We start from the raw sequence: 144179 nt of genomic DNA on the forward strand, positions 1-144179 counted from the left end.
AGTTTAGGCCACTTATCGTCTACATAGATGCAAAACTTTATTAATTGGTATAAAAAAATCTCAGATGATGAACCAGAGACAAAGGTGAATGCAATTGTGCTAGAAATTGTGAAAAAGTTGGGTAATTTATCGAAAATAGCACTTGTATGAAATTGACGGATAAAAATTTCATTTCCTAGGGCTGCTGGATCGACTGTGTTTCGAATTTATAAAGAATATAGAATCACTGGAATGATTGTCTCTTCTAACAATATTGGAGGTCGCCCAGGAATTGTAGATATTTTCGACGATACAACAGAAAATTTATTTCGACGCATTATTTAAGTCATTTTTCTAAAATGAAATACCTATTGTGAATAAAATTCAAACCAAAAGAAATAAATTTTAATTAAGCCACATTTTACATTAATTTTTATATGAATTGGAAGCTCATTCATTTTATTTTATGTCATAAGAGAATTACATTTTTTTAACAACTCAAAAAAAGAGTTTTCCAATAGAACACATTGATATTGTAGGATGGAGAAATTACCTAAGATCCATTAAAGGTGAGAATTTATGACCTTGATTAAACCTGCGTAAATGAAGGTCAAACACATTCTAAAATATCTATTCGAAATAAAAGAGATGCTTTTTTCAAAGGATTGTCCACAAGTTTGAGAAATCCATCTGGATAATGTGAACGTTTGAATATCCTTCATGTCAGATTTGATCATTGATTTTTCAGGTATTTGAAAACTGGTTTTCGGAATTGCCAGACGGTGCTGTAATTGTAATGGACAATCCATCATACATCAGCCGCAAGCTAGAAAATGTTCCAACAACAAGTACATTAAAAACATATATGCAAAAATGGTTACAATCCAAGGATATACGAGGATGTATTGATATCTAGTTAGCCTAGACCAGCTCCATGTATAAACAAAATATTGCGTTACCATAGCAACGAACAATAACTTATTAGAAGTGTCAGTGTAAAGTTTGACGTCAAACAAGTGAACCAGAGCAATAAATTAAAAGAAAAAAGATGACCACTGAAATGGTGAAAATCGAAAAATTGGAATATCCAGCCATCATTAAGTACCTGTATTTAAGAGGTAAGCAGATTTACGAAGATATGCTTAATACCCTTGGTGACCAATGTCCTTTGTATGCGACCTTGAAAAATTGGACTGCAAGCTTCAAAAAAGGGTAAATTTTTTATTGAAGATGATGACCGATCGGGAAGGCCAGTTTCTGTGTCAGTCCCCGAAAATATCGATGCAGTTCATGACATGACTTTATCAGATCGTCGAATTGAGCTAAAATTGATTTTTTAGATAAGGGTAGAACAATAACTAGAGATTACTATTCGACATTACTGACCACTCTACGGTAAACAATTAAAGAGAAAGGACGCGGAAAGCTATCCAAAGCTGTTTTATTTTTGCAGGACAATGCCCCAACAAACATATCTCATGTTGCCATGCAAAACATTCGTGATTTAGGGTTCGAATTACTGGAACACCCCCCTTATTATACAGATTTGGCTTCGTCCGACTATCATCTCTTTCCTCAACTGAAAAGGAGTTTAAAAGGTCGTAAATTTTCTTCCAGCGGTGAGGTAATAAAAGCTGTGGAGGTCTGGTTGGCAAAGCAAGAAGAAACATTTTTTTCGAAAGGTATAGAGACGTTGCAGGTTCCCTGTAATAAATGTATCCAATTCAGAGGAGAAAGTGTTGAGTAATAAAATATTTTGACATTGAAATTTAGTCTGCTTCTATAGTAGGCTAAAAATTTTTCAATATATCCTCGTACAATTTGATATGAATATAGTTCGATATGAACTTGAATATATTATAAAACAGCATAAATATAAATTAAATTTGTATGTTATCGATAGAATGGCACAACAAAATAATAGAATTGTACTTAGGCTGCCACCATATCATTGTGAATTTAACCCTATAGAATTGATTTAGACTCAAGTGAAAAATAAACTAGGCAGCCAAAAATACTGCCTTTAAACTAAAATATGTTAACGATCTTCTAATGCAAGCATTGGAAAATGAGGCACATGTTATGAAAAAAGAAAATAAAATGATTAGATTTTCTCATATTTCATAATAAACCAATTTTTTATCCAACTTATCTATAGCTTAATTTTCGAAAAACAAGCATCCTCTGCTCTCTGAATAATATAATTCCTTCATTCTGAATCATTTACATTTGAACAAACGTCTCAGATCTTATAATTGTTTCACCAATAATATCAAAACTTTGACAATTGTTATTAAACTTCTTACAAACCGTCACCGACCTTGAAATTTTTATAGATTTAATTTTACATTTAATTTTTTTTTTCGTTTAATCAGTTCAAAAATTCAAATACGTTATAGTAAAGATATAGATATAGTTGCAGAGAAGTTATTAATAAAAAATGGCTATTTCACTTGTGTATCATATAAATAAAATTGTCATAAATAAAATTATTCCAGCAACAGATAGTTAATTCAATTGATTAATATGAAAAAATGATAGCATTATCTATTAAATAATCTATTTCAATATTGAAGTCCGTTTATAGCTTACAAACATATCATATTATGTGTAAAATACTACAGAAGGTATAATATATTAGAACAACGGAAAAATCTGTCCACGTCAACCGAGATTGAAAAATTTTTAATTTCGAGGATCGCAGTGAAATATTTTATTTTCGTCAAGAAATTATGGAACTGCGCCTCATAAAATCATAGAAATAATATCAATTTGTTAATAATATTTGACATCAAAACTGAAAAAATATGAATTGAATGGTATGATCGGATATGATTTGAGCAAAGAATTAACGCTCTTTCGGGTGACTGAACTAAATCTCTTCAAACAAAATTTGTTGTTGACGTCGCTTAAAAACGAGATATGTAGATATATCATTGTAGATTGAGGTCTATGTAATTGGTGTGGGCGCGTATAAAACACTCTTATGTGATAAAGCATGATGAGAACCTTGGGACAGGAGAAAGAATTATTGGATTGAAGAAAATGGTTTTTCTGCCAATCTTCTTTCTCTTGATAATGATTACATTTTCACAATTCTCCCTTCAATTTCCAACCTGCCTAACGAATCCTGTAATTGTAAATTTATATTTTATCCAGACTAAGAATTGAGAATATTGTTTCCACTCGTTGCAAATTTTTAAGTTAGTCCTCAATTTATGTTTCCACTTAATCGTAACTGCTGTATCTGAAAAATAGTCTCATGTTTCTCAGTGTAAGAGATTGAGTCGAAATCAAAAAAACCTTCTGCTATGATATTCAGCCCTTAAAGTACATAAGAATTTTTTTCAGACCAGAAGCGTATTGGAATAAGTTGTGATTTAAGTTATATGAGAATAGAAAAATGTCCTATTCTTTCTTGGGAATTGTTAAGTCCGGCCCTTATACTTTGTCAATGTCCACGTGTTATCGAGCAACGGACATTAAGATCAATTTCTCATTGATTTTTATTGAAAAAGTTGTTGTCGTCTTTCTCTTAATTTGGATAAAATGTGTATTACATGCCTGTTTTCACATACAATTTGATGCCGCTCTATCAATTATACTGTTTCCCCTAGATATTCATCAATGTGATGAAATTTCAACGAAATTATTTTTTCCGTGTGTGTGTGTGCGTGTGCGTGTGTGTGTGTGTGTATGTGTGTGTGTGCGTGTGCATGTGCATGTGCGTGTGCGTGTGCGTGTGCGTGTGCGTGTGCGTGTGCGTGTGCGTGTGCGTGTGATCTATCTATTTTTGATGTGATGTTAGATAATCATCTTATAGCATCAGTTACCATCCAGTTAATTGTAGTTTTAGGTAGTTGTATGCACAAGTAAAAAAAAGTATATGGATATTACATATTAATAAGATCTTAACTATGTTAAAATAATATGTATACCTTCATAATATTGTGGAGCATTAATATTTATTCTTGAAAAAAAAAAAAACATTTATCTTTCGAGAGAGTGCCTTCAACCATATAAAATTTTCTTAACGATAAATTAGAAAAAAATTCTCTTATTTTTGGTAGGCTAGTGACCCAAGAAAAACAATTTGGACTCGAGAGGTCCCACTTCTACGCAAATATTCTCCAATCATTTTTTATTTGGAAAGTACTTTTAAAGATGATGAGTGAACTCATAAAGAAATCATAAAGCCAATACCAGAGCAACTATGAGTGGGGCTCTTGAGCATTTGAATGAAATTGCAGCCGACACGCAGCACCTTCTCATTTATAAAATTTCAGAGAGGAAACAGTAATATAGGGGTAGAAGATATAAAACACAGCTAACACAGAATTGAAGTGATGTTAACGCGGTTTCGATCCAGTATTTCCTGCGCAACGGAAAGGGAAGGAAATGCCAAACTATCGATCATCATGTATCAAAAGCAATGTATTCGAAAGATTTCTATTGCTGCAAATTCAGAAACGTATATGGAACAAAAAAAAAATACAAATAAACAACAACAAAATTTGAGGGCAAGTATCAAATACACCTTCTATATAAACAAATTTGGTCTTTATAAGCAATCAACACAACTCAATTGAAAATAAAACACCATTTAATCTAATTTACTCGTTATATTGATTACGAGAGAACTTCAACAATTTAGTAGAAACAATTACGTCAGCGTGGGAAGTAATAAAAACGCCGAAAAAAATCTATCAGCTTCTCGTAAATTGTCGGATTTCGAAGTGCCCCATTGAGTTTTCTATTGTCCTTAGGTCTTTATTTAAAACTCTAATGAAAAATCACTGTTAACTGACTAAACGTAGAGGAAATGTAGAAACTGATTTTTTCTTTGCGGATTTTAAGCTATTATAGGATCTAAGTGATCGGATATTACTTTTTCAAAATCAACGAAAAAGCTGGAAAAGATCAAACAAATCGAATTATTTTGTAAACGACCAATTTTTTAAACTGCAATTCAAATTAAATAGGGATAAGAAAGTAAAATTGCTAATTACATTATGTGGTATTATTTCTCGAATGCACAAATTGTTAACCTTCCAGAACAAGCAGTTGATCTAAGAGGTCAACTATTCATGTTTATCGTGGTATCCATTTTGCCTTGACTAATTTGTGTAATTGTTACAAAAGTTAATAAGATGTGAAACAGTTGTATCTTTAATTTCATTTTTTAGTTTTAATATTCCCTTATTGAAAAATCTTTATTGTAGTTTTATCTATTAAATTTAGGTTCTTCTTAACGTAACCAGACAAGTAGGCATTTAATACCCCATAAAGGAAACCGTTTCGCTGCTGTTATGTGAAACAGTTCAAGAATTAATGTAGGTGTAACCTGTAAGTCATGTATTGTAGCCATTGTGAACTGGTCACACCTTAGACTTCACATGTTGGTCTTTTGTATTTTTAACAGTCATATATACAATCGTATATAATATACACACAAAATGAAGCTTAGGAAACATCCTTTTTGTAGTAACAATAGACATTTTTGTTGAGCAGGTTATTGTTTTTAGCAGGTTATTGTATACCTCTTAGCCCTTCTTAGAGAATTCAAATAATGTTGATAATATCCATTTTCCTAAGATGCATAAACTTCATTACTCAATTTTATTTCACATATGCTGCACTTCAAAAGGGGTAAGTCATACTATTCCATGTATTACAGTTGATGGTAAATAATGAATCGGCCTTTAGTGTTTGTTATATGGCCATTAACACATTATGTAATTAAACAAAAATTTATGTATAACTTAACTATTGTTTCTTTAGTTTCTGATATATCTTGGACATTTTGTAGCAGTACAATAATAATAATAAATAATTTCCATCTTCACTTCTTTTTCAATGAATGATATTTTCGATATTGGACCATACACCATACGATTACTTGTACATGATGGTGGTGTTTTTTCCACAATAATAATAAGACGAAAGCTTGGTTAGCGTAAAGCGCATCATAGTGGTACTGAGCAGTGTGTTCAGTAACACTATCACAAAAGATTCCAGAAATTACCACTAAATAGTCATTAATATTCCAATCAAAACTTCAAGAGCCAAGGCCCACGTTTTCGTATAGATACGAAGCAAGTACACAGTATATTTCATGAGTGTATTGGACATTTTAATATGTATTACACAAAAGGTACATCAGTGTAGACATTATGCTTAAAGAAAAACCATCTGATCTACTTATCTCATTTTAACTTAATCCAAAATAGTGACTTGGAAACGTGTCTTATTGAAATAGTTATTTTCCTAACAAGTGCGGAAAGTGATACTTTCCCGCACGCCACTGCAGTTGTCCCGAACGACGCGAAGCGGAGTTCGGGCAAGCGGTCAAGTGCGGGAAAGGCACTTTACGCATGAGTTAGGAACATTATTTTTTCTACGACCGTATATACAAAAAATTATACCAACCCATTTTTCTAAAATTATTTTATTCCAACAAACATAATAACATACAAAACTTTAACTAAAAACTACTAATTATTATAAATATTAATATTGAAAACACAATTTGTTGCATTTTTTAGACTAGTAAGAATTGCCGGCCCAGTGGAGTTATTTGGTTCCATCTGGAAGGTAGATGACGTCGATGAGGATGGCATCGGTTGCAGGTCGCATAAAGATGACGATTACGGTGACAGCAACGGTTTTAAGTCATTTGTAGTACAGAGAATTTTATTTGATATTTTTTTCTTCTGATTCTCGGAGTCCTCCAAATAGCCTTCAGCGACAGTAGTAGACTTCCAGCCACCGAGGCGCTTTAGGTTGGTTATTTCTTCGCCGGAGTCTGCTAGGAACGTTGCCGAAGAACGACTGAAACTGTGTCCTGTATAACGTTCCGGATTAGGTAGGCGTAAATATGCGACGAATGATTTTTGGAATCAGAAATTTTCACAACAATAAGGTTGCCTTCATCTTGAATGTCGTCGACAGTGATATTTACAAGCTCGGATCTGCGGAGAGCGCCAGCCAATGCAAAAATGGTACTCACTTTAATCATCAGGTATACCTCGTCGGGAGCTAGCATAACCCTGGATATATCTTCTTTGGTAAAAACTTGTGCTTTCTGTGCTCGAAAACCAATATTTTTTTGTTTAAGAAACGACGTTAGCTTATGGAAGTTTCCTATATCCAAATTTTGTTTTATTTTTACTAAACTTTTTACCATCGAATAGCGGGACCATAATGTATTAGATTTCAAAACCTTACTTAGGTCTGAAAAATACGCCAAAAATACCTCTTCCTTATAAGTTTTGGCCCCTTTCTCCTTACACCATGCAACAAAATGGTCGTATTGCTTTTCATATCTTAGTCTGGATTTGGCAGGTAACAGCTCAGAATTAGCTTCATTTGCAGCCTTCAAAATGGCTTCGGGAATTTCTTCGTCGGATGACTCCATTAATATTATTGTATCGGATTCGGTTTAATGTGGTTTAATTTAGAAGAAGATTGTTCTTATTCGGTCACTTTCAAGACGTTTTGAACAACTTTGACGTTTTAGTAACAATTACACGCTTGGGTTGTCATAGCAACTGATATCAAACCCGGGTGGTTTAATAGTTGTTTCTCCTTTGAAGAATGTCACTTTCCCGCACTAGTGCGGGAAAGTGACACTTTCAAAACTAAAATGCGTGCGGGAAAGTGGGTTAAAACGCACGGTCGTAGAAAAACAATATATATTGAGTAAATAATGTATATGCACTATATAGTACATAGACAATATTTGAAGTATTGTATAATTTCCGTAGATCATTTCAATGAAAAAATTGTTGCTCAAGGCAAAGTCTGGGATAATCATATTCATTTGTGGAGTTATCTTCTTACCCATTTATTGATTGGTTGATAATTCAATCTTCACGATTCTAATCAATAACAAAACGTGATTCACAAATATTTAACTATACATACTTGGTCATAAGAGTTATGAAGTATTATTTGAAGAACATGCATGATGAATGAACAGGAACTATTTTTCTGTCTACAAAAACTTAAATCAAGTTATTAATAACATTGTAGTTTAATTGTAATACAATCATAATCGAACATGAGCTTAATAGAGTAGAAACGATAATATCGCATTTTTAATCAACAACTGAGAGGCCCGAAATCCGATAAAATCTATAATGCACTGGTTTTGAATAGTGTACATTATTGAGAGTGTAACTTTTACCAGCAGGTAGTAATTGAGGATGACGTCTGTCATACATAAGAGGATTCAGATAATGTGAACATATATTTTCATATTTGCGGCTGAAATCCTACCTGATTAGTTTTTTTCCTGTTTCTGTTGGAGAGAAATGTGTTTGATATTTGACTAACATTAAATCGGTTTAGTATACGTTATGTATGTTGAATGCTGTTACAAACATGGGTTTCTGTAGAAATGACGTTGAATTATTTAGAAAACAACTTATTGACTGATGAAATCCATATTAAGTGAAAATCTTTATCTTCTTTGAAAAATATCCTAGAGACAAGAGCAAAAATTATTCTACTAGGCTGATAAAGTTCCTGAAAGGGCAAAATAGGAGACAATGACCTCATTACACTTCTTGAGTATTTATTTGGTAGAGAAAAAAGTAGTTCAAATTTACACTGGATAGAACCTGGATCATTAAATAGAATATGGATCATATCACAAGATATTGCAATAAATATTTAATTATCATGGAGATTAAAAAGTATACTGATATCTATCATCAATTTTATATCAATATTGCTCAAAACGATGTATTATTTAACTCAAACTTATATTGAGTTGTGAGGTCTTATTGTATCCAGAAAGAAAATTTTAACTGTATAGCTATTATTCTCTGCTACTTCTGATGCTGAGAAAATATTATGTACGAGAATAAATTAATTGAAGGAATATTGAAGTTCACTGAAGTATATGTATAATATGAAATACAGTATATTGCAATAATCTAAAATTCAGTTTTCGCAAAAATACTTGAAGTTTAATTATGGTTATTGGTATTTATTTTTTCTATGCTTTCGTTCCATTTTGATCATACCCACACAGAGCCACAGGCATTTTAATTCTTTGAAAGCAGCGATATTATGTCCTTATCTATTATTAGAAAAAAGCTGTTGGTAACATTTCAGAAATCTTATTACTGATAAATACTATGATAATACTAAAAATCCAATACATATTTACTTCCCAATAATGATTATATATTAATTCATGACTTATTGGAGTGAAATGATTTGTTAGATTATTGTAAGTTATTGTACAATTTATTATATCAACATTCATACATTTATTATACTCACGAGGTTGCTCGAGTTAACGTTTGATAAAGATTCATCATAAGTTAAATAAAGTTGGTAATATACTCATAATAATAATTTGAGATATACTATTTTAACAATCAGACGAGTATTGATTTATTTTCAAGGCAAATATGAAATTTGTTGAATAGCTTGGTAAGGTATCATCAATGTTATCATTGCATAAAGAAACCAAATATCTTGACTAATAATCCAGACCTATGCTTCGTAACAGTGGTATAAATATAAGTTTCTGTAAGATAAATAATTGGTTCATTTTGTTATTTGAAAATTTCTCCTATCATTATGTTAACGGTTACAGTATTCGAATGAGCAGATGAGACTTTATTGTTTATTTTGTTCCACTCTTTTAGTATTACTTGTAGGTCAGTTTCATTTTTTATAATCACCTATGTCATTGACATGTCGAATGTAACTGATGAAGTTACGGACAAGTCCTTTTCAGTCTTCAATTTGAAAAATAACTATAATTACATCGAAACTTGTATGTGTTAATAATCAATATTTTTTTTTATAACGACTTGTCACACTTCCTCAGCAATTTGCTGGGAAACATTCACCACCTCTGCGGAGTCCTGCTTTGCAGAGGGGCTCGGACGGTTGGAGTGTCCTTCTAGTCGTCTACGGCCCCTTTTGTCACTTATGGCATCATTCCTGGAACATACTTCATTAGTGACGGGCTATCAGTGGTTTCCTTTTACCCTACGTCTCCCTTCCCCTCTCGGGATTAGGAGTTCGGATTCCTTTCTCTCTGTTGTCTTTGTCTTTCATATTTTTCCTTGTTGCTGAGAAAACTCTTAGCCATGTTCTGCACCGATTTCCAGTTCTCTGAGCTGTCAAGCATCTTCTCTACAATGTTGTCTGCAGTGAGCTCGCATTCCAGCTGTCTGCAAGTCCTGTCTCTGACCTCTCTCCACTTGTAGCATACGAAGATGGTATGTTCGGCAGTGTCTACGGCGGCACAGTATATACATCTATCCGTGGTGTCTTTTCTGAACCGTTTGGCATAACATCGAAAGACGCCATGTCCTGTTAGGACCTTTGTCAGGTAGTAGTCTACTTGGCGGTGCTCGCACTTAACCCACGGCTTGATGTCTGGTATTAACCTTTTGGTCCATTGGGCCTTCACTGTCTCACCTTCCCATCTAGTTTGCCATGTTGTGAGGAAACTTTCTCTAGCTTCGTTGCTATTCTGTAGCGATTTGTACTTGGATGTTCTTTCCTGGGCTAAGAGATCAATGGGCACCGTAGCCGTAATTACTTGGAGTGCTACCCCAGACACAGTTCGGAAGGCGCAGCAGCATGTCTCTTTGTGCTCTATTGACCGTAGTATAGTGCTTTTTTCTCATAAGCGCTTTTTGCCATATTGGGGCTCCATATAGGACAATATTTTGCATAGCACTACACAACACTGCTCTTTTACGTTTGGCATAATCCGAGCAAGTTTGGAAACCCTTTCTATTGCTTTCTTTGTTACTGTTTCTACATGTTTGCCAAAATTTCAGTAGGATTCAGTAGGATTGCCTCAGTTTTGTGGGGGGCAAGAGCAAGCTTGTTGTCTCTCATCCAGGTATTTATTTTTTCCAGGCACATGTTGGTGTTTGTAACCAATGTCTGTTGGCTTTCTGCTCCGACTATCAGCGCCAGATCGTCGGCAAATGCTATTGTTACAGCATTACGAGTTAGTTCTAAGCTCAGCACGCCGTCATATAGTGGGCCTAGGACGGAACCCTGGGGAACACCTGACGTAATATCCACCTCCCTATTCTTTTCTAATTGCAGCTTTCTGTTCCTTAAATAGTTAGAGACAAGGTTTATTAGATATGTCGATATTTTCCTTTTTTGTAGCTCTTTGATAATCAGGCTGTGGCATGCAGTGTTGAAAGCATTCTTAACGTCAATTGTGACAAGGGTGCAGAATCTACTTTTGAACTCCGTTACAGTATTCAGTGCAGCTTCTACAGCCTGGATCGTGGATTTCCCTTTTTGAAAGCCATACTGACACATGTGCAACCCTCCTCTGTCTTTAAGCTCATCTTGTAGTCTTTCCCGTATGAACGCTTCTAGTAACTTGCTCGAAGAATTTAACAGACAGAGTGGTCTGTAGGACCTAGGTAACTCAGCTGACTTTCCTGGTTTTAGTATTAAAACCATCTTTGCAACTTTCCATTCATTTGGAAATTCCTGTTTTTGAAGTAGTTTGTTCATCATGCCTTATAACCAGTCTGGGGCACAATCTGCTACTATTTTGATAGCCTTAGGGGGAATTTGGTCAATTCCAGGTGATTTTCCACATTTGATACCTTGGGCTACCTTTCTTAGTTCTTCTGCTGTGAAGGGTGGGGCTGGAGCTTCCTTTTCAGGGTATCTCCACTTATCATTTCCGGGTGGAAAGAGTACTGCCACGATTTCAGATTTCTTTTCGATGTCAAGCTCATAGGGTTTTAGAATATTAAGCTTTTTGCTACTAGCTTATACGCATCTCCCCATATATTATTATCAAGTTCTTTGCATATGTCGTTCCAGTGTTTCTTCTTTGATTCCTTAATTAGGCAGCAGATTTCCCTTCTATTGGTCTTGTACGCCTCTTTCATTGCTTCAATATCCGGTTTGGGTTGTTTCTTCTCGTCGCATGTTGTTGTACCCTTCTTAATCTGTTGCATAGTGACCGTTTTTCAGCAATGTTTTCATTCCACCAATACGGTGTTTCAGTCTTTGGAATTCGATTTTGCGTGCTGTTCTTGCTTGCCATCTGTATCAGCTTGGTTCCTGTTTCATCACTCACTTCATCTGGAGTAATGGTAAGCAACTCTATGCAGGCTTTAAAGGCGGTCCAATCAATAAGGGGCCTTATTGAAGTGGTTTTGGTCTTCGCTCTATTTACTTTTATTTCGAATGCGATATGTCTGTGATCTGTCAGTGTTTCGGTATCAAGTATCTCCCAATTGGTTACTCTTTGAGATACACGATTGGTTGCTATGGTGAGATCAATAAAAGACTCGCTATCTCCTCGGATAAATGTGGGCTCATTTCCAGTATTCAGAACCACCAAATCGCGAGCATTGATCCATTCCACCCAGTATTGACCCTTTTCATTGGTTACAGGTGATCCCCACATTGGGAACTTGGCATTTAGGTCTCCCAGTATAATGGCATCACTGTTGTTCGTTATGTGCTCCATTATACTATCTCAGTTTTGTAGTCTTCCAAGCTGATGTTTGGGGATATATAGCAACATATCAGCTCAAGATCTTTGAATTTGATAATTACGTGACCATCTCCGGCTACGTGGTTTATAATGCCAAGCTTTTTATTCAGAAGTTGGACCCCCACATTATGCCTGCTGTCCTTGATCCAGTTTGCTTCTTTAGTTCTTCTTTTGTTTGGTTCCCCAGTTACCAAAATGTCAATACCTTGCTGAACTGCGGTGGCATACGCCATGTCTTGAGCTGCATAGGCACGTCCAACGTTGGCTTGAAGTATTTTAATATTGAACACTAAAGTTTTGATCGCGTGCAGTGCTGAGCCTGCGTCTGGTGTCACTAATTGCTTTTGATTTTTCCTTTACAAGCTTAAGGTAGTAAGGGCAAGCAGTCTGGTCAGCTCTGTGACCGTCTTTTTTGCATGTTAGGCAATAGCTTTTGTTTGGACAGTCTTTGGCCTTGTGGTTATCCTTGCCGCATTTAAGGCACATCTTCGAGTTATCGGTTCCTCTGCATTCATTGGTGCGGTGGCCAAACTCCAAACATTTGAAACACCTGGTGATTTTGACTCTTGCTCGGACCTGGCACGGTGCCCACCCTATTCTCAGGGTATCCATTTTGAGTAATTCGCTGGCCACTCTTCTTTTGACCGCAAGTGTAGCAGTTTGGTTTCCCCTCTGGTTTGCAAGAGAGCACTCGGACGTTATCTTCTTTTGCGTTTGCTACGCTTTTCCTGACATCTTGCTCTATCTGTTTTGCGTTCATATCTCCGTCTATGTCCGAGATATGAATAATGTCTTCATCTCTTTTAATTTCGACCTGGGTATCTTTATCCTTGTCCATTATAGCTTGTTTGAGGGCGGTTACTTGATTTTTTTCTCCAAGTATCTCCATAAGGACATCACCTTTAGCAGTTTACTTAATGCCTTTTGCCTTCACACCCATCTCGTCTATGTTCACACTACTCTTGATCGAACGGAGTGTCTCAGCATATTGCTTTCCTTCAGATTTGATTATAATCTTCTCTGTTGTCGTCGCTGGTCCTCCCTTACTCGACTTAGGTGCTAGTCGGCTTGGATCTCTAGGTATAATAACTTGCACTTTGACCTCAGATCCCCTGAAGATACCTTCTGCGCACTTTCTAAGGTAGATTTTATCAATTTTGCCGAAGGCTACTACTTGAATTTCCGTCACTCCATGGTTTTGGACCTCTGCTTGCAGTTTGCCTAGCAACTGATATAGTTGACCCATGTCGTTTTTCCCTTCTGGGTTGACCTTGTATGGCAGCATGTACATGGTTCTTGACCTTGCTCCATTTTTGCCTTTGCTGAGTATGACCTCGGTGTTCGTCCTCACATATTCAATACATCCTTCCTCAAGTTCTTCGCACATAAGGCTTGTTATTTCCGGAAAGTTGCATTTTAGGTCGCTTTCCGTAGTGGTGGTCAAGGTTACATCAGGGTCTGCTACTATTACCAGGTCTCCTCGTAGCTCTCTAAGCGATCCCAGCTCTGTAACACCGGTGCTTTGGTAGCAGCTTTCTGGCCACTCGAGATGTATTACCACTTCTAGCCCTGTCCATCCTTTTCTTGCTGTTATTTGCGTCTTTACCCTGGTACGTATTTCATTTGTAAGGTCGAATAACTCTCGTCTTATGTCGGTTTCATCAGCTTGGACTCCTATACTTTGTCTTGCGTAGCTAAGATTATTGTCCTCTGGTTTAGCTAAATTATTAGCAGTTTTGCTCTTACCTGGCGATGATTGCTCAGTGTTGTTTCGCACCATCTGCATGTACATCCATTCTTCTGTTCAGGGTTGCCATTATGCTTACGAGCTCTCTCGTTATTACCTTGATTTCAGTTTTTGTCTTTGTACTCACTTTGACTTCATTTTTTAATTAGTCAACTTTTTTATTTAGACTACCCAAGGCGGTCATAGCAGCAGTCATCTCTTGGCTAGTATCATCCGGGATATGCTTTCCATGTGAGTCTCGCTTTCGTTTCTTTTTGGTTGGACTGGTATTTCTTGCCAGTCCGTCGTGACTGTTGTCGTTACTTGCTTCGTACGCCATGTTACTGGGGCTCCCAGTCTTGTCATCTTGACGTGTGCCAGAGTTTGTCTCTAGGCTAACAAAATCATCATCCGTGGCAGAGGCAGTTGAATCTTTGCGATTCATTGGTGGTGTTCTTGCCAATGAGGATCTCCTAACACTAGGGTCTGTAGTAAACATCCTTTGCCTTCTAAAGACAGTGCAGTTTTTTCGTCGTTTGAACCATAGCTATCCATTTATTTCTTGTCACCAGCGCTTCGTATGTAAGGGGGCAGGTCGAGTTGATTGAGAACGGGTGTACCCTCGGCGGTCGCCTACCCCAGTTCATTGAGGCCCAATCCTCGCTTAGCCAGTCCCGGAACACACACACGGACCAGACTCGCCCGGGACAATGTGAACTTCCGACTTCCACATTCAATACATACTACCTGATGAGGGCCCGTAGTGGTTGGCTTCCGATCCAGCGCCATCGTCCAACTCGGCAGAGACTAGTTCACATCAGCATCAGCAGCTACTTGGGTGACGAACCGAAAGCAGGGCGATGCACTCCCAGCAGAATACAGCGCAGAACCAATCCGGGATACAGAAAAAAAGGTAGGAAGCCTCCTAGCCCTCGCAACCTAATAGCGTCGGGGGAAGAGAATTGTCTAGGAATAGTGGGGTTTTTTGGGAAGAGTCCACCTTGGGAGTGGGGTGGAGCTCTAGCTAGGGTACCTCGGGCTTGCTACACCCATAGTCGCAGTGCGACCCCCTGAGGGATTAATAATCAATATTAGGATAAGAAATATGAATATCAAAAGTATGGAGACTGCTTAGTATAATCTATTTTATTTTGAAGCATGAACGAAACTAAGGTTTTAAGATATAGCAACACTGATTGAATATGTGAAATCTGACATTTCCATCACAGAGTTGGATATTTTTATTGGTGAACGTACTCAGACCGTGTTGTCATATGAGTGCTATTTGAGTTGTTTACAGATACTTCGTTCATCATTCAAAAATGAATTTAAGTTATTTTGTGATAATTTTCTATGACGTGGATTAAAGCAGCAGCAGTGTGCCGATCAGTTTTGTTGATGGAACACCATCTCGAGCCACCGCATATCGCTAGTTTTCCGAATTCAATCGTGGTCGCAACTATTGTGCCAGAAAACTTCGATGCTATGCGTAAACTGATATTGTAAGATCGTCATGTGACATACCGTGATATTGAAGCATAGTTGGGCATTAGTTCCACTTGTATACATTCAATATTGCATGAACAGGTGGCTGTCAAAAATATTTGTTCGCGTTGGATCGCTTATAATTTGAAATTGCTCAAAAAAAGCCCGTGTCGAGTGGTGCGAAAAAATGTTGAGAAATTATAATCGCAGTGCTTCAAAAGACGTGTATTAGATCGTGACAAGCGACGAATTCTGGTTGTATGCATATGAACCCGAAATTAAACAATTGACTGTATGGGTTTTTTTTTCAGGACAAGCCAAATACAACAAAAATTGTTCGGGCACGAAATACTTCAAAGCAAATAGTCCGTTTTTTTCGGAATAACTGGACCTTACGTCAGCGTTCCAGTAGAGCGACGTAGAATAGTCAATGATACACTAGCAATTTTTTGCTAGGAGTATTCGGTCACCAAACGCAGAAGACGAATCATTCTCCACCACGTAAATGCGAGCTCTCCGACAGTAGTTCAAACACATACGTTTTTGACAAGTCAAAACATCGTATTGATGGCTCATCTGCTATACTGTCATACATACAGCCATACATTGGGACTCAAAGAAATTTATTTAGGATCCAAATCTCTCAAATTATCAATAATTCTAAGAGGAAATAGTTATAGTCAAAAATATACATTCGATTATAACCGATTTCACTATCTAACCACATTTTAATTCGATTTCATATCTATTCTTAAACAAATTTTACACTATGTATGAAAGAATTTTTTATTTGTCTCTATTGATATTCTATTTTCATTTAAACTAAATGATTCATTTTCAGAAATGATTTTATATATTACTTATTAACCTAATAAGTCGATTGTAGCATTTTATTACTATTAAAAATATTACACTCATTACAAACTAATTTGAAATTTGGATGGTAATGAATATTTTTTACACAACCGTTGTAAGAGAAATCTTATAATAAAAAGTCTAAAAAATGTGTGAAGTAGATTCAATCTTCTGGATTCTTATGGTTACATATCTTCCTCCTTTGGTCCAGATTTTGTCTTCAGAAAGTTTTGCAGTATCTTTTCTATTAGTTGGACCTGGGATGGTTGTAGTTTGTATTCAAAAACTAATTTAGAAATTCTCATTTCTTTTTGATAGAAATACTGATAAAATGCTAAAGTCTAGAAGTAGCTCTGAGTCTCGTGAAAGTTTAAGGTATATTTTCGAATTGATGTGTTGGTTGGATTCGACCGTGGGTTTCTGGAATTTTCAACTTTTCTAGTTCGATTTCATGGTCTTTTGGTGAGAGTTTCAGGAGTAGGGCTTCTGGAATGGAATTTTTTTGAATGTTTCTCTTTCAGCAGAGAATACCTTCAACAATAATTTGTTTCTTGATTGACAGGACACTGGTTGAGTTGAACTTATGGTATTGGATATATTAATTTGTTGTAATGTTTATAAATATTTTAGGTCTCTTTTGTTTCAAAATTAGTTTTTTTTCATATTTTTTAAGAGAAAGGGAAAAAATTGACGTTTCGACTTTTCTTTAAGTCTTTATCAAAATGATATTGACACTGATAATTTGCGTATTTATATTGATCAATATGTTACCTTCATCATGAATAAAAAAAAATAAGAATAAAATCAAACTAGAACTTAGTTCTAATAAGGAAAATGGATTTGTCTTTAGTCATCATATCGCAAATATATGGCAGTAATCAATTAAAATATTGGTAGTTTTATTAAAATTTACAAAATAGAGCAATGAATTTAACTCAAATTATTTAGGTCTTTTTTATTATTTATGGTTTGATCTTTCTTATGAATGTGAACCATCAATGAAAATTCTCTTTTCCGTGTATTAGATTCCGTTCAAAAAATGTTTGAATCTTTATAATTGAATTTATGTTTTTTTGATATTTCATGGTTCCTTAATGAAGTTCTATATTTTTTATCGAATTGATGACCTCTTACTCTATTTTCTAAGTAAACATATACTAATATAATATAATAGTATATATACTAATATCATTATCATATCATTATCATTCGATAATAATTTTTGAGAAAGTTCTTGTACATATGGTGAGGAAAAATGTTTTATTTTTCGTTTCTGAGGAAAAATTAATTTTTCTTATTAGAACAAATTACTATTTTGATGTTCATGATGTAGGTGATGTATTGATTAATATATATATATATATATATATATATATATATATATATATATATACGCAAATTGTCAGTATCGATATCGTATTTTGATAAAGACTGAAATTAAGTCGAAATGTCAGTTTTTCACCAATCAAAAATCATTAAAACATAATAATTTTAAAGAAAAAGAGTTAATTAATATATCAAAAGGTCTATATATATATATATATATATATATATATATATATATATATATATATATATATATATATATATATATATATTTGGACATGAGAAAAATTGCTGCAAAATGGATTCCCAAATGTTTGAATGTTGACCAAAAGCATTCACGGGTAGAAGCAACGCGTTCGATCGGTACTCGATTTGAAAACAATGTAGACTTCTTAAACCGAATTGTTACTATAGATGAGAGTTTGGTACATTTCTACGATCGAATGGCGACACTCTGGTTCTCCAAGACCTAAGAAACTTCGTGTCCAAAAATCTGCTGGAAAAGTTCTTACTCCAGTTTTTTTGGGATTGGGATGGAGTAATCATGATTTATTTTTTGGATAAGGCTAGAACAATAACTGGAGATTACTATTCGACATTACTGACCAGTATACATTCAAAACGACCTGACCTATTGAAATTTAATGTTATCCATAAATTTACCAATCAATATTTAACATCATTCACTAAACCTTATCCTTATCTAACCTATAAAAAATCAACGTCATTCGTAATCTAACCAATCAAAAATTAATGAAAATTCGTATAGTAACCAGAATCAATATTTCAATTGATCAATATTCCTATCAATTTGAATTTTGATTTTGAATTCTAAGAGTTTAAAAATGTTTACAAGCTTTCATATCAAAAATCACCGGAAATCTTGATTAATTATTGTGAGTGAAATTTCATTATTGTTATAAATTTATACATATTTCTTAAATTGTATTTTACTATAATTTCAATCCCAGACGATGAATACATAAGTATTCGAAAATATATTGAAGTTTGTCCACTTTGTTGTTTCCTTGCCACGTTCCCAATAAAAACTACTTATAAATAGCTGGCAAAGGCTTTAAAATTCATATATACATATATATATATATATATATATATATATATATATATATATATATATATATAATATATATATATATATATATATATATATATATATATATATATATATATGAACTTCAAATTCTATTTAGAACTTCACCAAAAAAAGTTACTTTAATTTAATTGAGGGTCACTTCAGATTCTGTAATTTGTGCATATCATGACTAGATAACCTGGTATTTACGTTCCGTTGAGCGTCAATTTATTCCAACCCCTTCTCCAACAAGGAAGAATAGAATCAGTATTGAAACTCTACGGAAGAGGCAAACAAATAACACATTGGAACTCACTTATTAACTCTTCGATTCATTACTTCGCGTTATCAATGCATTTATACCATATATGTTTTTTTTTCAAATGTCAGGATTTTCCACATTATATTCTAAATATATTTTTTCTGGTATCACATCAATACCTTTATAGTGATAAATAAGTTTCTCAACTATAACGGCAATTTAATGTCATGATGTAGGCGTTTTACTTAAGAGAATTATTTATGTTTGAAGGAAAATTTTTTGCAATATTATCTATTATGATGGAGTTATGACAATATAATGCCAATGCGAATGTCATAGACATTCGCATTGACATTATATTGAGAGTAGCAGTAAAAGCTGGGTATCAACCTGAAATATATTTTAAATTCTTTAGAGCGTTATGGATTAGCGGAATATAAAAAAATGGATATGAGGTTTCCGTGATATTTCAAACTATAAATTTAATTGAATTTGAGAAGAATATTTCACTGGTGTTTCAATGTGCATCACAACTATCTCTGGATCCCTCTAACGAAATTTCTTTTTTATTTTCAATATTTCTATTTTTCATCAAAACGGGATTCAGTATATCTTTTCCGGACAGTTTTCACTTAGTTTCACTTAGTTACTGTCGGTACTATTGTCTCCATCATATGTTCAACCGCTTGTTTAAGGTTCATATGTTGTTCTATCTATATTAAATAAATATGACTTAAAATATGCATAGGCACATAAAAAGAAAAGAGCGTAAACTTTGTGAAAGATTGTGAAAAAACAAAATCCTACTTGAAACACATAAATTCATTCCGCCGATCAAAAATCCGAAGTAACAACCAACATATTATTTGTATTGTGGAAATATAAAATCCGTACCACCATGACCTTACTTATACGGCTTAGATAAAGCAAATCGCATATTCGCCAATGTCCCATTCTCTACATGGTTTTACTTGAATAGTGAAACAAAAATGACAAAAGAATAAATCGAAAAGTTAATGTATGTTGAGAAGAAAATAAGGATACAGATACAAAATTTTGATATACTTAAGATATATTTATATAATATGAATGGATACTGTCAAGCAGATTCCAGTCAACTTACTAGATTTAGTAGACTATTTTACTATACAAATTTATGGGTTCTGCTCGATTTTGTACAGTTTCTGAGAAACAAATATTTTCTCATTAGTAACTTTGATAATTTCAAAATAACTTGACAAAAAGTACAATTCAATAAAAAAGTGATATTATTTTGTTAGTAATTACCGGTATCATTACCATGTTTTCAGTTTAAATAGTAATTAATTATTCTGTTATAATTTTCTCACAAACGTACCTATTTCACACTCTAAAATATGCACAACCTTGTCTCTGCTGGTAGAGCTTAGGGTGGGATACTCTTGAACAATAGATTTTAAGAATCTTTTAACGATCCAATTCTTATCTGCATCAAGATCTTGGTAGAGCTAGCTCATCCGCTATGCCAGAGGTGGGGAACCTTTTTACCATTAGAGGCCACATTTAAATTAGGCAGTAATAAGAGAGACCGCATTAGCTGATTGACCTAATAAAGTGACTTTCGTGAGATTATTAGAGTTTTTCTATAGATTTAACAATTTATTGCATTATATAGAAAATATAAAATATAATACTACAAAATTTTAAATATAATATACATATAAAATAATATAAAAATATTATAAAAAAATACAATGAAAGATATTTTTTTATTCACTAAGTTAGTGATTTATTTGGCTTTGTTTTTAGTTTGATAGCAATTGTATATTTGGATCAAGCTTCGTGACACACAGCTTTAATTGATCCTCTAAATGTGCATCTGTAATTTGCTTTCTTAAATTTGTTTTTATTTTTGACATGAGAGAAAATGTTGTCTCGCAACAGTAGGTACTTCCGAAGCAGGAAAGTAAACGGCGAGCATGTTCTCGAAGGCATGGATAATCAACAGCATTTTTCCAGATTTCTATGGGATCCTTTTTAGCGTTAAAAAGGAATTTGATGATACTATCTTCCTCTAAATCAATTAACTCCATTCGTAGTTCTGCAGGAGCCTCAGATAAATCTATTAAATGTGGTTCAAATGCCAGTTTCATCGCAGGAGTGTGCTCGTCAAAATCAGAAAATCTATTAGTATACTCTTCTATTAAACAATCCAAGACACCTACATATTCATCGAATATTTTATTTTCACAGTTCTGCTCATTTAACATTTTAGCTAGCTCTGAGAAGTGCTGTGCAGATATTTCCGATCGACAAGGCAATGTTTTGAAAAATGATAATTTTTTTCTAAACGCTTGGATCTTTTGCCACATTTCATAAATATACCTCATTTCACCTTGCAGGCAAATATTTAAATTGTTTTGTTTTGTAATCATATCAGACAAAAATGCAAGGTTTCTCAGAAATACTTCATCTGATAGATCACATTGTTTTCCTTGTTCTTGAAAAAATTTTAAAATTTGTTGTCGTAAAGACAAAACTTTTATCAAAACTTGACCTGTTGATAGCCAGCGAACCTTGCAGTAGTATGGTAGGTCAACACTATACGTTTCCTCATCTAAAGAGAGCATCTGCCGAAATTAACGGTGACGCATTGCATTTACGCGAATATAGTTGACAATTGGAATGGTTCTATCCAGAGTGTCTTGCAAAATGGTAGATTTTGCGCAAAGATTTTGCTAATGCGAAATGCAGTGGAATGATATGAATTTTTTCAAGTTTAAGTTTTCCTTTTTAAACAAAGCAACGAATCCTTCTTTTTTGCCTCTCATGGAAGGTGCGCCATCGGTGCAGACACTGACTAAATTACTGACATTCAACTGTGATTTATTACATACTTCTTCGAAGTTTTCGAAAATATCGGCTCCACGAGTTCTTCCAGTTAGTGTACCGAACGCAAGTAGTTCTTCGTAACATTGAAAACCTTTAGTTATAGCACGAATAAAATATAAAACTTGTGCCGAATCTGTTTTATCAGTGCTTTCATCTAAAGCCATTGTATAATTGTATGAAGTTGCTCTGTTACATTTTGCGCTAATTCGTGCTGACGATCTGTTACAGTTCTTCTTGAAAGAGGTGATTGTTTATATTTGTCGATATTTCTTGGATCTAGCATACTCACTATTTCAACAATACATTCTTTAATTATTTCAATGTCACTAAATGGTTTGCCCCTTTTTCCAAGTATATGTGCTATTTTATTTAGTTTATTTAGTTTATTTAGTTTAGTTCATTCTTATTGCAACTTGGGGGCGCTAAAAACTGTTTAAAAAATAAACATTGGGTGTCCAAGTCTGAAACGGCTGGTCTGTGGGCCAGAGTCTCGCTCATGCATGTTAGGGTCCGTTTCAAACTAGTATTCTGATGTTACAATATGACTGTCTTTGGTGGGATTTTTCGCGCAAATCTCATGGCGTTGATGTACAATAGTTGTTTGAAACGAACTCTACCATTTTATACTAGGTGGCAAAGGGCCGCATAAGAACCTCGTGGACACCGCAGGTTCCCCACCTATGCGCTATGCCATCTATTCTTCTATTGTCTGTGGTCATGTCTTGCTAACAAATGTATATAGAGAGGACTTGGCTTAATCGCCTAGGTTAAGCACAAACAACTCCACCAAACACCTAAATTAGTTAGCTGAAGAAGGCCGATGACATATGTACTTAAATAGTCTAGTCTCTACTTATTTATAAGATCCATGGGTGACCAATTTCAGTGGGGAAAAAGTATAGACATACCTCCACATCGTCAATGTGAGAGGGATAAATTCATTAATGTGACGTGAACGAATACATTAGATTTAGCACATGTGATAGAGTGGAAAAGTTCGAACGAATCCTCTTCATCAAATCAAAGGACACCATCTCATTATAGGCAACATATCAGAATGAACTATAAAACTGATCTAAACCATAATCTTTACCAATATGATTCAACTGGCGGTATCACCACTTAAAGTTGGAGTGGTGGTACGTAAATGTAATAAGTTGAGTGATAGTGCTGTTATCCAACTAGAGGGCAAAAAAACACACCTTACTGGAACAGTGAATTAGTTAAAATAACAAGAGAAGTACCAAAACAGAGTAAAAGAGTAATGTCATCTAGGAAGTGGTAGTTGTATACAACGGAACTTAAGAAACATGAAAAAAGAGGAAAAAGATCCAACTTTCTTCAGCAACATCACATTTCACCATTAATTGAAGATACTACATTGAAAGACAGCTAAAAATACATCTTCACTTATTGTAATCATGAGATCTTGATTGGCATGCACCATACTACATTATTTAGAAGGAACAAAAAGGTTAAACCATTGCTGAACTATAGATAGCAAAGGAGACTATATTGAAAAATCAGAAACTTTTCAGACAACCCTCACATAATTGTGTATTTGAAATGATCATTCAGTGTAAAAATAAATATAAAGCATAGATTAAGATAAAATGATTAAAGATGTTTATATAAAATAGAGGAGATATTAATTTTAAATAAAGACATGTGCAAATTTTGAGATTTTTCTTCATTAGATTTCTTGTGATTGGAAACTAGATTTTGAAACAGGTACAAAGTTGACATACAAAATATGACTTAACGTTGTTAACTTGCATAATTTATTAATTAATAGATCACCTACTACATGAATATCGGAATAAAAATCTGTTTTAACCAGAAAAACTTATTGAATTATTGAAATATTTGTACCTAAACACATAATTATTTGTAGAAATGAAAAATATTTTTTTAATTTTATTTCTTAGACTCTTTTATTCTGTTTTTTGATAAATTGTCCTGATTAGACGTCTCCGGTAGACCATCATATACTTTAGGGGGCATGACATTCTGAATGTTATATAAAATAGAAACATAAATCGGCATCATTGCCGTTTCTATGTATGAATGATTTTAAAAATACTTCCTTTTCTGTAATTATCTTTGTTTCAAGAATGTTTATATTCTAATATTTGTTGTGTTTCTGACATTCTACGATTGGTTTCATTTTTTATCGTGTTGTATAATTTATTTTCCAAACACTTATATCTCTGCAACATTCATTACAAGATATTCAACTCAAAACCTCTTTTTGTGGTTGTTTTCGATTCTAGTTTAGTGATATATTTTGATGTTATCAGTCTTTTATGACCAACAATGCAGGCTATGTTATAAATATCTGCATATCAAACCACTCCAGAAAGTTGCATAAAAACATTTCACATAGTGGACAGCTATCCCTATGATACAAGCGATGATAATTTAGTTCTGAAGTTGAAATCAATCAATCTTATCAACTATAACTTAGTTTCAAATGAATGATTCATTAGTGAGGATTTTATTTATCCAGAATAAATGGAATGTCTTTATTAAATTTGAAATTGAGTAAATGTGCTAACAGCAAACATCAAATAATTTGCCAATATACATGTCAGTTGCTGCTTTTTGTTATCAAGAAATTAGCTAATTTCAGTTCCCATCCTTATTATGATTATGATATTATGATTGACATATATATATATATATATATATATATATATATATATATATATATATATATATATATACATATATATATATATATATATATATATATATATATATATATATATATATATATATATAATTAAAGATATTTCAGTCCAAACTATGTTAGCCAATATTGATTCCATATCCTCTTTCATACAGAACCACCTTCATGAATCGAATCAATCTTATGTTTTTAGAGATTCATTATATAAAGTCAAAAATTTTCTAAAAGAGAATCCAAATTTAATAGTCATACAATCTGACAAATGTTATGTCACAGTCATTATTGAGAAACAAAAGTATTTAGATTTATCCAAATAACTTATCTACAATGTTACATAATACAAAGAACTTAATAATGATCCAGCTCTAATAACAACTAATAATTGTAACAAATTAATAAAAAAGTTTTCAACAAAAAAAATGACCAAGAAACCCAGAAGAAATTAACAAACTATAACGGTATTTCTGCTAAATTCTACTGCTTACCAAAAATGTATAAACCGACTCTATCAGCTAGACCTATTGTAGCATATATTAACACTCCCATCGAATTGCTTACAAATTGGTTAACTTGACTAAATCTTATGATTATCACAATGATCTTTAAAATCAAAGAAACTGTTAATAATATAATAATATAAAATTACCATCGAATTATGTATTGTTAGGATTGATTGTAATATCCCTACTTAGTAATGTAACACCTGAACCGATGTCCACGACATCACGTAATTTTACTCATCGTACTCGAAAACCTATCAATAGTAATAATAATAATAGATTTCCTCGATCAAATCCAAATGTTGTACCAAACTTCGTTTCTGAAGAGTTATACTTAAGTCAATGTGCTAATTCAGACTATAATCACGACAATCAATATGATGAATATGACGAAATAGAATTTGACGAAAACATCACAAACAATGAGGCTAATCGCGATGAGAATTTTCAAGTAGCCGACTCATCGAACGGGAAAACATAGAAATAAATATACTTTCAGTTAATCCGCTACCATATATAGAAATTGCAAATCCCAAAATCAAATTGCTAATCGATATTGGTAGCTCTAAATCAATAATAAGACCTTCTATTGCCGAAGAATATTTTCCAGATACAATTCATCATTCTGATACTACTGTATCTACTAGTCTTGGATGTAAAAGCGTTAGGTATCGAGCGCTTGTTCCTGCATTTCCTGAATTAAAAAATGAAAACTATCAAATCGATTTTATACTACGAGGATATCCTAGACCAGTTCCATGCATAAACGAAATATTGAGTTACCATAGCAAAGAACAGTAACTTTAGAAGCGTCAGTCCCCGAAAATATCGATGCAGTTCATGATATGATTTTATCAGACCGTCGAATTGGGCTAAAACGAATATCTGAAGCACTGAATATTTTACGAACACCTTCATCATATAGCTCACGTCAATTTGGACATGAGAAAAATTGCTGCAAAATGGATCCCCAAAGCGTACAAGGGTAGAAGCATCGCATTCGATCTGTGTTCGATTTGAAAAAGAAATGTTACTATGGATGAGAGTTGGGTACATTTCTAGGATCCAGCAAGAAAGCAACAATCGATGGAATGGCGACACTCTGATTCTCCAAAACCTAAGAAGTTTCGTGTCCAAAAATCTGCTGGAAAAGTTCTTGCTCCAGTTTTTTGAGATTGCCAAGAAGTAATCATGATTGATTTCTTGCATAAGGGTAGAATAATAACTGGAGATTACTTTTCGATATTACTGACCACTCTACGGGAAAAAATTAAAAAGAAAGGACGCCGAAAGCTATCCAAAAGTGTTTTCTTTTTGTAGGACTACGACCCTACACACAAATCTCATGTTGTCATGCAAAAAATTCGTTATTTAGGGTTTGAATTACTACACCCCCCTTATTCACCAGATTTGGCTCCGTTCGAACTATTTCCTCAACTGAAAAAAAGTTTTACAGGTCGAAAATTTTCTTCCAACGAGGAGGTAATAAAAGCTGTGGATGTTAGGTTTGCAGAGCAAACATGAAAAGTCGTTGCAGGTTCGTTGTAATGAATGTATTCAATTGAGAGGAGAATATGTTGCGTAATGAAATTTTGACATTGAAATTTTGTTTGGTTCCATAATAGGCTAAGAATTTTTCAATATATCTTCGTATATGGTTTTCACAGTTATTTTGAAGGAATTCTCGGTAAAGATTCAATTGGTATGAGTATAAATATTCATCTAGCTAATCTAGAACAATTAGGGCCTCACCTAAGATTATCTTTTAAGTATAGAGAAGCAAACGATATCAGTTTTCTTCTTCAATGGACTCCGGAGAGAAAACGATAGAGAGATCACCTGTAAGTATAGATAATGGGGATATTATTGTAGACGCTCGAAAAATAGAAAATATAATAATTCCACAAATTGTATCGACAGCGACAAACGGTTTTGCACCAATATAAATTCAAAATCACACAAATAAATCAATGACGATAACATTACGGAAATACATTCAAGTTATTCCATTCAAATATTCGCAATACGAACTTTTTAAATTAAAGTTTTGCTAACGATTTTGACGAAAATAATCTTGTAAAACCTAATAACAATATAACCAAATTAATTCGTACAAATAACATGAATAAAGAAGAAAAATGAAAAATTATTTCATTATGTAAGAGATAAATGTACTTTCAATTCAAATGTTAAACATATTATAAGAATCAAACAAGAGGTACCGCTTCACACTAAATCTTATAGATATACCCACGTCCACAGAGAGGAAATTAAGATTCAATTAAAATTCAAGAGATGTTAAATAAAAACATAATTAGAGCGCCCTGTTCCCCTTGGAGTTCCCCGATATGGATTGTTAAAAAGAAAATGGACGCATCAAATACACAAAAATGGAGACTGGTAGTTGATTACCGAAAAATTTATGGAAAGACAATTGATGACCTATCATCAATTCCCGCTTCCAAATATATCGGATATACTGGATAAATTAGGTCGAGACCAATATTTTACTACTCTCGACTTGGCAAGCGGTTTCCATCAAATACAAATGAGCGAATGTTCTATAGAAAAAACAGCTTTCAACGTAGATGAAGGACATTACGAGTATCTTAAAAATGCCCCTTCTACATTACAAAGAGCTGTGAATGAAGTTTTTAAAGACATCCAAAACAAAATATGCATGGTATACATGTATGATATCATCATATTCAGTACTAGCTTTCAGGAAAACATACAAAATTTAAAATCAGAATTTTCAAAATTACGCCACGCAGAAGTCGAGTATCTAGGTCACGTTGTAACCCCTAAAGGGATAAAACCTATCCAAATAAAATCAAAGCTATTCAAAATTTACCTATCTCAAAAACCGCTAAAGGCATCAAATCTTTTCTAGGACTGTTCGGTTTTTATAAAAAGTTTATACAAAATTTTGCTCAAATTACGAAGCCGATGACGATATATCTAAAGAAAGATCATATATTTAGACACACGGAAGAATTTATTAATTGCTTCAATACTCCTAAAAACATTTTAATTTTAGAATCAGTCCTCACGTCTCCCGATTTCAGTAAGCCTTTCGAATTAATCACTGACGCTTCTAAATATGCCATAGGTGCTATTCTATCTCAAAATAATCATCCTATTTGTTATGCTAATAGAAAACTTAATTCCACAGAAAGAAATTATTCAACAATCAAGAAATAGTTACTTTCGATAGTTTGGTCGTGTAAATATTTTCGACCGTATTTATTTGGTCAAAAATTCACAATTTTTTCAGATCATGAATCATTGCAATGGCTCATGTCCTTAAAGAGCCCAATTCACGCCTTGTACGCTAGCGCCTCCAAATTGAGGAATTTGAGTACGATACAAAAAAATATTGTCTGTGTCAGCCAGTGTCAATATGATATTTTGATAAAGACTTAAAGAAAAGTCGAAACGTCAAAATTCATCATTCTTCTAAAAAGTATCAGAAAAAACTAATTTAGAAACAGAAGAGATCTAAATATATATATATATATATATATATATATATATATATATATATATATATATATATATATATATATATATATGTATATATATGAACTGTAACGAAGTATTTACCAGCTATATTATGAGCGTTTTCTTATTCATATATATTTTCTGTGAACCATTTTGAAAATAAGCACTACCCTCCTTTCCTCTCCAATCAAGCTGTTCGCTACGATATGTTGATGACACATTTTCATTTGGTCCCATGTAAGAGATACTTCAGTTTTCCATCTAAATGGCATACATCCCTGTAAACAGCTCATGATGGAGATGGAGGAATAATCATCTCTGTTGTTCCTTGATGCCATATCCAAAAAACTCTCTCTACACGGCTCCTCTCACTTCGTCTATCGCAAACCCACTCAGATCAATTCTTTCCTCAACGCTCAATCTCATCATCATATGGCCTAACTTAGCTTTGTCATTGATACACTCGTACCACGAGCCAGTTCGGACTGGCAACAGCAAATAATCAAATAACTGGGAGCATACACAAATCTTCGTCCATATCCCCTCCAGCCTCCTCCACTGGTTTAAAAGATGAATTGAGAGTGTCCCTCTCTGACATCAAAGATGCAACAGACAAAATTCTCATAATCTTCGAACCCCACGGTATTCGCACAATTTTTATACTCAATCAGAAACTCTCCCATCTAATTAGAGCCGTCAAAGATAAAATTCTCAATGAACACCATGGAGTGTATGGAATCCCTTGCGAAAATTGCTTCTGTTCCTATATTGGCCAGACAAATCGACGTATATCCGTCAGAGCAAATGAACACTAATTGTTTCCTGTCACTAATTTCGATATTTCCTCCAACTTTATCCAACATCGTGTCCATACCGGATACACAATGGATTTCAATAGGACCAAAACTATCGCACCACTTTGCTCCTTGAAGTCCAGGATTATTTAAGAAGCTTTTGAAACAGAATCGTCCAAACTGTCTGAACACAAGGGACGATAGACAAAAATTATCGGTAAACTGGAAACACTTCTTTGCAACACCAGTTCGGCCAACAATAGCATTTCCTTTAAGCCTCTAAAAGGCCCCGAGAAGCTAAACTCCGCACATTGATCACCACTCCCCCCAATAACGTACTTCACACGCGCGCCAAAAACCCAAAATTTGCCCCTATAATTACAAGTTCCAGTCGGCTAGCTGCACGCGTGAACATAAACATCATCCAATTTTACACCAGTACTCTTGATAAAACTTACTACTGTTTACCGTTTTCGGAATATTTTGATTTGAAAATTATGAAGTAATAACCGATGTTCATATAAAGTATTGATAAAGTTGTTAATTATATTATCATTAATTGGTAAGCAAAAGAGATATACATGGACTTCAAAAAGTGTGATGCTATGGAAATGAGAATACTTCATTTGCCATTGTATGACAAAGGTCGATAATTCCATTATAATGGAACATTTGAAACAAGTTATTCTGCAAATTATGTTACAATGTAGATCATAGCAGACTATTTTCATATTGAAATCACTATAAAATGTAAGCTTTGTATTTGAATAACTAGTAAAGAAATTATTCCATTTTCATTATTTGACAAATTCTGTCTATTTTTCAAATTACTATATAACATAACATATATAACATAACACCACTCTTCTCACTCAAAAAAATTGTGTAGATTATTTGTATAATTATGAGCCTCAAATTTTCATAATTTTCTCAAATGGTTCCGCCTTATATGATATAATTAATATAAGATTTGAACTGTATCTTCCATAAATATAATGGTGAAACTCAAAACATATTGAAATAAAAAAGACAATCACTCATATAAGGTAATCCTTAAGATATGTTTATCAAAAAACTAAATATAGAAAACCACAATATATCAAAAATAAACAATACAGGGAGTCCAGTCCTGGCAAATACTAAAATGCGTTCTCTTAACCTCACTCTTACAATTTGTTTATTGTCAATGTTGAGTCAAATTTTGATAAAAACCAGAGTAGGTCGAAACGTCAAATTTTTACTTGTTATTTCAAATTAATTTTTATAGAAAAGAAAAATCATCACGGTAAACATCCATATTTTCAATTGTTTCAATCAGAAGAAATCAAATTTCAATGTCAAATTTGGTCTTGAGAGTAGGTACTTGTATTTACTTTGAGAGAAAGTTTTTCGTTTAATTTACTTATTTTTCTCATTTATCTACAAATGTATATCTCAAAAATGTTTGTCATATTCTTTTCAGCACATTTGAATAAAATCTTGTTTTTGAAAGAGTATTTTTACTTTCAAATTATTTGTTATATCTATTAATTACCGAACAGTTTTCTCAATCTGTTGTAGAGCCTTTCACCTGATATCGATGTTGTAGGAGTGCATTAAAGATAATTAGTTCGTCATGTTGGTTTTTTTAAGTTACTATGAAAGTAATAAGCTGTCTTTAATCGTTATTTCTCATCGACCCTATTTTTAATTACTTAATTATTACTAACATGATATGGGCAAAAAATTAAATGTATTAAAAACCAAACATATCCAATACATACCAAGTATATATAGTAGATCTTCAAATATTTGTTACTTAAAGATCCATACCTGAAACAAAATTACTGAGTCAGACCATATATAGCTATAGCGTAAATTTAATGTAATTGAAGAAACATAGAAAGAAAATTAGTTAGAATATGTATCAAATTCTTGTGCATAGTTTTGTTAATAAATTGATATTTCAGACAAACGATTCAACTATCAAACTGAGATCAATATATTATGTTACAAATTTGTGCCGAATAAGACACAAATATTTCTTGTTTCATGAGTATTTAATGCTATACGAACATTAGGTGGAAGCAGTTCTGTATATTTTCGCCAAAATGGGAAAAAACAAAACAAAATAACATCAATCTATTAAATTGAATAATCGATTTAGACTATGGAATTCTACTATGACATCTAACGATAAAAATTTCATTTATATTAATCGAAAAATTACTTTCATAGGCGGAGATAAGGGAATTTTAAAACATCTTTCTTCTAGGTCCATTCAACTACCACGGCGACAGAAGAAACACATTACTTTACAGCATATTAAAATAAAAACGAATATTTACAATCATATTTATAAACCGGTATCCTTCAAATAACCAATTATATTTTCTATGTTCATGTTTTCATCTAGACTTTCCGTTACATTCACTGAAATGTATTTCTTTCTTGTCGCTACATATTGTTATTGTTATACTCAGTATATGGTGGGAAGCAGCCAAATTAAATTCGTTCATAAATAAATAAGGGCGTGTTTCGAAAAAGCAAGGACAAATCAATTTGTGTTTTTAAGTCCGCATTTTTTTCCAGGGTGTGTCATGTGACAGTGGACAGACAATACCAACTTTTTTATTTTAAATACAAATTTGTATTCATTAATTTCTAGACATAACTCATGAAAATTTGTGAAATAAACTAATTCTTTGTTTATAATGTTAATTGTTCTAAGAGTTGGAGAAACACTTGATATTTCCGAAACTGTTGAGGTAGTTGAGGAAAAGTATAGAACATTGTACATGAATTTTGTCTAAAGTTTTCTGAAAAATCCAAATAATAAATAATATTCAGGCCGTTGCATTTAAACGTTCACATAACGCACTCTGTATAATTGCACATTTACCAATCGACATTTAGAAGAGTTTTTTCCAACACGCCCTCTTTTATTCATTATTTTTTATTTGAAAGGGATCTGATATGACTGATTTTCTCTGATATTTTCCATTTTTTCCATACCATACTTGTTGTTATTGAGATGTTAAGAGATAAAATAAATTCTTTTCACCAATTTTACCTGTTTTTTTATCAGAACAAATTTCTATTTTAATTTTATTCTTATTTTGATATTCATGACGAGGGTGATCTATTGATCAATACAAATACGCAAATTGTCAGTGTCAATATCATATTTTGATAAAGACTTAAAGAAAAGTCGAAATATTCCTTATTTCCCAGACCTTTTGGTATATTATTGCTACTAAATTTTCTTCATCCTAGGTCTCTTCTGTTTAAAATTAGTGTTTTTGATAATTTGGTTGACGTTTCGACTTCTCTTTAAGTCTTTATCAAAATATGATGTTCTTCGGCTCGGTGTCATTTCAATATATTGAAAGCTGCTCTATGGTTGCATTCAGTTCTCCAACATAGGAGTGGGGATCTTTAATAATATTTGTTCAAAGTGGTCTCTTTCAGTTCAATTCAATTAAGGTTGTAAATATTTTTAGATTCCATGATGATTTTATCGCAGTGTGGTGGATATTCAATTGTTTGTCTAATTTGCGCCTCAATCTTGTGTTTCTAATTTCCATTATCTTATTTGTATAATACTATTACCTAAATTAATTTTTTATTACTAAGATCGCCACCTCCACTTGATTGCTCAAGAAGTTCGAGAAGATTTGAAAAATAGTTGAAAATAGTCTGTCTTTTACAATGCGGATCATAAGGAGCATAATCAATCCAGTTGATTTCATATGTAAAAAATCAAAGCATAGTATTAAAGTGCGTCTCTCTGAGTACTCTATTCCAATTTTTTTGTATTTTCTAATATTACTGATTAGGTTGGTGTAGTCAGCGAATAGAAAGGAGGATGATCATTGATGTGAAAGAGTAATGACAATGCGACAGTGAGTCCAACGGAACCTTACATTAATAGAAAGGAAAAATTATGACATTTGGAACCAATACTTTCCGTGAGAAAATTTAAAGCAGTGCCCTTGGTGCCGCAGTGTAGATGTAACTATACTAAGACAAACAAAAATTTCATAGTATGCTCAATGGAATTCATAAACTACTATACTCTAATATTTATTTTACTTTATTTATATCCCAAACAAAGGGTTACAACGGTAATTTGTTTATTGCGTGATAATAATTATCACCTTAGTGATTTCAAAGCATTAAACAACCCCATATTTTTAAGTCAAACATTAGTAATTTGTCCTGAACATGCAGATTTAAACGTAACCTCTAAAATAAGCGACGTGGAACTCAATGAAGCAACCAAATAGCTGATAGCATATATATTAAAAATGAAAAAAAAAAGAACAAATTAAGCAAGAAATTTTAAATGAACTTGCAAATAAAACTCAAGTGGATAAAAATGCAACGATGCCATAAGTAGAAGATTTAGAAAGTATAAAAAGAGAATTGTGCTTGTTAAGACAACTTAATGCGGAACTCATAGATAAAAATCAAATATTAAAGGATATTTTAAAAGAAAAAAGTAATGGACAACATCAAAAAACTTTCGCTGAAGTTGTTAGTAAATTTCCTAAACAACAACCTAAGAAAATACCTAGATTAATTATTAAAAAAAGGAATGCAAAATATAATTTTTGGTAATCAAAAATTATTTTTTAAAATTTATTTTATACCAAAATTACAATTATTGAATGGTTACAATTAATCTCTCAAGCGAATTAACTATAAACATTGCCAAGTTGTTGACAATAATTCGTATTTATAATAAAATAAATGCTGATGAAGTGTTTACGATATTTAATACAATTGCGTCTTATAAAAATGTCCTTCTAGAATTTTCTTCATGTAACTTGTAGAAGATAATAGTGATATCAAGAATACCGTGAGTCATTACCTTATAAAAAATAAATCTATCAAAACTAAACATAACTAAAGAAAAGGATAAAGTAATTTTACACTGTATAAATGAAGAGAGTGTTGACAATGCTAAAAAAATTCTTCAAAATAAATTAAATAAAAATTATACTTCTGAGAAAGAAAAATTAATGAAACCCAAATTAAAAATTATTGGAATTGGAAAAAACTTAAATTTTGATATGGAAAAGTCATAAATTTCAATAATTTTGCAGAAAAGTGCCGTGTCATGCATATGTATACTAATAATAAACTGCAAATCTTTATAAAAAAATTGAAAAATAAACAAAAAATATAGTATGTTCTGAAACGTGGAATTTAGATTATTATCAGCATTTCAATTTACCTAGTTATGAAATTTTTTACAATAATAGTAAAATAAATGGTGTTGTCCTGTATATTAATGAGAATTTCAATGAAACTACAATACCAGGGAGTATAGGAGACTGAATATACTTCGTTCAAAAATTTCTTTATGCAATAATATAAATATTGAAAACTCTGCATTATACAGATCTCATGACCTGCCTAAAACTGAATTTGTTCAAGACTCAAAAGCTTTTATGTATGATTATCAAAATATTAAAAATCACTTAATCATAGGAGACTTGACTTCAATGTTGACTTATTGCAATTAAATATGTTAAGCCAAGAACATTTAAGTAATCTTTTGGAAAGATGTTTTTTCCTTGTTTTCGGGATATAACAAAGCCTTCAGATAGTGGAAAAGGAGTCTCTTGTATAGATTATATTTTTATCAAAACTAATGTTCATGTTTTATGCCCATTAGGATAAGTATTGTGTTTCCTGATCATTACCGATTATTTTTGGCTATTGAAGAATTACCTTATAAAGAATCTGATAATATTAGCTATAATATTAATTACAAAAAATTGAAAAATGAAGCTAGTAAAAGAAATTGGAATAAACTTTCACTGTATGATTCCAATATTTCAATTGATTTATTAATTAATGAAATTAAAAGCTGCATTTTCAACTCCAGATTCAGAAGAGCACATAAAAACAGATGCAAAAAAGAAATATGATGCCAATTTAATACTAAAAAATTGTAATAATAATAAAAAATTATGTATTATTATTGATCTAAAAATGGGTAAGAATTATAAGAAAAATAAAAAATTTACCATATTATATCTGATACTAGAACTAAAATTCATAATTTAAATGATGTGGCGAAATATTTTAATAGCTATTTATAATATTTATTGGTGAGAAATTAAGTAACAAGATAAGAAACGCATATAATCATGGGGTCATAATGCCAAATTTGAATCAAAATAGTATTTTTATACATGCAACTAATGAGGATGAAGTTAAAACTATAATAGATAAACTAAAAGACAAAGCAGGAGGAATTAATGGTATACATTCTAGAATATTCAAAACAATTTCTGAATATATTGCTGAGCCCCTAGCATACATTTTCAATCGATATATTGAATTATCCATTTGGCCAGATTCTTTAAAGGAAGCTGAAGTTGTTCCAATATTTAAATCCAAAGATAGAAGTAAAGTAGAAAATTATAGACCTATATCATTAATTTCAAATGTTGCAAAGATAAAATTGATAATGTTTATAGTGATTATAAAGAAATCAAAACTGAAGTACCGCAAGGTACAATCTTTTTTTATTTATTTATTTTTTTTATTTATTTTTATTTATTATTCACTTAAATGATCTTCTTACTAAAATAAATAATAACGATATTGTATCATATGCAGATGATACAGCTGCGATAGCTGAAGGAACGACATGGGAAGAAACTATAAATAAAATAAATAAATTATTGGATGAAATAGATGTTTGGCTTACTGCTAACAAATTAACGTTAAATATTGACAAAACGGTCTATATTACTTTTGGAAATTATTATGATAATGTTCCTATCAACTTAGAAATAAAAATTAAAGAAAAACTACTGACTAGAGTTGAATGCTGTAAATACCTTGGAATTATAATTGATTCTAATTTAAAATGGAAAAATCATATTGAATATTTAATCATTAAAACTAAGTATCTTACTTTTGTCTTCCATAAATTATCTAAATTTATGGAAAATAAAACTCTTATGGTAATTTATTTTTCAAAGTATTATAGGTTATGGAATCATTGCATGGGCTTCAAAACAAATTATTAAAAATTATTAACAAATACAATTTTACTAATAGCGCTTCTCCACTAAATATGGGGCAAATTATTTTGCTTGGAAGCTGTTGTATATTACTATGAAGAACTAAATAATAAATATGAGTCATCAACTAGTAAAACTATAAATAAAAGTATTCTACTACCAATAATGTTTAAAACTGTTAGTGAAAAAAATAGTTATATTATGGCAATAAAATTATTTAATAAATTATCAAATGAACTTAAGTAGATAGAGGGAAATTACAACTATAAGTACTTAAAAAGTAAATTGAAACTTTGGGTTGTAAAAAATGTTTAAATCAAATAACTACTATATTTTATTATTGTTAATTATTATATACTAATTTTATTGTCACACATTTCTTATTGAAAAGCATGTATTATCTGTTTTATTGTATTATCTGTTTTATTATTTTATTTTTAGTAAGTAAGGCACCAGTTCCTATGTACAGCTATTGTATACCTCTGTAGGAATTATTATAAAGTATTGTAAATGCTTGTAATTTTTTACTGGTTATGAATAAATAAAATAAAAAATGTCCTTGCTTCGAAGAACAATAGACTTAGGAAAAAATTTACTTTATGACCTGAATATGTTGTAACAGTGCAAACAAATTCTCTAAATTCATGATAATAATAATATTTAACATTGAGGGGTTTTTGAAATGAGTGGAGTATTAATCATCATGTGTATATGATTCCATTCATTTAAAAAAAATCTATTGATATGTGTTTCCCACATATTGAGACGGAAGTAAGTTTGCAACGGCCTTCGAAATGAATAAAAGGAACTCCCAGATCATCAAAATGATCTTCAATAAGTTTTAAACCTAAAATGTTGCGAAACAACCGTGGAAGATTTATGGGTGGCAAAAGTTGCATGTAAGTTAGCTTTAAAGTATTAAAATCAGTTCCGAATATATTCACTCGCAGACTATAAATGCCTTATGATACTACATCATGTTCAGTTTACCTTGATATGTAAAACATGTGGCGTCGACTTAAAGATGTAGGGCTTTTATTTACTGCCGTCATTTAATTGATAATTAATCGTTCTCTCGTAATTACAATCTTTATTTACTTTCAACCTCGGGTCATCTTGGTAATTTTTCAAAACCAATGATAAGCAGTAACATGTACATCACTTGTATTAAATATTCATCAGAAATGTCATTAAGTTGAAGTCGGTGTTGATTGGAATTTATTACTAATACAAACTAAAATGGATAAATAAACTCATCAAATTTCAACGTTAATATTAGATAATGAAATTGTATCAAATTAGAACTATTCAAATTTCAATAATTTTGTTCAAAATAAGTTGAACAGAGTTTAGTTTCGATTCAGATTTTGGTTTCAAATATTTTTTCAAAAACTATTGTTTTAATAGAATTATAAACCCGAAACTGAAAGGTGAAGTGATGAAACAAAAGAGATAGATACTGTTAGTAGTAATAGTTATTAGCAATGTCAAGCTTTATACAAGGAAGCTAAATTCTCATGTCTGGTTCGGCATCTATTGCAGTATCTTTTGAGACGTATGTGGTTGTATTTACTAGAAGTAAATGTTTCCGTATAAAATAGATATGATAAATCGTATCATGAATAGTCTATGTATATAGTTTCACTCTTACCATTATTTTTTTCTATTTCATGAGATTTCCTTAGTTTTAATATCAGGTGGTTTAAATAGTCTTCATACGTAAAATTTAAATTCAGGTGACTTATTATGCTACTATGAAGGTTAGGGGTATATGCGACTTCGAATTGGTTGATTTATTATGAAAAAACATAGAAAAATCTATCCAATCGTCCCAATCGGATTGATCACCAATTGTTGTGAGTTATTAAATTGTCGTTGGGTTTGTTTTGATAATTTTCATGAAATTCAGTCATGTAAAATAAATAGAGCTAAATTATCAGTAGACGATGTGATTTTGTCGTTGAATTCATGGGTACTATTGTTTGTTAATAATGTAGATTCAGCTTTTGACCAAAATTGTGCATAATTGTCCTTATGCTCAGTTAAGGCTTATTTTTATATGGTATATGTATAAATCTCATTAATATCGTTGTCATTATGAATATGAATATATGTTCGACTGGCATACGCAGCTGGGAGGAATCTGAACCTATGGGGTGATTAATAGCATCCGTAGATTGTATAAAAGGTTTGGAAAAATCCGGATATTGAATTATAGGTTCTGAGTATAGAATTAATCTGAATTTTTCGAAAGCATCCTGTAGTAAATAAGCTAGTCTAACAGAACTCAATATTAACTTTTGTGTAATGAACCATTTGTGAGTCTCATCCAAATGAATCAATAAATAAATCAATTGAGAAATGTCTTCCAATCTCTTTATAGCAAAAGGGTAGGAGGGTAGCAGAGCAAATTTTGGAGGGAAGAATCTATTCATATTGCTTAATTTAGTTCGTTTAAATTTCCTCTATTGCCAAGATATAATGCGAGGCTTGAATAAAACAAGCAAGATTAAATGGATGTCATATTTTATTGATACTACTTGTTGAATGATTTGTAATGCATTTGATTTGATATCGCTGAATTGGAGTTAGGATACAATGTTATATATTACATTGTGATTTCACAAAGGCGGCTGCCCTATATAGACAGCGTCTGCATAGGGCGGACAACTCAGTATTTGAAAAATAGACTAAAATGTCATAAGTACGATAAAAAACATAAAACTGCAAGAGCCAAGAAATATTAAAAAAACCTAAATTCATTTATGAAGATTTAAAAATTCTTGAAATAGTATCAAATAAACGAAAGAGAGAATGTTCACATTCATAAACGAGAAAGCTATTAACGATAAAAAAACCTAAATAATTTGTACTCTATTTTGTAAATTTTTATATATCTACAAATAATTTGACTATTTGAATATTTTTAGATGTAAAATCAAACGAAAAACTATTTTTTTATGTTACAAAAGATTTCCATTTTGATTTTATTCTTATTTTAATATTCATGATGTAGGTGATCTATTGATGAATATAAATACGCAAGTCATATTTTGATTACAGAAAGACCACAGAATGTCGAAACCTCAAATTTTTATCTATCTTCAACAAATTATGAAAAAGGAACTAATTTTAAATCAGTGGAGATCTAAATTCAAGACGATCTAGAAACATAAACTTAATTATGGCCACAAGTTATAGTTTAGAAATGTCTATTGTTAATATATATATATATATATATATATATATATATATATATATATATATATATATATATATATATATATATATATATATATATATTGCCCACTCGCCCAATATTATTTCAAATATAAGGGGAGTTATCACAGTTGCTATCTATAAATTATACTATGGATATACGTTTGAGTACAAAAGATAGAGTACGACGATATAAAATCACTACTAAAATCAAAAGTGCATAAATTGTGCAAAAGCAGTGGCAAATATCCTAATCGAAGTTACACGATATGGTCACAAACAACTAGCGAAAGATCACTTCAACACAAACATACAAGGTCAAAAATGGTTCACACTAAGCTTACTGATGCTCATACTTACTGAACGTGAATTCCCAAAATGTGAATTATACAAGTATGTCATGTAAAATATTTAATAACCGACTGCCCAAACTTTAAGCAATTAATACAACAGCTTTAATAACAAACTAGAATAAGTAGTGGATAAAAGCTGTAATATTTGAAAATATTTCAATGACAATATAATAACAGAACTTTTGTTCTCCAATTTATTCTCAAAGTTAGAAATAACATTGCATGTATTATTTCCTATTTTGTTTTCTGTTCTGTTATTCAGATGACTTATTCAATATTGTAAATTGTAAATATATTTTTCACCGATAATTCTATGTCACTACTCATTTTCTGTGCAAATTTTGGTATAAGAAACTGAAATTTTATCAGATAATATTATTTTATGCGTATTTCTATTAATTGATTGTTGTTCAGTTTATCTTTACCATATCTGCATGCAAATAATTCCTTTGAAATTTAAAATATCCTACCCGAAACCAACATACATTTAATTTGTCTTGTAAAATTATGAGATGTCGTCGAACTACCATTACGGGCTTGAATGCAAATTTAAAATATAATTTATTAAGAGTCGAGGTAAAAATTCCTGCAACTTCATACAGTACCGAACTTAGACAACAAAGAAGACATTAGGTGCAATGTTGATACTATAAACAATGGGAGACTAATTTACACTTTCAAAAAAAATGAATATCAATTGATAAATATCAATATTTGAGATTTATCCACAGGGATAAATTATCCAGTGAAAAAATTTATGCAATATTCGTTGTGCTTGCGTTCATTGATTATTCCTTAGTTTAAGAAAGGAAGTATCAAATTATCTTAAAGTGCCAAGTATGTCCATGATATTCCAATGGTTGAAAACGAAACTTGAAAATGGTTACTTAACGATGAGCCAATTTTTTCGTTGGCATTGTTTAATGAAAAGCCAAATTAGCTTTGGTAAAATATCTCGTTCAGAGTGAAAATATAAAAAAAATACCTCAGTAGAGAAATGATGACGAGATAATTTTACGAAAAAAATGTTATAATACATTTCGTAGGAAAAATATTTTCCACGGAAAATAAAAATTAAGTTGAAGCTAAATAAGACGTATTCGAAAAATAATTCCGCCTCTCTACTGCAAATAAAACAATTGTTCTTAAAATCAAAATTTTCATCTTCCTAACTTGTTCTGTATTTGCTCTTCTGTATTCGATGTCGCCATTCCTTTTGATAGTATATGTTTGTGAGCCTGTAACTTGAATAGATTGGATTTTTTTAAATGATTTTAAAAATCACCATTCCTTGCTCGACTAACAGATCTTATGGTTGATAAGTCTCTAGGAACTGTGGCAATATTTTCCGTGGGATCTTCTCCACAAATGAAGCAAGTCGTTCGAAAATCCATACTTTTTTTGGCAGCTGCTCAATATGAAAATGATAAATAAATCAAAATTATATTTTCATGATAACTTTATGTTGATTTTTCAAAGAATAAAGGCATTAGAGGGGGTCAACTATACATACATATAAATCGGAGACAGAACAAAAAAAATCATCCTACATTCAAAATCTACAAGTTTATGGAAATCATATCTTGCTTAGATGTTAGCGTACTTTTAAATGCTTATGGCGATAAATTTTTTGTGTCCAACTTGCTGGTTTATATTAAGATTATAATAATTCTATTTATAATAATTCTATTTATAATAATTAACACACTTACTCTAATTGAATAAATAATTTTTTTCTTTGAACATGTAAGACTCTAGACTCTATACGTAGACAGATGGCTGCTAAAGTAATATATATTATATACATTCCTTATCTACGCAGGCGCACTTTGTATGCGAGAAGGGCGATGTATACGTTTATCATACAAAGTCGAGCAAAACCGGATTATTTTAAAAACCTGAAACCAGAGCGTGAAATTGTACTTGAATTGAATCCTGTTTATTTTTAGGCGAATAATGCATATATGAATTTTAACAACAAAAATAAGAACGACTATTTCTTTAATGAATCTTGTCAAGAAATTTTAGAAAATCGATACCATGCTTTAACAATTCTTATTTTAAAGAAAAGACGAATTTTTTAGAGTCCCTGTTCAATTTATGGCTAGTAACAGAAAAAGTGTAGAAATAAAACAAAAATTCATTTATTAGTAAAAATTCAATCATGAATAATTTTTATACGTTGAATTTTATTTAGTTTCTCAAGTATTTTATTTGTTAAATGTGATTTTATTCACTTTTCATTAATTTCCGGGAGTTATTGAGAATTTGGCTCATTTTGGTGCTACAAATATTCGATTTTTTCTCTTTTGGCAATAATGCCACCAACTAATGCCAATGATGATCTAGTTATATTTTTTTAAATTTTTATTTGGAAGCCCTTCAACTTTGGATAGAAAAAAAAATAAAAATGCGTTTGTCGCCTTCTGTACAAAAGCATATCAACTTTTTTTCATTAATTTTTTTCTTAATTAACTATCAAGTATTCAGCGTATAAGAGAGTCTCACTTACTTTTTTAACATCATTTTCCGTTAAAAATGAGTCTTCTACGAAAAAATGTATGATATTTTTTTGTAAACTTGCCATCATTTTTGTATTAATGAAATTTTTTATATTTTGCCCAATTAACGAGATATTCTGAAAAAATGAGAGAATTTTATTTTTGTCCTATTCAATTGGCATTTCCATAAACGATAGCCTTGATTAATCTTAAAGTGCCCTCTCTTAAATATCATGTTCGACCATAATGGGAATATCATGGAAATACTTGGCACTTAATATCTTTCTTTCTTGAACTTTCTAGTAAACAATATAATTGTGCTATTGGGACGTAGGAGTATGTGCTCAAAATTCATCACAGATAAACTGGACTTGGAGTTTAACGATGGATAGGAACGTCTACACGTTAACAAGCTAAATTAGGCACTATACACTGTTACTGGTTTGAAATTCCCATACCAGGGCTGAGATAGCAGACAGCACAGTTACATTATAGTGCGAAGATAACCTTCTACAATAATCTTATAATATCTTAATATTTGGTAGTGCTATATACATAGAAATTTCAAGTCGAGAAGTACAGTTTAGGTAGCCGGAATTGCATTTTTTTATGTGTAAGATTTACATCCTGCTTTACTCATTTAATATATAATTTAATTCATAGTAATGGAATCTGTATATGTTACTCTTTTCCCACATAAAATTGCAGAAAAGGAAGCTGTTGAAAGTTGAGTATTGATTATAAGTAAAGCGTAACAAATTAATCATAAACACAAATCCACACTTTGATTGGTCAGAAGAGAACAGCTCGTCAAAGAGCAACAAATGATTTCATTGTATGACTTTGTAACTACGCTCAAAAAAAGATGAAGAATATGCAGGAACAATATATTTGGTTTTAGAAAATTGATGCATAGAAGCAACGAATTTATAAACCATTCTTCTATAAAATATGTATCAAGAAGGACATGTTGTTCCTACGTAGAAATCCCCTTAGTTTAAATAGCAAGTGAAGAAATGAATAATCAGAATATCAAACAAATTAAAAACCTTTTACTACGAGGCACTAAAGCAATAACATCTAGCATTACCATATCCAGCTCAAAGAGAAAAGTGGAGTAAAAGTTGAAAAAAAATGATAAAATACCAAACAAAGATAAAACTAGCAGAAAAGTTGGAAGAAGTTAAAAAAAGGGGGAACACATTCCTATTTAAGGGGGTTAGTAGGCTGCTATATGATAATAGTGAAAGTATTTATATTGTAGTGTATATGTAGTGGAAGATATGATCGAAGGAATAAACTACATGCATAAAATTCCAAATGTATCTACATCCAAAGCTGCTGATTGTTTTGTCAAATTTAGCACACAGGAATAAATTGAAATGGAACTGATCATACAGAATAGAAGTTGAAGTTTGTTAATGAATTTGTCATAACTCATCTTTTCATTGGCCAGCAAGACAGTGTTTAGTTTACCTTAGTTCAAAGTAGATAAAAGAGGAAAATCAATATTTGTTATCTATTGTAACTAGAGTTCAAGTAATGTGAAGGCATGCCTATGTTCATATTTAAATAGAGTTTTTGTCTAGAAGCATAGAGATACGAGCAAATTAATATTATTATTATAAATAGAACTTTTCAGAAACTGTTGAAAACTATTATTATAATTGTATTTGCGCCAATGTTTCTTTCTATTGTAAGTGTTCCTATCAAATTATGATCTCGAGTGCATTAAACAATCTTCGAATCTGGCATAGGATTTCACATCAACATGTATACTCAGTCAAAGATATTAGATGTTGATCTAAGAATCTAATAGATCGGATCATCGAGATATGTCAAGTTCATGATAAAAAATTGATTGATGATTGTCATATTTCTATTAAAAATTTAATATATAGAAACAAATTATCAATTAAGCTGTAGATATTGAACTCATCAATTGAATTTAAAAATAACTGAGAATTAAAAATACTAGGTAATATTGAAAAATAAACAAATTGATATTCATTATTTCAATTGCAAGCTCATACCTTTTACAAAAAAGAGTTTATATTCAAAAGACATTCTATCAAATTTTCAATGATATGATGATTTTATCACAGTTATCGTTAATCAGAGTGCTTATAGTTTAGTCATATTTTAGTTGCGCAAATCCGTTCCTGCACCGAACTGAATGAAAATGGAAGTGTCACAAAATTTGTAAAACAGAATTTTTATCTTGTGGGTACTGTTAAAAAGAAGAGATCATAAGCTTAATGTAACTGCTTTGGATACCGCCAAAGTTCACCCAGCGGCAGTAAAAATGTAAATTTTACGCCTAACTGAGAACAGTAATATCAGTAGGAAAACAATCTGTTTTCAACACGTACACCACTCGAACTCAAGATTATTTTTTTAAGTTATTGTAAGTACGTTGAGATATTACCAAAAAAAACCTAAAATTCCAAATAAGGAGAAATCATAGCACAGACTTTGCCTGTAACTATAGTTATAAGATTAAAAAGAGAGATAGAAAATGAGAAATGAAAATTCAAAATACTATTTCATAATCACATTATTTAGGTATCTAAATTTAGCCGTTGGTAATATTCATATTGAACATACCATTCAATACCACAAGATTATTACAAAAAATTTTGATGTATGGTGTTTGAATAATGTAATCGGTGCGTATAAACTTGATTTTGATGAAAAAATTCAAGAGACGCCCCGTTCTATAGTTACAGTTAGAATGAAGTATTTGAAGAGTTTTAATTGTATAGGTTATTCAATGTTCAACACCTGATCATGTATTCTAAGATGCGCAATATACACGTATCGATCAGAGAAGGATGTGTGTTCTGTCAACAGAACATGGTACAAAACACACACACACACACACACACACACACACACACACACACACACACACACACACATATATATATATATATATATATATATATATATATATATTCCATTCCTGTTCCGTTATATAGATGACAGCTGTACCAAAGAAGTGAAATTAAAAACAGTAGACATAAATTCTTATCAGAAAAAGCCTATATAACAAGTACCGTGTAATGACTGTGGCGCTGTTTCCATAGGACATACATCTCAGTATACGGATAAAAAAAACTGCAACTTTCAATGATATGGTATTATCACAGAATTATGTTCTCTTAGGTCTAGATGTAGTATCACTTTTTAGAAATGTTCACTTAAATATATTTCTAACAGCTTTACAACACTAATGGATTGATATAAGTAACAAGACACTCTATTAGAATCATAAACATTTATTTTTAATATTAATTTCTCTCATCATAATAAAAATTGCCAACAAATCTATTGAACACCAATAGGCTCTATAATATCCCCTATACGAGCAGATTATGTAATAGATCATATTTTGGGTTTTGTAATATCTGTTTTGTCCTACAAACTATTCTTCATTCAAAAACGTGTAACTTATATAGTTTCATAACCTCTTGATAATGAAATTGATAATTTGATATTTCACTCCAGCAGTTTCGATTCATTTTCACTATGTAAAGCGAGAATGACGATCAATCGTTACCTTTTCTTGACACTAAATTTATTAGAAACCGAGATAATGAAATTTTAATTGACAGCTATAAGAAACCAATAATTTCTAATTTTAGGTTTTTATCAAAATTTTTGAAATTTGTCGTCGTCTTTCTTTCAAAAAATTATTAAAAAACTAATTTTGAAACAGAAGAGACCCAACCTCTTTTATTTCAAAAATAGTTTCCTTTATAATATTAAAATATTGATAAACATTGTCGTTTCGACTTTTCAATCCAATTTATCAAATTATGATATTGACAGTGACAATTTGCGTATTTATATTGATCAATAGATCAGCTTCATCATGAATATCACAAAAAGAATAAAATCAAAGTAGAACTTAGTTCTAATAAGAAAAATTAATTTTTCTCTAGTCATTACATGTAAAATATGTAGAATTAGTCAATTAAATTATTTGTAGTTTTATCTTATTTTATATTTAAAAAATAGAGAGCTGTAAATTTTACTTACAATATTTAGGTCATTTATATCATTTATAGCTTTTTTGTTTTTATTAATGTAACCATTTCTAAAAATGCTCTTTTTCGTGTATTAGATACCGTTTCAAGAATTTTTGAATCTTTATAATTGAATTTATGTTTTTCTGATATCTCATGGTTCGTTCATGCAGTTCTATTTTTTTATCGTATTGATGACCTCTCAGTCTATTTTCCAAATACTGAGATGTCTGTCCTATGTAAACCGCGTCATAATTAGTAGAAGGCATTTGATATATAATATCACTTCCTTTTTTTGGTGTTTGTATAAATTCGCAAATTGTCACTGTCAATATCATAACTTGAGAAAATTCGAAACATCAGTTTAATCTATCTTTAAAAAATTTTAAAAAAAACTAATTTTGAAACAAAATAGACCTAAAATCAAGAAAATTCAAAAACATAAACATATCAAAAGGTTTTAGAAATAAGTAATTGAAGAAATTTATATATATTTATATATATTAGGTTGATTCTTATTCGGATTTTATTTTTTCTTGACGTTTCGCTTCTGAGTAGAATCGTTATCAAAAGACTTATAATTGAACATTTGGAAATGATTGAAAAATGTTCCATAAATTCGATGAAATATGGAAAAAAATTCAATTTTGTTAAAGTATATATAATGCGGTTGATACATTTTAAGTGTATTTGTGACCATTTATCATATTTTCCAGATATAGCATAGTCATTCCTATATAATTTCTTGGACAATTTGAGCATGGTATGGTCTGAAAAAGATTCAATTTTTTTGTTTTTTCAATTTCCTTTCCTAATTTTGTATATAATAAGAACAGTGTATTTTCTGATTTATGACATACATTGATGTTTTATTTGGGTAGTATATATTTCAGTTTTTTAGATAAATGATTTGTGTGAAGTGAAGCTATATATGTATAATTTTTTTTTCTCGCTTTGGATTTGTTTGTGAAAAATTAAATATCCCAGATAGGTAGAATGATATTATATATAAAATTAACACAATGATATATATATATATATATATATATATATATATATATATATATATATATATATATATATATATATATATATATATATATATTAAATATTGTGCAAACATAATATGAGACGTTAGGTACTATATAGACATTTTATTTATGGTGTAGTCACAGAATAATAAATATAAAAATATATCTGCAACAGCCTATACATACAACATTTTTGTGTAGGCATATATACACTGTGGTGCCACATTACGCAAGAACTTCCAATTCCAATTCGTTAAGAGTATATAAGAATTCTATTAAATCCATCTACTTATAATTCAGTTATAATTGTGCGTAGGTGCTGTTTTTTAAATATCTTATACGTACGTCACTAAAAACGCAACCATTTTAAGATTTAGGTTCAGTAAATATAGTAATCCGTCAAAGAACGAATGATCCATGTGTTATCCCGACCAATACAACAGAGGATCGGTAATAGTTTGGGAATGTTTTGGGGGAAAAGACGACTAGAGACCTTGTGAGAATGGACTGGATTTTGAGAAAAGAATGTTAACGAAAATATTAAACCAAATTTTAGTACGTTGTGCCCAGCACCTGAAAATGTATTTTCCAGCATAACAACGGTCCTAAGCATTCGTCGAAGCTGGGCCAAGAGTATTTGAAAGAATTGGAATAGGAAGAATATACTCAAAGGGATGATTTGGTTGTCACAGTCGCTCGAACTCAACCCTATTGAGTTGTTGTGGAACAAATTGGACCTACTTTCACTTCACATCTTTGTAATATTCTGAAAAACGAATGGAACCAAATAGATGACGATTTTTGGTAGAAATTTTTACATAAAATGTCAAAATTATTCACCAATACATAATAAAAGCAAAAGAAGATCACATCAATTGAAGCAAAATATGAATATGTAAAAATTGAATACTGTAGTTTCATTATTACTATATTCTCTACTATGTTTTCTACAATATATTTATTGGGTATGACGCAAACCTATAAAGTGGACAAAACCTTTTGTTATAACTGTAATAAAATTTTATTTACAATAATTAATTGAGATTTTCGGTGATTTTTGATATTGTTATATAATTGATTGGTTAAATTATGGATGACGTTGAATTTTTATGTGTTAGATAAAGATTTTTTGATTACAAACAATTTCATTATTTAAAAGCTTATGTACTAACCTATTATAGATGTAATAACTATTGCTGGTCTCTTGTTCTTGGCGTATGAGTATCTTTTCAATATGCTTGATATTATTCTGTAGAAAGGTGGAAAGAATATTCTTTTTTCTACATCGTAGAAGGAAGCATCTTCTGTTATATTTTTTCGCCATTCTCATTTTGATTTTGGACCTTGATTTTAAATTTTTAACTAATTGATCATAAGTTCTTGAGATGGTTTGGAAGTATCCCATATTTGTATATGAATTGTAAAGATGTCTTGTCAGCTATATTATGAGCGGTTAAATGACCAATGCATTAATAAGAAAACTGATTTAAATAATCTTAGTGTAATTTATGCATATCCTTTCGATTTTGAAAAAGCAAATTCTGTATAAATTCAACGCCATTAACAACCCACTAACCTCACCTAACCTATAAATTTCAACTCCACTTTCATTGAGCTAACCTATAAAATTTATTGTCATTTATATTTTAGCCAATAAATATTAAACTACATTCATAACGACCTAACCTATTGAAATTTCATGTTATCCATAAATGTACCAATCATTATTAAACATCATTCACAAAAATTTATCTTTATCCAACCTATAAAAATTCAACGTCATACATAATCTAATCAATCAAAAATTAATAAAAATTCCTATAGTGACCAGAATCAATATTTCAATCGATCAAAATTTCTATCAACGGCAATCTGAATATTGAATTTTTCAATTCTATGAGTTTAAAATTTTTACAAGCATTAACAATATCAAAAATCACCAAAAATCTTAAATAATTATTGTAAGTAGAATTTTGTAATTGTCATACATTCATACATATTTCTTAGGAGCTCGGAAAATATATTGAAGTTAGCTCATATAATAGCTAGCGAAGACATCTTTACAAATCATATATATATATATATATATATATATATATATATATATATATATATATATATATATATATATATATATATATATTAATGCATCTAAATAATGTTGATTTTAGGTCTCTTCTGTTTCAAAATTATTTTGTTTTGATAATTTTTTACGTTTCGTCTTTTCTTTAAGTCTTTATCAAAATATGATAACATTATTCTATTTTAGTCAGTTATTTCTATATTTTTATTTTGTACATATTTTCACACATTTTGAATGGCTTTACAAGTTTTGACTCTTTAAGCGATCACACAATTCAAATTAAATTAAACTATTCATCATGTGTATCAACAATCATGGACTACTGTAGTATCAAAACATCTAGTAACTATCCTCAAATTGAACTTAAGTCATTAACTTACATAACTAAATATTTTTCAAATTTTAATTTTAAATCCATATGTTTTATATATGTTTTGGATCACAATAATTAAGTTTAGCTCATGATTCCTATTCTATATTGTAGTTTCCCTGATGATGAGAAGAACACTTCCTGAAAGATTGAAATTATTGTTTAATACAGACTTCTCATTTCCACATTTGCCGCAATGTCTCGTCCTTCTCTCTGTTAAACATGTGTATTTTTATTTCCAAAAATTGACTTACGAATTTGAGAATGCATTCATAGATGTTAACATACTGGAGGGAGTCATGGTAGAAGGCCAATACTCTTATGAATTATATAAAAATATTAAAAAATATATATGTAAAATTGACATAACAGAAGAGCAATTAGAAAATTTCCACTCAATATTTTGTTAAATTTTTGCTTCACTTTCGTAGTTTGAGATTATTAGTGTATAAAATTTTTCCGGTACAGCCGTGGTTGAGGTAGGTTGAGAAAAAACAGCCGGAACTATATCAGTTGACATATCTAAGGTGGGTTTTACAATAACTAAATCAAGTCAATATTTGCGTCTGATTAATGAGCTATCGGTTGTGTGATGATATTGAAATATGCTAGAATATTTATAAATGTTAAAAGTATTAATACTATGTACAAAAATCCATTAGTGGAAAACATCACTTCGATCAAGAGAATCAGAGGCTCTGGAGACAAGGTATTAGTAAAGGTATTATCTAATACCTTTTAGGTAAATCATGCGATCGGATGACCAGTGGAAGTCGTTCGAGGGTCGATTAATTTTCCCTCTAGCGAACGACAATTTTAAAAGTGCGCATGCGATCAATCCCTAAACTGATTCGGAATCAAACTTCAGTTGGTAACGTGAAGTGACCAAAAATTGACGTCAACTTTTCGTCTCTTAATTACATCATTTTTCACGTGATCGTCATAACATGATTATGTTTTGTGATATATATATATATATATATATATATATATATATATATATATATATATATATATATATATATATATATCAACTCTCTTACTCATTGTGGTATACAAAATAAAATACCTTATTCTTGAAACACTCCAATATCAATGCTATCAAAAATCGACTGTTTCTTTTTTGTTAACAACACTCAAAATTTCGCGATTTGCACACAATTTTCCAGGACAATTATTGTATTTCCTTATCTAAATACAGTGTAGCTAAATAACAAAACATTCGTCATTGATACATTTGTATTAACGATGGGGTGCCCACCCGCCATTGGCTGTACTACTGTCGTGTACTGTGCCTTCGTCTCCAGTAAATTGCGTATTTACATTTTGTTGTCGTATCTTGTTTTGTTCATATGTTGATGACTTTATTTTATTTGTTGGTGGTGCATTGATGTATGTGGCGAAGTAGAATAACAAAACCATTATAGAAGTAAAGTATCTCATTTATCTAAATAAGATCTAGTTAATTCTTTTGTAGGTATTGAATTTAAAAAAAGGAGAATTACCGGATTACACTCGTCAACTCACATCAACTTCTAAGAAGACAGAAAGTTACTGACCGTTCATCTATTATTTCCAATATTATATCAATACATTTAGTTAATACAAATTATACAATAATAAATTTATTTTCTTGGAATAATTCGAGAGTTCTTAAATTTTTGTGATTCTATTTTAAGTTATATGTGTTCTTATATATCTTACGTACTTCCACTACCAAAACTAACGTTGATAGTACGTTTATAAAAGACGATAATAGGGCGTTTATGAAAGGCGTCAATAGGACGTTGAAAAATGATGTCGCTGTGCTGTGATTTTCAGATAATTAGTAATATAATGATAAATTTCGTTCTTACAGCGAATGGAAAAGTGTAATAAGCCTAATTATTCATGAAGATATTCCACTCGAGGCTGTTTAAAGTAAGATAACAGTTTCATTATTTGGATAATAAAATAGTAGCTCACTTCTGCCGTCACACTCTTAAAGGTTTTGGGTGGTAATATCAACGTTAAATAATAAGTTAGCGCCTGTACCCCCGTTAGGAGCTAATTATGACCCTGATCTCAGCGTTTTAATATCGTAAAATAAATCGAAGATAAAACAGAGAAAACAAAATTAAATTGTGAATGTGTTGATGCATTGCAAGTAATCGTAGTGTGGGACGTACGTTCAACTCCTACACGTAACATTTCGAGTTTTAAAAACTGGAAACACATTTGGTTCTGTCGATGTATTTGTATCTTACTTCAATATAGGCCAACTTTGATGAGGTCACACATCAAATAATTTCAAATTCTTATGATAAAGTTATTTAAAATTAAATTTGATAACGTACAGATGTTAATTTTGAATGTTACTGTATAATCAACTCGTTATTAGAAGTGTGTTATTAATTCATAAAAAAAATTACTTCAATACATGTATAATTAAAGTCAATAATCAACAAAAATAATATTCTATATTTAGTTTTAAAAATGATATCGTAGTTTTTTGCAAAAATATTATAGATAAAAAATCTATTGGTTGCAACTGGCATATTACTGTACAAGGCAATTGTTTTCTGATCTAGATCGACTTTCTATTAGTTCTTCTCTGATTCCAAAGTCATCCCAGAATATCACTTAATATACACAATTCCCCATTCATCTCAGTATTCGATCATTACTTATATACCCAACCCATTCCTTGCGACAAGAAATTATTTCGAAATTTCATGGAACCACCACTTATACTGGCCACTCAGCCGTAACCACCTTGGTTGTCTGAACGGCTAGCTGATATAAAAATCTCAAAGAAAGCCATTCAATTAGTCAACGTCAAGCACCTTACGAACATCGTTCCTCACAAGATACAAGACATCTCATTCTGTATTTTTAGAGACACAACTACCCATTCACAAGTTAAGATAGACGTTCCGTGTTCACCTCGGTTGACGACAGAAAACATCCTGTCTCTTTCTCTCTCGTTTTCTTCTAACAATCTCACTCTCTCGTCCTCTTTCTAAGGAAACCAGAACCTTAAAAAATACACATGTGGTTATAATATGTTTTATCTGTTACTAATAACTTTCTACCTATGTTTTCTTGTTTTTTTTTATTTCAGTGGAATAAAATTTCAGCGTGCCCTAAGTAGTTTTCTTAACATTTATTACAAAACATAGTATTTGTTGTGGAGTAAATTATCCAAATTGATGAGTTAAATAAAATATACGTTGAAAATCACAGAAGTCTATAGTTACACCATAAACATTGCAATGGATAAGAGTATTCCCGAATATATTGTTTATCAACACACAACATCAAGAATAGTTGGAATGTTGATCAAATGCAGAATTGTGAGTCTTAGAGCTAATATACTATATAAAACCGAAATCAAAAGCTAGCTTATTATTCGAAATAACTTGGCTAAAAAATAATAAAGCTTTGTGAAAATAAAAATCATCCTAAATTCCCCCGAGCTCAACTCAAAATATTTATTATATGGATGCTTCTATAAATATGAAGATATTTTGTAAATAACAATAAAATCGTGTTAATGATGGGCGTTATTATTTTTATATTGAAAACAAAACAAAATGTGAAGCAGAAAAAGAATTCATAGACTGAGATTTTAATGTATTATTATAGAATACAAATGATAAAAATTACATGTATTCAAAAACAAACAAAAACTACAGATTTTCCGTGTTTCCAAAAATGTTAGTTCATTCAATAATATTCAAGTAATCATAAAATTTCATAGTACTCTTTTTAGCTTTATTTGATTTTTTCACATAACAAATTTCTAAATACTAATTAATTGGTATTTATGTGTTTAGTTTAAAAAACGGACGTTCCGGATATAGTGAGATGGGCCAGAACTAGAAGAAGAGCATGGAGAGATCATGTCAATAGAATGAACAACGATCGACTGGCGAATATCGCAAAGGAAGAGAGACCCAATACAAGTAGACCGCCTGGAAGACCACCAAAGCGCTGGTATGAGAGCTGGTCCTCGCAGTCACAACTTACGCTGCCTCTTTGAAAACACAAGACACAGTCTTAAAATAAGAAGAAGAAGAAGAGTTTAAAAAATGTAGTCAACTGTTAAGTACAAATTGTAGACTATAAATATTAGATATACAGAAAAATTATTGTTTGAGGTTATGTTATCATTTTCAATTTCCAATAAACTGGGTTTTTGTATGTCGTCTTTCTATTTTTGAGAACACAATCCAAATCTAGTGAAGTTAGTGCAAACAAAATTTCCTTGAATTCTGTTTACTCCAATTTTTAACGAAATGCATATATATATTGACAAATCCGCTTCAGGTGAAATGCTTTCAGATAAAATGTGTTAACAACGAAATAGACTTTCTAAGGGCCTCTCTAAAAAAAATAAACAATCCCTTTCAAGTTTGATAACAATTCACAAATATCACGTGCAGCATTATGTTTTTCATATAACAATAGAACAAACTCTGGATGTCGGAAAAAGTTTTAGGTATTTGGATATTTCAGTCTTTCACATGAAAAAATTAGAAATGAATTTCGACATCTATCACTGCTATAATTGTGTGTAATGATAGCATGATGTAGGTAGTAAATATTATTTTCTGAACAATTCTGAGATGGATTTGAGACATTGCAAAGGGTTGGGAAAATAATATTGAATTAGTGTTTCTCAAATAGTCCAGACACTGTACTATGAAATTCAACATTACATTTATAAAATGTACATAATCACTGTACTCACACTTACCCACTATCGGAAATACGTTTCGATAATAATGTTGACAAACTGTTTGTCAGTATGAGTATTACCAACGATTCTCGGAATTCCAATTCAGTATAGGTAATAATATTATCAATTTCACAGGCTGATAGTGATTTTTATCAAAGTATTTACTCGGAATATCTTCTAAGTTCAATTGCATCTAATGCTGTATTTATAGATGAACTAGTTCGTATAAATGAAGAAGGATAAAATAAAACTATAGTAAGAACTGGAATATGATACGGCGAATAATGAAATAAGTGAATTATAGTAATTATATTTATTCAAAGTATAGGGTAGCATAATTATTTATATGTGTGTCTATACGTGAATATAGATTCTTCTTAGAATAATGGAAAAAAAGAAGTGATAATAAGTAAAAAAGTATAGTATAGTATAGTTGAAATGTAAATTCATGAGAAATGACTGGCCTTCCTTTTTTGACAATATCGTTGTCATATCTGAATTTTATTTTACCCAGCCATATTTCATCATCACGTTTATATAACTTTTCGTGACCTCATCATTCATGTTCTAACAAAACACTTCCTTGTTATATTATTTTTTTGTGAATTAGTCAAGTAATATTTCAAAAAAACTTTAGTCTTGTCGTCGACTCCTCGAATTATAAATTTCGGGTTTCGAAATTTATTTTTAAAAAACTTTATTTTTGAATATTTATATGAATACAATTAATCTCAAGATCGAACTAATTATAAACATTAAATATCATCGAATTGTTTACAAACATCTTATTTATAGTAAAATAGTGCTGACACATGTTTACGTTATTTCATACAAAAATAGAATAAATGCTGATACATGTTTATGATATTAGATACAATGGTATTGTTTTAAAAATGTCCTTCAGAAATTCTTTGCATGTAACTCCTCCATCCCTAAGAATGAAAAATGACGGAGGTATTTTTCATCCTTTGTTGTCTTTCCTCTTCTAATTCGATGTCTTCTTTCTTCATTTCTTCTATTTTCTGTTTTCTTACAAACTTATATTTATATTTTCGAATTATCCAAAATATTATTAAAATTATACAAATTATTATTATTACAGTAAATAGTCCTATCGATACATGACTTTGTGGATTATAAATTTCATGAATTGGTTTTATATTCTTAGCGATGTTATTAATTTCATACAATTTATTAAAATCTATATTAGTTAAATTAGGAGATTTATAAATTTGATTATTCAAAAATTTAAAGTTTAATTTCGGTAGTATTATTGATTTCCCTTTTTTAATTTGTACATTGGTTGAGAAAATTTCACTTCCTACTTGAATATTACAATTTTTTGGAATTTTTATAAGTGATGGATATATTAATTTAAAATAACGGTCTGATACACATTTAGAAATTACATCAGTTTCTGAATTTGGGATCACTAAAAGTTCATCATTTGTTACTTGTTCCAATATTGTTTCTTGAAGATTAATTTCATTAATGGCACAATTTTTACCGGAATGTCCATTTAAAAGTTCAACAGTACAGTTATCTTGTAATTTTAAAGTTTCTTTACAATAATATTTTCCTTCTAATTCGGGGCATTCTTCTTTGATGAAAGTAACTTCATTTTGACTTCTGGCCAAGTAAGGTTGCGGAGGGATAAATATTGTATGGTTTTGAATTACGGGGTATAAATGAAAGAATTCATAGGTTTTAGGTTTTAGGATAGGAACATGGGTAGCATATATTATTTTGGTTTTGGAAAAGGTTACTTGTGAACCAAGAAAGAGATAATATGTCAAAATATTATTAAATTTTGGTATTTGTTCTTTATTGTAAATGGTACTTAGATATTTTATCATTTCCAAAATTTCTTGGCTTGATATAACTGAACTGTGAATTGTATTTATTGAATTTAGAAAACGTTATTGCATTTTCAATATTATCAATCAATGTAATTAAACTCTGACAATCCAGATTAATTTGTGAAATTGTACTTTGAAATGTTATAAAATTGTTTAAAGTTATTATTTTGTTTTCAATTGAAATGTGAAATTTCTCTATATTATCAAAAAGTTTCCGTTGATTATCCCATAGAGTCGTAATCGATTTGTTATAATGATCAATTAATTTTTTATGTAGTGATATCTGTAAATTAACTTCGTGAATTATTTGTTTCTGATTTTGTTGTAGGACATTTATAGCGTTATTATATCTTTCTTCATCGTCCGAATCTAAAGTTCCAAAAAGCCATTTATCTATTTTGCCTACAGCATTTATTAATCCTCTTTTCAATCTTAAATGTGTGTAAATATTTTCTGATTTTTTATCTAAAGTGTTAATTAAAATTTCTGTTCTACTCAATGATTGTTCAGCTAAGTTATGGTATGAAATAGGATTTGTTGCGTTCGCTTGAGATAAATTATTTCTTAGGTTATAATAATATTGTTTTAAATTATTGATTTGTTTGTGAATGAATTCTAAATCTATATAGTAGATGAAAATATGTTTACTATGTATAAGATTACTGGTTCCCAAATTGATAGGTAATAATAAATTATTTACGTTCGAAACTGTTATGTCTTCTGTTTTGGTCATCTTGTAAAGTAATAGTAACGTTAATACTATTGTCAGCTTCATTATCTGTAACAATTTTTTGTTTTAGTTTTTTGGTTTTCTAATTATATTTTTATGATATGTCCCTTTGTTTGTTTCTAATAATATGCCAGAATCTTTTACAATTTCAGTTTTTTTGAATTTAGGTAGTTTTTTGTCTCGAAATTTTGTTTTTATGTAGGCTATGTTTTGATTTTCATAGGATAGGGGATCGTTTCTGTTTTCATTTCTCTTATTAATTATTTTTTCTTTAATGTTAGCATTTCTATCTTTAATTTTTTCATATAATAATTTGGAGGTTTCTTTGTGATTTTGTATGTAATTAGATATTATTAAATGATCGTCTAAATCGAATGGATAAGGGTTATTTATATGGCCTTTAATAATTTCAAATGGCGTAAATTGCGTTACGGAATGAATTGAATTATTATATGCTAATATTGAATGTTTTATCAATTGATCGGGAGTCAAATCATTATTATTTTCTTTTATGCACCTAAAATGTTCGATTAAACTGGAATGAAAACGTTCAACGGGTGAATTAGAATTGCTATTTTTAGACGTGGTATAATGTAACTCAATTTTGTGTAATTTGCAAAAATCTTGTAGGTCATTATTTTTAAATTCTGAACCACAGTCAGCTGTTATTTTATAAGGTAACCCATGATGAGTAACGTAATTTAATATGTTATCAACAACTGAAGTTCCATTCACATTTGACATTGAATATGCTTGATACATTTTCTCGTTATTGTTGAATATGAAAGATTTACTATCTTAATAACATTGATATATCAAATCAAATTTAATTGAAGGGTTTATATTATATTTATTCATTTAACACATTTCACAATTATTAATAAAGTTTTCTACGTCTTCTGAACTCATAGGTTTGTTTTGATTAATTGATTTATATCTATTTTATTTTTTGCACCAATTATAAGTTTCGTGCCAATTATAATTTTCGTTAATTAGTTTTTAATCTTCTTTTGAATAATTAAAATTGTGAATTTCGTATTGATTTATTTCAAATGGTTGAGTTTTAAGGGGTTCATTTAAAGTTATAGGTATTGTTTTAAATGATTCATTTGTGTTATACTGATTATAATTTGAATTTTTATATTATTTTCTTTTCCCATTAGTTGAATAAACAAAGTTATGAATTATATTATTAAATTTCTTATATATATTCTTATTAATAATAACTTTTTATTATTATAGTTTCTAAAAGTTTACTAATATTTAATTTTTATGTTTTACATATTTTTTATCCATTAATTCTAAATCTTATCTATTCCTATAACATAATAATAAAAAAGAAAGAAAAGTCTTTGTATAAAAATCCATTTTATAATTTCTTGAATTGCGTACCATTTTAATGAATGATAATATCTATTTTTCCAAAATAGTTCTTCAATTAAACTTTCATTTAGTTTAGCATCTAATTTTCTATTGAAATATTTTGAACTTATTTCATTATTATTTTTATCAAATTCTTTATTAATTGTTTCATAATTAATAACCATTTTCTCATTTTCATTATTCAAGTCTCTTTTACTAATCATATTATTTTTATTTTGTATATTCAATATATTTGTATTTAAATCAGGTTTTATGACATGACATTCTTTTTCTAATATATCATTATCTATTTTTATAACATCATTTATATCTTTTTCGTCCCTTGTCATATCATTATTTATTTCATTTATTTCTCTGTTTAATTCTATTACATTTTCTTTTACTTCAATTTCATTATTCTTTTCTGTTACATTTAATCTATCTTTTTCTTCTTTATCAAATAATTTACTAAGATCTATTTCTACTTGTTCATTTATTTCTTTACAATGATTTAATTCTGATTCTTTTATTTTCATTAATTTTTTAATTTCTGGTGATGAATTATTAGATGTGAAATTTATTTCAATTACTTGTTCACTGGGTTTTGATTCGTTAATTTCTATAAAATTTTCAAAATATGTTAATGCATCATTAGGAGTAAAATTTATTTCTTCTATGTTTGAATCTTTTTCCGAGGCTCTTTCCGAAAATTTACGATTCGATCATTATCTTCGTCGCGTTCAAACAAATGGTGAAAATCAATTATTTCTTCTTCTTCTTCTTCTTCTTTATTTTTGTAATTATTATTATATAGTTCTTCAGAAGTAAAATCGGTTCATTTCGTGATTTAAAATATTTGTTATTATTTGTATTATTATTATTATTATTTATACGTCTACTTGGTCTGTCAGAAAAATTTCTTGATGTCGTTGACATCGGTTCAGGTCTAGGTAAACGATTTACAGGTATTTGGTTCGGGCGGAAAACATTTTTCCTAGGACCAAATACTTGCGCATTCGTTGGGTAATTTTGTCTTCTTTGCGGTATTGGATTTACATTTATTGGTTGACTAGGGAAATTATTATTGTTATTATTATTGTATCTTTCATTATAATAGTTATTATTATTATATCTATCATAATTATTATATCTGTCATAATTGTTATTATTAAGTTGTCGGTAGAAAGAATTATAATTGTTATGTTGATTGTTTCTATTATTTCTTGATGGATTCATTTGAACATTAGTATTATTATTATTATTATATTTAACTTTAGGTTCGTAAAATTGACCATAAAGTTTTTCGAAATTTTCAAATTCGTCTACATAAGCCATAGCGTCTTCTAGAGAATTAGGCTTTTTTAAGTACATATTGTTACGTATAACGCCTGAACATCCCGCAATAAAGGTGTTCAAAGCTGTTTTCTCACAGTGATTAATTTGACATCTTTTATCAATCTCTCCTAAGTTTAAATTATTACTTATAATTTGTATAGTCTGACTTTTTAATAATTGCAATCTGTTACCAAAAGCTATCAAATTTCCATTTTTAAATGGTCGTGTTCTCGTTAATTCTTGTAAAATACAATCCAAATCGCGCCTATCTGCAAAACATTGAATCAAGGCTTCTTTTAATTTAAACTATGTATTCAACTCAATTCTATTTCCCACCATTAACTCGGCTTTATCTATTAACTTTTCTTGAATGCATTCTAATACGTGATTATTAATATCTTGATCATTATAAACTGAATACGTCTCTATAAGGTTCTCACATCGATTTATAAATTTATTTAATGTATTTTTATTTCCATCATAAGGTTTAATATTCTCTAACTTTAATTTAAATAAATCCCAATTTAGGGTTTTTGGATTTGACGTTGCCATTTTTATATATTCTGGATTATCTTTTAAGTTTAACTCACTGAATGTATTTAATACTTTATCAAAATCGTTCATAAAATAATATATTTAAAATTATTAAATTATCTCTTCCCTATTCAAAGTTCTGATAAGGATGGATAATAAGGAATCAAAAAAATAAGGAGACTTGGCACTTACAGCTATCTGAAGTCCTGTCCCTCGTTGAATACGTAGATCTAGTGCTGAGGTACTGGAGTACTTAGCCGGAACTTTATCGCACTTTGCGTAAACTCGCGACCGCACTAATCCGAATGACTGCGCCAATTATAAATTTCGGGTTTCGAAATTTATTTTTAAAAAACTCCATTTTTGAATATTTATATGAATACAATTAATCTCAAGATCGAACTAATTATAAACATTAAATATCATCGAATTGTTCACAAACATCTTATTTATAGTAAAATAGTGCTGATACATGTTTACGTTATTTCATACAAAAATAGAATAAATGCTGATACATGTTTATGATATTAGATACAATGGTATTGTTTTAAAAATGTCCTTCAGAAATTCTTTACATGTAACACTCGTGACATTTTTTATGATATATAACTGAAACACTTTGAGATATCCTATTATAATTTTCTTACTTCCATTATAATTCGGAAATAATATTGACCAAGCTTCAAATCTAGCATCCCGTTGACATCAGTTCATAGTCACGATCAGTCATTTAATAATCAGTCATCATGTTTTTATTTGTATTTTCATGAACGTGCTCGATAGTAGCATAATCCTCTCGAAATCCAAATTGATGCGATAGAATATTCTGGTTTTTTGTTAAGAATAGGTATTATTCTGGTTTTTAATAGCTTCTCTTATAGTTTAGCCTCTATTTGAAGGAAGCTGATTGCTCTATCTAACGTTTGGATATACATATTTCACTTGAGCTGAGGTTTGCTTTTTAGAGCGAAGGCTGAGAAATTTATTTTTAGGTGATGTTCATAGTTTCGCATCATTCATAATTTGGCGGATAATTCCCGTCGTATAAGATACATTTAACATTTGCTGATCTGTCTTTCCTGGGAGAGGTAGAGTGATCATCAGTGCATTTGACACACCGTGATCTAAGGTGACAGTGTGACTTCTATAAAAAAATATCGGATGTGGGTTTTTAGGTTTAAAGTGCCTTATATTCCATATATTAGCAATAGTATGTTCGAATTTTCCTATTTCTATCTTTAATTCATTTGTGTCTGCTGAGTAGTGCATGTTTTAGAGGAATACTCTTAAAGTTTTTTTGCGTATGTGAAAAATTTGGCCTTCTAATTTCTAGTGCTTATGTGATTTATGTATACTATAGTTTTTATCTTGAATTTGGACTTAGTCACAGTCCATAATTCTGATATCCAAGTCACTTTCAGCTATTTGATTTAGTAGAGTTATAAATATTAGTGGTGGTCTAGGCGTAGACTTTTTTTCTGTTTGATCGTCACGTAATCTATTACATTATTCGATTTGTTCAAGTGGTCTGCCCTCCCTTTTGGCCAATAATCATATATTTTTGTTTGCTTAGCTGTTTTTTTTTCGTCGGGACTAGAGCTATTCCTCTTTTTAGAATTTCCAACCAAATTTCAATGTTAGTATTTGTTGGTGTGATGGTGAGGGGATTGGATGATTTGAAATTGGCAACGATGGCATCACCATCTGTTGTGGTATTATCTGCGCTGATTGGTGATTGGTGTTATAATTCATCTTTAATTGGCTGTTGTTATATTGTATGCCATATTTCATTTACACCCGGTATACTGTTTATATCGTACTTTTGTTGTTACCATGTTCTAGTAATGAATTTTTTAATTGTGTAAAGGCGATAAAATACCTTATCACTGCAAAAAGAACTCGTTAGTTATATGGGGAAAACTGAGAAAATTGAGATAAAAAGATTATATTGCATAAACATGTATCAGCATTTATTTCAATATAAAATAGGATTATTGTAAACAACCTTTCAATGAATTCTAGTTAGTTCGCTTGTGAGATTAATTGTATTCATTCAGCTTTATAAAATTATTGTAATCTGGTTTTTTTGTTGAAAACATATTTTTGAAGATCGAAAATATTATCGTCGCAGTCATTCGGATTAGCGCGGTCGCGATTTTTTACGCATAGTGCGGCAAAAAGGGACAGGACTTAAAATCATTGTAAGTGCCAGGTCTATCAATTTTTTATGTAATGATATATGTAAATTAACTTCGTGAATTATATGTTTTTGATTTTGTTGCATTATTATATCTTTCTTCATCATCTGAATGTGAGGATCCAAAAAGCCATTTATCTATTTTTCCTACAGCGTTAATTGAACCTCTTTTTGATCCTAAATGGGGATAGATACTCTCTGATTTTTTATCGAATGTGTTAATTGAAATTTCTGTTCTACTCATTAATTGTTGAGCCAAGTTGTGATACGAAATAGGATTTTTGGCATTGGCTTGTATCATACTACTTCTTAAAATATAATAATATTGTTTTAAGTTTCCCATCTGTTTCTTAATATCCTATAAATCAATATAATCTATAAATGTATGTTTGATATAAATAAGATTATATATTCTTAAATTAATTGGTAATAATAAATCGTTTATTTGTGTAATTTCTATGTCTTCTTGTGAATTATTAGCAGTATTATTATCGTTGTCAATTTCATTTTTCTCTTACAAATTTTTAGTATTAGTTTTAGGTTTTCTAATTATATTTTTATGATTACTTTCTTCATTTGTCTTTAATAATATACCAGAATCTTTTATTATTTCTGACTTTTTGAATTTAGGTAATTTTTTATCTCTGAATTTTGTTTTAATATATGCTATTTCTTGATTTGTATACGAAGGTGGATCGGTTCTATTTTCATTTCTTTTATTAATTATTTTCTCTTTCACTTAAGAATTTTTATCATTGATTTTATCTTATAATAATTTTGAGGTTTCTCTATGATTCTGAATATAGTGTGATATTACTAAATGATCATCTATATCAAAAGGATTATTTATATGGCCTTTAATAATTTCAAATGGTCTAAATTGGGTAACGGGATGAATGTAATTATTATATGTTAAAATTGAATGTTTTATTAATTGATCTGGTGGTAAATTTTTATTGGTTTCTTTCAAACATCTAAAATTAAACTAGAATCAAATCTTCCAACAGGTCAATTGTAATTACTATTTTTAGACATTGTATAATGTAACTTAATTTTGTGCTGTTTGCAAAAATCTTATAGGTCATTGTTTTTGAACTCTCTATCACAATCAGTGGTGTTGTCGAGCCGGAACGCTATGGAACGTCGTTCCGGTACTTCCTTTTTGGACAAGAACGCGTTCCGGAACTAAAGATGATTTCTGATAACGAGATTTGGCTGACGGATTGAAAACAAAATTAAAGAGAATTGCTGATTTTTTTTCTAATTTTTGACGAATGTATTATTGAATATGGAATCTATATATGTATTTATATGTATTATTATAAACAAGGGTTTGAACCGAACCCGAACCGGAACAAAAACCGGTTTGCTTTTCCGAACCGTGAACTGGAGTCCGGAACGTTTTTTTCTGCTCAACCGGAACTCGAACCGAACCGAAAAATATACGTGAACCGGTTTCTGAACCGGTTCAACGGATATTAAACTTTACTTATAATAAACATTAGAAGAAAAAAATATAAAATTGTAAAAAAGTGAAGATTTCATACATAAATTTTAATGCAAGCAGCCCACGGACCGTACGTTACTCATCCCTGGTATAGTTTATTGCCATACCCAAATGGGCCTGCGGCGAATTCTAAGAATTTTTATTATACATTTGTTGTCAACTAGAATATCCAGATGTTGGTTTCCAGTATTGTTAGATGTCTTAAACTTAGTTTATTACAGTGATGTTAAGAAAAATGCCGACAAACGTACCAATTTTCATCTGAAATGTGAATTGCTGGGAAATTCCCATCTTTGTAGTTTTTACATTTCCTACTCTTAGTGTAAGAATTTGAATATTTAAAACCATTTTTTTAATCAGTGTCAAACCATCTTTGCGACAGCACATTTATAGAAAGTGGAAGTTTTAGTTAGTGAATAAGTGCCACACAAAACTATTGTATACATTAAAACCTTTATTACATACAATGTAATAATAAAATTAATAAGTACTACTGTTAGCAGTTAGTTCTATGCACGTTACCTACGCTAAGTCAAAGTGTCGATTAAAAAGTGTTAGTGTCAATTTCGCATATTTCGCTACAAGATTACGTGCGCTCTACATATAAGTATGTAGTAGTTGCATTTTTCTATAAACTTTAATCTAATAAACTTAAAGTGTGAGTATGTTTCATTTTCATTATTAATAAAAAAATGTTCTTTTTTTCCTATTAAATAATAGTATTTATTTTATTAGTAACTTCAACATGATTGAAAAAAAAAGTAGCATCACCGATTTTTTTAAAAAGAAACTAAAAACTAGTAGCGAAGATGAGTCAATGACCCACGAAAATGCAACATTGAGCCAAGTATCCAACATCAACTTAAACGCTGAACAACTGGAATCTGTTGAACTTGCAGCCATAGCATCAACGTCAACGTCAACAAGTACTTATAACGATAACGATTCTGACGAAGTCTCGTGGCCTAATATTTGGAGTGCGCAAATGTGGTTAGAAAAGAAAAGACAGTTTCCTTGGTCACTTTCCGAATCCGAAAAATTAGGTTACTCTTTTTGTAACAAAATACAGCACTTAGGGGTATCCCGTGGTGTAATCTACCCCCCCCCCCGTCTTCAAGTTTGGGACCTAAAAAAAAGAACGTCGCCGCCAGGATTATCATGGAAAATCACCCCCCCCTCCCGTCGTTAAATTTGGGACATGAGACCGTACAGTGCGACCGCCTATTTAGGATCGACCTTGTCTATTAATTATATATACGTGACATAATTAAAGATATTATCAATAACTGTAGTTCTATTCAACTTAACATTGGGTATGCTTGATATCGAGAGAATGCATCAATTATAGATAAATATGAATGGTTTACTATTTTAAAAACATCTATATGTATATGTTCAAATGTTTTACTAGCTGTTGGGGTTAAATTGAATTTGATTATTGGGGGGTTTCTATCATACTTATTCTTTTGATATATTTCACAATTATTAACAAAGTTATTTATAACTTGTAACTTTATATTCTTATAACTTCAATCTCCATGGAACTAATCTTGAATTCGGTTCTTTGAGTGAAATTAGTCATTTTAGTGGTTTGTGATCTGTATATATCGTGAACATTTTTCAAATAAATAAGGTCTATAATATTTACAAGCCCAAACGAATGCTAATAATTCTTTTTCAATTGTTGAATAATTTATTTCTGCGTTGTTCAAGGTTCTTGAGGCATATGGAATCGGATGTCCTTCTTGAATCAAAACTGCTCCTATTGCGTATTTTGATGCATCGGTTGTTAAATCAAATTATTTATTGAAATTAGGATAGGCTAATATTGGTTCTGAGCTTAATAATTGTTTACAAGTATTAAAACAGTTGATAAACTCTTCTGTATGTTCTACTGTTTTATCTTTCTTCAAACATTTTGTCAATGGTTTTTTATTTTGCAAAATTTTCGATAAATTTACTATAATATCCTAATAATCCTAGAAATGATTTAATTTGTTTTTGAGTGTATGGTATAGGGAAATTTTTTATGACTTCAATCTTTTTGGGATTTGGTTCAATTCCTGCCGATGTAACGATGTGCCCAAGTAATTCTCCTTCTTTGCATAAAAATTCGCATTTATCTAATTGAATTCTTAAATGTGCTTCTCTTAATTCATACAATACGGCTTGTAAATTTTGAATGTGTTCTTGTAGACTGGTACTAAAAATTATAATGTCATCCATATATACTAAATAAGTTTTATTTTACAATTCTTTCAAAATCTCGTCCATAACTCTCTAGAATATAGCGGGTGAATTCTTTAAACCAAATGGCATCCTAAAAAATATCCATTTTCTACGCTAAAGGCATTCTTTTCTATTAACTCCTTTGACATTTGAATTTGATGAAATTCGCTTATTAAATCTAATGTTCTGAAATATTGGGCCCTTCCTAATTTATCTAATATGTCGGTAATATTCGGGACCGAATATCTGTCAGAAATAGTTTCGTTCAATTTCCTGTAGTCAATTACTAATCGCCATTTTCGTTTTCCAGATGCGCCTAATTTTTTACTTACAATCCAAATTGGTGAACTCCAAGGGGAATATGAAGCTCTTATAATTCCTTTTTCCAACATTTCATTGATTTGTTTTGGTACTTCTTCTTTCTGTATATACGGATATCTGTAGGATTCTACATGTACTAGAATTTCATTATAATTCATAATTTAATTATATTACTTTTCTCTTCGGTATTCATATGATCAGTTCGAATTAATTTACTTATTTCTATTTGATTTTGTCATTTTCTCAACCGTTAAATAATTAAAGTTATGAATGTCAAATTGATTAGTTTCAAAACCATAAAGTGGTGGATATAGAAATTGTTTTGAAAGTTTCGTTTATTATTTCAACTATAGCATAGCCATTTTGTGCTATTCTTAATGTTTCTGGGATATAGACTTTTCCTAAATATGTTTTATTTATCAAAATTTCTCTATTTATCACTTCTACTGGTAAAGGTTTTAATAATTTTTTAGTAGGACCAATGTCAAATGAGAATTGTATGTCAGTTGGTATCTGAATTCTATAGGAATTGATACTCTTTTGCTAATTAATTGTGAAATTAGTATAATCAATATTTAATTGCATTTTAATCATATTTTCGATTCCTATTATTCCGTCAAAAAAGTCATACAAATCATAAATTCTTTGAAAGCGGGTATTTCTGCCTGATATCGAATTATTTTACTAGTTAAAGATGTTCTAATTACTACATTTGAATGGTACATACATTGAGGATAATACTTTTCAACAATTGAAGGTTTCATTATAGATTATAACTACCAGTATCTATTAACAATTTTAATTTAGGGTTTTCAATTTCGATATACGATAAATGGTTATTAACTGCAATATTTACTACGACTATTTTTAATTTTTTCTTCTTCTGTTTCTTCATCTCTGTTATTACAATTATTATTATTATATAATTCTTTAGACGTAAATTTGGTCTTTCATTCCTTGCTTGGAAATATTTATTGTTATGATTAATGTTTACATTTCTAGTAAGTCTGTTCGTAAAATTTTCGTGTTTGGGTTTTGGTAATTTATTTTTGTATTTGGTTTGGCCAGAAAACATTTTTTCTGGTGCCAAACTCCTGAGCGTTATCGGGTAGTTTTGTCGTTTGTGTGGTACGGGATTTATATTGATTGGTTGACTAGGAAAGTTGTTATGATGATTGTTACTATTATATCTATCATAATTATTGGATAATTAAAATGATTTCTATTATAATTATTGTTGTTATCACAATATTATTGATGATAGTTATTATTATTATTATTATTAGTATATTGTTTATTTCGATTATTATTATTATTATAATTATTTTGTTATTATATAGAACCCTAGACTCATAAAATTGACCATAGAGTTTTTCAAAATTCTCGTATTCTTCTAATAAACTAGGCTTTTTCAAATGCATGTTATTTCTTATTACACCTGAACATCCTGCAATAAAGGTGTTCAAAGCCGTTTTTCCACAATGGTTAATCTGACATCTTCTATCTTTTTCGGTCAAATTCAAATTAATTTTCTGATTAATTTTTCTGGATGCTTTATAACACATGAGTATTGATATCGTGATCATAATAAATGGCATATGTATCGATTATTCTCACATCTATTTATAAATTAATTCAGAGTATTTATATTTCAATCATAGGGTTTAATATTTTCTAACTTTTATTTAAATAATTCTCAGTTTGGTGTTTTTGGATTTGCTGTTGCCATTTTTTCATCAAAAAATTAAATATTCAAAATTTATGAATTATCTTTTCCTTACTCAATAATTTGATAAGGATAGATTAATACGAATAAGAGAAATAAGGAGACTTGGCACTTACAATAATTAGAAGTCCATCGTAGAACGTAGATTGCGTGCTTCTGTATTAAAATACTTGTTGAACTTTTTAACGCACTATACGTATAAAATCGCGACTGCACTAATCCGAAGGACTGCCCCAGTTACATTTTCGATGTTCGAAAATATATTTTTAACCAAAAATTATTAAACATCATATTACAATAATTTTATAAAGTTGATTGAATATAATTAATCTCACAAGCGAATTAACTAACATTCATTGGAAGGTTGTTTACAATAATCCTATTTTATATTAAAATAATACATGTTTATGAAATATAATCTTTTTACGTCTTAATTTTAAGGATAATCTAGAGTTCTCTTCATATAACTCGTTAATCACTAATTATTAAGCCTGAACTGGTCTTTATCTCTCGATATTCAATAACATATAAATTGTTTTCTAATTGTTGTATTTATTTTTCCAACTTCACAATAAATACGTTGTAACTGCAAAAGAAATTACTGATGTACTGATAACCAACACAAAAAGAGTTAAATAGATTCAATGGAACGTTTACTATTTAGTGACGTCCCGCGCAGCGTATTGTTTTCTATTTTCTGTTTACCAATATTATTGTTGAGAGAAAACATATTCATTATAAAAATTTTTGGAACTCCAAGTAATGAAGAAAAATCGATAATAATGTATTTTCCACCATATCAAGTTTATTGGTAAATGTTGTTTTAACTGATTAAAGTAGGTGACATATACATGGCGATTACCATAAAGAGATGAATGCGAAGGAGCATTGAAAATGTATTAAACCTATCATTTGAAATTGGAAGCAAAATCTGTCATTGCTATTGATGATGTCTTGTATCAAAGTTGTCGTATGGAGAGAAACCATCCACTGATGGATCTCCCTAGATCACTCTATGAGGTCTTCTGTCCAGCGTCTTTTCAATCTTTTCTGTTCCATTGGATCATCGTAAAGCTTGGATATTAGTGGATTTTGGTGGTTTTTGTGGCGGTTTGTGTTCCTTATCGCTGATGTCTGAATAACTTCATTGATGGTTAGGATACCGAGTTCTGTGTGTAATGTGAGGTTGCTTATAAACCATGGATCATTAGCTATTATGCGAGGTATCTTAGATTGAAAAGTTTACAGTACCTTGGTGTTCGATGGTTTACTGCAACCCCATATCTCTATGACATATGTCCATATTGGTTTTAGGATGATTTTGTAGGTTAAGTATCTTATTTTACATTGTTAACTGCGATCGTCTGCCGATTAGCCAGTTCATATTTTTAAGTTTTAACTTTAATTGTGCTTTTTTAGCTTGTATGTGTTTTTCCAAGTTAACTTTAACTTCAAGAGTAGTCCGAGGTATTTGACTTCTGGAATTGGCATATCGTTAATGGTCACTTGCGGACAGACAAGTTGTTTCGTGGTGAACGTGATTTGTGTAATTTTTCAGTGTTGACTTCCATTCTCCACTGATGTAGCCATTCTTGTATAACATTTAGGTGGTATTGTAGTTTTTATTATGCTCTTGTAAGGTCTGTATCTGAAGACATTACTGCAGTATCGTTGGTAGTTGGAATATCAGCAGTATACATAAGGTACAGATAACGCCCAATGACACTTCTTTGGGGAACGCCTGATTTTATGGGTTAATAATTAAGATTAAAGTGAAATGAAGATGTGATGGGATAATTTTCGTTTTATTTTGAACAGTAGCCCTTGGTGCTATACTTTGTCGAAAGCTTGTTGAATGTCTAAATCCAAATTGATGTGTTGGAAAAAGTTTTTCTCTAGGTATAATTTTGCTAATTCTATGTAGAAAGATTTTTTTCGAAGAGTTTAGATAGTTGTGGTAGTAAACTAATTGGCCTAATGAGCTAGGTTCATGGTGAGGTTTTCCTGACTTGGATAACATGATTATATATGCATACTTGTATTGTATTAAGATTAATTTGTAGTATTCTATTGAATATTGTGGCGGATAGTACGATGGCTTTCCTTGGAAGATGTTTAAATACTTTCCCGGTGATGAGATCATATCCTGGAGCTTTGTATGGGTTTAACAACTGAATTTGTCTATATACTTCTAATGGGGTGATTGCTCTTAAGGGAGGTGATAGTTGGTTGGCATTGGATTATTTGATGGAAGTGGAGTGAAAACTTTAGCTAAGTGTTCTGCAAACGTGTTGCTTTTTTCTTCATGTGTGCGAGCCCAGTTTCTATCGGGTTTTCTTAAAGGGGAAATTGACACAATTGGCCAATTTTTTGGTAACTTTCCATAGTGTATTATCTTGTGGTGATAAGTTAGAGATGTAATAATTAGAATTATTGTTTCTGTCTTGAAATAAGACGTTCTTGATACTGTGTATTAATCTGTTCAGAAGTCCCAGGATTTTTGGTTTCTTCCCATTTTTTTCTGGCTCTTCTTTTCTCACTAACTAGTTTTTTTTTAATTATTAGCGTTGATTTCCAGGCTGCTTCTTGTATAATATTTGACAAATATACCACAGATTCGTCGACTTCTTTTGGCTCGTGTATTCTGTGGTTTAGGTTTATATTGGTGTTTATCATTTATTGAAATTGCTTCCAGTTTGTTCCTTGTTATATAATTTTGGAAGCGATGTTCTCCCTATAACGTTTGCACGTTATTAAAATATCTATGCGATCTGAATCTAAACTTAAATCGCTTTCAATATGAGACTGTATATTTGATAAGCCCTTAGTTACTGCAAAATCTATTAGGTCCGGTATTTTATTTAGATCTGTCGGCCAGTACGTTGGTTCTCCAGTTGAGGAAGTGTGTTTGGCGTTCCAGTCGCCAGCAACTATGAAGTGGGATTCTAGTGGTTGTAATAAGTCACTGTATTCGTCTGATGTGAGCTGTATATTGCTCCTATGGTCAGTGGCCATCGAAATGTATTGACTTTTATTAGACTAGATTGTATTTTATTCGTAGTGTATGGTTGTAGCTCATGATGGCCTATGGTCCTTCTTATTATTACTGGTGTGCCTGCGTGTGCTGTACCATCATGTATTTTTATTGTACTGTATGTAGTACAATGGCTTTCTGATATAAGTAGTATATCTATTTTCCTCGTATTTACGAACAGATTTTTTTTCATTTATGTGGTTCTTAACCCTATTGGAGTTCCAAGCAGCAATTCTTATAGAATCCGGAGGCGCCATTACTTTGCTAATTTATTATTGACGGTGGTAAGCATGTTGAGTATCATACTATTTTGAGTGATCAACATTGTTTTGAACTCTTCAAGGATATTAGTAAGCTTCTCGGTTGTTGTCGTTGTCTATGCTATAGCATACGAGCGAGTGGGTATGATCTGAGGGGTATATTCTGAGGAAGTATTTGTATGGTTTGTTGGGATGGCATGGAGCAAGGTATTGTGTTTTCTCTCCGAGATTGTCTATTGTTTGTTTGATGATTCGGGTAGGGTTTTGTTCGTAGATCTCTGTAGACTGAACATCCCTTATATTTGGCCTGATGGTTCTCGCCACAGAGGGCGCAAGTTGCAGGAGTGTTTCTTGATTTAGCACAGGTCTTGCTGTTTTCCACATTTGACACAGTTATACGGTTTATAACAATATGATTTAGAGTGTCCATAAGCCTAACAGCGTGTACACTGTACTATATTATTTTTAATTCTGAGCACTACTACTCTGATGTTAGTATTCATCAGTTTTCCTATGTCGTAAATTTCTTCATTGTTTTCCTTTGGCTCTAAATCGCCAAAGAACATCCGTAATGTTTCCTTACTTACCCTGTGTCTTATATTCATGAGTTTCTCACTTTATATCCCTGTTTTTCGAGTTCTGTTTTGATAACTTCGGTCAGAATAGAGTGGCGAAGGTCTCGAAATACGTCACTATATGGTCTTTCTTTTTTGATTTGGTATGTGTGGTGTATAATGTTGCTTTCATTTAGATGTCTGATTAGTTTTCTGTATCCGTCGATGGTGTGGGTATTCATTTTAACTGTATTATTTGATTGTGCTTTGGTGATATATAGTTCATCTTCCAAGTCATCAGCGAAGTTATCTATGGCTTTGAAGTTTTGCACACCGTAGACATATATTGGTGGAGGTCGAGGATTTTCGCTGTTGTTTGGTTTATTCTGGGCTGATGGGAAGACCTGAAACCTATTGTAGGTTTTGGTAGATTTTTAATTATTATTATTTCTTTTTATTTTCATGCGTTTCCTTTTTCGGTTAGAAATTTGCTGCCACGAAGGAGTTTGTTTATCTTTGTCAATAATTTCATCTTAATAGCTTTCCATTAACTCGTCTGACGATGGAAGATCTGAATATTCTGGATTTGTAACGGCATCATTATATTGAATCATGCTTTGCTGAGGGTAGTAAGGGATAATAAGATTTGGGTTCTGGCTATAAATATGTGTTGGTGGGGGATTGACAGAATAAAGGTAGTTCGGAAGTGGTGCTTTTTTTCAAGCAATGTTGTGTGATGAAATGGACAAGGTATGTTATTCGCATTCGATTGGCCATTTTGAGTCCTCATTGATTAATGTTAAATTTATTAGAGAATTTAAATTTGATTGAACTTGAATTGTCTCGAGGATATGTCGATATATTCACTAGTATTTGTAGCCATATATAGTACTTGGTATTTAACTGGTTTTCAAATGTATTTGCCCACTACTAGAAACAGGATAAAACAAATAGAACCAAAATTAGATAAACAATACCGAACGTAACTCATGGTGTGAAAATTGGAAATTAGAATCCACCTGCTCTGTACATAATCATCGATTGTGTAAGTATTAACTAAAATTACGAACGGTGCTAATAATAAGTTCAACGTTTCTTTAAAGACAAATTTTGACTGAAGTTTAGTTTTTGATGATAAAATTAAATAATGGAATATTGTTTGACCAAGCAATTGAGCAAATCTTAGCTTTCAAAATAAGCAGTCATATTAGAGTGAGCATTTATCTCGTGATGCGAGAAGGAGGAAAAATTGTTGTCATTTAAAATGAATATATATGTGAAGAAATTGGTGGAAATCTGCCAATGGGGAATTATGAACACAGACCAAAGAGGAGAAGCTCTAGTGAAATAGATGCTGAAAACCGACTTTGTCTTCCCAAACCGTGGAGATATACCTCCATTTTAGAGTGAACAAAGTCCGTCAATGATTGATATAATGATATCAACCAATAATATTTTAATAGACATCTCGACATCATGTTCCAATGAAATATTTTCTAATATATGCGATGTTTCGATGCCTTAAATAAATAGTTACTCAATATGGAACCCGGTATACTAGTGGTTGCAGGGAATCGCGTATCTGAGGAAGGAATGTACAAGAAAGCGATAGAAGAAATGGACCAGAAGCTTAAAATTACAGAATAAGAAGAAATCATACCAAAAAAAATCGAAAAATAAATTTGAGTCACAAATTTAATGACGTAATTATCATACCAAACCCGCTGCTGAAGTAAAAAAAAACAAATGATTAAAACTAAGATACAACTCATACGAACTTAACCTTCAAAAGATTTATTTTTATTAGAAGTGACAAATTAATTTCCAGTAAAAAATATATGGGGCATGTACACGCAACTTCTGAATTAATGTTAATTTCATTAAAGCCGCTTAAAACAGATGTCAAAACTGGGCTGGTTTTACTTAGTAAAAAATTAATGAAATTGCCGAACGAGTGACAGATCCGCCGTATTTCACTTCTGGAGTTTTTTTTAGTATCAAATCTTTCCGCTTTTCTTTCATTGAACCAGCCTAAAGAATATTAATCACTTCGATAAAAATTTTCTTGAAGTTTTTTTTAGTACAGTGCTTAAAAACAAAGCGCAAGAAAAGGATCCTGAAATGTTGTTTGAAGTAAATAATTTTTATACAAGTAATGGAAATTTATTAATAACACTACAAATGGCTGGATTGATAAGATTCTGTCATTGGCTTGATCATCATGTAAAGTGCGACAGTCAATTGGGCTCAAAATAGATTCAAGACGTTCTGTCCCATCAAGCTCGAATATTTTACAGTATATTATATATATATATATATATATATATATATATATATATATATATATATATATATATCAAAAAACTCATTCTACTGCCAAATTTGAGACGATATAAGCAATACTATACAGAGGAAATGGATAAAATAGTCGCAATTACGATAAGGTTAGGGGGCTACTGTAACATCATTTGACTTTGATCGATAATTTTGTATACCCCCTCCAAATATTTTTGCTCAAAACCAACACTGACAGGTTTTTTGTTCAATGAACAGATTGTTGTGACCAAGGATTTTCACCACTAGAATATATTGTAAGCCATAAAATGAGTTCTTCTCTCTTAAAATATCATGAGTACTGTGAGCTCTATGATTTTGTATCCTAATTTTTTTTCCTAGTAGTAACATTGAAAGTATTTCTCCAATGAATTATTGTTGATGCATAATTGTTCATTGAGTTAAAAAATAATTTTGGTTCAGAAAGTCGCGAATTTAGCTTCCATGAAAAATTTCTATCAACGTCAATATGAATATTGAATTTTGAATTCTATGAGTTTAAAAATTTTTTCAAGCTTTAATGATATCAAAAATCACTGGCAATCTTAATTAAATATTTCCCAGACGATGAACACATAAATATTCGGAATCTCAGAAAATATATTATAGTTAGTCCACTTTGGTGTTTCCATTAGTCCACATTTCCAATAAAAAAAAACTACTTGCGGCAATGGTTAGGTACCACTTTATAAAATATTATACCATCTATGTATTATCTTCATCTTTGAGCGAACAAGGTACTTTATTACAGAATGATTTGGCGAAAATCCTGTAAACACAGCTTGACAAAATATATGGGTTATGATACCTCCCAGTGGGTTAATAGACTCGTGAAATTCAAGTATATAACTGAGAATTCTTCGGCAACAATATTATCTAAACGGTTAGGATTTTGAGATTCTTACTTCTTTAATCTCTTTTATATGATCATCGTGATTTTAAGTCTCCTTTAATTGAATTGAAACTTCGCTTGAAAAGAGAATCTTCACGTTTGAACCAATTGTGGTCTTGATTAAAATATAATTTGTGGTTCACATTCACAGTAACAAAACAATAAAATTCATAATTGTATGAATTTCAATGTAATTATGGATAATTTTTTTATCGATATCTTTAGGTCCCAATTTAATATACACAACATAAATATTTCTAGTGACAAAGAATTAGATCAGAACAAAAATTTAATAGAACTGTATCACGAAATCAGAATACTGTAATAATAGAATGATGACATTATTAAGCGATAAAAAAAGTTAAAAAAAAATAGGACCCTACGAAAAACAAAAAACAAAATAATTATCAAATTCGTTCTTCGGATGAGCAACTTTTTATTCCATCAACAGATACAAAGAAATTGATAATTCATAATACAATACACCCTAAAATATATGATCTGCCAAAACTGAACAAACCAAACATACATCTGAGACCAATTGTATCAAGTATTCAAACGCTCTTACCCCATATCTAGCTATTTGAAAAATATTTGGAAGAACATTAACTAACACATAAAATTTGAAAATGAAATATATAAACAAATTGATGCATGTGCAATGGTAGCATACATATTAAGTGTAATAGCATGATTAGTAATAGAAGATCTTGAGGAAACGGTCTTAAGCAAACTTAATATAAATATTTCATACTTTTTCCGTTTTGTAGACGACTGATAACAAAAAAGTTTGGCTGATAGAGCTATCAAACTGTCAGATCCTGAATTCAAATATATAGCTAGTAAAAAAGCAAAAACTGTAATGGGGGAAAATAATTATTCTAAAATGATAATGAACATATTCAAAAGAAATAAACAAATACTGTGTAGAACACATTTTCTTTTCATATGTACAAGGACTTCCACAGCAACTAGCAAATGATTTTAATAAATATAATATTAAAACAAGTCATAAATGTCATATATATATATATATATATATATATATATATATATATATATATAAATATATGAATATATATATATATATATATATATATATATATATATATATTATAACAGCCAAACATAATTACTGATTTCTCATTATTAATTATTTATTAATTTTTTTAATTACTTAAGTTGACATGAACGAACTTAGTTCTTTTATTATGTTGGATTTCTATTGTGAATAGAACTTTTTTATAATATGAACTAAATTTTCTATTGAATCAAATTTCATTTCACGCTACAGCTGTAATGCAATTATCCACATATCGGAAAATAAATGAGATATTCGCATTAAGTCTTGTCTGTCTTAAGACAAGATCTTTTATTACTAATTGTGCTATAACACCTGACATGAATGCTCCCACAGACAATCATCAATTTATTCATATATTTCATTTCCAAATTTGAAAAATGTTGTTCTAAGTGTTGTTTCTATAGCTATGATAAATTCGTTCATAATTGTGACTGTGTATTGTTTGAGTTGGTCCTATGCTATCATCAATACTTTACAAGGTTATGATATCATTATCCTGAAAAAATAATAAAAATCACATTTAAGAAAAGGATATATAGATAGTGAAATCAATGAAGAAAAAAAAAACAGTAACCAAACATCAAAACGTCAAATCCGCTATATGTAGAAGTGCTTTCTCAAAAACTACTCATTTATTTCAATAAGTATGATACTAGTATAAGTCATAAAGGATATAATTCATCATCGAAATATTTTTCTTAATTCGGATCTGAAACATACAAAACCAAAAGATATAACATTATATATCAAGTGTCTTGTAATGATTGTGACGCTACTTACACTGAGCAGACATCTCAGTATTTAGGAAATAGACTTAAAGTTCATCAATACGATCCAAAAAATAAAACTGCATCAATAGACAATAAGAAAATCAAAAAACATACATCCAAATATGAAAAATCAAAATTCTTTAAAAGGAATCATATACAGAAAAAAGAGAAATTTGAGAAATGGCTCACATACATAGGAATGAAAAAGCTGTCAATGATAAAAGAGACCTATTTTTATTCTATAAATCATAAATAGAACTACGAATAATGTAATTGATGGCTGCAACATATATAGGAATTTATCACCTTATAAATGCGAGTGATGTCAATGTAAAATCATATTTGACCGAAATAGTTCGAAACGTCATATTTCTTCTTACTATTTTAATCTGATTTTTTATAATATGTGCAATAGTTCTTTGATATAAATAGAATATGTTGCGTTGCTAGTGTAATAGAAAAAGATAGTGAGACGATAACATTAGTAGTGCATAATATATGAAAGAAGTAGAAATAGCAGTAACAACTTAATGACTAAGATAATAAATTATTTAGTGTCTTTCATTTATCATTACCGATAGCTTTGGGTACCTACTCATTCAATTGACGGTAGTTTGTGTATTTGTATGTTTAGAATCACTCAAAACTATACTTAATTGAAAAATAATTTGATTTGCATTTGGTTTGACGTGAAAAATTAACAATAATATTGAATGTTCCGCCACACTGTGACACTGGCAGTGTTTTCAGATGAAGAACAGAAGATATAATTTTCTCATGAGTATTACCTAAATTGTGAACAGTACTGAAATTAGGGAGATACATTTTGCCTTCCTCCTAACGTTTTTTACTTCGTTTTGAAGCTGACATTTATGTCAAAACATATAGAGAGCTCTATGAGTCCAAATTACTTGTTTATTGGTCTGTTGGGACGTCGTCAAGACTTGAGATAGTGCTTGCAAGAGGAATAATTAATATTATGATAAATATTGTAAAACAAAATTAACTTTCCCATTCTGCTCACATACAAAAACGTATAATAGGAGATTTTTCTTCGAATTATCCTTTATCCATTTTATTATCCAAATTAACAATATAATCACAAACTGCCTTTACGACACGATAGGTAGAGGTCAGGCATGTTTTTAAATCTGGTACTCAAATATTTATATTCCTTAATACTTTAACTGTAAAAGAATTTTATGTTTATTTATAAATTTGCGATATAATAATATATACTGTCGATGTATCAGCTGACTCAATGCTACAAAATGCAGAAAATTTTATCGATGAATTTAAACTTCATTTTGAATAAAATAACTCATTTACCTTTAGTGGCGGCGCTCACCCTGTCCAAATTATTGAGAGTAACAGGAATTGGAGGAACAGCAAGAATAACATCAACATCCTGCGCCCTGAGATATTTTCGTCCAACAAATATCGCCGTATATTTAACCCTTAGTGGCTGTCTACACTTCACACCTTCCCCTTCTTTCAATGGTTTCACAATACGCACTTCTTTGTTCTTAGACAAACCAACGTTGTTTTTAAAATATCTTCGCACGATAACACTAAACAAAACAGTGCTATTGTTTATAATAACAACTTCACTAGTGACTTTTCCTGTGAATACTACTTCCGCCTCTTTTATTTTCTGTGCAAAAAGTTCATTACTTCTAAAAATATTTTCATCAAATTTACATCTGGGTAGATAGGTTCGATTCGAAATAAATCGGCGAGATTTTGAGTTTCGAGGGTGAACTGTGAAGAAAAAAGAAGTGATAACCGCAATAATAAAAACAATCTTTCTCATGATTGCGACCACGTGGTGGCACTATGTGTCAGTAGTGTTTTGACCGTAACAAGAGTCGCGGCATGACTGTTGCATCTAGCGTACTATACGTGCGTGGTACCGTCCTACCGCCGATAGGTACCTCTTAGGATTCCTATAAGATCGGATGCTGATTGGTCATCTGGGTCAGAACCCACGCAATAAAATTAAAATTTAATTAAAGGTGCATATTTACTATACACGTACGTAACCGGCTTAGCCCACAAAGAAGTGGCTAGATTTAAAATTTCTTTATTAGAAATTAAATGTTTTTGATTCATATATACAGTGCTTTTCAGATAAAAGTATCCACCTTTAATAACTTTTGTAATACTGGTATTTAGAAAAAATACAAAAACACGTCAATTTATGTTGGGAGGGGCAAGCATTATGGCATATTTAAACTTACTGGAAAAGCCACCCCCTCACCCCTAGCAGCATCCCCTTTATTTTTTTAAATTACTTTTCATATTTTTTATGTAAAATTTGGATACTCCTCTTTGAGCTGATTTCAAAAATGTATAATACTTGTAGGTTAAAGTGGTTAGTTTATGAGATAAACAATTTTTCTTTTAAGAGCACAAATTTTACTTATTATTTACTTTCACCTTATTTGCCTGTACTAAAATGGGTTGTACAACAGTTCAAACTCTTTAATCTTTTTAACTACTACCACATGGTAATTACACCATAAAAATATCCTCAACAGAAAGAACAAAAACTATATCTATGAACTGCCTTTAGTAGTTGCGTTTGGCATTGAATAGACAAGACGAAATTCGATGAGCTAATAGGTGATTACTAAAACAAATCTGTTACCAGATTTTTATTCTGGAGAAGGACCTATTAGATCAGTGACAATTCATTGGTTTTGTTTCTACTGCTTATAATAAAAATATTATTGAAATATCGAGATACAGCACTTTCGAGTTTTGACTTAAAAATTTTAGAGAGACGGAAATAGTCTCAAATGTACCCATTTGCGCTCTGGAATACATCAAAAAAATATTATTGTCAACTTTAGATATGAGGGAGATCTGGTCAATAACAGAATATATTCATAGCAGAGTATCTGGTTATGAATATTCACGCTAATGATAGAATAATAGAATTTCTTGAGATGAAATTCATATTTCTCAATATTGGTTGTTGTCAGCCTGAAATAGTACTTATTAATCTGTCTCATGAAGTTTGGAAGTGAGAAAAGGGGTAATGATCTCCTAAATAATAAAAGTATTATGGTCAAAAAGGCAGATCCATGACGATGTTCATAAAACAAGTCATTGTTTTAGGGACGATGACACCATTAAAACGAATTCAAAACGTCCTATACTGGAAACAGCGCAAGTTGTTTTCAAACAAAACAATTCAGATAAGAGTATTTGCGGAAAATAATTTTTTAATGCAATAGGCGTCAAAAATATCGTCATTGGATATAAATCTGAATCGATAACCTTCAATTTCCGATGTCCAGAACAAATACGATATTCTCTAAAATCAAAGGAGGCGACCACCAAGGGAACTTCAAAGGCTCAATAACTTCCATATATTGCTCTTACAATAAGTTGTTACATGACCGGAGACGAAGGATATTGGCGTTGCACAATTGTCGTTGTATTGATTACATGCTTTGCGAAATTAGTTCGACCATTTCTATCTGATTAAGCAAATCTGGCAATTAAATTGATAAATGCTATTGGTTCATGTAAAAAAATAGGTCAAAAAATAGATCTTATTTGATTAAAAAAGGTTCATTAGGAATGAAGGTATTGAAAAGTTTAGTTAAATCTAAAATTCATCACTATTTCTATATGAATAACTTCAAAATAACTTCAAATGTGTTATTGTTTACTGAAAACGGGACACTATGTTTAGCTTTTTCTTGAGCTAGCAAACCAGTATGAAGACTCTGCTTTTCCTCAAACGTATCAGGTACAAGAAGATTCATAATTTCAATCTCCTGGGAAAGTTTTTTTCTAATGATTCGCTTGTATTTTATACGTAATGAATAATCTGGAAATCGACACTATGATAGATCAATCAAAAAAAAGAAGTATAGAAAATGTATAATCCTATTATTTTACAAATATATTTCCAATCTCACTTATTTTCATTATACAGAACTTCTTTCAAGTTAAAGTGCGAGTTAATAATCTATCCAAAATTGACAAGCATTTGACAAACAACATTTGAGAAAAAACGTATACATACTAATGCGGATTAGAACATGGTTTTTGTTCGATATCATCCCAATCACCTATTCATTTGATTCGAAATACAAGATAAGAACAAGGAACAGGAACAGATCTAGTCCAGAGATTCAGCAAGTATCTTGGTACTACCACTACTGTCTTTTAAGCTGGAGCGACTAACACAAGAGGGTATGGCTTAAAAGAGGAGATCATAGTGGCAAACAAATTTGAGTTGTATTCGACAGTAAACAGTTCTCCTTAGTGTAGGTGCCTTATCACATAAGGATCGATTGAAGTTAACTAGCCGATTAGCCAACAGAACAAAGCTCTGAACAGGGCTATAGAAGAAGCTACAACATTTTTACGGCTGTCACTTTTACGTTTACTGGTCACCAAATATTATGAGCCTCAATAGGAGTGGCATGTTATATTCAAAGACAAGTAACGTATGAAATTTATTAATATATAATCAAACTGATGAAATAAGTATCGTTTATGCAATTAGTTGGAAAAAAGTGTGCATGTAGAGAAAACCATCATCTGTAATCGCAGGAAATCTAACAAACGCCCAGGTGAAAATACAGGAAAAACCCATTGAAATTGAACTCAGTCAAAATCCTCCAGAAACTTATTGAGAGAACTGAAAAAAGTAGTTCAATATGAAGGATTAGGTGACATCGTTGATGATGCCTGAATAACTAAGATTGGAAACCAATTTCTAACAATGGATAAAAAAAGCACCATTCGCCTTGTTGAAACCCTTGGACAACTAACAATGCACAAAATGAAAATTGACATGGTTAACTGCAGTATGAGAAAGAAAGGTGCAGGTTGATATATCATCGATGTTGGGAGATTTCCAGGGCTAGATCTTCGCTATATAACTGAGACCTGGAGAAGAAGCCAGGTAGACTTCGTACACTGTGCGAGTTACATCATAGAGAAACTTCTTCAACATCTTCCAGAGTGTGGCCTCCCAAACGGCAATTGGCATGTTAAGTATCTGGAGAGTAATGGAGATCACAGTGAGCACAGTAGAGCTATAGTACAGTGAGAAGTCGTCTTGGACAGCAAAATCTCATAGAATTTTTATCTGAAAAGAAAGTGCAGCAACCATGTAATAGCCACGGGAGAATATTCGAAGTAGCAGGGGCGTTAGTCTCTCTACCATGATGTGAATATTCAACCTTATTCTAAACAGATCGAAAGTTTATCTACATATAGACTTTCATAGCTCTATTCTTTAATCCTATTATTTGCTTATTTATATTGATCAATAGATCACCTATGTCATGAATATCAAAATAAGGATAAAATCAACTTAGAGCTTTGTTCCAATAAGAAAAATTAATTTTTCCTTTGTTTCCACAATATATTAAATTTATTAGAATTCACAGAATAGAGCTATAAATTTTACTTGAATTATCTAGATCTTTTCTATTAACTATAGCTTTTTCGTTCTTATGAATGTGAACCATTTCTAAAAATTCTCGTTTTCGTGTATTAGATTCCGTTTCAAGAATTTTTGAATCTTTATAATTGAATTTTTTTTTATTTTTCAATGCAGCTCTATTTTTTTATCGTATTGATGATCTCTTAGTCTATTTTCTAAATACTGAGATGTTTGCCCTATGTAGACAGCGTCACAAGGCACTTGATATATAATATTACTTCTTTGGTTTTTTGATGTTTTAGATTTCGATTTAGTGAAGTCCTTTTACATATGGTAAGGAAAAATTTTTTATGTTTTGATGTTTCGTTTCAGTTTTGTTTTTAAATTTATTGTAGTATCTTTTCATCCTTTTCTTGAGTATGTTAATTATCATTTTTTCCGGATAATTATTTTCTTTCAATGCAGATTTTGCTTTTTGAATAGCTAAGCATCTTAATTTAGGATGTGATGGCTGGATAGATCTATCAGTCAAACTTATTATCTCTGATCTTTTTTGTGAAATAGGATCACACGATTTGAAGTTTAAATATCTTGAGGACCAAATTGGTTTCGTATACCGTTGTGTTCTTATGTTATTGTTAATTTTCTAAAATATGACATCAAGAAAATTGAAATTTTTCATGATAAGAATTGAATTTTTTACTTATGTTTTCAATATGATTATTTGGTACACTAGTAATGCAATCATCTACATATCGGAAAAAGAATGATGGAATATTTATATCAAGTTTGCTTAGAATTGTTTCCTCAAGATCTTCTATTCCAATATTTCATTTTCATATTTGAAATATGTTGTTGTAAATGGGAGTTCTATAGCTTTTATAAATTCATTTTGAGGTATTTTTGTATATTCTTTAATTTTGTCCAATTTTTTCATTAATATATTCTTCACATTGGTAATAGGAATATTTGTATATAAAGAAACCACATCTAAAGAAATAAATACATATTCATTACAAATTTTGATACTCTCAATTTTTTCTTTGAAGTCCCATGTGTTTTTGATATAATTTTTTTTTTCAAAATATTTCTCAAATAATTGGATAATGTGGTGAGAGGAGTTTGAATACTTGAAACAATCGGTCGAAGGGGAATGTCAGGTTTGTGGAGTTTTGGTAAACCATATATATTTTAAGGGATAAAGCATTGTGAATTTTCAATTTTTTAGCATCTGATGGCAAAATAAAAAGTTGTTATTCCCAAGATCGATTTGGATCATTATTTTATTTTTGATAAGAATTCGTATGGTCTTGTTTAATTTTTTTTAAGTTGTCTTATCGGTTAATAATTTCATCATTTTATTATTATAATCTTCTGATTTCATTATAACAGTTTTATTAGATCCATCTGCTTCTAAAATTTTGAGATTTCTATTTTTATTTATGGATTCTTTCTTATATATATATATATATATATATATATATATATATATATATATATATATATATATATATATATATGACATTACATTTGACCTAATCTACAGTATTTCTGTTTGTTTTTGATCTCATTTTATTTTTATTGAGAAATACGGTTCTTGTACTACGTGGCAAGTGAAAATATTTTACATTAGGTACGTCTTACATGTTCAATATCTGTACTGTTTTTGAATTGTTCATAATAGTGGGTCAATCTGATTTATAATTTTCTCGAGATATTTCCTCTTATAGTAGTTGTTGCTTTTTCAATAGTTGTATAACGATCATGATATGATAGTTGGATAGCTCTATCGGTCCAACTGATAAGCACTGCAATTAAGGTTTTATATGAGAATTATTTTTTAATTATCCTACTCATTCCGATTTTTTTTAAGATATGGGATTGATGTTGTTCGAGTAAAAACAAACTCTTTTCCATCATACAGAACTCATAGGCTACATTCGATTATATAATCCATTTTGTGTATTTGAATAATTATCTTATGTATTTGAGGGCTACATGAGATTCCTATGTACAATTCAGAATATGAATGTTCATCAAAATTCATGAGACCTCCAAGAAATATCACATTCGGTGAATTCAAATGTTTTGAAAAAAGGCGCGGTAGACTAACTATTCAACATTTCTTTATTGTCATAAAACTGGAATTAAAGCTATTTCATTTTTATCACACAACAAATATACTGACTCTAGCTCTCGGAGGTATGACCATAAAATAACGTACTTTATAATCGAAACTTGTGATAAAGGTGCCAGTAGTACCTGCCAGGTGTCATAAAAATACTTTTAACGCCTGCTAACTATCTCTGATCACAAGTCTACTAGAGTAGGTTCTAAAAAAAATATTTTATTAACAGTGTTTACAAAGACATATGTGAAGCTTTTGATGGCTAGTAAAAACAATATGTGAGGTGTATATATGGTTTACTTATACTTTATTCCATTGTTTGGAATAAATATTTGAATATGACAATATAAAACAAGTTCTCCTCTTGCATCTAATCCAAATATCGTTTTGGACGATAGGAATATCACGCTGTGAATCGTTAATAAATTGAAATACCTATTGAAAAGGTTTGTCCTATCAAGCATTTTACTGCAACTAGTTTGACAAACGCAAACGCAGAGATGTCTTCGCCTTTTAGGAGGTTAGTCAAGAAATTACACTGTCGAAATTATCAGAAAAATGCGTTTTATGTTCAATTCGTGCCAGTTAATTTCTTTGCCATTTGAAGAATTCCGAACATCAGCTAGCCGTGAGTTACCTCAAAAATTTAATATTAATACTCAGGCAACTGCAGTAATAATTGAGATTTGAAGTTACACCAGGATTGATTATTATTGATTACTCTCCGCATTAAGAGAAAACTTTTCCTAAAGCGGCAGAGTATACTGATGATATAATTTAAAAGAATATAAATTTATGATCGTTCAATGAACAAGCATCATTCACTCGATTACTCCCCTTCCCTTAGTTGCTAGAAGTATCTTGATACAGCAAATATAGCCGGCTATCTTCCCACATATTATTCGGAGAAATTGAAAACAACAGAGGCAAGGAAGCACGAATGAAGCGAGTATGCGGTATTTGAAGATAAATAGAGGATATGGATAACCATAGAGTAAATTGTATGACAAATCAAGGATAGATATTTAATGAAATAAATGAATAGAACATATATTTCAGATTTACAATAAGTATCAGAAGCGATGAAGGAAAAATAATGAGAGGCTGAACATGAATAGTTGAGGTAACCGCATAAAAGTGAGGACTAAAATAAATAAAATAAAAAACACTAAAAAAGCTGAATTAATACAATACAAAAGTGTATTTTTGTTTGTATTGCCAAAAAAATCGTCTATATATATATATATATATATATATATATATATCAATTTTGGAGAAGAAGAGACCACCTAAAATCCAGAACATTTCAAAATATTTTGAAAAAGACTGAAACATATTATATAACATTGAAAATAACTGAAAATCAAAATGGTGTATGAAACCAACTTGGTCCTCAAGATATTTGAACTTCAATTCAAAAAGATCAGTGATAATAAGTTTGGCTGATGGATCTATCCAACTATAAGATCCTGAAATCAAATTCTTAACTATTAAAAAGCGAAAATATTGAAACACAATAAATTATTCGGAAAAAATGATTGACAACGTATTCAAGAAAAGGGTAAATAAATACTATGATGAAACCAAAGAGAAACTAATTATCAAAACATAAAATATTTTTCCTTACCATATGTACAAGGACAAAAGGACATGATATATTATCCAATCATTTTACCCAACTAAAATGAAACATGCCCAAAACTTTATAACATAGAAAATATATCATATCATTCAGAAAATAGATCAAAGAGCCATGAATACGATAAAAAAACTGCATCAACGAACCATGAGATATTACAAAAACATACATACATATATAAAAATTCAATAATTCTTGAGACAGAATCAAACAGAAGGAAAATAGAATCTATAAAAATGATTCACACACATAGGGACGTCAAAGCGGTAAATGATGAAAAAAAAGAACAATTTGAGTATAATCTCTTTTATATATTTCACTGCAACAATTGATTTCACTTATTTGAGAAATAACAACTAAAAAAGAGAATGTTCATGTTGTCGGCGATCTATGAATCGATATAATATTTATAAGTTATCAGTCATTGATTAATAGCTCAATAGATAATTCCATCTCTCTCTCTCTCTCTCAATATATATATATATATATATATATATATATATATATATATATATTCAAGTTAAGTCGAAACGTCAATTTATTTGTATCTTTTAGAAATTATTAAAAAAAAATAATTTTGAAACAGAAGAGACCTAAAAAAGAAAATCAAGCACATTTAGATGCATTACATTAATATATAAAACGAAAACGTTTAACAAATAGGAAATTAAAGAAATTATATATATGAATGAAAATTGTGTCTAATTCACCCAAAGTGTAATTCTTCAAAGGATATTACACTTTTAATATAAAAACAGAAAATACCGAAACGTGTACTAATATCTAAGTAACATTATTTTAATCGACTTAAGCCAAAGAAAGAACCCAATAAGGGGTTATGATGTGTTCTACGGGTGATTTAAAATATTATAACCAATTTTCCGTGGAAATCATAAGAAGTTCAATACCTTGTAAAAGGTAAGAGAAATTCAAGAATGAAGATTTGTTGCGTTCAAAGTAGTCACATAGTAGTACAAATTCGGAAAAATATTTATTTTGTTAATATTTATTGAATCTGATACAGGGTGAACCAAAATATTAGCACATTATTTATAGTTTTTTTTAAAGGATCAACCTGTATTTTATGTGAGGATCAAAATGTACTACCGACACAATTATTTTTTAATCAAGCATTTCCCATCCCTAAAATTATTAGTTCATAAGATATTTTCATTTTTTTGTGCTAAACAATGTTTTTCAGTTTATGGGGTCTGTGCATTATTTGATGTTTTGAAGAAATTAAACTAGGATGAAATGATTGATATGATATAGATATTAGGAGAGTGGAAAGAAAACGCCTTACTATCATCAAGAACATACCATGAGCGTTTTCCTGAGAGGTGAGCAGCCTACAAAAGCCAGCTTAAAAAGATTGATGGAGATCAATCACAAGAGTTTAGTAATTATGGAAAGCATGAATGATTTAAAACTTCTGTGACAGAAGAAAATAGAATTAATATTTCGCTGACAGTTCTTGAAAACTCTCATAGAAGTGTGAGGAGTATTTTCAGCAAACAAGAACTGAGCTACTATGGTGTGCAAGGAATCCTTGGCAAAAACAAAATGCATCCTTACCACATTTACTTGCAACAGGAATTAACTGAAGTTGAGTCTGAATTTCACCACGAAAAATCAATCAACAGAGAGAGATTTTCCACTATGTCCTATTTTGAGTTTAATAAAAATGGTTGTATTAAGAGACAAATCTTTCACTATTTTTCTAAACAAATCCATAACACATAGTGACTCATAGCCAGACTAGATGGTCGTTGAATCAGTGGGGAGGAATTGTTGGTGAATATCGTGAATATATAAATACTGAGATGTATTTGGATTTTTTAGTAAACCTCTTTTATTGGAGTCTCACTTCATACACATCAAAGGATATGGTTTTTGCATGATAGTGCGCCTGCTCACTATACTGAATTAATTAATGGTGAACTAAATGAACTATTTCCTGGAATATGGATCGGAAGAAATGGTCCAGTACAGTGGCCATAAAAATCAACAAATTTCAATAAAATGATAAAATTTTTGTGATGAAACATTGAGAATGAAGTGTACAAAATATCTCCAACAACAAGAGATGACACGATGGAAAGAATACGGAACTCTTCTTTCGGACACCTATTGTGATAATCAAGACGTGTACGTATACAGTAGTGAATATGTTTCTGTTTATTCATATATCATTCTATTTCTTTCGAAACTCGGATATTTCTGTAATAATTATTTAATTATTTGGCAAACACACAGCGGATTTTGGATTTTTTACATGCACATAGCTGTTTTTGTAAGCTAAAGAAGCATAAGAAATTGATACGATAAAATCATTTTTTTTTAAATAGACCAAGAAATTCCTTGAAATTTATGAATAAAAGAATCGACAATTATCGTCAAATATAACATTATGCTTACATATTCTGCGGGCGTAAAAATAGGCTCTTTGAAATAATGTTCTAATGATGACTGCACATAGTGTGGCGTTTTTCAAGTATCATTTGTTCAATTCTAGTTGCTAGATTTAACACTGTGTGATCTACTAAAGCACAAACTAAGATCTCATTTTTAGTTTGATATGCGCATCCATTAGAGATTAGGATAACTTTTTCTAGTCACACTGTTACTTTTTCTATAAAGTCCATTATACACGTTGTGAATTCGTTACATGAAACTACTATCAGCTTCATACTAAACACAACAGTGTACGCTACTGTTATTATTTAGGTAATATGTTCTGTATCTGAAGTTTCGGTTTGTAATATTGTTTAGGTACTAATAATTTCGGAGGAATTAAAATGCTTTGTACATCCATTGTGTTCACAAGTATCACACTGGACCTTCCTAGGTTTAAAAATCGATATTTTGTCTTTGTCGAGGTGTTCATTGAATAATTTTCTTCCTACTTAATAGGTGAGGTCAAGAGTCTGCAATAGTGATTTGGTAGTTTTGGTAATAAACGCAGCAACTCGATAAATTTGATACTACATGATTTTTGGCACAGAGCTGCTTCTGAACTATTTATTTTGTTTTGATAATTTTGATTCTATCATCATGGTTTTCTTTTATATTAGTTTCATTTAAACTACTTCCCCTGCTAGTCTTACTTAAATTCATATTATCTTGTTCCCAATTATTGGAAGCAACCTTTTATAATGTTTAAAGTCGCTAAAAAGAACTGCCTGCAAACACGAACTCTTCTTCTATTTTCATGGGAAATAGAAACCATATCAATGATTTTTACGTGCATGTTGTTGATTTGTGTATTTTTTGCATCTCATTATTTATCGAAAATTAACCAAGCGCTTGATTTAATATTGTTTAGCACTTCAACTTTATAATCCCCAAAACATATCAAAGTGGCATTTCCAATTTATATATATATATATATATATATATATATATATATATATATATATATATATATATATATATATCGAATATAATATTTTACTAATTTGTTTAGTTTCTTCAAGAAAAAATCACTGCCTTTAAATATTTTGCTTCTCTCTGTATTTCAATCCTTTTATAACTATTATAATTTTGTCCTCGTACACGCAGCATATTATTTTTCCCTTTTTTTGTTGAGTTTCTGTTCTGAAATGTTTCTGTTACCACCAATATTTTCTAGATCTAATATATCTAAGTTAATTTTCCATTCTTTATTTTGTATGTTTTCATAGTAATACATTATTTTCTATAACTCGATGTAATAGTACTGAAGAACCGTCGTCCATTACTTCCATCTCTGTACAGGTAGTAATATTTCTACTATTTATAGTACTTCGCTCAAAAGTTTTACGTAACACATGTGAGCCCTCAGCTGTGAGATTAGAATAGTTACCTTTTCCAAAATACGTTGGAAATGTATTTTAATAGTCAGATCTAAATCATTGAAATTATTATTTAGCATTTCATTGTGATTCAACACTCAAATTTTGAGAAGAGAACATAGATTTTTGTTCCTTTGTATGAATATGTTTTTTCATAGGTGTGTTTGGGAAAAATTTATTTTCTATGTTCATGTCATAGTTTCTGATTAATTAAGTTTCAATGTCTATTTATTCGCGAATTTCGCGCTAACCTTACTGAACCAAACAATCTATGTGGACGAAAATATCAGAAAATATCCATTCTGAATGAGGAGACATCCGAATTATACTTGTAAGTAGTAAGTAAAAAGAATCAAACATAGAAGAAATAAATTTTACTCCTAATGATGCTTTAACATATTTTGAAAATTTCATAAAAATTAACGAATCAGAACCCAGTGAACAAATAATTGAAATAAATTTCACATCTAATAATTCCTCACCAGAAATTAAAAAATTAATAAAAATCAAAGAATCAGAATTAAATCATTGTAAAGAAATAAATGAACAAGTAGAACTAGATCTTAGTAAATTATTTGATAAAGAAGAAAAAGATAAATTAAATGTAACAGACAAGAATTCAGAAGAAAATATTATAATGGTAGAACAAATGAATAATGATACAAAAGGAGAATTAGAATTATTTGATAAAGTGGAATTAAACAATATAGGATTAGATAAAATAAAAATGAATGAAAGGAATAATGAAATTGAAGTAAAAGAAAATATAATAGAATTAAACAGAGAAATAAATGAAATAAATAATGATATGACAAGGGACGAAAAGGATATAAATGATGTTATGAAAATAGATAATGATATATAAGAAAAAGAATGTTATGTTATAAAACCTGAATTAAATACAAATATATTGAATATACAAAATCAAAGTAATATCATTGATAAAAGAGAAATAAATAATGAAAATGACGAAGTTGAGATTAATTATGAAACAATTAACAAAGAATTTGATAAAAATAATAATGAAATAATTTCAAAATATTTCAATAGAAAATTAAATGCTATATTAAATGAAAAGATAATAGAAGAACAATTTTGGAAAAATAGATATTATCATTCGCTGAAATGGTACGCAATTCAAGAAATTATAAAATGGATTTTTATACAAAAACTTTTCTTTCTTTTTTATTATTATGTTATAAGAATAGATAAGATTTAGAATTAATGGATAAAAAATATGTAAAACATAAAAATTAAATATTAGTAAACTTTTAGAAACTATAATAATAAAAAGTTATTATTAATAAGAATATACATAAGAAATTTAATAATATAATTCATAACTTTGTTTATTCAACTAATGGGAAAAGAAAATAATATAAAAATTCAAATTATAATCAGTATAACACAAATGAATCATTTAAAACAATACCTATAACTTTAAATGAACCCCTTAAAACTCAACCATTTGAAATAAATCAATACGAAATTCACAATTTTAATTATTCAAAAGAAGATTAAAAACTAATTAACGAAAATTATAATTGGCACGAAACTTATAATTGGTGCAAAAAATAAAATAGATATAAATCAATTAATCAAAACAAACCTATGAGTTCAGAAGACGTAGAAAACTTTATTAATAATTGTGAAATGTGTTAAATGAATAAATATAATATAAACCCTTCAATTAAATTTGACTTGATATGTCAATGTTATTAAGATAGTAAATCTTTCATATTCAACAATAATGAGAAAATGTATCTATTTCTCTTACGGTCAAGCTTATTCAATGTCAAGTGTGAATGGAACTTCAGTTGTAGATAATATATTAAATTACGTTACTCATCATGGGTTACCTTATAAAATAACAGCTGATTGTGGTTCAGAATTTAAAAATAATGACCTACAAGATTTTTGCAAATTACACAAATATGAGTTACATTATACCACGTCTAAAAATAGCAATTCTAATTCACCTGTTGAACGTTTTCATTCCAGTTTAATCGAACATTTTAGGTGCATAAAAGAAAATAATAGAGATTTGACTCCCGATCAATTGATAAAACACTCAATATTAGCATACAATAATTCAATTCATTCAGTAACACAATTTACACCATTTGAAATTATTAAAGGCCATATAAATAACCCTGATCCATTCGATTTAGACGATCATTTAATAATATCTAATTACATACAAAATCACAAAGAAACCTCCAAATTATTATATGAAAAAATTAAAGATAGAAATGCTAACATTAAAGAAAAAATAATTAATAAGAGAAATGAATACAGAAACGATCCCCTATCCTATGAAAATCAAAACATAGCCTACATAAAAACAAAATTTCGAGACAAAAAACTACCTAAATTCAAAAAAACTGAAATTGTAAAAGATTCTGGCATATTATTAGAAACAAACAAAGGGACATATCATAAAAATATAATTAGAAAACCAAAAAACTAAAACAAAAAATTGTTACAGATAATGAAGCTGACAATAGTATTAACGTTACTATTACTTTACAAGATGACCAAAACAGAAGACATAACAGTTTCGAACGTAAATAATTTATTATTACCTATCAATTTGGGAACCAGTAATCTTATACATAGTAAACATATTTTCATCTACTATATAGATTTAGAATTCATTCACAAACAAATCAATAATTTAAAACAATATTATTATAACCTAAGAAATAATTTATCTCAAGCGAACGCAACAAATCCTATTTCATACCATAACTTAGCTGAACAATCATTGAGTAGAACAGAAATTTTAATTAACACTTTAGATAAAAAATCAGAAAATATTTACACACATTTAAGATTGAAAAGAGGATTAATAAATGCTGTAGGCAAAATAGATAAATGGCTTTTTGGAACTTTAGATTCGGACGATGAAGAAAGATATAATAACGCTATAAATGTCCTACAACAAAATCAGAAACAAATAATTCACGAAGTTAATTTACAGATATCACTACATAAAAAATTAATTGATCATTATAACAAATCGATTACGACTCTATGGGATAATCAACGGAAACTTTTTGATAATATAGAGAAATTTCACATTTCAATTGAAAACAAAATAATAACTTTAAATAATTTTATAACATTTCAAAGTACAATTTCACAAATTAATCTGGATTGTCAGAGTTTAATTACATTGATCGATAATATTGAAAATGCAATAACGTTTTCTAAATTAAATACAATTCACAGTTCAGTTATATCAAGCCAAGAAATTTTAGAAATGATAAAATATTTAAGTACTATTTATAATGAAGAACAAATACCAAAATTTAATTATATTTTGACATATTATCTCTTTCTTGGTTCACAAGTAACCTTTTCCAAATCCAAAATAATATTTGCTACCCATGTTCCTATCCTAAAACCTAAAACCTATGAATTTTTCCATTTATACCCCGTAATTCAAAACCATACAATATTTATCCCTCCACAACCTTACTTGGCCAGAAGTCAAAATGAAGTTACTTTCATCAAAGAAGAATGCCCCGAATTAGAAGGAAAATATTATTGTAAAGAAACTTTCAAATTACAAGATAACTGTACTGTTGAACTTTTAAATGGACATTCCTGTAAAAATTGTGTAATTAGTGAAATTAATCTTCAAGAAACAATATTGGAACAAGTAACAAATGATGAACTTTTAGTGATCCCAAATTCAGAAACTGATGTAATTTCTAAATGTGTATCAGACCGTTATTTTAAATTAATATATCCATCACTTATAAAAATTCCAAAAAATTATAATATTCAAGTAGGAAGTGAAATTTTCTCAACTAATGTACAAATTAAAAAAGGGAAATCAATCATACTACCGAAATTAAACTTTAAATTTTTGAATAATCAAATTTATAAATCTCCTAATTTAACTAATATAGATTTTAATAAATTGTATGAAATTAATAACATCGCTAAGAATATAAAACCAATTCATGAAATTTATAATCCACAAAGTCATGTATCGATAGGACTATTTACTGTAATAATAATAATTTGTATAATTTTAATAATATTTTGGATAATTCGAAAATATAAATATAAGTTTGTAAGAAAACAGAAAATAGAAGAAATGAAGAAAGAAGACATCGAATCAGAAGAGGAAAGACAACAAAGGATGAAAAATACCTCCGTCATTTTTCATTCTTAGGGATGGAGGAGTTACATGCGAAGAATTCCTGAAGGACATTTTTAAAACAATACCATTGTATCTAATATCATAAACATGTATCAGCATTTATTCTATTTTTGTATGAAATAACGTAAACATGTGTCAGCACTATTTTACTATAAATAAGATGTTTGTAAACAATTCGATGATATTTAATGTTTATAATTAGTTCGATCTTGAGATTAATTGTATTCATATAAATATTCAAAAATAAAGTTTTTTAAAAATAAATTTCGAAACCCGATATTTATAATTTCCATTCACTTTTTATATTAAAACAAATATAACAAAGAAACTTATTATACGATAAAATCACAGATGAAAATGCTGGAGCTGAAGAAAGAATGATTAATAAAAGAAAAGAGAATAGAATTGATCCAACACTAAATTCAAATGAAGGTGTGCATATATGCGAACGAAATTCAGATATAAAAAATTACCTAAATTTGAAAAACCAGAAATCATAAAAGACACTGGTATACTTTTAGAAACAGATGAAGGAACTTCTCACAAAAATATAATTAGAAAACACAAGAATAATTTAGAAAAATTGTTACGGAACCTAAAACTGGCAACGCAAGGGATGAAAATATTTATTATTACCTTAGATGAAAAATCAGAAAATATTTAGGTCAAAAAAATTATTGATAAATGCTGTAGGAGAAATTGATAAATGCACATGCGAAAGTTTTTACTTAAAAATTGATTTATTATTATAATCAAATTTATAGCTTAATTAACAAAATTTTCAATATAATTCAAATAAATTTGATATATTATGACAAAAAATTGAACTTTGTATAATTTCATTATATTTTATAGTACGATTTCACAAATCAATTTGGATTGTTAAAATCTAATTGCATTAATTGACATTATTGAAAATGCAATTACATTTTCTAAATTGAATTCAATTCACAATTCAGTAATTTCAAGTCAAAAAATTTTAGAAATGAGAAAAGATTCACATACTATTTATGAAGAGGACCAAATTCCCAAATTCAATGATTTTTGACATATTATCTCTTTCTGAGTTCTCAAGTAACCTTGGAATCCCAAACTACTGAATTTTTTAATCCTGTTATACAAAACCAAAACATTTTCATTCCTTTACAACCTTACTTAGCCAAGATTTCAGAAGGAGTTATCCAAATGAAAAAAGTTCAACTCTGGAAGAAAAATATTATTGCAATGAAGAAGTTAAATCAAAAGACATTTGTACTATAAAACTTTCATACGGCAAGTATACAAACTATTATGCTAGTAATGTGAATCAGATCGATATTTGGAAATCATCTATCATCAGGATTCCGAAAATTTGTAAAATTCAAGAAGGAAATGAAATTTTCTCAACTGATAAACAAATTAAAAAAGGGAAGTTAACAAATTTGCCAAAATTAATCAAGTTGTAAACAGTCAATATATAAGTCACCAAATTTAAGTGAAACTAATTTTGTAGACCTTTATGAAATTGGAAAAATTGCAAAGAATATAAAACCAATTCAAGAGATAAAAGACATTACTTTTCAACAATTGAATTGTTTTCATTCATAATAATAATTATATGTATAGTTGTCAAAATATTCTCGTTCACTCAAGAATTAATATCAAGATTTTCAAGAAAGAATAAAATTCAAGATCTAAAGACAGAAAAACTGGAAATTATTTTCCATTCTTAGGGATATATATATATATATATATATATATATATATATATATATATATATTGATTGATAAAAAATAGACGTTTCGACTTTCCTTAAGTCTTGATCAAAATATGATATTGAAACTAACAATTGAAGTATTTATATTGATCAATAAATCACCTTCATCATGAATATCAAAATAAGAATAAAATCAAACTAGAACATTATTTTAATAAGAAAAATTAATTTTTTTCTAATTCTTACATCTCAAATGTATAGCAGTACTTAATCAATCAAATTATGTGTAGTTTTATTAGAATTTACAAAATGGAGCTATGCATTTTAGTTAAATTATTTATGTCTTTTTTATCATTTATAGCTTTTTTGTTCTCATGATTGTGAATCACTTTTTTGAGTATTTCGTTATAAGAATTTTTGAATCTTTATAATATGATCTATGTTTTTTTGATATTTCATGGATCGTTAATGCAGTTCAATTTTTTATCGTATTAATGACCTCCTTGTCTATTTTCGAAATACTGAGATGTTTGCCCTATGTAGACAGCGTCACATTAGTACATAGCACTTGATATACAATATCACTGCTTTTGTTCTTTGGTGTTTTAGATTTTAATTTGGATAATGTATTATGTCCTTTATGACTTATACTAATATCATATTTATTGAAATAATTCGATAACTGTTGGGAAAGTCGTTGTACAAATGGTGAGAGAAAATATTTTATGTTTTGATTTTCTATTTCTGTGCTTTGTTTTTCAATTGATTGTATCAATCTGTTTATCCTTTTCTTGAGTATGTTATTCATCATTTTTTCCGGATAATTTTTTTTTCAATTTAGTTTTTCCTTTTTGATAAGTAATCATCTAATTTCAGGATCTGATAGTTGGATACCATTCTGTTCTTTTATTATTGCTCATTTTGTAGAATGTGACATCAAGAAAATTGATTTTATTATTTTGTTTGATTTCGATTTTGAATTGAAGTTCATAATGATAATAATTAATTTTTTTTTATATTTTCAATTTGATTCTTTGGTTTGATAGTAATACTTTCATCTACATATCGGAAAAAAGAACTAACAAAAAGTGTGAAAAAGAGAAGGTGGTGTGCCCGCAACCTGTTGTTGAATATAATAAATTCATGGATGTTGTCGATTTTTTCGGTGAATATTTATTATCTTACTCCATTCCGTGGAAAAGTAGACGTTGGTGGCTAAAAATTTTTATGTATTTCTTAGACTCCACTATAGTGAATTCATGTATAGTGAAAAAACATCAATGGCTGCTACGAAAAAAAAGTTATGACTCATTTACAGTTCCGTTCAAAACTGGGTAATGAACTGATTGGTACTTCTTGTAGCAGAAAACGTATAGGCACACCAATTACGGTGAGTAAAAATAAAATGCGTAAAATAGTGGATCGCTCGATATCCACTGAAAATGTGATGAGGAAAATGTTGGTAGTCATTTACCCATAAAGAGCAAATATAGACGATGTGCACTTCACTCTACATCACGAAGCATAACAAAATCTAAGATTACTTGTACTGAGTGTAATGTGGGCCTTTGTTTGCTTCATTTCAAAAAACAATTGATTTTGAATTTATCTACTGTTCTTTATTTTATTTTCTTTTTTTCTAGGCACTTTTTGTTTTATTTGCTTTTTGTAGATTCTCAATAAACTTTTTGAACAACTTTTCTTAGTGCTTTATTTTAAAACTTATATAAATAGCAAAAATAGAAGCCACCAAAAAATAGACGCAATTAAGATATCATAACGGTCAGTGGCACATATAGAAGCCACCTTCTAGATATTATAAAGATTCCCACTTTCTTCCAATTTGTGCCTATTTTTAAAGTAATCTCTATTATCACATTCCAATAAATAAAAAATAAATGAGTTGTTCGTTAAAGGCTTAAATCAGATCGAACAAATCAGTATTGAAAAAGAATAATGAAGTAATATATGTATGGGAAAAATGAATATTTAGCTCCACACATTACAATAAAACCCACCACCCATTCGTACTGCCTTAACATCAAAAATCTATTGTTTGCCAAAGCTTCATGAGGAAAATATACCACTAACAACAATAATGTGTTCAATTACATTTCATTCCTCTTTTGCTATTTTCATCTAGCATTTTGCAAAAAATTGCTAATAAAAACAAGCTTCTTTCCATTATCAAAAGACAATAAGAAATGAACAAATCCTAGACGATTATATATTAATTTGTCTGCATGTTATTTCTTTTTACACAAATATCCCCTTCTCCTTGGCATCAGAAATTATAAATACAAAATGGAATGATTTCAAAAAATATACTTACTTCCCTCTGGATGAATCTATATATGCTCTGAAACTAACCCTTGATTTTTTACTATAAACAACTGGTACTCAGATGGATTGAAAAGTCAATATTAAATTGGACGCCATCAGATTTTTAACTAACGAGATTAAAAATGAACAAAAAAAGGTGGAAAAGCTGGAAACATCTTACGAATTAAATTAATAATAAAAATTAGACAAACTAAAATTAACCGGATTGTCAAAATTGATATTTATTGCTGTGAACAATAAAAAAAGTTTCAGCTAATTTATTGAAAAAATAATTAGTTCGCCTTAACTGCGTATCCAAAAGAGCACAACGAATGAAAAGCTGTTGCTAGTATAGATTAAAAACAAGAATTTATCCATTGAAATCCGGGATGCTTGCTGCCCTCAACTTGATTCTTAGATATTGGAGTTAGTTCAACTTGTTATTTGGTGGTTGTATCTCTAGTTGTAGTTAAAACTCCTAGCCTGGCAGCTGTAGAACTGCGAGGAAAAAAAAAGAAATGAAGAAGGAAACGGGAACCCAGTTGAAAATTATTGAAGAATTAATGAGTGGAAAGAACAGATTCTAATAAAAAGGAGCTTATGTTCCAACATATAAAACAACTGAATTTATATATTTTTTTAATATAACCAAACAGGAATCTGTTCTACACTATTCGTTCTGTAATAAATAGAAAATACGAATATACATGAAAACTATACTATAAGATTCATTAAATTTGAAAAACTTACCACCAAATATGGAGAATATCACAAATTCACTAAGATTTACTTCCATTTAAACTAAGGTGTAGAGAGGTAGAGGAAGATTTGGAATATATTCCACGGTTTTATTGAATTTCTTGAATGAAGTGGAAGGTCTATAACAAATTAATTTTTTCAAAAACTCCTCTGAAAGAATAAATAAATCAGTGGCTATAGTACTACAAGTGAACAAAGGAATATTCAAAATGTTTGAAGGAAACCGTAACAAACCGGAAAAAGAAATAAAATCAAGGAATTATTTTTTTTACTCACTAGTCTATAAAGAATTTGAAACAACAAAATTGTGGTGATTAGCAACAAAAAGTATAGTAGTGGTCACATATTGAAGAGACTAAACGGGTACGAAAGAATAGGAAAATAAGAAGAGTAATGAGAAAAATGAACCCATGACTTCAAAGTTATTTACAATATAATAGTCTAAATGTTAATGTATTGATAACAAAATCTTAAGCTTATTCAAAATATGAAATGTTTAACACTAATGCAATAATGATGCGATGAAACTGTTAACTGTTCTTCAACAATTTCGCGAGTGGTGTTGTATTAATGTGAAATAACTCAATTTCTCATGTGACTATGTGTGCTTACATATAACTACATAAGGAAAGTTAAGAAAAACAATGAAAATGTAACAAGACATGACCTCTCCTCCTTCCCTCTAACAGGAAAGTTTGGTGAGAAAAAATCCACTAAGACCGAACCAACGCTGACAATTAGTGATAACACACATAAAATAATGGAGAATGAGAGTAGATAAAGAAGAATATCATACGATTAATCACAAATAAACCATATGGATAGATATATTAAAAAATAAATTTGTGAGCATCGGAGAAGAACAAGATATATGCCATAACCCATTATTATCTTGAATGTCAGTACATCAACATAATAAAGAAATTCTTGTGCAAAGTGGAAACGTGTTATTAAAACCAAAATAAAGCGTAAACTTAGAATTTCAGATAATATTTGTTTATAAGACTTGTTCCAAACTCAACTGATCTTCCAATGGTGCCTTAAGCAAGAAAGCAAGAATTTGAAACATTCACGGAGGTTTGTTCTCTACAGGCGTTTCAAAATCCCAAAAACAATGCGATATGGTAACAACCAAATACGATACACTTTTACATTATACACAACATAAGAGAAAATATTCAAAGCAATGAAATCACAACACCAAATCCATTATAGAATTTATTTACGATAAAGATATAAGTGCTCTTGCACAACGGGAATAATAAGCGGCAAAAGATAGGAGTGCAAGTTCTATTAAATAAAAACAAAAAATGTTGGTATCTGTAATCTACATTGTTGTTGACTACAAAATAAACATACTCACAAAATACTCATGAAACATATTGATCTTAAATCAAAGGAAAAGACAAAAATAGTCACGTTAGGAAGAATAATTAGGAACCTAAATGAGAAACGAAAAATCACTGTACTAATCATTATAACTCTCTGATCTGATTCGCAAATTAGAATTATTACTAGATACATCTGCAATACAAGAATCCTGGTTTCAAAGATCATAATCAGGAATATTTTAATCTATGTCGATAAAATATTCAGGAGCAAATTTAGCTGCAAAATATAATTCTTTCTCCATAACCTTTCACCAACATGAAATTGCAAATCTTCCGTAAATTGTAATGTTTTGCATTATTTTCATATGCAGTTTTCAACTTCTACAAAAAGCTTAAGAAGGGTTTCAGCATCATATATTAATAACAATGTATCACCAATGTTAATTATGTTTCGTATTTTCGAAAATTGAATCGTAAAAATCTCCACATAATGGGGCGTTTCGAGCAAAAGCTGGGAAAGAAACCGTAACGACATGTCTCGCGGTTCTAATTGCTTGTGCCACTTTGTCTAAAGAAGTATCCTAGTTATTATGGGACGAATCATCATGAAAATAACATCTTAGAGTTGTACAAATTGTCTTATCTGTTCTCTCTGTGTGATTCGCTTGAGGATTATAACGAGCGTCATGAAGAACTTTTTGTACTTTGTACTGCAGCATTAAATTCTTGAAAACAGGTGAAGTGAAAACAGTACTATTGTTAACATTAGAAACTTGGGTTTCTATAAACATCACAATATCCTGAGCAGTAATCACTAAAACCTATCAAATCAGCGGAGATCCATTGCCATGAAAAATTAATGAATATCCTTTTAATGACCCATTACATAAGCCTTAGGTAAATTTTGGGTTTTACAAGGAGCACAAACAGAATATTTATGCACGTAGTGATTTACAGAGCTTGTGAGTTTTGGCCAATAGTAAAGTTCAGAGATATGATAAATAGTTTCAGATATGCCCAAATGAGTACCCAATTCATTGTTATGAAATAATTTCAATATGTCAATTCTGTTATACAAAGTATTATTGTCAACCTTAAATATGGGATATCAGGATTATCTGAAACTTTCTCCATCATAATAGTATACCAAGCAACTCGTTTGAAAGTAAATAGTTCAATAATGGAAAGTTTGAAGAAAGAACGGGATAAAGCGTCACTGACTCCCCTTATGGATTATTTTCTATCATTGATGTCAAAATCAACCAAGAAAGCCTACGAGAAGAAAGAGCCAAGCTACCTAAGGAATTCAAAAAAGATATTGCAAAGATGATGATCTGTCTCGAGAGTGTAGTACCTTCAACATAGACTTTCAGTTTTATTCGAAGTACGATTATCACATTCTTGATAAAGGATTGCACCAAGAACAGCATCAGTTTGAGTTACAAAGGGTTTATAAAAATCAGGATTTGCAAGAATAGGACTCGAGGGCTTCAAGTAAGACGTTTCTTGATTTCGTCAAAACCGTTTTCTGCGTCAAGAGTCCAGTAAATAGAATTGACATTTTTGTTTCCATGGAGAAGATCAGTGATTGTGAAACAGTAAAAAAAATATTTTATAAATTGATGGTACCAATCAATAAGACCTATATGAGACGTTTTATCACAGTAGTATTCTTTGGAGCGGTATAATGTAAAATAGACTTCATCGTCATCCGTGCTAATAACATCAACAACGAAACCTGAAAATTCGCAAGACTAGCGACAAAATTCAAGATTGACTGAATGAAGCCTATCTAAATAACAAAAGCCATGTGGCCAAAGGGACAGATCTATAACCATACCCATCAGACGAGCCGTAGTTATAGAATCGTAGAGGTAGTAACGAATTCCAAAAGATACCGTGCACACAAAAGCAGTTTTTGAACGAGAAGATTCAGATTACGGCATTAGCAAAAAATGCTTTTTTTAATCAATTGACCTCAAACACTGAGGGGTTTTGAAAGCTGCATGATTTTGAGATTTAACATCTCATCTAATCAGTTTTCAGGGAGTTTGTGCATAGCCGGAGACAAGATTATTGTTGTTGCGCGATTGGCTTCACGTCGGTAGTATCGATGACATGCTGTACAAAGTTAGTTCAATATGTATTGAAGCATCAAATTCAAAAGGTTCATGAAGAGAACCGATAAGAGAAAAACCTTCGTTGCCAAGAACACTAGAGCTGCTACCAGTGTCAACCATAGCAGCAACTTCAGTACTCAAAACTTTGTCAATCATATAAGGACGATTATCATTTGGCTTCCGTACAAACAGAGGACAGATATTGGTAATAATAGAATTGATATAATTTTCAGACAAAGAAAAATCCACCACAGGAGTGAGTGAAATAGGTAAAGCAGATAAAACAGCTACAGCTTGGGAACTCAGATTGCGGCTTAGAACTGACAAGAGAAATCAAACGAGAAAATAAACGTTTGTCAAGATTTTCAGATAGTAAGATACAGAAGATGGAAAATTTCTGACAAAACTCAAATAAGCTTGCCATTTAGCCGAAGGTGGAAAATTTAAAGTTGATTTTGACTTGATGACGGTTTGCTTGATTTTTTTTTAGATTTCCTACACACAAGATCAGTTTGAATTTCGTTTTTTGGAATACAAGAACGCCAACTTCGTTTCGTTGTGTTTTCAATACCACAACCATAACAAAGAATAGACTTAGGAGAACGACGTTTTGTGAAGGTATGTCCAGTTCTGCCACAACTTAGCATACGCAAGAAGAAAAAACGGATAAATTATGAAATTTTCTTCTATTAGAAAAATTATTCAGTGAAACGTGAAGAAAATCCAGATGAGATTCAAGTGAACGATAATTATTCGAAGACGGTGGTCGATAACGATCAGATGGTAGATAACGACCAGACCAAACTATAACTAATCGATACAATTTTCAAAGACACATTAAAAAATATTAAAACCCACAAAATAATGATAAAAATAATAATAATCAACAATTTATATCTCCTCCTTTCATAAAAGGTCTGTCACAACAATTCCAACATTTATTCAGGAAATATGATTTGAAAATTAGTAACAAACCCAATAAACTATTGTTAAAGCACTTCTATAATAAAATCAATAACAACAAAATCAAAATTGAGAAATATTGCTTATGAAATTCCCTGTAATAACTATGCTATATATATTGGCCAAGCAAGCTAATACCTGGAAAATAGAATAAAAACACACAAATATGACAAAAAAATTCTACAACTCTAACAAAACATGGAAAGGAAAAAAATCATTTGGATTATACAAATACAAAAATTATTAAAACAAAAAACAATTTGAAAAATAGAATTTCACAAAATGATAGCAATCCAAAAATCTTCTTCCTGTATAATCGATAAAAAGACAAATAAGCTCAATACCATCTATGTCCTATTAATTTGAATAAAAAATTGTTTCTAGCCGTACCATACCACTGATTGACGTTACAATCACCGTACTTTAATTGTGCCGGTATTCCTGAGGAATAATTTAGACCGTAAGTAGATAGATAAATGGAATTCTGAGCTTTTAGCTGCATCTGTTAGTGGTATTTGTATCAATTCGTTTGTAGAATTGACAAGTTCTGTCCTTGCTACACCATTCTCCGCTGTAGCTTAACTTTCTCTAAGAATGGCTCCTTGTATCTGTTGATTGGGAAGTATGATGGTTCCTTGGGTTTCTTTAACGGGTACTCGGACTTGGGTAATGTTTCGTGGTTCGAGTTGGATAGTTTGTGGAATTTGGAAAGGTAGAATTTGAAATTACCTTTTTTTGTGAATTCGAGGAATATGGGTATGTCAGCGTAAATAATCTTGGGAGTTTGAGAAATGGAGGTTACAATGAAGGGTTCATGTTTGATATTTTTAGGAAAATACTGTAAGGTATCTTTCTTTTATTTTGGTATAAATGTAGCTCTATTACGTCGCGTCGTTGTTTCCGGCGTTTTCCTTAAAATTTTCTGTTCCTGCAATGTTGTATAAGTCCTCCTTAAACAGCTCGTAGAATTGATTTTCTGGATAGTAATCGTTGTAAGTGGTTTCATCTTCGAATCCGTTTATATCGTAATCATAGCTTGTGTTGGTATATTCTTTATTGAATAATTCTTCGGATGCGAATCTTGGTGGGTTTTGTGGTTGTTGAGGTCTCCAAAATTTTGGTGCTTGGTTTCGGTTTTGATTTGTAGCTTTAATACTGATACTCATCAGTGTCGGTTTCTATGCTTGGGGTTGTCCAGGTCTATTTTATTGTTGAGGTCCACTGAATTGTTGATTATTGATGGTCCAGGGAATACTTTCTGATCTGGGGAGGAGGAATGGTTGACCTGTGCTGGTGGTCTGGGACTAAGTTGCTGGTGCTGAGGCTGCCACTGTGGTTTTAAGTATGATGGTTACCATTGTGGTCTGATAGCTGACGATTGCCATTGTGGAGACATAAATGTTATTGGTGACTTGGTTGCTGATTGTTATTTGATTATATTATTTTCTGAATGTACTGCATTGCCGTTGATAAGTTGTCAGCTCGCATTGCTTTGATAGTAGATCCTAAGGGTTTCCAAAGCCTTGCTAGTAAATTTGTTGATGCTTGTTTATGAAAAAAGCTCTTCTTACTTGTCTTTATCTTAATGTCGCTGTTGTAAAGTTCTATATAATAGGATATTATATTTAGCAGACACATCACTTTCTCGTAATATTGCTGTGGGGATTTATTGGGTCCTGGACGTAGATTTACTAAGTCTCGTGTGAGAGAGTGTTTCTTTTATTCCCATCCATAAATTGAGATAACATCCTTAACTCTTACTGTTAGTTTACTCAATATTCCTTGGAATGGATGATAATTTTGAAAGCTTTGAGTGTTGTTGCTATCCCAAAAATGGCTCAGCAGAAGGGTGGATGTATATATGAAATTGTAAAACTCGTTGGGGTTTCCATCGTAAGGGGAAAGTATATTTAGGGGTTTGATGTTGAATTCGGGCATTGTATAGGTTTCAAAAGGAGTGATTACAAAATTTTGGATTGGTGGTCTAAGTATTTATTCAGGAGTTTGAGTGGTGAATGCTTGAGGTGATCCGGCCATATAGTTAAAGAAAAAAAGATATATGTAAACTTATGATTGCTCACATATTAACGATGATGCTGAAGTGCATTCTAGCTGTAACTATTACTATTCTTCTATTCGTATTAAAACTTCTGGATCAACTTCACTCGGTTTTCGAAAGCTTTTTCTGCTCCTATTTTCTCATTTTCTAGTACTTTGATTCAACTTTTAATTTTACTAAAGGCTCTATTTAATTCTGCTTAAAATATGAAAACTTCTTAAATTTGATTTTAGTTTATTCTTGTTTCTTATATCTTGAATGAAACTGAATGTTTTCCAAAAGCTTCTATTTTATTTTTCTTAACTTATGAATACTTCTTCTAACAAATTAAATTTGATTTTCACTTACTTCTTTCTTCTTCTTCCTTGGATGAATGTTTTCCAAAGGTTCGTTGTAGTGGACAAACGTTAAATAACGAAGAGGATCACGAGGAACTCTTCCTCTAACCTAATGACTGCGTCAATTGAAGGTTACTGCCAAAACAGTCACTTTTTAAAAAGATACTTTATTTGCATAGCAAAAGGACATTACTAATAAATAAAATTACAGTGTACAATATTTTTTTTTGATCGATCTTATATACAAATATAAATGCAACTATAAATTAAAAATATGTGAATAGTGAATGAATGTGAATGTGAATCGAAGATCCTATAGTAACCAAAATCAACATTTCTATCAACGTCACTCTGAATATTGAATTTTAATTCCTATGAACTTAAAATTTGTATTAGAATTTTATAAGAAATATGTATAAATGTATAACAATAATAGAATTTTACTCACAATAAGTAATTGAGATTTTCCGTGGTTTTGAATAGTATTAAAGTTTGTATAAATTTTTAATTTCATAATATTCAATATTCAATATTCCAATTCACGTTGATAGTAATATTGATTCTGTTTACTGGTTAGAAATATTTATTAATTTTTAATTTAAGAATAGATTGAATATTAAGGGTTGGACTGTACGCTATTTTAATATTGTGTTCTTTAAAGATTCCAGAAAGCTCAGGAATAACTGATTTCATATATGGTGAAGGTATATAAATATATGCCATAGAAATGTTAGATATGGCGTTAGAAAATGATGATTCAATGTTTATGTCAGTGTCAGCGTTTTCATAAAAAAGTTTGTAAAGTGTATTATGTTTTCTTTATGAATAATTGGATTAGAAATTTTGAGAACTCTATTTATCATCTGTTTTTTTTTATTGTTACGTTGTTGATATGAATGATAATTGATATATATTATTGGTTTTCAATAAAAATTTCATTATCTTGGTTTCGTATAAATTTAGTATCAAGAAAAGGTAATGATTTTATAGTATTCTCCTATTCTATAGTAAATTGTATATAGGGATCGGAACTATTGAAGTAAAATAATAAATTATTAATTTCATTATATGGAATGGATAAAATTATATCATCTAAACACTTTTTGATGAAGAATAAATTGAAGGATAAAACGATATACTCTACTACATAATCTGCTAATGTAGGAGATATTGAAGATCCCATTGGTGTTCCAATGGTAATTTTTATTATTATAAGAGAAATATGTATTGTTAGAAATGAATGTTATTAATTCTAATAGAGTTTCTTTATTAAGTTTGCAATGTTTACTTCGTTCCATTTTTGTTGTAGAGCCGGTTCATACATTTCATGTATAGAAGGAAAAGGAGCCGTTGTTTTTGTTTGTCTAGAATGTTCCCGTCCTAGATCGAACATTGTTTGTTAGTGATTTCTCCTGCCACCTGTTTTAGTGTATTTTGAAGTGGTTTTTCGGCGTAATTTTTGGATATAAAGATTATAATTTGTATTTTTTCATTGAAAATATTCAGTGGAAAAGTGTGTGTGTAAGCTTTGTGGTTTTTCCACAAAATGAGTAAAGAGTTTTGGAGCCAGGAGAACTTGATAAGGTTAATTGACGTTTACGAAGGTAAACCTTTATTGTGGGACCCTAATAATGATGATTATAAACACAAAATCAAAAGAAGAGATGCATTAGATGACATTGCAAGATTTAGGTGTAAATAACGTCGCCGAGATTAAAAGAAAGATTGAAACTCTTCTAGTGCAATATAGACGAGAGAAAAAGTTACCAGCAAAAAATTGTAAGTCCGGGATGGGGGCCACAGAAAAAGAGAAGCCTTGGTGGGGATTAACTTATTTTAATTTTTTAGCTAAAAAATCAACACTCCGGGAAACGTTTTCCAGCGTTGTATCAGTCCAATTGGAAAATAGCGACAGTCAAGTGGGATCGCCATCCATTAACACCTGTGTCAGAAAAAAGCTCTACGAGTAGCATGCCGTCGACGAGTTCTAATAAAAAAACTAGCAAGAGCAAGCTTAGAAGAAGAAGAAGAAGTTTACATAATAATGAAAGAATGCTGTGGGGGAATGAACAAAGAGAGAGATGAACAATCTGTTTATATCGAATACGTAGCCATCAGATTAAGGAAAATAAAAAATCCAAAGAGACTTTGTGTTTTAAAGAACAAGATCGATAATTTAATATTTTAATATGTAATGGAGGAATATGAGGAAACAAGGACATTCTTAACACCAGAAACAAGAAACGCAGGACAGCTTAACAATGAAACTGAAAATGAGGAAGAGGACGACATAAACGAATATAATGACGAGTTCAGAGATTCACCGTTAAAACAGTTAAGTTCGCTATGTGGTTTCAATGTATTAATACGAAAAGTGATTTAAAGCGATTATTTAAACTGATTAGCCTTAGTGTAATTTATGCATTTCTTTTAGATTTTGAAAAAACAAATTCTATAAAAATTCAACGCCATTAACAACCAACTAACCTCACCTAACCTATAAATTTCAGCTTCACTTACAACGACCTAACATATAAAATTTATTGTCATTTATATTCTAACCAATTAAAAATTAATAAAACTAAACCTTTCCGAATAAATAAATAAATATTTGTATAATAGATAAAAACTTATTAGTAGATATCTTAGAAACATTATTACAACAAAGTATCAGAATCAATGTATTTTCCTCGAAATTTCAATAAAACGATATTATACCAGGTAAATAGAAATAAACTAATTGATCAAATTATGGTAAATTTTGCTAAGGCTTTTTATATCTTGTCTATCATTCACAGAACATTTATCTTGTTTTATCGATATCATTTCTTTTAATAATAATTTTTGGTAGTTCATGTCTTCAGTTAAGATTTTCGTTTTTTTTTAAATCAAATTCATGATGTTCATTTTATTCATGTTTATGCAGAGTAGTCGATGCATTTTTGGTATATTTGTGTATTTTGTGTAGTCATTCCTATATATTTTTTAGGACAATTCAGACATTGTATGGAATATATATTTTATTTCTTATTGTCTTTAGTTTTGTTTTTTAGTGTAGTGAATAGTAGTGATAATGTGTTGTATGTTCTATGACTTATATTGATGTTATGTGCCAATAAAATGTATTTCTATTTTTCTGATTGTTGGTTTGTATAGGGGAGTGTTATATATGTATTTTTTTCTTCACTTGAATTTATTTGTGTAGTTGGATCTATATTGTTCTTTTTGTGTATATATATTTGCGTTATCGGATGATTCTATTAATTTGATTTTCTGGATCTTGATTATTCCTCAAATTACTTCCGAATTTTTTATTACTACACGGTGATATTCTGGAAAAGTTTAATGTTCTATCCGTTAATCCTATAACGCTACATCAATATCCATATCATCCAGTATCTTCTCTTCTACATATTCCTTAACAAATTTGCGCTAGCATTGAGGAAATTGGAGATTCCATTGTACATCCGTACACCAAAAATGCATCGACTGCTTTACATGAACATGAAAAAAATGAACATCATGAATTTTATTTTGAAAAAACAAAAATCTTAACTCAAGATAATACCAAAAATTATTCATCAAAGAAATGATACACATAAAACAAGATAAATGTTTTGTGAATGATAGACAAGATATAAAAAACCTCAGCCAAATTTACCACAATTTGATCAATTATTTTATTTCAATCTACCTGGTAAAATATAATTTTATTGAAATTTCGAGGTAAATACATTGATTCTAATACCATGTCTTAATAATGTTTTTAAGATGTCTACTAATATTTTTTTATCTATTCTACAAATATTCTAATCATCATATATTAATTATTCTTTTGAAAATGCTCTCAAGGAAGGAGCGAAACGTTAAGTTATACATTATCTAAGAAAAAAAAGTTAAATTTCATTTGATTAACCTACGAACCCAAGAAATTAGAGAGAAAACAAATAAATTTGTACTCAAATGGGTGAAGTAAATATATATATATATATGTATATATATATATATATATATATATATATATATATATATATATATATATATATATATATATATATATATATATATATGTTACGTTTTTTGGCATGAGGAATCATAATTTGCACTCTAATTTAACATTGCTAATAGAGGGCGCTAGTTACACTTGTTTGTGTTGATTAAATCAAAGTAAACTTTTTTTGGGCTGAGATTACAACTAAAATAATAAAAAAATATTAAAAAGCGTTAAATTCTACAAAAAAAAGTTACTCTTCTTTGATTCGTGTAACTCAATTGGTTATCGATTTATATCAAACATTTTAATTTTTGCATGAAAAAATCTGCTTCTGCAGTTTCCGAAATGTTGTCTACATTGTTTGTATCTGATTGTCCTAATCTAAGCTTCTTTCTTGGGGATCCCTTGTTTATGGACGGGGTAAAGGTCCTTGTTGATTTGCAAAATGCCCTCTAAATTTGCATTTGTGACAAGTAATGTTTATTGCTGGACAGTTGTTATGTACTGCCTTTGTAGATCCACACCTAGGACAATCTCTGGAAATGGTTGTCATCTGTTTTCTTTTGGTATAAACTGCGTTTAGCGTCTGCAACGAACTAGGAGATGGCTTTTCATTAAAACCAGAAAGCTGCCTTTCTATGGTCTCCAAGGTATTAGCTTCTAGAAATATTTGGTCTAGAGTTATGACATCGCTGGCTGCCAGTATTTTCTTCCGTAGGTCGACAGAAGCGCATTTTTTTGTTATTTGGTCAATTAATTGTTCTTCAACTGCTTGAAACTGACATTTAACCACTTGGTGTCTCAGTCTCACTAAAAACTTTTCAAATTTCTCCCCGCTTTCTTGTTTTAATAAGCGGAATAAGTGCCTCTCATACACTTTTGATTGCTTTGGTGAAAAATATTCATCTAGCTTTGTTATGGCTATCTCAAAAATGTCACGGCCATTTTCATCTGGTACGTCGGCATTAGCGCCAGGTAAATTATAAAATATTTCCTGAAGGCTGAGCCCACCAAAGTGTAAAAGGGTGGCTTTTCTCTTTTTAGGTTCATTGATACTTGCTGCATCTAAATAGATTTGTAGCGCCCTCTTCCATTTCTGCCAGCGTAATCCTACAGAGCTGACATCACCATCACAATCAAAATGGTCTAGGGTAGGAAAACTTGCCATATTCCTAAAACAATTAGGCCAATAGTAAAATACTATATTATATACGTATTTACGTATTTTTGTAAACTATTTTGTACACTTAAATACGTCCTTTGCCTGATTGTCAAGTTCCTGTCTTTAATTCTTTATATTTTCCATAATTTTATTATGTTCTTTCTAACTGGTATATCTACATACCTTAAGGTATCTCTTCATACCCTTTCTGACTGGTATCTCTACATACCTTAAGTTATCTCTTCATACCCTCTTGTTCTTTCTTTAAACAGATATTTCTTTATACCTTTACAACTTCTATTAGGTAAGTATCTCTTAATACTTTTAAAAGACAGTGTTTTTTTATACTACAACATTTCTATAAAATGTTTGTTTTCTAATGTCATTGTATTATAAATATATATATATATATATATATATATATATATATATATATATATAAATGTATTATTTTTATTATTAAAAGTATATTTGTTATTTCCTATTTATGTAGGTACTTACATATTTAAATTGTTAATCCTCGTCGCCACTTTGTTATGTACCCTGTATCTATGGCCACTCAGATATTCTCTAACACATTCCTTGATAGAAATAAAACACTCAGAACATACAAAACATACCAGAAGTATTCAAACAAATTAACTATACGATTTTTTGATGAAACAACCTATAGTTGATTACGTATTTGAATGCAGCAAAAATTAATTTCAGATATTGGCCGTAATTCATGTTTATATCAACAATTGCTACCTTAAAAATACATGAGCCTCTTTTTTCCAAGTAACAGAGCCTAGGAGGTTATCGAAATCAAATTTGTTGTCTTCGTTATTGACACTTTACCCTGAGGAAAACCCTCAAATGTTACTGTTAATATCTCATGTTTTTATGGTAGCAATCGGTGAAATCATTGAATTATTTATAATTCTTGAAAAAATCCTTAGATGAGAGTAATTTTGCAATTATAATTATAATAAAAAATGCCATAAAAGTGCATTCTCACAGGCTCACTGAAGTTTATTAAATACTCAACCAAACAAGTGTAGGTTGAACTCAAAAATTATGGTTTAGATTTTCAATTGAATTGTCAAGAAAGACGTGCAGAGAATACACAAAATAATCTTGCTCAGCTTGTATTGAGGAATTATGAAACTGTTAACAACTGTTTCAAGCTTTTACGATTAAAAATATCAGTGTTTGCAAAAAATCCTATGTCACAAGAGCAGAATTTAAAAATGCGAAACATTGCTTTTGTTACCACGAATATATTTCTATAGTGATTATGAGCTATCAGTTTCTTTTATGGTGGGGAGATTATACTTTAGGGATGTTTATGAAAACACAATTTAATTTTGAATTAATAGATGTAATCCAATTATGGTTAGGTTATTAATTTCAACAATACATTGAATAAGTCAATTAAAACCATTTGAGAGGGTTGCTTTTGTATATAAAACTTTCCTTCCCCAATATTATTGGGCTGATATCAAATTAATATCAAAATAAAACTTGTTATAACTATACAAAACTTTATTTAATTTCTTATTTCTTAGACCTTTTGATATGTTTATAATTCTAAATCTTCTTGATTTTAGGTCTCTTCTATTCCATATTTTTGTGTTAGTTTGTGCACGATTTTTAGATAAGGCCAAAAAATTTATAATTTCTGTATAGGTTATAATTGTTACTATTTTTTGATAGAATTTGCGAATATGACAAACGAGGAAACCCATGCACGGCTCCAGAAATTCGTAGATGAAATATTGATGGAAGAAGATGATGAAATAGTCCCATTAGATGGCGATGAGAGTGTCTCAGACGATGAAACAGAGCAGCAACATGAAAATACGAATTCAGAGCAAGACATCGATAATGAAGATGCCGGAAATTTGGTGATTGAGTGTTAGGAACGACACAGAACTCCGTATTTTGTTTCTAAAGACGGCTCAATATGGCGAAAACATGTTGTCTACAAAAAAAAAGTGAAAACACGCTCGATAAACATAGTGCCTCATTTAACAGGGCCAAAGGGCGAAACTAAATTGAAAAATAAAGCATCTGAAATATGGGAATATTTCATGACGAGCACTATTTTAGAAAAAATAGTTTCTTACACGAATGAGTACATCCGATCTAAATCATGTAACACTGAGGACTTATAAACCACTACAATCAATTTGAAAACAAAACAGAAACGAAATATCAAAACATAAAAAATTTTTCCTTACAATATGTACAAGGACTTTCCCAACAATTATCGAATTATTTCAATAAATATGATATTAGTATAAGTCGTAGAGGACATAATACATTATCCAAATATTTCACTAAATTGAAATTTAGTGAAATAAAAAAAAAGTAATATTATATATCAAGTGCCTTGTACTAATTGTGACGCTGTCTACATGGGGCAAACATCACAGTATTTATAAAATAGAGGTCATCAATACGATAAAAAAAATAGAACTGCATTAATGAACCATGAGATATCAAAAAAACATAAATTCAATTATAAAGATTCAAAAATTCTTGAAACGGAGTGTAATACACGAAAAATAGAATTTTTAGAAATGGTTCACATTCATAAGAACGGAAAAGCTATAAATGATAAAAAAGATATGAATAATTTGAGTGAAATTTATAGCTCTATTTTGTAAATTCTAATTGATTACCGCTATATATTTGAGATGTGGGAAGCAGAGAAAAAATTAATTTCTCTTATTGGAACAAAGTTCCAAGTTGATTTTATCCTTATTTTTATATTCATGATGAAGGTGATCATGATCAATATAAATAAGCAAATGGTCAGTGTCAATATCATATATTGATAAAGACTTGAAAAAAAGTTAAAACGTCAAAATTTATCTTTCTTTTAAAAACTCTTAAAAAAACTGATCAAGAACGTTTTTATATATATATATATATATATATATATATATATATATATATATATATATATATATATATATATATATTCTTAGACCTTTTGATATTGTTTATGTTTCTAGATGTTCTTGATTTTTGGTCCCTTCTGTTTCAAAATTATTTTACTTTTTTTCTCTCTTTTCTATCATTTATAGCTTTTTCGTTCCTATAGATATGAACCATTTCTAAAAATTCTCTTTTTCGTTTATTAGATTCTGTTTCAAGAATTCTTGAATTCTTATAATTGATATGTTTTTTTGATATCCCATGGTTCGTTAATGCAGTTCTATTTTTTTGTCGTATAGATGACCTCTTTTTCTATTTTCTGAATACTGAGATGTTTGCCCTATGTGGACAGCGTCACAATTAGTACAAGACACTTGATATTTAATATTACTTCTTTTGTGTTTTGATGTTTTAAGATTCTGACGTGAATATTTGGATAATTATGTCCTTTATGATTTATACTAATATCATATTTATTGAAATAATTTGATAGTTGTTGGGAAGGTCCTTGTACATATGGCAAGGAAAAACTTTTCATGTTTTGATGTTTCGTTTCTGTTATGTTTTTTTAATCGATTCTAGTGTCTATTCATACTTTTCTTGAATATGTTGTTTATCATTTTTTCCGGATAATTATTTTCTTTCAATGTAGTTTTTGCTTTTTAAATAGCTAAGCATCTCAATTCAGCATTCATCAATTCTAAATCTGATAGTTGGATAAATCTATCAGCGAAACTTATTTCATTGATCTTTTTTGTGACATAGGATGACATGAATTGAAGTTTGAATATGTTGAATACCAAGGTGCTTCCGTATACCATTTTGTTCTTATGTTATTGTTAATTCTATATAATGTGACATTAAGAAAATTGATTCTATCATTTTGCTTGACCTCGATTGTGAATTGAATTTTTTTATGATAAGGATTGAATTTTTTATTTATGTTATCAATTTGATTCTTTAGTGCGGCAGTAATGCAATCATCAACAGATTGGAAAAAGAATGGAATATTTATGTCAAGTTTGCTTACTCACAAATCGAGTAATAACACCCGCACAAGTACTCGACGTCAGAGCACTAACATCCGCTAATCTGGGAACTGATCACAACCTTGTTCTTGGCAAGATACTACTAAAATGTCCACAACAAAAGAGAAAACACCCACAGTTCATCGAAAAGTACAATCTGGAGTCTCTAACAACGGAGAGCACAAAACTCCTCTACAACAGCAGGATTACGAATAAATTAAAAGAGATAGATTTGAAACCAGAATGAGGAGTAGAAGAGAGCTGGCAAAGTACTGCGAAATGCATCAAAGAAGCAGCGGAGGAAACGATTGGAAAGCGTAAAATTAATGTAAACGCGACAAACCACACCAAACCATGGTTTCGTCAAGAGGTAAAAGAACTCTCTGAATCAAAAAGGAAGTGTTACTTAACATACAAAAGCGTACCGTCGGAAGAAACCCACCCAAGTAAGAAACAGAGTAAACGCAAGAATAAGATCAATCAAAAGAGCACATTGGGCTAATTTTACTAGCGACATGGACCACGACCTGTATGGCGCACAAAGGAAAGTGTGGAAAATGCTTCGGAATAGAAAAAAACAATAGAGACATGGCAACAACATTATAAAGAGCTTAGGATGCTAAGGAAATGCCGAATATAAACGAATACGAAACAGATATAAGTGGTACGGTCGCTGATGAAGAGGTGGAAGCAAAACTAAAGAAACTGAAAAACAGAAAATCGCCAGGACCGGACGGCATCCCAAACGAGCTTTTAAAATATGGAGGCCCCGAACTTGTAAGGAAACTAGCGCAACTATTTGACAAAATCTTGAACAAAACGGAAACCAGACGAATGGCATAACAGCATCACTATACCTGTATTTAAGAAAGGACTAAAAACATGCCCAGAAAACTATAGAAGAATAACTCTTTTGAATACGGTAATGAAAATTTTCACGAGAATTCTCAAGGACAAACTGGAAACACAAATTAAGAATGTTGAAGAACAACAGGGCTTTACAAAGGGACGGTCAATAACAGATGCAGTGTTCATAATAAAACAAATAAAAGAAAAAGCTACAGAGTACAATATGCCAGCAAATATCTGCTTCATTGACCTAACAAAGGCGTTTGATAGGGTCCGGTTGGGAAACATTTTGCATATATTGATGGAAAATAAGGCACCAGCAAACATAACGAAGATAATCCATAACCTAAATAACAATAACGTAACAAAGGTCAAGGTAGGAGATCAATTCACTGAAAATATCCCAACACCGTGAGGAATTAGACAGGATGACAGTCTAAGTCCCTTCTTGTTTAATCTCATCATGGATAAAATTATAAACAAAGTAACATGTCTCAACCTTGGATACAGAATGGGCAACAAAAGAGTTGATATGGTATGCTACGCCGATGATGCAGCAATCATCGCCGAATCAGAAAACGACCTACAGAGACAACTCTTCCAACTCTTCTTCTTGGTAAGCCGCCAACTGAATATGAACATTTCTATCAGCAAAACCAAATGTATGACAATCGCGAAGGATACGCTCAGATGTAGGCTGGTGGTGGAGGACAATCCCATAGAACAAGTTATGCAATTCAGATATCTGCGCATAGACATATCAAGTACCCAAGACCCAGTTAAAGACATACGAAGCTAGATTTATAAAGCATCCGCACTATAAGGATGCCTACGAGATATAGTCTGGTCTAACCCGTACATGCGCAAAGATAGCAGAATCTACAAGACTTGTATCAGACCCATCATGACGTACGGCACGGAAGTCCGCAAGGACACCAACAAGACGAAACAAATGCTGAGGGTGACCGAGATGAAAACACTGAGAACAATAGTGGGGGAAACAAGAAGAGACAGAGTGAGAAATACAGATGTCAAAGAGCAATGCGGGATACAAGACATTGTGAGATGGGGAAGACAACGTAAGAGGCAGTGGTACAACCATGTAAGACGGGTGGACGAGAACAGACTTCCGAGAATAGTCCTAGAAAACAACCCGTCCGGCTCAAGGCCTCCCGGGAGACCACCTTAAAGGTGGAAAGATAGTTGGCAATCCACCTCTCACGAAAAGATGCAGAGGAAGCTTCAGAATCTCCAAGAAGTAGAAGAAGAAGAAGAAGAAGTTTGCTTACGACAGTTTCCTCGAGATCTTCCATTACTAATTTTGCTATAACACTTGAAATGGAAGCTCCCATAGCACAACCATCAATTTGTTTATTTATATATTTTATTTTCATATTTTCATATTAAGTATATATAGATAAAATATTCTTGAAATATTTAGATAATGGGGTAAGATGAATTTGAATACTTGAAAAAATCGGTCGAAGGAGAATTTCAGGTTTGTGCAGTTTTGGTAAACCATATATTTTATAGGGTAAGGCATTGTGAATTTTGAGTTTTCTTGCATCTGATGGCGAAGTAAAAATTTTGAGAAATTTTAAAAGTTTGAAAGCAGATAAATCTAATAAAACTGTTATTATGAAATCAAAAGATTCTAATAATAAAATGATGAAATTATTGAGCGATAACTCAACTTATTTTTCAAAATTTTTATTTCGTCATCAGATGCAAAAAAATTGGAAATTCAGAAATCCTTCCCCCTTAAAATATATGGTTCACCAACCGACTGTAAATGTTTTGCGAATCTGCTTACTTTTTGAATATTGTTCCGAGCCCAGGTTCCATCTGCATTTCTGATTGGTGGGTAGATCTTTTCAGTCGTTTGGAAGCTTTCTATAGTGTATGATAATTTGTTATGCGATTATTAATCAATTCACTGAAGTAGTTACCAATAGATTCATTTCTAGCACGCTTCATTTCTTGTTTTATCTGAAGGTACTCAAATCTAATGCCGTTTTTCGGTTTTCGAAAATGAGCTTTATCATTTCTTTGGTTCGGTTATTTTCTTTTGTTCTGCAGGAGTATTTTCCGATGATACTTACTGCATTTTTTCAATTTCTTCATCGAGTTGTTCTGTTGTTCTGGTAAGAACTGCAAGGTCAATTCATTTTTCAAGTTTGATTTCAAAACTTTGCCAATTTGTCATTTTATTTAATAAGCCTGGAGGATTTTTGATCTGAATTACTGTCCCAATCATTATAAAAACTATAATGTCTCACATTTGAGCTGTTTACATGCGACAAAAAGTTCCCTCCCCTTTAGAGGTCCTCTATCTAGATCCCCAGTAATCTAGATCTTTACATTGAAGTCATCACCTACAATGGATCTGTATTCTAGGCTCTAAAAAAATTCAAGTTTTTGTTTGGATGTTTACAGATGTTGCTGGTATTTGTTTAAATTGGGGTTGCGAAATGGATTCTTTTATAATGATTGAGCTTTCACCTCTGGTTGCTTTGTCAGGGTGAATCGTATGGCTTATCTCAAATTTGATATATGACTCCCTGTTTAAATTTGGATTTTTATTTTCGCGATAATTTTTCATGTTTTATCCATTTCTCTTTGAAAATTGGCACTTTTACGTTTTTTGGCATGATGAATCATAATATGTACTCTAATTTAACATTGCTAATATAGGGCGCTAGTTACACTTGTTTGTGTTAATTAAATCAAAGTAAACTTTTTTTGAGCTAAACTTACAACTACAACTAAAATAATAGAAAAATATTAAAAAGCGTTAAATTCTACAAAAAAAGTTACTGCTCTTTGATTCCTGTAACTCAATCGGTTATCGATTTATTTGCTTCAAAAGAGTTCAATAAATTTTAATTTTTGCATGAAAAAATTTTATTATTCCTTGAATATGTAACAATATCAAATTTGAAAACAAAAATAGAAAACTTTGAAGCAAATGCTTAAAATGCCCACCATTTACTTCAATACACTTTATGATCCGCTTTTGTAAAAATATCTTAATATCAAATAATTCTTGTCTATTATTTTTAAGTACATCCGCGGATTCTTCTATTTTCCGTCGCAGTTATGGAAGAGAAGTGATTTTTTCTTTGTGAACTAATGCCTCCATTTGCGGCCAAATTTAAAAATCCAAAGGATTTAAATCAGGGCCTCTTGGTGGCCAAGCAAACTCACTTCCACGACCAATCCATCGATGCGGAATATAGTATATGAAATTCCTTGTTTGAATTGTGACAAGAAGTATATTGGTCAGTCTAAGAGGTCACTCACCAATCGGATAACCTCTTACAAAAGCGATAGCAAATTATAACCTGATAGGTGAATATTAAGGGCATGAAGTTTAGGAGTAACTGATTTCATATATGGTAAAGGTGTATAAATATGTGGGATAGAAGTGAATTGTATATGAGGATCGAAACTATTAAAGTGAAACAGTGAGTTATCAATTTCATTATATGGAAGGGATAAAATTATATCATCTCCATTATTTTTAATGAAGAATAATTTGGGGTAAAACTGATATTACAAAATTCAAAATACAATCCATTACATGATCTGCCAATATATGGGATATTGAAGACGCCATTAGTGATCCATAGATTTGTTGGTAATGTCCATTATGATGAGAAAAATATTTATTATCAAAAATAGATATTACTAGTTCCAATGGAGTTTGCAATTTTCACTTATATCACTCCATTCATGTTGTAGATATTGAAGACATATATTTAAGTGGACACTACTAAATAGGGATATCACATCTTATCCTTATAAGACTTAATTCTGTGGTGATACCATATCATTGATTTTAAAGAAGTTTTGACATTATAATCGTTGTTATAATCATGAGATTATAGAGAGAGAATCAGTAAAACATTCAATCAGAATGTTAATTGATGATACAATGTGTTTAACTGATAAAGTAGGCTCATGAATTTTTAGTAAACAGTAAAATTTATTTATGATTTTTGAGTTTCCTCGTTATTAGTTGTTTTGAAAGTTGAATCATTAGTATGTTCTTTGTATGATGTATTGATGTACGATTATATGAGTTCTTTGGATAGATTTAAATATTGTTGTTTCTCAATAATCACGGTGACCTTTGTCAGATGATATGACTATTGAATTTCGATTTCTTTGGAAAAATGGTTGGTTGTATAGAGTAGATCTCTTAATACAGAATTGTTTTTTGGAAAAAAAAATTATACCAAAAAAATACTATATCAAAAACACATGGGATTTCAAAGAAAAATTTAAAAAATTTAAAAAAGTTTAACGAATATGTATTTATTTCATTACATACGATTTTATTATATACAAATATTCTTGTTACCATATTGAAAAGAATATATATTAATAAAAAAATGGGAGAAAATTGAGGACTATACAGAAATACCTCAGAACTGATTTATGACAGCTATAGAACTTACACTTACAACATCATACTTAATATGAAAATACGAAAATGAAATATATGAATAAACAAATTAATGGTTGTGCTATGGGAGCTTCCATTTCAAGTGTTGTAGCAAAATTAGTAATGAAAACTGTCCTAAGCAAACTTGATATGAATATTCCATTCTTTTTCCGATATGAAGAAGATTGCATTACTGCCGTACCAAAGAATCAAATTGAAAACATAACTAAAAAATTCAATTCTTATCATGAAAAACTTTAATTCACAATCGAGGTCGAGCAAAATGATAGAATCAATATTTTTGATGTCACATTATATAGAATTAACAAAAACATGATAACAGAATGGTATACTTGGTCCTCAAGATATTTGAACTTCAATTGGTGTCATCCTATGTCACAAAGAAAATCAGTGATAATAAGTTTGGCTGGTAGATCTATCTAACTATCAGATCCTGAACTTAGATGGTTAGCTATACAAGAAGCAAAAACTTGAAAAAAAAATAATCATTCGGATATAATGATAAATAACAAATTCATAAAAAGGGTGAACTTTTAGTACCATCAATTAAAAAACAAAACAGAAACGAAACATAAAAAATTTTTCCTTGCTATTTATAATAATATTTCACTAAATTAAAATCCAAACCACCAAGAAACAAAACAAGTAATATTATATATGAAGCGCCTTATACTAATTATGACGCTGTTTACATAGGGCAGACATATCACTATTTAGAAAATAGACGGAAAGGCATGAAATATAAAAAAAACATAAATTCAATTATAAAGATTCAGAAATTCTTGAAATGGAATCTAATACACGAAAAATTCAATATTCAAAATGACGTATGATAGAAATATTGATTAATTGAATTATTTAATTCAACATCAAAATATTGATATTTCCTGTAAGTCATATGCTGATGGTTGATTAATATTTCTATATTTCTGATCTGACCAGAAATCAGAAATTACCAGTTATTTTCCTAAAAATCTGGATTTATTCTTTCAACACTTTTTGACAAAAGAATAATCCCTCTGAGTTCAGAAGTTGAAATCTTTGTTTCATTTTATCCGTCATTTCAAACAAATACCGAAAAATTCTTGCTCCTTCGATCCTCTAAGCAACTAATAACAGGGATTTTTTCCTGGGTAAAATACGAGAATAGGGTTTTAGAAGCTATTTGCTAACCTTCTCTTTGGCTTTCCTTAAAATTCTCGATAAAAGTGTGGCGCAAGGGACGGCTGAATAAATTACCATCTTATCGACAATATCTAGCCGTTTGATTGCTGAATTTGTGAGCTTTACGAGTTAAGCGTTGCCGTTCTTGTTTTTTTACTTATTCAAATTATTGAGCTCTTCATTTATTGATCTTTGAAATAATAGACTCATTCCACCTTATCAATTATTATCATATGTGTGTCTATCAGTCTATCTGTCAAAATAAATCACAATATCTAGAAATGTAGCAATATACCAATATTGGCATACAACGTTCATTTATCCAATAGCAAAGATTTGCTATGAACTGTACTAGATTTCTACGTTATAATTGAATGTATCTCGATAGGGATTGAACGCAACATTTCTATCTAGTTTATTTCGATTCCATCGCGTTGCTCGTCAGTTTGAATTGCTCTTGTATCTCTTTGACTCGCAGCATTGCAAGTTCTGCGACATGTTTGTACGTCTAATTGCTGGCATTCCAAAAACGAAAATTCAACTGTAAATGTAGGTGTACACTGAAAAATTCAATTTTTTTACATCCTTTTTATGGGAAATAATGAATTGATTATTTTACAAGTATTTTTTATCAATAAAATAACTACGGTCGAAGCATTTGCTTTAAACGACATTCAGTTTTTCACATCCTCTTTGATTATACTTGCAGCACACATTCTGTCAATTCTACATAAAACGTCATAATGTTAATAAAGTTTATATTGTCCAAAACGCTGAGGTCAGATTAGAATTTAATATTCTTAATAAAGTATTCTTAACTTTTCTAATTTTTGCGTCATTTTTTTTTATAAGAACCTTCTCCTGACAATGGCTAAATCAACAAAAGTGAAATCGGTCCAGCCGTACGCGCGTGATGACCAAGCAAGGGGACATAGGGATTCATTTATATAAATATATATATATATATATATATATATATATATATATATATATATATAGATATAAATTATAAATCGAAATTGCACAAGATTGTTCCAAATTTGCATGTGATTTCACTTATAAATATTAGTTAACAGTTTTATGCTTCACGTGGACTTTCGATTTTTAATAAAATTGTGATATCTGGTTATGAATGCTTCAAGTGAAACACATTAGTCATCCCTTTCACATTACTGCTTATTTTCCAAGTTCGAATACAAAATATTGGTTGCGAATTATTATTGAATCATATAGAATTTGTATGCGTTGAGTTCCTTCTGATGGCTGTTTTCTAATGGCCTAAGGCTCATTAAACAAATGGGTAGCGCTTGTGAAATATTGATTATAGATAATAGCTGGCACCCTTTGCCTACCAGGAACACGTTGTGAATACTAACCAGCACGATCTTTAATTTTATATTATCCTATATTTCACTCACACTACTACCATAGTTATATTAAAAAACTGGAATTTTAATCCGTACCTCGTGATATTTTGGAAAATTACGATGAAACATGGAAATCTACATTTATTTTTATGCAAGTCACCTTATTATCTATCAAATAATATTGGGGAAACGCTGATGCCTTATACATAATATCACTACAATCTGATCTATCTAGTTTTCGATCTGCCACGTAACCATCCTTATCTTTATTTATAACAAATTCGATACAACAACGTCCTGTATCACAATATTATTATTATATAACGTTATTACCGTGATATCTATTGAAAAAAATGGAAATGGCCTCAATCTCAGATACATTATTATCTTTGTGGAATCAAAAAATTGAGTTGCTAAAGAACTTATCAAATTCTAACAAAATAGTTCCGGTATTTCAATCAATAGTAAATATTTGAAAGGGGTCGAGAGTATATATCGGTACAGTTTGGCATATACAGGAGAGAATGTCGAGAAACGTATGTGGGGCACGAATTCAAAATGAGAAAGTATTCGGATGACAAAGAGGTAATATGCGCTTGGTGAATTAGTACGGTAAATGATCAAAGTACTAAATTCTGTACCCCAGAATAAAATATATATAAAGTAACATTATTCAATTAATCAGGAGACGTAAATGAAAGTATTTATAACTGTTTAATAATATATTGATTGATATCCGTTAGAACAATACAAGTCTATACGAAATAAGAATGCAGATATTTACTCAAAGAAATAAGCGGAAATTCCAATGTTTGGAACTTAGTCCGGAAGTATGTCAGCACAGAGATTCAAACCGGTCGGAAGCATTAAAACAATACTTAAAAATACACAGTTGAAATACAGATAAAATATATATTCATTAAATTAATTAGAACAATAGATATTTGTACGTTTCCACTAAAATTATAAATCGATAAAATATTACAACAGCAATTACACATCAATATTATATTAAAAAATATCAGCTTATCAGATCTATTGTTGAGTTTAATGTCTTTTAAATTATTTAACCTTACTTACATTATAAACAGTTTACTGAAACAATCAAACATATTTGTTACAATGAATTCAATGATATAGTAACAATAACAGTAATACTAATGAATGTAGTTCAAAATGTTGCTCAGTCTATTGTATTATAAAAAAAGGTCAGTGATTTATCTTAAAAATTGAGGTCGCAATTATTAAATTCGACCACGCTGAACTGGATGAACACTTCAAATTTCACTGTCACTATCACTATTGTTTATGTCACTTTCACTTTCATCACTTTCTAAATCCAGTGTTACTGTCGTCATCCCGTAGACAAATTATAATTTGGTCTATTATACATCAAAGCAAGTTTCCATGTCCATAAACATATACACATACACTGTGAATTCCATTCATTTTTATCAAACATATTAAAAAAGTCGGTACAATGATTTTTTACCTCCATCAAATTATAATTGACGTTTCTGTCTACTACATATTGTTTCAATGAAGCCTAAAACTAGCTCAATGGAATTCAGGTCAGGGTGGTAACTCTAAAGGTTTCGTGACCATTTGTGTTTAAAATATGATCCTTTTAAATTGTGGTTTGTATTGTATAATGTAAATCAAATGGTAATCAAATGGTATAAGCCATTTTTGCATGTCTGCTTTTTTGTTATTATAAATTTGACACTGTTCAATTTCCACATTGTGGTAAGATGCGTTATCAATGACAACATACTCTTTGGCGGTAAGTTAGTTATTAATTTTTCCTCGACCCATTTTTTATTATTACGGCAAATCATCTCTCCGTGATAACCACCAGATTTGGTTTGAGATTGAAATATTAGGCAAGCATTAGAAATAAAACCACTAGCACTACCTGCATGTACTATGATTAATCGCTTACCCTCCGACACAGGCTGACGCAGCCCTTCGTTTATATCATCCCTTCACGATTTGTTGTGTATGTGAAGAATGAATATACGTTTCATCCATATATATTATAGACTGGTTTTTTTCCCGATTTTTTCATATTTATTAAGAAATTTAATCTTTTTTGTCCGATATCAGATTTCTCCACTAAAAAATTTCTATTTGCTTCAGTTTTCATTCACTGGAAATCCATGCTATGCATAATTTTTCTTAAACCTTCCCTTGAACCTGTATAGCCATATTAATCGTGGAATATTATATGTATATTGCGCAAGGTTGGTACTCTCTTATGGGTTAGCTGATAAATCACAATATATCTTCTTAGATCACCTTTATCACAATTATCCAAGCCTGTTTAGGGTTTTCATAGTTTTCTTTTTCTTTGGAGTAGAAAATGATGAAGATTCCTCATTTTCTAATTTTCTCATATCCTTTTCAATATTTGAAATTGTATGCCTACGGCAATAGCAAAAGGTTCTTGAACTTTTTTGAATGTCCTTTATAAGTTTATCTTCTGATGCTTTTCGGCACATAAAATGAATTATATTTGCCAAAATTTCTGGACTCTGTCCAGTCAAAACGTTTCTTCTCACTTTTGATTTGAATAGTATCTTTATTTTGCACTAATAAATATTTTTCTCGGTATCCAGTGAAAACAATGAAAGTAGGTACCCACGCAGTGCTCTTCACTATCTGACAGACACAATAGAACTGACAATAGTAGTCAAGTATACTGCTTTAGGGATCGTACTAATCCGTACTACCGTCATCTAGCAACTCGTGGCTTTTCACATTTATTCCTGTATTTACCAAAGTGTATATGTTTTATTATAGAATGCAATGGAAACAGCATATAGATTATGTAGGTGCTGGTAAGTGCTGGTAGATGCTGCTGTATCTCGAAAGATGGTATATCGAATTTAATTTTTGATCTCAAGCAGAGGTTGCCTTCATTAGTACACAGAGTATATTTCCACTGTTAAAATGGTGACCAAGATACACCACCTTTGAATGTTATTGAGATACCTAGTTATCTAAAATGCTCACCGTGAAAGCTGCATTAAAATTTCTTCTCACATTACTTCAATTATTGAGCAATAACGACCTAATAGATATAAAAGAGACTATGTACATATAGAGCACCCTTGGCTTGAATTAAATACTTGGATAAACTTCATCAAGCCAAATTGAGTATTATATACTACTTCTCTAGTTTATTCAAACTAGAGAAGTCGTTTACTTACTCAATTCATTTATGAACTATACCAAGTACATTACTATCCACTTAATTAAACACTAAGACTTACCACTAAACATTTTTTTATTTATTAAAACACATCGTGTACTTCTATATCCCGATGTCTGCGGCAGTTGGACCCATTCCTGCACTTTCCGATCTCATGAAAATAACAGAACACCGTCTGAATTAGGTGCTGATGACGAGGAGAATAGCTGCAAATTGACATATGGACACCGGTATTCTGGAATCTCACCTCTATCATGTTCCTGGCGACTCACCAATCCAACTGGTTACTCGCTATCTTGGTCATAGTTATTTTCTTCATATTGGCTTCCAACACATGGTCGCGGAGGCCTTGAAGCGTTTACCAAACATCGCGCTAGGTGCCATATCATATCTGCTGATCAATTTTTTTACCGCGACAGTTGTGGCCTCTCAATTCAATCTTGCGTGAATTTTCATACACTTTGTAAAATCATATATTACAACTAGAATGTACTTACCACTACTTTTTGTTGCCGAAAATGGACCAGCGATATCTAAAATAGTCCTATCTAAACGAGTGTTCATACGATAAAACCTTCAACAACGAATTCTCTAAAGGGCTTTCTTCACTCCCAGATAACCTTCCGTACCTCAGCTACTCTAGTTCTCGTAATGACTAGCTGTCCTCTATTCTCGGAACCATGATCATACTCAAGGATCCTTTTTAAAAGGCCTTCTTCCTGGACAAAGGAGTTCTACTGAGCTCAATATGCCTTTAGTGTCTGTGAAAATCTTTACAGTTCTTGCCAGGTAGGTCACCTATTTTCTTCTCTCTATTGCCGAATCATTCTTAGGTCAGGATTTTTATAGGTGACCATTCATCGTTGAACACTGTAACTCTTGAAACTACAGTTTTATTAGATTCTGCTCTGTTGTGATGGGAACAGACTCATGGGCACGGCCGTTTAGACAGGGAGGCATCATTTCAGTGACTATAGTAGTAGGAGGTGAAGTAATAATTCTGGGCCGATGCTGCCCCCTTATGGAGGAACAGTTCTAGTTTTACCTGTGACTGGACTTTGCTGTTTGCGGAAATACCGGGATGCTTACACGACCCGAGTTCAAGGCTTGGCTTGCCATAATTCTGATACTTGCTCTTTTTAGGCTTCTTGTTAACCATAACTTTCTTCTTGTATTTCTTGAATTTCATTTAACACCCGTCAATGGTGTACATAGAATAAGTTTCATAGATACTATATTTTTTTATAATCATATAGTTTCAACAATCCCAAAAAATATCATAAGAACAATAAACAAAATGCGATGAAGAGAAAAGCTGTATGGAATTGATTCATATGAACTGAAAATCCTATATTTGAAGTATTAAGTTATATGTTCACTGTTTAGATATTAGTTATTCTTTCACGTATTATCCACAAAATTAATAATATTTCCTTTGAAAATTATCGCAAAATTTAAACCCACTAATATTTGTACAATTAAGCTTTGAAATCAGTAGGCGAACGCCTTCAAATTATTGTCTAAGTGAAGTTTGGGAAGATCAATTTGACAGTTATTAGTATTGGCAAAGCGAAAGCTGATCCTACTATCGACCTGATATATACATAATATTGGACATAATTGACTGAAACTGTCAATTTTAGGAAAGTCTCTACAATGTTGATTGGCTGTATATTAGCTCAGCGTGTTCAATTAACTGCCTAAGTCTAATAACCGTGTCAAATGAAGAGAGATCTTCAGATTCTTTGAAGACTGCAGAAGAAATTTTTTACCTCGACCTTTTCTCAATTATAATGAATGTTGAAATGTGAGGAAGGAAGGATATATGGAGTCAGTTATGCAGTGAACATTTTTGGTGTTTCAAAGTGTACTATTATTTTTATATTGTTCTTATGTTTGTAACACATGTTGTTCTCCCTGACTTGGATGATAAAAATGAGCCAATATGATAGTGCCAGTATATAGATTATTGAAACGCGAACATGGAGAAATGAACTTAATGTTCCATTCTCGAAATTTACTCAATTACAATTTAGACATAAACTTCATTCAATTTAAATACTGCTGCTAGGCCCAATAATAAACCATTTAGTTTTCGAAAAAATTTTTCAATGATCTCTTCAACTAAATACCTAGAAGTATATGTATATAACACCAATGTACATACATATGGAACATTTAAAACATCAACAGATCTTAACTCATATCGACATAACATGCACAATGTGTATAATAATGGAGAAGATGATAGGTAAGAGAATACCTTGGTGTTTGGAGAAATACTGAGTAATTAATCCAGCTCAGTCGGGATTCAGACCACATCACTGTACTATTGACAATCTCGCCTATCTACAGACACTTATTGCAGATTATCTCCTCACGAAACATGAAGTTGTTTTAGTCATTTCACTAGATATTGAGATATAGAAAGTACCTTTGAAACACATGCAAAATTCAACACTACTTAATAAATTGAGACAATACAACTTTCGAGGCAACATGTTCGCTTTTATAATACATTTTTTGGCAGAGAAATCATTCCAGGTATACCGACTACCCCAAGGATCAGTCATAAGTACAACTCTTTCCATAATTGCTTTTGATTGATTTGCTTTTCGAGTAACCCTCTCCCATTCAATTCTCTGCTTACGTGGATGATCTAATCATCTCTTACAGAGATAAAATAAATGAACTACATGTAACTGCATTCAGGGAGCAGTAAATTAGTGGAGCGGAGCCTGCTTTAGACCATATCAACTTCGTTTGAGACAGCAAACACGTCCTGCTCCACATGTATACCTCTCAGGTTATTCCATGGAGATTTGGTGTCCAATATCACCGTATAAGAATGCAGTCAAGGTATCAAACTACCGTAGAATCATTCTCTAAACAGCTGCTAGTGACAGCAATGACCGAATCACCTCTAGCCGATCTAGACTGAAGGTGTCTGCCGGGTCGTTGTGCGCAACCTTTTATAACCAGTTTCACACGATACATCTCAATACTACCGTCAGTATACACGATAGACCCACTTAATTTATCATTAATTACTTTCTTTCCTGAAGGAAAGTGTAATCAACAGGACGTAGCCATGTTACTATAGAAATTTTAATTAATTTTTGATTGGTTTGATTTTGAATGACGTTGAATGTTTATAGGTTAGATAAGGGGACGTTTTAGTGAATGATGTTTAATATTGATTGGTGAATTTATGGAAAACATTAAATTTCAATAGGTTAAGTCGTGATAAGTGAAGTTGAAATTTATAGTTTAGGTGAGGTTAGTTGGTTGTTAATGGCGTTGTATTTTAATAGAATTTGTTTTTTCGAAATCTAAAAGATATGCATAAATTACACTAAGGTTATTTAAATCAGTTTTCTTATTAATGCATTGATCATTTTGGACAATATACGTTGTTTCTAAAAATATATGATAAAACATCAATCAATAAATAAATCTTAATTAATTATTGTAAGTAAAATTTTATTATTAATATACATTTATACATATTTCTTATATTGTATTTGACCATAATTTCAGTCCCAAACGATGAATATATAAGTATTTGAAAGCTCTGGAAATATATTGAAATTAATCCACTTTTGTGTTTCCTTGTCACGTTCCCAAAAAATACTACTTTTTTTCTTTATCGAAATATGATATTGACACTATCAGATCCTGAATTATTGCACAATTGGTGATGGAAGATCCCGAGGAAACTGTCCTAAGCAAACTTCATATAAATATTCAATTCTTTTTCCGATATGTAGATGATTGCATTACTGCTGTACCAAAGAATCAAATTAAAAACATTCATCAAAAATTCAATTCTTATCATAAAAACTTCAATTCCCAATCGAGGTTGAGCAAAATAATGAAATCGATTATCTCGATGTCACATTATATGAAATTAACAATAACATAAGAACATAATGGTATACCGAACTAACTTGGTCCTCAAGATATTTAAGCTTCAATTTGTGTCATCCTGTCACAAAAACAATCAGTGATAATAATTTGGCTTAGATGCTTAGAGTATTCAAAAAGCAAAAACTGAATTGAAAGAGAATAATTTATCCAGAAAAAATGATAAATAACATATTCAAGAAAAGGATAAACAGATACTACAATCAATTTAAAAACAAAACATAAACGAAACATAAAACATTTTTCATTACCATATGTACAAAGACTTTTCCAACAATTATCGAATTATTTCAATGAATATGATATTAGTATGAGTCATAAAGGACATACATTATCCAGATATTTCACTAAATTAAAATCCAAAACACCAAAAAACAAAAGAAGTAATATCATATATCAAGTGCCTTGTACTAATTGTGACACTGTCTACAAAGGACTCTCAGTATAGAAAATAGGCTAAGAGGTCATTAATGTAATAAAAAAATAGAACTGCATTAATGAACCATGAACTATCAAAAAAACATAAATTCAATTATAAAGATTCAAAAATTCTTGAACCGGAATCTAAATACACGAAAAAGGGAATTTTTAGAAATTGTTCACAATCATAAGCTATATAAAAAGCTATAAATGATAAAAAGGATTTAAATAATTTCGGTAAAATTTATAGTTCTATTTTGTCTAATAAAACTACAAATAATTTAATTGATGAATGCTATATATTTAAGATATAGAGAAAAAGAAAAAATTAATTTTTCTTATTAGAAGTTCTAAGTTGATTTCATCCTTATTTTGATATTCATCAAGATGATCTATAAATCAATACGAATAAGCAAATTGTCAGTATCAATATCATATTCTGATAAAGTCTTAAAGAAAATTCGAAACGTCAAAATTTATCTTTCTTTTAAAATTATCAAAAAAAACTAATTTTAAAACAGCCGAGACCTGAAATCAAGAACATTAGATGCATTGACATATCAAAAGGTCTAAGAAATAAGAAATTAAAGAAATTTTCATATTTTATTATATATATATATATATATATATATATATATATACATATACATATATTTATGGAAATATTGAATCAATATTTCTGTCAACATCAATTTTAATATTGAATAATATTGAATTGAATACTATCAAAAATCACCGAAAATCTTATTGCGATCAAAACGCAAATACTTCTCTGGCGATATTCGGATGCTGTATTAAAAGAATCACAGATGAAGATGTTTCTATCCTTTCTGCCTTCTATACATTCCTAGTGAAAGAAAATGAAACATTTTTCATCTCATTATAAAAGCATCATATAGAAATAATACATTTGATATTGCACGAACATACATACATTGTTTTTATGATTAATATATTTTGGTTTGGCTCCAATTCACAAATAGGTGTAATTTTCTCATTTTTGATAATGTGGCTACATGCGATCCAAAATTTATTTAAAACTACTTCTGTATTGGTCACTATAGATCTACTGATTGCTTTGAAGTCATATTTAAATGAGATTTAACGAACCTCAAGCACATATATGACGACCGTGTGAATGTTGACATGTCCAAAATTTTAAAAATATATGTTCTCATTGTTGGCAGAATCAATATGGGTTTCTTACGATAGATAATGTTTGCCACCTAGCTTCTGGTAAATATCGGAAAGGATTTGATAAGTACATATAAAGAGATGCTTCAAATCCATCAGTCACAATGAATAACTGCACAGTTGGTTAAATCTAGGCACGCTCTTGAATATGAACAATTGATAGACCTTTCAAGCAGGAACGTGTGAAATCAGGTACCACTGGAATGTCCTGAACAGACAGATGTGTGTGCATTACCAGGCTCGAACTATAGACAAACGATATGAATATTATGAAACAGACAAGTGCAAATCGTCGTGAAAATAGCCCTGATCTTTAAATTAGAACTTTTCCAAATGATATCAAAGACAAATATGATTCCATTATCTGACTAGTATTGGAAAAGGAAAAGCAACGAGTGGGAGAAAGAACTGATTTCATACCATCTTCATTTTTGAAGGGAGATAACAACCCGAAATATGAAAAAAAACCGGAAAGCGCATGTTGATGGAATATACTACTAAACCCATTGACTTTAAATACTTCGATGATTACAATGAAAATAGTAGAAAGAATTAGAATTACTTGTAGCTTCTCAGGCTGCCGGAAATACTAGTCATTCGAACGAAATTGTATCTATTACTAAAGAGTTGCGTGAGGCTGGAATAATTCAATAAATAAAGCGGAAACTGAAATTTCATATCAGTAGGTCGTAGATCATCAAACTATGACTATCAACAAATTTGATAGCCATTTTCTTTCAAAATCAACCTATGATCCATCGAGTGATATAGTTAAATCATCGCCTCTATATCTATAGCAGCCAGATACCTATCACACACATTATATTCTGCGTTTAAAAAGCCAAAAGACTAAATTGAACAAGTAATTTTATGCATTGGATAATGGAGAAATTGCGTTCAAATTTCCAAACAGTGTCTCTCATTATAACGCCGATGGTGATATAGTTATAAAAATGACATTCTCAAACTTAATGCACTTGCTGGTATATCCATCATTAAAGGGGATGATCTATTAGTATTGCAATACTGCTGGAGTCTCCGATACAAGAAAATGTATAAGTTTGACTTGGATTAAATCAGCGATCAAAGAAAAAATGTGTAAAGAGAATTCTCCTATAACTCTCACTCGAAGATTATGAAACAATATTAATGTTTAGACTGTATAAACCATAACATCCAGCTAAATAGTCATCGATTGGCGTAACTTAAACAAAATCGCGACACCTCTACATCAATTTGGTAATATGGTTTATGTTGTGGTAGTTATATTTCTACTTGTCGGATAACCAGCAGTTAACAGTGAGTATAGAATAGGTCCAAGCATGCTACGCTGGGGCACTCCCGATTTGACTAGAAAAGTTCGCCTGTTTATTGGCTATATTTCACCATAAAATACTTTTCTTGCAAATATGATACTAATGTGAAGTATATTGTGTGTGAGAACTGTTTCCTAAGTTCAAAAAGTAAATTTCGGTGCCAAACCTTATTAAAGGCCTGGCTCAAATCTAGGAAACGCTCTTGTTTAATGGTACTACGTTGTTGCCTAAATCAGAATTGGTGATTTGGTAACATATTATTCGTTCCGATTATTGGCATGATCCTCCATTATAATATTTTTTCCACTTTATTAGGTGATTTGGGAAACTTTCGGTTGGGGTCAGTATCCTAGACGTAGGACTGCATTAAAGATTATTGTCACTAGGTCTCTAGCACAATAATAAACAACTGGGTTGATCGACAAAAAAAAATCTTCCTGCCCCATGTTGAGCGTCAATTATCTCCGGCTGGAGAATCTCCCTCAGAAATTGTGATTTGGCTTCAGTTAAAGTATTTGAATAACTGGTACTAAGATGAAGTGGATAATCAAAATTAAATTCGATGCCAATAGAGGTATCACACTTAAATGTGGCATCTAATTTTTTTGCCTGAACGTATACAGCAATCTTTGAATCGTAGGCTACGTTTATGATCAACATTTATTATGAATCTTCTCACATTTCACACCCTTACTGCTTTCCACTCAATTTATTGAAAAAAATTATTAACAGTGGAGTTCCTTTTTTTCTGCAGCTATTTGGTTTGGGAGAAGAATTCAAGTTACAATTTTATTCTATAGCATTACTGAAATTTTGGAAAAAAAAAATAGAAGCATTAATTATTGAAATCTATGAATTAGCTGTATCTGTTTGAGATAAAATGTATTCACATTAGCTATCAATAATTTCATTATAAGAAAAAAACCACTGATGGAAGTTATATATAAAATATTTACCTGCAACCATAAAAAGATTTTTTAAATAACAGATAAGTAGAATCAAATTTCTAGATATAAATAGTATTTCATAATTGAATTATTTCAATTAATGAATCGTGAAAAATAAAATAATTTTCATATTCGAATGTCAATTAACGTAACTTAAAACAGGAACTTTTTCTATCTTCAATATCAGATGTGAGAAATGTAACAGTTTTGTTATAGAATAAGGCCTTGATTTGTAATATCAAATAAAATAATTAAGACGTTTTTTATGAGAAAACGTCAAGTTTAATGTAAAAAAAAATATTAATAAGAAGGGTTACATGAGTTAAATTGAGTGTAATATTCACCAAGAATCAATTGAAATTATAAATGATAACCTGGTAACGGTCGCTACTCTTTCATAACTCGATAGGTCGCGTGTTAGATTTTATCTCAGAATTAAAGTCATTGATATAAAAAAATATATTTTTGATAAGTTTATTTATGAATATTATTACAAATTGAACTTTTTAAGTAGATTAAAAAATAGTTAACAAAATAAAGTTAAAAAATGAAATAAGAAAGTTTCTTCAACCAAATAGGGAATATACTAATAACTTTTTTTAAGAACAGCTCAAAAATAAAGGTTTAAAAAATATAAACTACAAAGATTCTTTAGTAGAATTATTACCACATTCAATACAAATATAAGTAAGATGACTGTGTTCTTTACATACTGGAGAGACAAAAGTTACACACTGATGTTGTGTAAATCGATTCTTTCTTTTGGGACAAGATTTACATCTTACTTTTCACTGATCTTGCTGATCTTGTAACGGAGCGTTGGTCTTTTGCCAATAAAGAACGATATTTTTTGTCAAAGAGGAATAGGTAAGTTTGGAATAGAAGAGCTCCTGATTAGATGAGGTAATTCCAACTGTTTTGAGAGATCTGAAATAAAGAGTCTTCTAGCTTTTATCTCACCCGTGTTATGTTTCTGAATTATTTGAGAATTTATTGTAGCAATATTTAATAGAGCATAAAAAACTATTAATGGCCAATGATTAATAATTCGTGCTACGGAATATTCGGACGATCTACAAAATCTACTTCACCTTGGAATTATGAAATATTATAATTTCTGGCTTATTTGCTTGTTTGGTGGACGGATCTATTGAATCATCATCATGGAGAGTAGATAGCATCACAACGTTTTCATTACTTCTTGGAATATATGACGCAAGAATACAGTTATTGTCGTCTTTCCCGTAAGCAAACATAGAACTGCATACTGGACGATTTTTTACTTGAACAAACTTGGATGGGACCTCTATGATATAAATCGTTAGCAACGGGAACCGATGTAAAGTAATTATCCATTGTAACGTTTCGTCTACTCTTATGAATAATAAGTATCAAACGTTTCACTACGCTGGAAGCATCGTTTGGCAACTTGTATGGTCCCTCTTGTTGTTTTCCGGTATATATTATCATATTTGGCTCTTTCTTTTCTAGTATTGTTGTCGTCAAAACGTAATGCCTAAATTAGAACGTGAAATATTCTCTCCCACATAACAGCCGCAAAGTGTTCTGGGGCCGTATCATCAGTAATCCATAAATCGGAGGTATTTAAGTGTTGAGTTTTTTTTACGCCCGTCATGTATAATAGCCCAAAAAATGCGTGAATTTCCTCGATATCAGTTGATGTACCGGGTGTTCCAATAAAAATGGCCCTCAGCCATATATCGGGAACGGTTTATAGTACAGCTTCGGGAAAAAAATTATAACAAAAGTGACCTCCAGAAAAACCTGGAAATCATTTACAGAGTTGTAGGTCCACCGCTAGAGGGCGTAATTAGATACCAAAAATTATAAAATGAATATTTTACAAATTTTGCCTAATTAAGATGCATTTAAATTATCGTTTTCTTCAAGAAATTCAGCGTATATTTGATTGCACAAGTTTTAGTCTATCACTTCCAAGTCCAGTTCTACTTAACCTATCTATGAGAACTTAGTCTTTTTGAAGAGAGCTCCTTTCTACCAATGTAAGAGTTATAATTTCGAAACAACCTAATCAGTAACGTATCCACTAGAGGGCTCTATTTATTTATTGTTTTAAATCTAGCTATCCTTGAAAAATGTTAAATGGAAACAAAAATGTTAAATGGAAACATGCAGTTTTGATTAAGAAATATAAAAGTAGACCAAATTAGCAATAGACTAGCGAAAATCGCATGTCGATATCTTTTTCGTATTACGAGATATCCGAAGAAATGTGTAAATTTCAAGCATTTTCCTTTAAACATAAATTACTCCAAGTTGACTAAACGGATTTTAACATTTTTTGACTCCTCAAAATTGTCTTTCCTTATTCTATTAATAATAATTTCAATTATTATGTCAATATTACTTATACTGTCACCAGGAAATATAATTTAAGGTACCTCGCTAGTGACGACCTAAATGTTCAAATTGTCGCCCATCATTTTTGATACAAGAGTTTATACTTTGAAGAGTAGATTGAACAGCAGTCTCAATTTCTGCTCTCGAAATACTCTGAATGGGGTTTCGTATTCTCTCGATCATGTTATATCTAGTAGTGGGTCAAATTGCACAAACAATGTCTTTAATCCGGCTCCAGAGATAGAAATATAAGACGGTTAAGTCTGTTGACCTGGCTGGCCAAAAATAGGCCTCCACGTCCTATCCACCTATCAGGGTAAGCATTATCTGAAAATTCTCTAACTTGTCTGGAGAAATGCGCCGGACACTCATCGTGCTGAAACAACATAGACCTACGAGTTGCTAGTGATCTATCTTCTAGAAAAAGTGGTAAGTCATCCCTTATAAAATTTAGGTAGCATTCTCCGTTAATTGCGTTGTCAAAAATAAAAGGTCCAATAATCTGATCATCTACAATACCACACCATACATTCACCGACCATCGCCCCTGATACTGAACTTTTTCCATCCAGCGTGAATTATTCTGTGACCAATAGTGCATATGCCGGTTAACCGTACCATCACTACTTAGCTTCGACTGACCACAAAATACGTGACAGTAATTGAGGGTCGTCATATACCATATGTAGTAACCAGTTGCAATAATCCAACCTTTTGTCGTAATCATGATAAACCAATTGTTGATGCAGTACTATATGATATGGATGAAATATAAAAGTAATATAATGTCCTATTAAACATCTTTCTGGAATGATGAATAAATTATTAGGTCAACATATGACCATGTCCACAAATAATATTATGCAGGTATATTTTTTTCAAAACATATCTTTTTTCATCATATTTTACCTGTGTCCTGTCAAAATACGTTCAACGGTGGTTCTGTTTATTCCCAAGTCTCTACTTATTGCGGGTTAAATTGCACATTTTCCAAAACATTTATCGTGTTTTCCTCTGAACGCCGCGTCTTCTAAATACAGGAAGATTCACATTTCCAGTAGTTCTTAAACGCTGTACGAGTCGACGAAAAACTCTGCTACTGGACTGACGGGGATATTGTTTGGCATATACCCTAGCCGCAACAGTTGCATTTCTCATACATTCAAAGTAAATGCCTATCATATCAAATGCTTCTTCGTTTGTAAGAATCATCTTCGTAATTTTATATCGAATCTAGTGCACACAAATCGCAATGACACGTAAATGAACAAATTCCTAGATTTATTAATTTGACACAAGACATATATTTTATTTGTTTTTTTTTTCATGGCCCACTACTTGTTTTTATATATTTCCATTTCAACTTCCATAACGCAGTTTTCCGGTGACAGCATAAATAATATTGACATAATAATTGGAACTACTATTAATAGTTTAGTATTAATTCAAAGGAAAATGCTGAAAATTTACACATTTCTTGGGATATCTCGGAATAGAAAAAGATATCGACATGCGGTTTTCGCTATTCCGTTGCTAATTTGGTCTACTTTTATATTCCTTAATTAAAACTGCATGTTTCCATTCAAAATTTTTCAAGAATAGCTAGATTTAAAACAATAAATAAATAGCGCCCTCTAGCGTATACGTTACTCATTTTGTTGTTTCGAAATTATAACTCATACATTGGTAGAAAGGAGCTCTCTTCAAAAAGACTAAGTTTGCATAGATAGGTTAAGTAGAACTGGACTTACAGGCGTTTTTTCATAATAAAGTTCCCGCTTGTGAAATCATATATACGGTCAATTTCTTGAAGAATACGATAATCATAGTTTAAATGCATCTTAATTAGGCAAAATTTGTAAATTATTCGTTTTATAATTTTTGGTATTTAATTACGCCCTCTGGCAGTAGACCTACAACTCTGTAAATAATTTCCAGGTTTTTCTCGAGTTCACTTTTGTTATAAATTTTTTTTCCTGAAGATATGGCCGAGAGCCATTCTTATTGGGACACCCGGTACAGTTTCTGAGGCGCGAATATGATTCTCGCTTTATTGCTTATTTCTGGTACGTGAAAACTAAGAATTTTGCCAATGGTTTCGTCTGGGAAAAATAGTTTCCAAGAATCTAAAGTAATACTAGCTCCTTCGGCAATAGCTTTAGCACCAGGTAGTTGTGTTATAAGGTTGTGAGGACGTATTTTTCTTCTAGTCATGACAGGTTTGTGCTTTAGCCACTCCTTGAGATTTTTACCTAAAAAATAGGGTCTCTTTTTGTTTGCGCTTCTGTCACAGTAGCAGTGGGTCGAACCGTAGTAACGCCATCATCCTCGTCTGATTGCTCTTCCAGTGATTGCCAGTCACTTCTAGAGGGGAGATTATTTTAAGCAGACTTTTCAAATTTTATGAGCAAAATATCGGAATTGTTAGATTTTTTCTATCATAGCGACCTATCGCGGGTTAAATGAATATTTCGAATATGGACTAATTATGTAATTGTATATGTGAACTGTTCAGATGGACAGTGATTCAGCAATACATATATTTTGATTATAGAACTTGAAATTTGCGATTGTGTAAATATCTCTCCATATCTAAGTGACTTGAAATTTAAGCGAATTTATTACAATTGGCACAATACAAATGTATTAATCAAATAGTTGATTTATAAGTTCAGTCATTATCTACATCAGGACTTAAATGAAAACAGAAATCAATAATTTTCTTCTATCAATATACAAGGTTTATACATAAAATTTTATTAGATATATTAAAATAGAAATCATTACAATAAAATAGCGATAGAAACTAAATGTAAATAATGAAAATAAAAATCTTTGAGCGATTGACCTTGAAAAAAATTTCATACCAAAAGAAATACTATATCAAAAACACATTGGATTTCAAAGAAAAAAATACAAGTATAAAAATACGTAGCGAATATGTATTTATTTCGTTAGATGTGGTTTTTTTCAATACAAGTATTCCCATTTCCGTTGTGCAAAATATATTGATAGAGCAATGAGACAACAACAACGTACTTTGAATATGAAAAGGAAATATACAAACAAATTGATTGTTGTGCTATGGGGACTTCCGTTTCAAGTGTTATTGCACAATTGGTACTGGAAGATCTTGAGGAAACTGTCCTAAGCAAACTTGATATAAATATTCTATTCTTTTTCCGATAAGTGAATGATTACATTACTGCCGTACCAAAGAATCAAATTGAAAACATAAAAAAAATTCAATTCTTATAAAAGAAAACTTCAATCCACAATCCAGGTCGAGCAAAATTATAGAATCAATTTTTTTGATGTCACATTATATAGAATTAACAATAACTTAAGAACAGAATAATATACAAAACCAACTTGGTGCACAAGATATGTAAATTTCAATTCGTGTCATCCTATGTGACAAAAAAGATCAGTAATAATAATTTTAGCTGATAGATCTATCCAACTATCAGATCCTGAATTTATATGCTCAGCTATTCAAAAAGCAAAAATTGTATAAATAAAAATAGTGTATTTGTATAAAATTTTCTCAAATATATTTTTCAAAAAAGTAGATTATGGGGAGAGATGAGTTGGAATACTTGAAACAATCGGCGAAGAGGAATGTCAGGTTTGTGTAGTTTTGGTGAACCATATATTTTAGGGGGTAAGGCATTGTGAATTCTCAATTTTTTGGTATCTGATGGCGAAATAAAAAGTTCTTCCTCATTTTTGAAATTAGTGATTATATTAAAAGTATCAGATCTTATTTTATCTTATAACATTAATGACTGGAATTACTCATCAGTATGTTCTCCTGTAAACCAAAATTTGATTTTGGTTAGCAGGAACATTTTCAGCTTCGTTTTCACATATTTCCTGAAGGCGCAATCGAATTGTACGTGGAAGTCTCTTATTTGTAGATTTTCTTGAAATATGATCCTGAACAAGCTCATATCCTAACTGCTCTAAAAATTTTGCGCGTCGAAATGATGTTCGGTTGTTGCTCTTGAATACTATGCATGAATTAATACCTGCCACATTCAAGAGTTCATAAAAAACAACAGGAGGTCATCTACGAGTTGCTCGTGCACAGTTGTAAGCTTTAGACATTTGGTCCACTACATCGACACCACCTTTTGTGTGATTGTAATCTACGATTATTTCAGGCTTTCCCGTTGTTGTATTCAATTTATCATCATGGTGCATAGTTGACAAAACAATGACACATTTGTTCTTATGTGGAGCGTAGGACACTAAAGTGGACGTTTCGTCGAAGACAAACATTAAAATCCTCTCTGGTCTTCGGATCATAATAAATTCTGAAGGTATCTCTTGCGCATTGTACCTATTATTGTCAGATGATAATCACGCAAAAGTGTGTCGGCAACAACTTTACTTGTAAAAAAATTGTCCATTGTTATATTTCTACTGCTTCCACGGACAAGTTCACATAACCGACAAACTAGTGCAAGATTCGTATTGTCAACAGCAAAAGGTCCTTGTGGTTGTTTTCCCAAGTATACTTCCAACTTAATTACATAAAATAATTTAGCATCAACTAAGGCATAAATTTTTATACCATACCGATTTGGCTTGCTTGAAAGCCTTGAATGAACAACGACCTCTAAATGAAGCTAATATTCCATCTATAGTTGGGTAAATTTGATACAAACTCGTCAAAATTAAATATAGAGAAATACCGCAAATTGAATTTATAAAAGCTATAGATCTCAATCTTACAACAACATATTTCAAATATGAAAATGAAATATACAAACAAATTGATGGTTGTGCTATGGGAGCTTCCATTGCAAGTGTTATAACACAATTTGTAATGGAAGATCTTGAGGAAACGGTTCTAAGCAAACTTGATATGAATATTCCATTCTTTTTCCGATATGTAGATAATTGCATTACTGCTGTACCAAGGAATCAAATTAAAAACATTAATCAAAAATTTCAATTCTTATCATGAAAAACTTCAATTCACAATCGAGGTTGAGCAAAATGATAGAATCAATTTTCTTGATGTCACATTATATAAAATTAATAATAACAAAAGAACAGAATGGAATACGAAACCAACCTAGTCCTCAAGATATTCAAACTTCAATTCGTGTTATCCTTTGTCACAAAAAAGATCAGTGGTAATGAGTTTGGCTGATAGATCTATCATACATTTAAATGATTAGCTATTCAATAAACAAAAACTGCATTGGAAGAAAATAATTATCCGGAAAAAATAACAAATAACATATTTAAGAAAAGATAAACAGATACTATCTAATCAATTTAAAGACAAAACATAAACGAAACATCAATCATTAATAGTTTTACCATATTTATATTATCCTCGAAATTTTGATATTATGTATTATAAAAATATTAGTCCACTCCGGTGTTTCTTTGCCACTAATTTTAAAACAGAAGAGACCTAAAATCAAGAATAATACTACAATCAATTTTAAAGGAAAACAAAAACGAAACATCAGAACCATATGTATAAGGACTTTTCCAACAATTATCGAATTATTTCAAGAAATATAATATTGGTATAAGTTATAGAGGACATAATACATTATCCCAATATTTCACTAAATTGAAATCTAAAACACCAAAAAACAAAAGAATTAATATTATATATCAAGTGCCTTGTACTCATTGTGACGCTGTCCACATAGGACAAACATCTCAGTATTTAGAAGATAGACTTAGAGGTCATCTATACGATAAAAAAATAGAACTGCATTAATAAACCATGAGATATCAAAAAAACATGAATTGAATTATAAAGAATCAAAAATTCTTGAAACGGAATCTAATACACGAAAAAGGGAATTTTTAGAAATGGTTCACATTCATGAGAACGAAAAAGCTATAAATGACAAAAAAGATCTAAATAATTTAAGTGAATCATAGCTCTATTTTGTAAATTCTAATAATTTTAATTGAATACCGCTATATATTTGAGATGTGGGAACCAAAGAAAAAATCAAAACTTTCAATTCTTCATCTAGCTTGTTAATCATTTTTACCACCCAATAATAGTTACAACAATGTTCCTAGTAGAACGTTCAAACAACTTTGTAATTCAAAACAAAAAGAAAACAGGAGCCACTTAGAAAAAATTATGTATCACAGTTGATTTTCAAGAAATTTTGTCCACTTGTTGCTTCACATCACTCCCCGCTCTTCTCGATTTGCTTCCTAAAAAACGTGTATAACAAATTAGTGTCTTACATAAATACACAAAAACCACTTTCATAATGAATAACCATTTTCAAATTCTAATTTGGATATGTGACTGAAGCTGGGTCATAATTTTCTCGTGACAACTGTCTGAGTGTTGTGTTGTGAGTGTTGGTGTAGTGGTAGCATGAACACCCCGGTGTTATTGTGGGTAGTCAGCCTACATTTTAACCCTATTTAATTACAGCTTATCACATATTTTGGAAGCCTCAACTATTGGACTTCATTTTTCTCTGTCCTGCATCTGTTTGTTCCAGATATGTACTCACTACTCACAGATTTAGCATATCTTGCACAATCTGATCTTCACATCTTTTTTTTTGGTCTTCATTCTGTGATTTTCTTGTGTGAATTTTATTATCTTAGAAACATTGAGGACAAAAATCCATCTTTTTAGAGATATTATACTTTTCATATTTTTAGTTCACTGTAGTTTGGAACGGCATCTTTCTATTTGAATAACAATTGGTTAATACATTGTCAAGCTTGTAAAAGAATTTATTTCATTCTTTCCTAGAAGTAAAGGAGGAGGTTTTCGAGATGATAGTCGTGAAACCAAGTATAATTTTGAAAATAGAATAGACAATACAGACCCAAAATATTATATTAAGAGACAATCATAGTAAAACCATTGTAAAAAGTTAGTTCTCCCCGATCGTCAACATTATAAAAACGTACTTCCGGAACTCTAATTTGAATAAGAAACAATCTTCCAAATATTAAGGTCCTGGATTATTTTCATAAATACACCGATACCTAATCCATAATCACAACAGGTTATAGGCCCAGGTTACGATCTTGAATGATGGAAATTATTAAAATACAAATTGAACTTCAAAGTTTTAATTGATAATCAGTAAGGAGTTAAGTGATTCTCAGTGAAAATAAAAATAATTTACAATCATTGAAATTATTATGTAATAGACAGTATGGAAAATTAAAAATCGAAAAGAAACATTCAAACTTTTAACGGTGCAAATTATAATACATACGACTTTAGAACCCGCACTATTTAACACGTAAACTGCCTTGGGGGATCAAACTTATCCTCCATTTTGCTAACAAAATTGAATTCAATACGGCAATGGGGGATCGATGTTATCCGACATAT

General features: G+C 30.5%; 1 protein-coding gene across 1 annotated transcript; it reads right to left on the reverse strand.

Annotated features, from left to right (window-relative positions):
• Nucleotides 1–31372: 31372 nt before the first annotated feature.
• Nucleotides 31373–79858, reverse strand: LOC130451331 (uncharacterized). The gene is made up of 2 exons (XM_056790287.1): nucleotides 79004–79858; nucleotides 31373–31419 (listed from the first exon to the last, which is right to left on the reverse strand). Exons 1-2 carry the CDS (start codon nucleotides 79485–79487, stop codon nucleotides 31406–31408), a joined length of 498 nt encoding a protein of 165 aa, XP_056646265.1. The 5' UTR covers nucleotides 79488–79858; the 3' UTR covers nucleotides 31373–31405.
• Between the last annotated feature and the right edge of the window lie 64321 nt (nucleotides 79859–144179).

Source organism: Diorhabda sublineata, chromosome X (genome assembly GCF_026230105.1).
Source record: "Diorhabda sublineata isolate icDioSubl1.1 chromosome X, icDioSubl1.1, whole genome shotgun sequence".
NCBI lineage: Eukaryota > Metazoa > Arthropoda > Insecta > Coleoptera > Chrysomelidae > Diorhabda > Diorhabda sublineata.

Bases quoted from the DNA above. Each gene is read 5' to 3' on its own strand.
- LOC130451331 (XM_056790287.1), bottom strand. From the start codon at position 79,487: ATGAGAAAGATTGTTTTTATTATTGCGGTTATCACTTCTTTTTTCTTC.